Here is a 144,179-nt window from a genome sequence, read left to right on the forward strand (position 1 = left end):
AAGTTGGCCTAATCTGCTGACCTACATTTAAGATATGGCAAGGTGACACTTTGAAGGCATTTTAGGAACAGAACTAAGCTGAAATTGAAAGAGAGCCAAGTGAAACATCACCTCATGCTTTAAAAGTAGGCTAAAAAAGAAAACATTTCCAAACACATCAAAATGGAAAAATGCCCAGGACACAGGCTAACACTTAGCTACTAATCATCACATTTTACTGAATGTTGTGCTCTGTTTACTGATTATTTGCACATATCAACAGACCTTATCAAACCATTCGTAGTTGCAGTGGTATAATGCAAGAAAAAGTTATTCACAGACTACAAGAGCAAAAGGTAAGACCTACTTTGTATCCACAGTAGCTTGGTATCTAGCCTACATGTGAGTCTATTTTTCTTTCTATAGTTGAAATCCCTGCAGTCTAATCCATACTGCAAGAGCAAGACATGAACCTCAGAGGAACAGTATCAAGAAGGTGAGAGGGAAAAGACGCCATGACTTTATGAATGACCTTGGCGTCACGCCTGCCTCATAACATTTCATGGTCCTTTAAAAGACAATTGGAAGACGTTCATATCATAGCCTTTATTCCTTTCTCAGAAGCTAAGCATCCCAGCAGAGGAATCCTATCAATTCCTCTACCATAAATTTGATGGTTTGAATAAGAATGAACGTCACAAGAACAAGGTGACCTAAAGAATTTGGTTCCTTTATTCTTTCTTTTCCTGCAGTGTGAATTCGAAAAAGTGAATTTGAAAGCATGTTTTCAAGTGTGGTCCATTATTGTTAATGGCTTCTTAACACATTGCCATAAGTTTGAATAGCTTTTGTTTTCTTCATTGAGTGAGAGCGATACTGTCATTAACATTGAGGACATGCTACAGACCTCTTGTTTCCTTTTATTTGTGCCAAGTGAATATAGAAGGCCTAGTGGTGTAGTGTGTAAGTATGAGAATCATGAGCCAAATCATGAGAAAGGTGGGAAACAAGTAACAAGAAGCAAAGAGGAAACAAGAGTCAAACTCTCTCTCTCTCTCTCTGTCTCTCTCTTACTCACACACACACCTACACAAAAACAAAATGAATGGGTTTCTATGAATATTGTCCCTCAAGAAAATGGAAAACTGACTCAGAGGGAACAAGACAAGGTCTAAGATCACAGGCACTGAAACGATATGGGATGCCTCTCATATTTTGTACATGATGGCATGAAAGCATCATTGCAGAGAACTGTTACATAGAATTTAAAATCATTTAATCACTTAATGAGCGCCCTGTCTCTTTTCAGGATTTTGGTTATGAAACATTGTTATGCAACGTCTAAAATAAGCACAGGGCTGAGCAGTTTGGAGTACTGTGCGCTCACATTCAGATTACAGCAAATCATGTTTTATCTCTTTGAGGCTATGTAAAGCATAGAATCTAAATAGGTGTGATAAAAGTGTGCTGTTCAATGCGTTATTATTTGTTGTTGTAAATTAGGAGGCATGATTATTCACTTCTGTTTCAGGGATTGTGTTGGTTTGGAGGATTTTCATCTCATTCTCCTGGCCTGAAGAGTGTGTACATGAAGGTTAGTCTCCTCGCTGTAGAAATGTATGTTTTGAGAGTGAAGGCATTCTCTCGAGTAATTCAAGAGGAGGATTGTGGGAGGTGGTTGTGTCACAGCTGCTTGGTGCTTTATGTAGTCAAGTCAAGTCGAGTTCATTTATTTATATAGCCATTTATCGCAATCATGTCTCAAAGGACTTTACAGAGAATGAGCTTACCTACATCTAACTGATCAACAATCACACACACACAATCAACAATCAATTGCTAGAAAACACGTGAAAATAGATCAAGCTTCAAAATCAAAATGTGTGTAAATTAAACGTGAAATAAAGTAATGTTGAGTTTTATTCAGACAGTGAAGGTGAGTAATCTGAATAAAAAAACAAGAAGAGCAGCTTATGGTAATACAGTGATAGAAAATTGTCAACGCACTGTAGGTGATATATCATCTGATACAATGGATTTATTCGCCCTGTTTCAGAGTGTGGACAATGTAATTTGCACTAGCTGCACTTTGTGTGTAATGAGCTCATGAATCTGGAGGAGGAGAATGCATCAGTTCCTGTAGAGCAAGGAACTGTGACTGATTTTTCCTGTGATTTGATCCCTGTTCTACCCTTGAGTGGGGTGGTCACTCCCACACTAAGCTGTCAGATAAAAAAAAAAAAATATTCCTAATAGTAATTCACATGATGGAAGAAATGGTTTATATGATGAAAAAAATGAGACGATTAGAGACTTCAGACTCATCCAGCAGATCTTCAACAAGACTGATCCAGGAAACATAATGCTGGAGGTAAATATGATAAAAACACACACATATATATTTGTTTTGAGATGGTATTTTGTAAGCTTAACCACTGTCCTCCCTAAATCTCCAGATTTGTGAGACTTCGAAACACGGGACCAATGTTATGGCCAAATTGCTCAGGATGAGCAGTAGAGAGACACTTCACTAAGCGGCCTCAACTGGTTTCATCTCCCACCCGGGGTCTTGATAAACAGTCGTCCAATTGAATTTTTAAGATAGCCTTGGTTACCATACAGATATCCTAACACAGGTTTCTTTTTGACCTGGGAACATGAAACACAGTGGAGTATCAAAGTGTGCCAGGGAAGCTGGTCCCCTTGTTGCTGGAAGCAGGAGGCTGGTGAGCAGAGAGACAGAGAAGTGGGGTGCTTTTGCATGCGAGCCCCGGAGGAGGAGTGCGACTCCACAACAGAGGAACAGCTTGGCAAGTCAAGACGCTTTTGGCTTCTGAAGCTCAGGAGGCTTCACTCTCTGAGCACAGCTCCATCCAAGCCCATCCCCCTCCATGACAGTATAATTGAAGCCTTGTTTGTTGTCACTATGCTTTTTGGCACTGCATCTTGCAATATATCAACTTTATGCCTGTTGCAGTACTACATGTTGCAATGTATTATTTTAGAGACCTTTTTAGGCACTATGCTGGAGAAACCTACCAAATAATACTCTCCAGTTTCAAGTCTCTCACTTCCCCACCACAGCTTAAAAATGTGCAATCTCAAACACATTGAGAAGGTACAACACAGGAAAATTAACACTTGATGTCTCACCGAGTAGGCAGGTGGTAATAACTAACCTGCTAATAATTTTTCTAAGGTGCTGAATTTAGCAAGGAAAAACCTGCTGGGCATCAGGAGGAAATCCAAGTTTTGCAGAATGCAGAACTAGAGTTTGTTCAAAAAGATTGCGTCATCTGAACCATAAGAAAACTATGAGGAAGAGCATCCCCGCCTCCATGCTCGCTGATGTTCCTTTTCTAGCTTTGCCCTTAGAAAGATGCAGCTGGGCATCAGTGACAAATTTATTGTTGAGTTGTTTTTGCTCCTCAGGAGGATACACACACACATGAGAGGCCCCATGGCAAACCCCTCAGAGAAGGTACTCTCTCAGGTAAACCTAATTTACCAGAACATTAGGTACAGAGCAAGTGTTCTCGGCTAAGATGAGTTATCACCGCTGCATTTTTAGTTTTCTTTAGCGGTAGGAAAGTAGCATATTTTCCTGGCACATTTATCATCTAGTGTGAAAACAATCACATTGGGTATTATATTAAATAAATGTAAATTTCAAACGTGGGTTAAACAGAATTTGCAAAAGATCTGCTTGGACTAGCAGATGGATGGGTGGGTGGGTGCATCCTCCACATACAACAATACAATCAGGTGTCAGGGAGTTCACAGAAAGTATATGAAAATCAATTTAGTTTACCACTACTTTTTACAGTTTTCTGAGCCTATCTGAATTGTCCTGATGCAATAAACTCTATATGAGTATGCATAAATAGAACATTCACACTAAAACTGAACATTTCTACCCTGTTCTTCTTAAGCAGGACAAGGGCCAGAAGTCACTGTGGTGGGTGGGTATGAGGCCTTCAGTTGATTTTGTTATAAGATTAGTCATCTTTTCTCTCATTGCTGTTTAACATTCTGAACGTCTTTTTTTTTCCAGCAGTGAGAAGGAGCGGCTGCTGAACCGGACCCACGGGTTTGAGTGGCAGTGCGTCTTGTTTGGGAGGGGGAAGCAGCAAGTCATAACCACAGTCATAAACAGTGGAGGGACCCTGGTCCGAGCCACCAGGTTCTTCAGACCGCTTCCTCCTCCACAGGACGTTCTGCAGGACATCCTCCAGAGCGGAAGTGCTATTTTAGTAAGGGCTAGCCGCATCATGACATGAAGTAATCAGAAGTGCACATGAGGTTTCCTGGATCGTGTTGTTTTTGTAAAAAAAAAAAAAATAAAAGACACCAGTGTTAATCAGAATGTATCAAGTATAGCCAGGAATTCAGGTCTAAAGCTGAAGAAACAAACTGTTGGGGTTGTGAAAAACTCATTGATTTGGACTTTATGTAACCCAGGAGAGATTGGCAACCTTTGTGTCTCTGATTCCACCCTTGCCCTTCCCCTGTGACGTCGGGGACAGCGGGGACATGTGGTTCACCTCCGAGGTACACAAATAATTTACTAGAATAAATATTTAGATTATTCCTACCCAAGCTTTGACCGACCAACCATAATAAACCGGAGGTCAGAGTCTAGGAAGCAAGTCTGAACTGAGGTTAAATCTTGACTGTGATGAAACTACAAATTATTTTCAATGCCTTTATTAAATAATGCAAAATTGTCTGTGCATGATGCCTGGAGTTGACAGTGGTAAACAGTATTAGTTTGGCGTTTTCTTCTGTGCAACTTCTTTCATCTTCCAGAAAGCAGAGGCATGGCTTCTCTTGGGAAGTCTGTCTGCTTAGTAGCAGCATAACGCACTTAAAAGTTGAAAAAAATACACTGCTGACATGTTTATATCACATTAGTCAGTCCACTATATGAGGTGAAAACCCTGACAAATCTTATTTTTCACGGAGAGACAGCATATATTCCCACCCAAGAGAAAAATAGAGAGTTGTTGAACCTGAGAGATGGGAAGCACTCTCAGAAATGTGACATGTACTGCCCTCTACAGGCTGTGGACTGCCTTGCCAATGGACAAAATATAAGAGTGCTATGTTTTGTGTGTAGATTTAAATGAAATAGTTCAAAGTATACTGCTCTTTCTGCTTTTTACTTCTATTATGTCGTGGCTGTTTCTCGTAGCTTTTGTTCATGTTCAGCTGCTTAGAGCACAAACAGTGCAAGTGTTAAGATGGATGTATTTCAGGTGTGGTTCAATATCCAGCAAACAAAGCCTACATCAGCCATTTACTTCCCTGGGTCACTTCCCTGTGGTTTCGAGTATGACGCATCAGCAGCGGTAACATAATACTACTCAATACTCTGCAACCCCTTGTTTATTGTGCTAGATCCTGGAAAGCATCATGTTACTATATATCGTTCCTCCTCCCCAGTGTGCAGGTCAAGCTGAAGAAGAGTGTTATGCACTGGAGGAACCCCTACTGCTCAGCCACGCTCTGTGAGGTCCTCAAGAAGCTGGAGGGGAACACTTCCCCCGTCACCATCCAGATGGAGAACACCAGGGTGCTGCAAGCCATGTAGCACCACAAGGTACAATCTCACCATCAGTGACATTTTTAGGTGTGAGCTTTGTCTCCTGTCCTGTTGGAAATCCATAACAGGTGGACACTAAGTTTTTCATTCACTGGCCACACTAGCTTCTGGATCCCAGACCTCATTAGTCACTATTTCACCAGCCAAACAAATGTAAATTATTCTAAAAACTTGGTTATTTACCAAGGTGAGACAACTATACCACCCACAGCCACAATTTACCAGCACTTGGCAGGTAGCTCATTTTTCCAATCTGCTGACACACGCACTGAAACTGGTCTACTGCTTTCCCTATCCACATGGCCTACCAAGACATGAAGACAGCGGTCAACACAGTCTACAACGTCAGGTTCCACAGCACTGCTTTTCCAGGAACAGAGTTTGCTCTGGCTGTCTACAGCCACCTGTAACCCAGCCACATCCTGTCAGTGTGGGTCTTCCTACTCAAAAACCAGCATGGAGCCTTCTATGTTCCAGCTGCACTGGATGACTGAGACACTTGTGAGATGAAGTGTGGTTACTGTTGCACATCCGTTTCTCTCCCGCAGAAGCAAAAAAAAAAAGTTGATGACTGAATGTTGTCCTCAATCCTCAAGTAAAGGACATTTTGTTTCAATTTTATGATACAAAATGTAAAACTTATTTTTTAAAGCAACATACTTTGGAATATTTAAGAAATCAACTGGACTAGATCTCACTACAACATGTAATATTTTATTTAAAAGTACCATCATAGAAGTGCACAGCACTGATATACCCTGTGTACAGAAGAGCTACCATTTTTTTTTGCAAAATAAATTGTGATATCTAGAATGCAAAATTCTTTGCGTTTTACAAATAGCACTCCTCAAGAGAAAAAACAGAAAAATGCTTGTGGTACACCTAACTGAACTGTGCTCTCTTATCTCAAGTCCACCACAACTTGACATAGATCCCTTCATTTTGTTAATGCCACGTTTCCCATCATAGTAATAGTAATAATGGCTATTGGAAACAAGGAAATATAAGTTCAATACTCCTGAGGTAATTTGGCTTAAATAAATACAGGACTTTTAAATTATACAGTAATATCAGTGGGTATAGTGGCACAAAACCCACCCTGTATTCACCTCACAACATTCACACCTAAAGATAACTCAATCATCTTGATTTTTTGGGGAAAAAAGAAAGAAAAAAACACCTTCACGCAGGCTGTCAATAGAAAAATACAGCAGAGTATGCATATTGCACATTGTGTCCACCCTATGGTTCAAAGTGCTGTACAAATCTCAGCAAGTCTCTTGAAATTAAAAATGTGCCCTTTCATCCAACGTGATCGGCTCAGTTCAAGACAAACAGGTCACATCCAGCCTTCCTCTTGTCCTGAAAATGTCTAAATCCTGGAAATCCATCATCTGTCAAAGCACGGAGCAGCACACGTGTAGTGCATGCTGACTTGGTAGGCCCTGTTGGGAAGGTTAGCCTTTGGGTCTAGTGTGGCAGAGATGGTCTGGGCACTGCTGTGCTGGGGGCCGTTAGGAGCCTGCAGGCTGGTGGCGTGGTTGAGGTAGGAGGCGGGCCTGTGGCTGGGGGCCATGGCGGGCTGTGGAGCTTGCTGGGGGTACTGCATGCTCGGCCTGTGCAGGTACTGGGCCACAGTGGCTGCCTGGCCTGAACCGTGGTACACCGTCTGGCCCTGCTGCTGCTGGCTGGACTGCTGGCTGGGCTGCTGGCACTTCTGCTTGTTGGCTTCTTTGACATCGCTGTCATGTGCACTGGGGGGAAAAAAGACAAAGTGTTGCTCTGTTAATTATTGACGTGTTTCTCTTGCTGAATATGCAGTGCGATATGTGTAGTCTACTGTCCATGAAAAGCCTGCCACTGTGTGTGAGATCCTGTTGTCCTTGTACAATGTGTGTCAGTGTGCACAGTGAGACCGAGTTGTCAGTATCCATCTGCATCAACGTCACCAAGATAAATTCCTGTGCATTTATTGTCCTTGGCGACTACAGTCATTCTTATTAACTGTCAAGGGCTGGGGACAGACACTCACATGAGTAGTTTCTCAGCGCAGGGGACTAGGTTGTCCCATGTGTAGCCCGTGAGGCGCTGCAGTCGGGGTGGCCACGTAGGGGACAGGTGCAGGATGAGGCGGGAGGCGGCCACACATGCAGCAGCCACCAGCGAGGGTGCAAAACACAAAAACACATGATCTGGGGGGGGGGAGAACAACAACAAAAAAACAGCAGCCCATTACCATCTGATTAGGTTTCAGTTAGTAAGGGAGATAACAGTGGTGAGAGTGAAATTAGAATTAGAACCACTTTGAGACCCACTGACGCTGATTGTAAGAGGTACAAATACTATCTAAACATCACTGATCATATGAAATGCGGCTTGCCTTGTAAGGAGACCTCCAGGAAGTAATCGGCATACTTGGCCATGTACAGTTTGGTCTTCTCCAGGCAGGTCAAGGGCCAGCCGTCGTGGAGGTCTCCCTCGTGGACGGCGATGGACAGGTAGTACTCTATGAAATGAGCCGCAGTGGGGAAGTACAGGTTCCACTGGAAGGTTTCCATCAGCAGCAGCTCCATGTGCAGCAGGCCCTGCTTGGTCAGCACCAGGTTCATGGAGCTCATGCAGCCCAGGCTGTTCAGGGTCTCCAGCTTGGGCACCCGGTCCTCTCTCTCCTCAAACTTACCTGCAGTGGGGGGGGGGGGGGGGGGAGACACCCTGCCATCACAAACACATCACACCAACCAATCACACAGGCCAAACTGTGAAATGCTGGAGCATGTATAAACTGGTAAAGAGGCCAGTTACACTTACTGGCCAAAAGAAGGCAGGAGAGTGAGACCATGTGAAGCTGCTGCACGGTGATGTCATAACGATCCATAAAGATGTCCAGCAGGTAGACGGCCAGGTGTCTGGCTGCAGGACACAGCCTGAAGCGGTTGCTGACGATGGCTATGAGGTCCGCAAAGTATCGCCTGAAGTTGAGCTGAGGAGACTGCCCTTTGTAGGAAGGCAGCTTGAGCTCCTGTTAACAACATACTGTGTTTGAGACCTCAGAGTGTAGTTTATCGCTTTCCCCCTCAACCATAAAGTGGTTCTTCTATATCCACTTACTTTGTATCGTAGCGCCTGGTATATATCTACAGCGAGTTGTCCTTTCCACCATTGGTCCTCTAGCTCCATTTAATAGGGTGCTTTGGAAACGTCTGAAATACAAACAGGTGTGAACTGCAGTCATTCCTTATGGCTTAAAGGTATTCTCCATAGGGAACACAGACACCTCATGGGAGGGTTTCTGATGATGTATGACATTTCAAACTAATGTGAAGTGAGTAGGAAACCAGGATTGAGCACCCTGATGACTCATTCAATATTCAGCCGTTCAGTGGCTTTCCCCAAGCAGGAAAATATAGATATTAAACATCGAAAAGTGGAGACTCACCCAATTAGCACATGTAGTGAATCTTGCTGGCTGTTTCACTGAAGTAAACTTCAATTCAAACTAGCCGAACATGCTTACGTTCATTGTTGTAGTGAGTGAGGCGACCACGAGTTCAGCAAACACTACTGCTGCCTTCAAGTGCTATCGGTGAAATGAGTGTGGTATTGAACGCACATGACCTACCCAACAAAGTAGACCGGGAAAGCCGAATGCGTTTAGAGGACGGATAGCATGGAAACGTATCAACAACCGTTGGTAAAACTGATGTATAAAACAACGTTTACCTAATAAACTTTACAAAACATCCATTACATGTCTGGTGCTTATTTTCGCCTCTTCCTTCTGCCCCTACAGCCTAAAGTAGTTATGTACCACTTGATTTCTAAAGTAAAACAACAGCCACCAATAAACTATTTTGCTATATGCTCTTTTATAAGGTTTTTAACCAAAAGCACTTAAATTCGCGACGCTGTTGTATTTACGACTTCTAATCTTGGAAGTAGAAGTTTACGAGGAGCACTTGAAGGCAACATTCCTCTGCACTGTAAAGACTGGAAGAGCGCACAAGACGCTGCTGCCAATTAAAAGTAAGCTTACAACAACAGAAAACATCCAATCACTGGCGGGGATTCATAGCGGCCAGCTAGATGACACAATGTATACCGAATATCTCATGTTAGTCGGGGCAAGATACACATATTCTGAACTGATTGATGTCTGAAATATGGATCACTGGAGACTAAAATCATTTCCCTCAGGAGATTAGTCTCGATTGAAAATCTGTCCAATAAAACTCAGCATTTCTGCATTCTGTCTTCCTTTCACTAATGGATTTCAGATCACTGGCCTATTGCATTCTTACCATAAAAAGTTGTCTAATATTTTTTTTTTTTTTTTAACTTCCACAGTTCATTCAAATCCTTATATTCCCTTTGTGCACTGCAATACAGTGCAATTACAGTGTTTCTTTAGTTTAGGTTATTTTGTACCAGCTTGTTAATGCACAGTCTACAATGAGCCACATTTGCAGATAGGCCTACAATAAATCTTTCTAGACTGCGTGAGAAATCAGAACACTGTGCCCTTGTCAGTGGAACCACAAGACATAAACCATGATGATGAAAACATGGCCATTGTCTTTTTAAAAAAGTCCTGGTTTTATGTGGGGAAACTGTATATAGGACTCAGGTAATGTTGGAACATCACTTAGCCTAATATGGGTCAGGTTCACTTCCATGTGGCCAATTTAAATTTTATAGATTGCCATTCCAAAAACATAATTGAAAAGTAGATTATATTGGCTACAGAACAGGCCACAGACATAACATGTCATTTTAAAATGCAATCTGCAATCTATCTGTAGTATAGGCAATAATTAAAAAAATTATGATTCTCAAGAGTATGTTGCACCACTTTTCCATTCGAAAACACGTACAAGCATATTCAAGCATGTTCTCTGCACAAATTAGAACTACTCCAAAATGTACTAACGATAATTAAATCAAGGATTACAAATGTTGTCCTATTTCTAAAAGTCATAATTACAATGGTTTCCCTCCTCTTTCAAAATAGCTATAAAGGACTTTTATTTTATCTAATGCATTGTCCCACTTTACCTGAACAAGTCAACTTGGTGGTGTAGCAGAGGGAAATTGTTTCTATACATCATTAAAAAGGCCAGTGTAACACATACTTCAGACAGTATATATATCACTCTCTGTATATACATTCAATATTTAATAGCTGTGTGTCCAAGCAGCATGGCAAACAGTTTGGTTGAATCTGTAGAGGGAAGTGTAGTGTATTGAGCCAAGAGGAGACTGTAAGTATGAAATCATTTATCAACACTGGAGAACCTACTGTATATTCCTGAGGCTACAAAGTATCATTGTGTCTAAGGTCTGAAATACACAGGGTGCAATATAAATAATAAAAAGCATGTTACTAAACAGCAACAGTGGTAAGGTTTACAGAGATTACGGGGGGGTGCAGGGGAAGAGTCTTAAGAGGATTGGTTAAGTAGGGTAACCGCTGTGGGGAAGAAGCTGCTGAGGTGACGGGTGGTCTTCTTCTTCTTAATGGACTGGAACTGTCTCCCCGAGGAAACAAATGGCTGCCTGGGTGGACAGGCTTGGTGGCAGTCCTTGCTGCTCTTTTCTTCACCCTGGTGTCATGCGGTTCCTTGATGGAGGAAGCTGACAGCCATTGACCCGCTCAGGAGTGCAGACAACACACTGCCGCTTGTCCTCACAACAGACAGACAGCAATACCAGACCGTAATGGCAAATATTAGGAGCTTTTCAGTTATTGATCTATTACAATGGACCAGGACTGGTGGTGTGATGCTTGGCTTTTTCAGTGGTTGCAGGAAGAACATTGTCTTTTGGGCCTGCTAATGCAGGAGATTTAGTTTGAGGATGTGGGTGGTGCTGAGGATCTTGAATGACTCAGCTGGGTTCACAATTGAAGCATTGACTTTCTGCATGTGGGCTCCTTTGTAGCTCAGTCCTCATCTTAACATTATGTTAGTGTTATGTTAGTTTTGAGAGGGCTCAGTTCAAGGTTGTTGTCAGCACGAAGGTGACAAAGCACAAGCACATCTAGGCCCAGCCATATACAATTTAATACAAACCCATTTTATTTGCAGCTAGTAATACTTTGTGAATAAGTTGGCAGCTAGTGTCTGTTATAATAATGTTTCCCCTGAATAATTTCTAGAAAAATTGAAAAGCTGAATAATTTCTAGGAAAATTGAAAAGCAAAAGCAAGATGCCACATGTAGCCTACTATAAGGCTAAACAGCAATGTTGCTATAATGACTAGGAGCCTAAAAAGTTACTATATTAAATAAGATGACCTGCTTATTTTTAACTACAGGAGCTTACATCAAATTGTTTGCCAAATGTGCTAAAAACCATTTAATATATTTTTCACATATTCATAGTTTTCTAACAGATCACCAAAATGTCATAGTCTAACATCCAGATGCATTGTCTCACTTTTGCTGAACTCAAGTCTAGCAGGCTATTATTATGGCTATTGTTATTGCTTCATGGGGAGTAGCCCTTCACTGTGTGTTTATGTGATTTCTGTGCTGCTAGACAGATCCAAGGGTATCCATCTTCCCTTTGGCATGCAGACCTACCTGCTTTTTCTCAGCAGTTTTGCTGGATATTGGGCCTTCCTTTACGCTATATCATTAATTGGATTACCAACAGGGCATGCAGGGCACATGCCTTGGGGCTTTGGACCACCAAAAGCCCCAAAAGCCTTGAGTTTGTGGGTAGATAGTTTTATTTAAATTGTAAATTTGCATGCATACAAATTTGCATACGATCTCAAATAGTTGTACATTGAACAATTTTTGTGTCATTTTAGTTTGCCTAACCCAGGCTATTTGGTGGGGTGGGCACTTGACTGGGGCAGATGCATAATATAAAACGTTGAATGGTGAGTGCTGGGCAGTGCAGGGAGGCAATAGAAGATGCTTGCCCTGGGGCACCTAACGGCTGGGTTGCATACCCGTAGATTTTTTATTTTTTTTATTTTTTTAAATTTCATAACAGTTTGTTAAGAACAACATTAAGCAACTTCTTTTACTCGTTATTACCACTATCCTCACCATGCTTTCAACACCGACTGTGGATCGAGTGGAGGGTAACACACCTAAACGGAGCCATGTTTAGGCTGGCACAGTTTTTTATGATATAAATTCATAGTAGGATACGTCATTGTAGTATCAAGCTGATGTAAGTTCAGTGGGGACGGGGTCTTTTTAGGGACAAAGCATGATGCATGCTGAAACTATAGGTGATTTTTGTCATAGTGGTGGCTGTTTACCTGCTGCTAATCACCGACTGGAGGTGGTAGGTTAGCCACCTTTGAATTGACCACTACATTATGCTCCCAGACCATGGTTAACAGTTACAGTCGGTTTTTCGATAGTAATGCAGGCCCAGGACGGGCTCCGGTCTCTGTCGGAGGAGCCAGGCTAAAGGCTAAAGCAGCTCAGGGGCTGTAATCCCCGGATGAAACATCATGGCTGCCACTCGCTGAGCTGTCAAGCTCCCCACAAAAGAAAAGGTAAAAACCGAGAGAAGTGTTTAAATAACATGAGTTTTATCTTTCATCCAGGCCGCCCGGTGCGTATATCTGCAGTAATAACTCGATGCAAGGTTAAAAAAGGGATATGGCATAACTTTGTTGGCATGCTTTTTATTGTTGAAGTTATTCGTCTTTGTAAGCTCTTGTGCGTCACGTTAATTCAAATCACTCAAACGCTATGTCAAATAACGTTTAACAGGCAACGCGGAGTTAGCTCCGTTTCGAACTAACACATTGTGGTGTTTCCTAGGAATGGAAAATGGCGTGAATGCAACCGCAATGCAACAGTTTTATCTGAACTTTTAAATTATTCCCTAGGCGTTTGTTGCTCGTTACAAAGCCAGTCTCATCACTTTGTTGTGGTCAAACCAAATTGCACAATGGCCGCACATGATGCCCCGATCAATCTGCTCATACAAAGTCTAATTGACGCGCTATTCATTTATTTGTCGAGCATTTGTTCGTCTACAAGTTTTTTAAATGCAACTTCTTCTGTAGCGCATTTAGTCGTGTTTTAAGTATGGGATCAAGCACGCTATCTGAACAGGTGGGTTTGAGTTGAAAATAGTTTTTCTGCACCTGGTGGTTGATATGCAGCCGAGTTTACTGTTATACCTGGTCTGAGTTTGATAGATTCATGTCCAGGTAAAATAGATTTGAACCATAGCCAGCAACAGGTGGACTCACAGCAAAAATGACATGCAAAGTGGAGCTGCAGTCACCGTTGCAGGACACTACTGTAGCAAATCGCACACAGTGTTCATGTAATATTACTCAGGTTGGTATAACAAGTGCTATTGTTGCATGGTAGTATCATGGACTGTATCTAATCTTATTCTTTGTTACAACAATCCATTGCATATATGCAAAATTCTTAATTGCAAATCAAGCACAGCAAAGCAAGTAAGCCTGATTGCAGTTATAACCTGTCACAAATGCAGAATTGAAAAACAAGTTGTGCTTTTTATAATGCAAAGTCATAGGTTGACAGTTAAATCTCAAGATTAACAAACACAGACTTGCAGAAAAGGCCAAGTCTGTTGAAAGCATTTAATAACAAATGTACAGGAATTTGATCGCCAGACATTTATCTGATTTGTTGCATTAACTGTTCAATACCTCATGTTAAAGGTCTGTTCTTTTTCTTTTTTTTTTGCTGAACATTTTTTTTTTATACACTTTTACAGAGACCTGAAAAGACATGGACATTTGCGCGGCTACCTCCACAGGAGACAATAAACGGGAAGTCAACACGAAGAATAGAGATTGGCACAAACGACTCCGCCTCAGGAAGACTGCTGTTCAGCCCCCAACTATGCAAAGTGAAGATAAGCATGGACCAAAGAAGATAGCGGAGGAGTGGGAGCGGAACAGAGTGTGGCCTTCATCAAAGAAGTCCCCCCGTAAAACAAAACAGAGTCAACACAGGGCAAAGAACAGTGGAAATATACTCAGGTTCAAATGCTCTCAATGCAAGGACAACTTGGAATTTGTTCCCAAAGACTTAGTGAGACACTTTGAGGAAACTCACAGAGGAAGTTCACCAGTTTTTCCTTGCCATCTGTGTGCTTTCAGTACACATGAGTTCTCCTACCTTCAGGTTCATCTATTAAGCCACAAGGACACTTTTTCTAGCTGCAACATTTGTAATGACAATGTTCAACGCACATTCTCAGAATTCAGCACACACCTGACCGTGCATCACTGCCAAAATGGCAAATATTCATGTGAAACATGTGGGAAATTCTCAACAAGTGATGCTGGAGTGTTTTTAGAGCACATGTATCTACATAACTTGGGCCTGGAAAGCGGTAGCGAGATTGATCTTTCAGTCCACACAAAAAAGGACTTTCAGAAACAGTTTGGGTGTAAAACAACCACTCATACCTTCCATTGTCAGTACTGTGGCTTTGAAACGCCTCAGAAACGGCTGATCACAAAGCACATGAACACCGTCCATGTTGGCCAGAATGGTAACCAGAACATGAAGGAGGTTCACCCCATAACAATCAAGCCAAATGACGCAAACCCAAAAATGAAGCATAGATTGACAAGAAATAGAGTTAGGGAAATGTGCTGGCTGTCAGAAGGCGGTCTCTCTCTGCCGGGAAGAGAATTCTTGGATAAATACTGCAGCCTATCAGATCCAGAAACAACGCTAGAGGAAACTCAACAGTTTTTGATGAGGTCTACAGCTGGGGAAACAGGTGGCCAGAAATGGACCAAGGCTCTTAAGACTGTACTGTCAAATGTTCCTCAGGACGTGAATCTTCATCTAAAGTCAGAGAACGGCATAATGTCTAACTCTGGATTCCCAAACAGCAGCAAGGATCTTACTGTCCTCACAGTCAAGAACCAGATAACAGTACCCCAGAATGGTACTGCTTATGCCAAAAGGTTCAAAGTGACGACGCCATCAGAAAAAGAAGAACCTATTCCCCCTGAAGGTGCTGCTAACGATGCTCATTGTGTATTTGACCCAAATAGATGTCAGCCAAATTTGAATGATCAAATCCACAGTGCACAAAATCAAATGACTCTGAATGAAGATGCCTCGATCTCAGCTGAGCCAGCTGGGTGTGCTCAAATCCAAGAAAATAGAGAGAATCAGGAATTAAAGATTGACGGGGATATTGAGGAACACAAGAGAAAGTGTGAGGAGCCTAAAAATGTAAATCCCTATGAGGATGGAACTGATGCCTCCAAAGAGCTGAAGCTGACAAAGGAGAGTGATGACCAGACATCAATTTCTAAAGCGCTGCGTAAAAATAAGAGCAGGAAAAGGCGAGGATGGAGAAGAAAGACCAGATCTAAAACTAGGGTTAAAAGATCATCAGGATTGAAGCTAGTTTTGAAAAAGAATCCCGTTAAGGAAAAGCAGTGGACGTCGCAAAGCCCTGTATCTCCATCAGGAGGTGGTTTGCTGGACGACCATCATCTACTACCAAACCCTCATACAACTTTGGAGGAGACGCAGCAGTTTGTCCACTTAGCACCGTCAACAGAAAATGACCAGAAGAACTGGACCAAAGCTCCCAAGACTGACCAGCACAGCATCTCCAAAGCTGTCACGTCTACATCGCAAGCAAAGTCAGAGGAAGAACTCGACCCAAAATCTCGTGAACATCTCAGCACATGCAGTGACCTCAGTGTGGACGCGGTCGAAAACAAGATTTCAGTTCTGCCCGATTGCACTACAAAGCCCACAGGGTTTAAAAATATGGATGGAAAGAAACCCCTAGCGCTCAAAGCCATGCCATCGACAAATCAAGAAATCCATGATGAAACGGAGCAGTCGCTGCAGTGCGTTGAAACAGAAGTTGACAACGGCAGTTCAGCCGGTAAGACGAGCCAGTGTCATTCAGAGGAACCATCAGTAACTACAGCAAACGTACTGCTCCAAAACTCTGACAGTGCCATGGACTGCCATGTGTCAGACAATGAAGAGACTTTAGTCACTGATGGCGAGACTCCTCATAGGAATTATGCCAAGTCCTCCCCCGTTCCCCAACCTGTAATTACACCACAGGGTAAGAAGCTAAATTATATAGCTATTATCTCTGCAGACTGATGGTTTAGAACGTAAAAACCTGACGGCATTTTAATTACACATTTATCATTTGAACATTCAGCTCACACTTTTTGCTTTCATGGTCATAAAAGCATTTTCAGTGATGTTTTTTTTTCTTCTGCATCCATACTATAGTGTGCTGAGAGCAATAGCATGCCTTTTATGTTTTTCTCAAAGCATTTTCAAATTATAGTATTTCCACCTTTTTTTACAGGTAAGACGCCCTCTGAAGATTCAAGCCTCGCTGTTTCAGAGCAGAGTGTCCATGGGAAGAGAAAGAGAGAACTGCCCACGGACCCGTGTCCAGATCTCCTCAGCACCACCAGCAGACCCTCGAGCCAAACCATCCAAGAGGAGCCCTCAGCGGCCTCTGCGCGTCACTGTCAGCTGGCCCCGAGGAACGCGGAGAGGACCCTGAAGCTGATAGCCGTAAGTCCAAGTCAACTGATTAAGCGTCCGTCGGGAGAGCAGCCTGTCGTGGTGCTAAATCATCCAGACGCTGACATCCCCGAGGTCACCAAGATCATGGAGGTTGTCCACAGGTACAGAGGAGAGGTCCAGAAGGTTATACTGTCCCGCAAAACACTGAATGCTCTCTCAGCCGTCGACGGCGAGATCCCCGGGGCAAATGACCCGACAAATGCCACATCTCCTGGACCTACGTGTTTCAAAACCCCTGTGCAGGAGAGGTTCATCTTGAAACTGAAACTTAGAAGGATGAGCAGGAAAAAGTACGAAGTGGTCAGTGCGGCCTCTCCTAGCAGGGATCTATCGATGCAGTTTCGCTGCTGGTTTTGCGGCAGGGTCTTTGCCAGCCAGGAGACGTGGATGGTCCATCGGCAGCGACACCTGATGGAGTGGAAAAGGCCAAACTGTGAAAATTCTTAAATGTCGCCCACACTGGAAAACAAAATGGTATGGAAGGTGTCTTTGCAATACAACAAAACAATAATGGACACAATAATATTCTCAATTTTTAATGTCTTAATTAAGACTGGTTGCTTTTGAGTAGAATACAGTATAAACCATTGTTGTCACACTTCTGGAGGGTTCACATACTCAGGGTAATTTCAACATTTTACTTGTTTCTCTCCCAGTCTGAGTAGCTTGAGTCACTCTTTCTAGATTAGTTATGATTTAAAAAGCCGCAGTGCTGTGGTGTTGACATCTTGGTTCTTTGTATTGTTTATATTTTGTCTACGCAATAGCTTTGTTATTTAAGATGATTTAAGTACACTGTCATATGGAATCTTTCATAGAACACTGTAGTATGTGTATTTGCCATACCATCTGAGTTTTATGAATCAATTTACGTACGGGTAGGCTATACAGTGTGGTAGCTGTCATATTTATGTTTTTGGAATGGGACGCAAGGACCCACAAGTTACTCAGATATACCAAAATTGTGTGTTAAAAGACAATAAGCTGTTTTATTCAACATTTATTTATGACTTTCAGGTCTAACCTTTATATTCTTTATGATGGGCCATTGGAAGAATCAGTGTATTTGTAAAATCTTTGTATAAACTCCAAAATATGTTCAATATAGTATTATCTGTGGGAGGCATATTTTCAGGCATTCATTCAGCGGGAGTAAATATCCCAAAGGATACAACTACTTTTAAAGCTAAACCTGTGGTATGTGATGTCAATGAATTTCTAGAAAGATTTTTGCTTTTGGAATTTTAAACACCAGTAGGCCTCGATAATTTGAGCATGATTTCCTCAATGAAATTCCTCGCTTTTGACTTGAAAAGATCATCTTTTAATTGCACTATGAAGGGAGGATTTGTATTTCCCATTACCTCACCTTATCAGGCCTAAGCCTATGACAATCTCAACCTGTGTCCTGCTGCTGCTACACATTTCCTTATGTAGCCGCGACCCCTCGGTATCCAGGACAAGGGAACAGCGGCTTGTGTGTCAGTCTAGGACCATTGGATAGATGTACCTAAATCATACATGTAGCCCAACTTTAGAGGTGCAAACTTCAGCTCACTGTGTACATATTTTTCAATTTAGATAAAAGATTTATAATTGTATATAGTCTGACTAGAGGTACTGTTAAATATTTACCTGAGAATCTGTGTTCACCAAGTGCCTAGTAATTTTTGTTATGCAACGAATCCGCATGAATATGATAGCATTACTTGTTGAACGGATAATAAATGCAAATAGTCTGTCAGTTCCTGGTGGCGTTTTGTGGTGATTGAAGGTGCGGGCTAAGTCATACAACACAAACAAGAATTTTATTAAAACAATAAAAAAATACAATCTTGCATGTTTTGGCTCCATCAAAGTTAGCCCCCTAAAATGTTGCTGTGACTCGCTTCCTAATACTACAGCAACACTGCCTCATCCATTGGTTTTTATACACTGCGTTGTTTTACTGAGTGAGTCTCTTGTAAAAATCATTTATTTCTATGTGTTGGCAATAAAGTAATGAGTTGAATCCCCTGAGTCAGTACTATTCTGGCTCTGCATGGCCAGCTATGCACACTAGTCCAATATACAATCCTGTTGACATGAACTAAAAATAACAATGGATGAGAATAGCATCAGATTACCAATTCTGTAAACATTGGTCTGACAGTAAACACAGTGGTATGGGATACAAGTCAGTCATATAAGTCAGACAGTCTGATCTTGGCCCTAGACCAGTGAGGGTCACCTAGGGCTTCACAGCGTAGCACAGCTTGGTGGCATCCTTGGTGTTGCTCTGGCTGTCGATCAGCACTAGAGGGATCCTCTGGTGGTTCTCAATGATGTGGGAGACACTGCTGAAACGCTGAGGAGGGGAGGATGATCAGTTAGTCACCGAAGCCTCTGAGGAAAGGTTTCCTTGTATGTTATTCAGCAAAATTTGCAAAATTTTCCTTATGTTACTCGCCTTTTTTTCATTATCTTAAATTGTATTGTAATGCATTGCCTGAGATGGTTGAAGTAGCCTAAAAATGTTTTTTTTTTTATTATATTTATTTTAAATGTGTAGTCTAGGTGCAGTAAGTAAATTTTTTTTCAACCAGCTCATCTTTTTTTCCATTTATATTGGAAGCTCATATTGAAAATCAAAACTCAATTCAACTCAATTGTGGATATTTTAGGAAAATAGACTTTTAAAGAATGACAAGCCAAAATGTGGTGAAGAATTGCACTCAGAGCAAATCAGGATTTCAAATCAACTGAATAGAAAAAATACTGTCAAGAAAGTATTTAAATACATTTCCAGGCACAACTGTGAGTTAAATATGAATTCCAGCATTTTATATTCAACTCACAGTTGTGCCTGGATCTGGCTTTGTGTACTTTCTTGACAAAAGAAGTATATATTTTTCTGTTGTGTTTTTCAGTTTTGAATTCCTGATTAAGCCAAACTGCTTTTCATAATAGTCTAGGCCTGACCAGTGATTATACTGTATTAGGTTTTGTAAACACTGAATCCTTGTAGTTTTTTGGAATGTATTTGGCATGAATATGGTCAAATTTAAATACTGCTTAATACTAGCAGAAAATATTAGATATCGGAAGCTTCAATCCAAAAATATCAGTATTGGCCTTCAAAAACCCATATCAGTCGAACCCAAACCTCTACCAACCACTGCTACATAAAATCACAGAGGAATCACTCGAGACTTAAATATGTCTCGTTTTACAATCCCTAGAGGCTCGGTGCATGTGGGCCAAAACCCAGAAAGCCCCTATGCACTCATTTTCGACATGTCAAAACAAAACTGAAAAGTCATCTGCCGTACAGTACCTCCTCCCCTTTCTTCTCCCTCCCCAGAGCGTACTGCTGAGTCGCCTGTAGGAAGCGGATCGGGATGTTGTACACTCTGTCGTTGTAAAACACCACCAGCGTGTAGGGCTGCTGCGTGTCCTGGCCGGAGCTCTTCCTCACCAGAAACGACCCGTCCTGACACAGAAGGGACTCACAGTCAAACTCGACATGGCTTTATGGGATACAATCCACAAACTGCTCAGCTGAGGTTCTCACTTTATTCGACCGGATCAGGACGTCCTCGGCGGCCTTGCGGTCACAGGCGCTGGCGTACCAGGGTTTCTTATAGACGTCTGCCCCCTGGAACACAGTAAATCAAGTACAGAAAAGCTTTAAAATCATCATGATAAACATAGTTTCTTAACACTTATGAATCAGTTCTTCATCTGGACAATTTAGTGCTTTAAGAGGGTAACCTTTTCTGTGTCTAGTGACCCATCTTCAGCAGAAACACTTCCTCTGTCGGCTTGTCCTGGGACAGCAGAGACACAAACATGAATAATTCATGATAATGTAGCTTTAGTACTGTAAAACAATGATAAATGCACTAAATGATAAATGTATAGGGTTATTAACCGGCTATGAGACACAAGAAAGGCCTGTACTTACTGGGGAGGGTTAAAATCTGTGGAAGAGGAATCCTGCAGAGGAGGCAACAGACTTTTTTTCACACAAACCACAGTAAATGCAGCACAGTGCTGTGTTCAAAAGCCAAATATCCCCATTCCAGAGGCATTAAAATGTGTAGGGTGACTACTGATACGTAAGCCTATAGTGAATATGCTGCATTTCTTACTTTGGTCGTTTAAAGTCCGCTGTATGTGCTTTATTAACAGGGGGTTTCTGGCTTCTGTGCATTATGGGCAGTGTCCGGCCTGTGGAAATCCAGACAGACAGTAGTTAGAAAGTCTATCATCAATTGCTATTGAGTAGTAAATAAAGACGTTAAAAATAAATTCCACAAATGACAAAGGTAAGTGTGTATGTATGTATGAACACTCAATGTACAAAATACTAGGGACATCCTCCTGATATTGACTTGCAGCCCCTTTTGCACAATCCACATCTTAGTTGTGTCAAAGCTTAAAAGAGGTGAACAACACTCACTGGCCAATATCCAATATTTAATAAAAGCCAGATATTGGCTTAACTGATATGCATGTATATGTGCATTTATGAATGTAAACACTTACTTTCAGATTCCCTGTGTTTTACATCTGGCCTCTGTAAAAAGAGTCGTATTTAACTTTTAGCATCATGAACAAGGTCTTCAGAATTAGCTGCCTGCAAAAATCGGCACATTGACAGTAATGTTGACTGACATCAGTTGACCCTTTAAAAAACAAGTCTGAAAAGTCAAATACTGAAAAGTAATGGTGAGTGCTATTGTTATAGTGTTATTTTAAGCTAATATTCAGGAATAGAGTACTTGATTTTTATCAGAAGATATTCATACCGGCCTTAAAGGTGGTTGAGGTGACCTCCTAAAATTACAAAAGAAAGATGAGATTGTGAGACATGCAGTAAATCACTTCTTAAAGTTGAATGGGTTACAGTATACAGTAATGGGTAGAGTTATGTAAGTGATGCTTACTCTCTGGGCATGGGTTTTGGTAGTAGTGGGGGAGGATCCTCCTCAGATTTTGTACTGGAGCCTAGAGGACCAGACAATGCATTGATGAATGTGTGTTCTGACCTGCTGGTTCATGCTGTAGTTGATGTCTTTGCTGAACAGTTATGTGTTGGTGAGTACTGATGATTTATTGGGAGAAGCATATTTCTCATTCCACTGGCCATCCTCTAGATGGCGCAGCATGCTAGAATGATTCATGGTAGCTGTCTCTGTCATCTACTAGCAAATGGAAAAGAAGGGGAAAACAATTCCATTAAGTCATTGCTTGATTTGATACCTACTATCATCTGGATCACAAACTTCATATTCATCCTCGCCTGTGGGCTCCTGGATCTGGATAATCACAAAACCACTGATGAGTCAAAGCGCTATGTGCCTAAAAGTGCCTCAATGTTCTGTGCACACCAAATCTTCTCTTCAAAAGCCCTCTTTTAAAGTACAATTAGTGCTGACCATATATTTCACTTACAGAAATAGCAGATTTCCTAATATTCATTCTGAAAGGAAAAATCATTATTAGTATAGTAATAGTGAAGCTGTATAGGTTGAGAAAAAAATGATCTGGGTGGGCCATTCATACAAACAAATGCAATTATACTTCAAATACAGTTTTGTTTTGCAATCTTGACAATGTGTCTTAGAAAATGAGTGTTGGCCTCTAAATTCAATGTTTTCAGTGTCAGCAGACCTACCTGGGGCTGGCTATAGGTGGCTGTGAATGTGTTTTGGGGATTGGACACAGTCTGTAATGATGCAAGAAAACCATTTGTCTCAAAATGCTTTCAAAATCATTTTCAAAATTCACTCATTTTATATTGTATTGCTAAGGTTTATAAAGAGATATGAATGAACGTTAAGTCATGAAAAAGTCATCAATGAGTCTGAAACTGACCTGCTTACTGGAGGAGAGTTCTCCTTTAGTGATGCCTTAAAAAGGGACCAAAGATTAATTCCACATAAATGATCATTAATACTTATTTGTAATTGCTGTTGACCATTAGAAAACCTACCTCTTGGTCAGGAACCTCATAAACATCTGAAACATAACCAAAGCCAATATTAGGGATAGAGCAATTCTGTTTCTGTTAGCCAGCACCTCACTACTGGTGTGTGTTTCCACTTTTATAAAAATGTTGTAGCCTACCAGGACTAGGTGGGCGCTCTGGTAACTGTTTAGACACCGTGGGGGAGTTCCTCACTGCTCTGTTCCTGCTATGCATTGGAGGATCTGAGGAGAAGTATGGCATTATTATAGTAGCAGTAGTAATAGAAGTAATAGTAGTAGTAGTAGTAGTAGTAATAGTTGTACTTGTAGTTGTAGTAATAGTAGCAGTAGTAGTAATAGTAGTAGAAGTAGTAGTAGTAGTAGTCGTAATAGTGGTAATAGTAGTAGTATCAGTATTGTTCTTATTGCACATATTAAAATACCAAAATCTTTCTCATCTGTACTCTGTATCTGATCTATGTGTATCTTACTAGCAGGTGGTTTCTCTGTAGGTTCTATGTAGTTGTCATCATCATTATCGCCGTCTGGATTGATGTAATCCTCCTACAAGACAACAAAGACAAACTATTGTGAAAAAGCTGTCCATGCTCAGTGGAAGCTATTGACCAATACACAGGATCTGATGTAACTCCTCAGGGTGCCATGATGTAGGGCCTGCAGCAGTGTCTATAGTGAAACTCAGCTCCCACGTGGGCCTGAAGAGCAGTATTTATGCGAGCCAACAAAGCATAACAGACATCTGTCTTCTGTCTAACTATGGTACGGAAACGAAGTTGTGTCACCTCGTCACTAGCCATCTGGGTGGGTTTAGGGGGCAGTGGTTTGGAGGCTTTGTTTGGGCGGACGGGCTTCCTGGGCGGCTGGCTGGGCCGGTTACGGCAGCTGTCTGGAAAAGAGAAGCAGAAGCAGAAGCAGGACGTCAGCATTTGCATAAAATACCATTTGAACCTCAGCACCACAGTCTTATGTTTTGTGGCTTTTTTCCCTCAACAGTTTCGTCTATTGAAGGGTATAAATGAGTCAATTCCAGTTGTGCAGGAAAAGAGTAGTTAATGCAAAAAAGAAACTACTAAAGATATAGAAATTGCATGAGGAAATTTGAAGGTGCATGCAAATTCTAATGATAACAGGCGTTCTGGATGTATTCGTTTTCTGTGGTTACGGTGAGTGGGGGGACCTGCTGTCCAGGTGCTGGACTGAGTGTGAAAAAGGAGAAGATTGTTAAAAAAAAGTACCCAATTAGCTGTCTTTTCACCACGTGTTGTGACGAAAATAAACAGGTCATGTTTCAGTCCAAAAAGTAATGGTGAAAATGCAGCTAACAGTGGTTCGATTTGAACAATCCTTTCTCAAGCGGCTGTACTGACCAACATACTCCCCCCGAGGGTAGGAAGCAGAAGATGTTGTGGTGAAGGCCCTGTGACTGGGAGGAGGCTCATAGCTGTCATCATGGTCTTCATGTGGATCCTCATAAGTGTCACTATCCTGTGGCGGTGAGAACATACTTTAACAAATGACCTTTGTTTGTTAAAAGCTTCACTACCAAAATAACTCCTGCGTTGTTTGAGTTTACAGTTTTCAGCCCAACTTACAAATTCGCCTTCAGACAGTTGTTCATCACGCTGCATGTCACCATCTGTAAACATAGAGATAATATTAGGTATTCAAAAATATTAGGTAATAGTAAGTTTCATTTTCATGCCAGCAATCATTTCATTTGAATAGGTGTCATATTTGACAAAAAGTACATGTCTCATTTTGGAATGAGACCATCATCTCTCAGTGAACTTCTCTTTTGAGGAACCAGTGGACCATGTCTCCTCGTCTCTTGCATTACATAAAGATCTCTATCTTGTATTGAGTTACTTACTATTTTTTTTAAGACACAATTAAATGTATTAGCCAATTTGGTGAGAAATTTCACTTGTTTCAGTTCACTTCAGTTTTCTTCCTCTAAACAAGGGGCCATATCTGGAAACAGGTGGAGTGATCTGCCTTATTTTAATACACTGACACTTCTCTATTCGACACGTTTCTCTATTCTTTAAAAAGCAGAATTGTATTGAAACACGCAATTATCTCATCCAAAATATCTGAATGTTTGACTTGTTTTGATAAAAATAAGGTTTTATGGATGCAGTGCTATGTTAAATTTCTTGTTAAGATGGACTTTGTTGCAGTGTGGCTAGGGAGAAGTTTGGCTATGCATCACTGGTTTCAGTCCCTGCTTCTGTTTGGCTGTTGGTTTGTTTGTACTGTAATATCACACAATTAAATGTTGCTCCTGTTTACAGCTCAGTTGCAAATTACTTACACTGTAAATTGTAATTGTTCGCTTTGTTAACGCTGGAGGGGGACGGGGTGGGGGGGCATAGAATTAAATGCCCAGTTGAAAACAGTCCAGTGGCAGGGTATATATGAAAAAGGAAATAAATTAAAAACGGATATGGTTGGAACCTGGTATTTCCAGAGGAAATGACACTTTCTTGTACAATCCAGGTAAGTCTAAAAAACCCTTTCCAAGTGGGTGCAGCCATGAACAATTACTGTGTAAGAAAGGCACATTTATAGGAAAGTATTGCTTTCATTCCTACAAAGGACACACCTGAACTTGAGCTGTGGCTAATGTCAACCTTCAGCCCTACAAGAGAATTCCTGGAATTGATGGGCAATAGAGAAAGTGTCAAAAGATCATTAGATCTTGTTACAAGCCAATTGTTACAGACCAATATTTTTTATTACATAGACTCCAGCATGTTAGGTCTGTATAACACCAGAATCCAAAACCATGGCTGAATATTGTATACTGTGAAGTGCAGTGTGTATACCTTGTGCATGATCACTCACACTTGTCAAATACAGTATGAGAGAAAATGAATCACAGCCTGTGAAGTATCACATCCATCTTTTATCTTGTGCCTTCTTCCTTACTTCTTGTTTGAAATGATTTTATGAGTCTGCTGTTTTCTTATTCTTTCTGAGTACAGTATACAGCATGTTGCTACTGTGAAATGATGACAGACTGGACTGGACATGGAAATCCAAACATCTCTGCACTCTTTAAAAACATGTCCAATACATCTGTGTGTCAAGTTCATGACAACACATGGTGTTCATTTTCACTATGTATATCTTGTCAGTATGTGTTGCTATTATTATAGCATATTGTGTGGCAAATGTAGTCCCAAAGTAGACACACAGATATGTTGAAAAATGATTAATTCTAGTTAAGAGCGGCCCAAAATTTTTGCTGGGAGATATTTATGCTTCCAAGGTCTCAGGCAATGTGGCTCTGATATACATTATAGCGGAAATTACCTTAGAACCTGTTAAGTGATCAGCTCAAACCATTTATATTCAGGACTCAGTTTAAGAGAAAACATGTACTAGAAAAATGATTGTATTTAATGCTTCACTCATAGCATTTCATCTTTTTGAAAAGAGATAGCGCTTACCATGGTAATCTCTCGCAGGCACTTTTGGGAGTGGTTTGCTTTTGAGTCTGCCACATAGAGAGACATTGAAAATAGCAGCGGACAATAAATGACAGGATTTGACAGGGAAAACAGATAAAAACATATATATATAATATACAGTATAAACTGTGATTTATGTGAATTGTGATGAGTGATTCACAGAGTGGAATTGTTCGAGCGGTGATATCTTAGTGACATCTTCTCATTTGCGTACACCGCATCATGCCAGAAACCTTTGCTGTAGACGTGTAAAATGACTATATTTTTATACTCATAGTTACTAGATGACTGTTGTAGCAGTCAGTCACAGAATAGATGGACTCTGTGACACATGTGCCATTACAGTATGTGTCCTTATGTGTCTTAAAGGGTTTCATTTCAGGAAAGGAAAGTGAGAGAACAGCCATCTGTTCGGGTTTTTCAGTGGCTATTTTTAGTTTGTGGCTCTGTGTAATTCGAACAGTTATGAAAGAGGAATCAACATTGTCTTCTGATGCCTTTGTTTGCACTCCCATGGTATTTTTAGGTGATCAAACGTCTAGGAGTCCTGCCCTCTGTAGAGCAATACACTAAAATTATTGAATTATCACAATATTGTTTTTATGTCTGATATCAGTGTTGCATACCTTCTCAGTTTATTCAGCAGGCTGCCGTCATTTTTCTTGATGTCCTGAACGATCTTCTGAAGCTGCCTGGGAAAACACATTATTGGGTTCACGTCATTCAGAGCTTCAGAAAATCTTTGCAACAAACAAAGTAAGATTAATATGTATTGAATTTTTTTGCAGCATTATGCGCTGAACAACGGCGCTGGGCGAGTAATGGCCGTTATCATTCCAGCTTTGCTTAGAATAAGCGCAAAGGTGCACTCAGACTTTTGGAAGCCGCACAGCACGCAATTACACTGCCACAGAGGGCGAGGGAGGCAATTTGGAGAAATGTAATTACTCTAACATTCACATTAGTCTGTCACTCTTCAGCTCCTCTGTAGTTCTGTGCAATTTCACTTTTTCTGGCATGGTTTGCATTTAGGTGTAGATTTATGCCACAGCCACACAAATTGTTGATTGTTTTTATACTCTGTTTTCTAATATAAATGGTGATGAAATGATGATGATTTCTCCTTTTTTTTTCTCCCCATCCAAGTTTTGGACCTTTTGTCATGTTGCAGAGTAAATGCAAAGTTAATGGAATGAGCACAACACTTTTGTTGACACCACAATACAAATATGAAAAAAAAATGATGAGATTTTTGTTCCAAGTATTGCCTAATAGAGTCTCAATTTAGCAGAATTCCCATTTGTTTTTGGGTTTTTTTTTTATAAATCACTGTCTCCTGTGTAATTGTCTGCACAAAAAGCCCAAAAGAATATTAAAAATGCTTACCGAATCTTCGCAGTGGCAGGGGCAGCGAGTTTACCTAATGTCTCCATATTCATATCTGATCCAGGAGTTTACATTTTTTGGGTATTATTCCTCTGATGCATTAACTCTGCATGTGCTGCCTTGACTGCTGGACTGTCAGTGAACACTGTGTGCTGTGCTCAGGTCATTTCTTTGTCACAGAGGGGAGGGAATTCGTACTAACCAACCTCTGTCAGAAAAATCACTTCTCTTTTCCACTCCCCTCCACACACACACACACACACCCACACACACATACACACTTCAGTGACCACACTTTTAACAAACCTCTTGCAATCACATCTCTCGAATCTCTCCAGTATAGTGGAGGGAACAACAGATTTGCTGCCGACAGAAAAAGGCACAGCTGTACATCCCCGCTCTAAATACCTTACCGCACACAGTCATGTTGACTGGGATTGTAACATGTTGGAGAGCGTGCATCACCTGAAATAGGTCACTGGAGGAGGTCTATAGATGGTGGGTGCATGTTTTGGAACAGGGCACCCACACTTTCCACCATATCACACCCAAGTGCCACTCAAGCCTATATGAGACTGACCTGCATTGTGTTTGTATTTGTTAAAGTGGTAATCCGCGAGATCCTCATTTTCTCATTTTGCCTCCATCTTTGTCACTAAGCGCTCACTGCTGTGGTGTTTCTGCACTGCTCTTCCCAGAGATCACCTGTCAATCAAACAGCGTGTCCAGTACTGTGACGTCTTTTGCCTCTGATTTTATGTCAGTGAAGTTTGAGTTTCTTTTCTTTGTCTGGTGGCTATCACTGCCCATGCTAACTACCCAGTTCTTCTTCTGTTTATACCAAAGAAACCGCTACTGCTGCTTCTAGAAACATAAAACTCAGCATTTCTTGTGTACCAGAGGATTTTTCCCATAAAGACCTACCAGACACCGCATGTTTAGAACAGCAAATATAAAAGCTGTCATGAACTGGCTATAGGTTGAATCACTATTCTGTTATATCAAGAGAGTAGGAAAATTGACATTTATTTATATAGATTATTACTTGTCAGTTTTATGGACTTAGTCTTAATATTCTATTGTGTATAAAGTCCTTTGAACTCTGTTTTGAAAGCTGCAACACAAGTAACATTGTTATTGTTATTGGGTGTCCTTTTTGCCTTTAGATGATTACAGCTAACCCATTTAAATCACCTTCCATTTTATAAAAAATATACCTATGCATGGTCTGACACTTTCCATGTGGGCTGTAGGTGTAAGATGGGCATTTATTAAGCCGCCAATGCTTTTAGCCCGAGAACTGGTGTGGGAGTGAGGTCATGCATGGTGACTCACGGAAAGTACCGCACCACCATGGTGTAATCCTATCTATTTCCACAGCTAACCTTTGAATAGGACAGGGAGTGAATGTGATGAGTGCGCAGCTTTTCCCGTGAGAAGCGCTGCAGGGCGATCCGCAGCGCACGGCGTGTTGTCAGCGTCACTCCGGACACTTTCGGTAAAATAAATGTCTGCTGCGGCTCTGATCACAGTCGGCCACAACGGGGTTCAGCCACAACAGATGTGGAGGAACCAGGAAGCCGTCTGCGGCGAGAGGCGCTCGCACCGCTCCGGACTTGAAACGAGATTTAAAGAGACAGTTTGGCTTTTTAAGGAGCCCACTGCACATGATTCATCCTCGACAGGGAGCCTTTACCCTGCATCCAGCCCGCCGCTGCTCTGCTGACAGCGATTGGGAGGCCACTGAGCGCACTCTGTGTCCTCATTGTAACCGGTAGAGTCACTAGTGTGGGTGGTGTTAGCAGACACACCCACTCCCTCAGAGCTTCACACCACAGTGCTGCCAATCATTCAATTAGCAGGCGTGTGTGGTATAGATATACTGTACACCTCCCCAGGTAGGAGCACTACCAGAATGCTCTCCCCTTTTGCCCTGGGTGATGTGCCCCTCATTGAGAGGTATGTTTTACTGTGTAGCCTTTGTTTCCTGCAACTGTTTCACTGCTAATTTTCGTGATTGTTACATTGATGTTTCAGAGCCTTCCACCATAGATCCGCCACAATAGGTTGCTGGGAGATCCATGGTTGATAGGAGACAGAGCAAATGTGTTTGTGTCCACTGAGGTAACCTCCACATTAGTTCATCCCACTTAGTGTACAGTGTGTGTGGATGTGCTCTCAACAGAGCAACTAACGAGCTGTTTGTATTTTGTAGGACGTCTGCCACTGCTGCTTTGCCTTGTTGATTGTTTTTTTTTTTATCAATTGTCTTAAATATTCATACCTGTAAAGCGTGGCGATCACAACGGTTTCGGAGTGATCCCACGGCTCTGAGTTCCTATCTGCTAACAGTTGTAAGTGTTTGAGCGGTTGTGGCCGTACTCGCTCTGGGGTGGTGTTCAGTATAGCGGCTCCCTCCTTATTGCATGCTTTCCTGTAGTGTTAATTGATCACTTCTTTTCTTTTGCAGTGTATGTGTGGTGTTTCCAACATGAGTGGTGTTAGCCAGAGGGCCATTTAATGCCTGTGCAAACCCCCCCCCCCCCCCCCCACTGCAGTCGGCCTGCAGCCCTCCATTGGCCCAATTGCATTGTAAATTGTTTGGTAACTGTGGAAGTTATTTTAAGCATAATTGTTTTAAGAGAACTAGTATATTAACTTGTGTGCAGCTACTTTTAATGGTGGTTGATGGATGAAAATAAATTCTACGTTTTATTGTAAAACACACGTCTTAAGGTGGCGTAGTCTAATCTGGTCTATAGCTAAGATCTAGTTGAGCCGGTCACATCATGCTAAAGTCTTTACACTTTGTCTCGTATCCTGTCACCTTTCCATTTGCCTTTGCAGCTCATTCTCTGTGGAGCTGTGCATCCATGTTATGTCACAGACGGGGTGGGGTGGGGTGGGGTGGGGGGTGGGTTTGTGGCTAATTTTTGTCTTGCTTCTGGCTGTGAGAGACAGTGGAAAATGTTCTCTCATACCTGACCTTGCTTGTCCGTGGCATAGAATTAACGTTTCAAAGCTGAAAGTCAGTTGTTAGTGTAGATATTTGTAGTAATAACTATAAATCATCTCAGAAGTATAGCTGTAATCACAAGATACATCAGCCAAAGGTTTCTTCTTCTTCTTGACGCATCCACACATCATGCTGCATTGCAGAATTTCAGTGTTGCTCTATGTAAATTGTCTACATGGAATTTTACTGCCCAAGCTGAACAAGGCCAATCAAAACAACAGCGATGACTAATGTGCCAATGTCAAGCTCCTGACTGAACTTCCTGACTGAATGAGCATATGATTCACCTCGTGAAAACAAGAACTCAGGAGAATGAGTGAATTAAAACTGACCTCAAGAAACAAACAAGAAAAAGTTGGATTTGTTTTTTTTTTTTGAAGATCAAATAATTTGACAAAAAGCATTTGGGCTCACTGTGCACTTGCATACTGTTGGCACACACACATACACATGGGGACGCATGCACAGGAACATATTTCACAAACATACACTTAAATGTGCAGGTGCATGCAGACAGACAGACAGACAGACAGAAAGGCCCCACACACACACACACACACACACACACACACACACACACACACACACACACACACACACACACAAAGCCAGCTGCACATGTGCACACACACAAACACAAATTAAACATACATAGTGATTTTTATATAAATATATATATATATATATATATATATATATATATATTTCATTTTATATTATCACTATTATATATGTATGTTTTTTATATATGCATGTGTGTATGTATGTATGTATGTATGTGTGTGCATATATGTATATGTATATTATTATTATTATTGTTATTATATTGTTGTTTTGTTATTGTTTTTTATTATTATTATTTCTTTCTTTTAATAATTAATGTCATTGTCAAGGTACCTGCATCCCTCACATTGGGAAAAAAACAAACAAAACTTGGTCACAAAAAAAAACATACATAGTGATTTGATTTCAGAGGCATCCATGTTCAACCCTGCAACATACATACAACATAAGCACTGTATGTGCATACAAATACACGCTCTCTCACACACACACACAAATTAAGCACACGTTAACTTAATTTTAGAGGCCTCCAGTTACTTTAAAGTAAATATATCAGTTTCCAATTTTGTAAGAAAACATATTTTGTGAATAACTTATGTATTCCATAAATGTTTCCCTTTCATGACAAAGCAAAAGTACCGTAGGTGATATTTTCGGATCACGAGTGACCTTGAATGGTAATTGGTATGATTAAGGAGGAACGCAGAAAAGAACAGACAGGAGAGAGGAAGGAAAGAATGAAGGAAGGAGGGAAGAGAGTGTGTGAAGACGTGCTGTATGAAAGTTACTTACGGCTGGTGGATGAGACTAAACTTGCTCATGTCGCTGTCAGACAGGTTCTGTAAAATAAGACAAGACGTTCACAAATGACTGAACGGAGCAGATTGTGATTCCTTGTGACACAGATGATGCTGCATGTATGTCATCATCACTAAATACAGGTATTTGGGCATCAGTGCTGCACAAATACATGACAATCTACGGCAACGCATCACCTCATATCTAACAGGAGATGGCAGCATCTCACTAAGGGCCATTTCAACAGCATCCATGTTTTTTTTCTCTTTTAACCCTTCTAAAAAGGAAGAGAGCTGACTTCTTCTGTGGTGCACGGGGAGGGCCTGGGGGTTTTAGCTGCAGGGGGAGAGAGAGGGTTACATACATTATATTCATACATATATTAACACCTAGCAGATCAGACGTGTGTTGTTGGCCTCATGCTGCTGTCTGGGGATGGGTGCCTTGCGCAAGGGATCATACATGATACATGTGGAGGGATGGGAGAATCAAATCAAATCCTATTTTATTTTTGTAGCTCATTTCATACAGCAATGCAACCCAAACTGCTTTACAAATATGGTTAAAAACGGGTCATGACATAATCATAAATCATAAAGGGACACAGGGAACAGGAGAAGCAATTTTTAAAAAGTGCAAAAAGTAAATGTAAGAAGTATATGGTTAAAAAACAAAAATAGCTTATTCAAAAGCAGCAGTAAAAAGTCTCATTTTTCATTTCCCTATTCGCTGCGTGAATTAAAGCCGGTGACCTTCCAGTCACGAGCACGCTCCCCTAACCAACGATACAAAACCATATACCATATACGCTTTCACAAATCATCAAACATTTCAGAACGTATATCTGACTGCCTGCTGCGCTGTAATTTTTTGACACATTTCCCTGTCTGTTTTGCAATGAGGCACTTGTGATTTGTAAATGAAAGGAGAATGATTACCATAAAATATGCAACAAATCCCGCTAAATTATGTATTCCCCTCTTCATTCATAATTCATTGCTCCAGGTCGCTCCTTGCTCTGTCTCTCTTCTGTTTTTTTTTTTTTATTTGTCATAAAGTAATGAAGATCCATGACAAAAAAAAAAAAAAAAAAAAAGTTTGTGAAAGTTTGTAATTGCACTTTTAAGTTTGGAAGTTTTTAAACAAAACAATTAAAGTGAGAAACTTGTGATAAGAGGTAAATGTAACAGTAATTTATGAGGTATGGACCTAATATGGCTAGTTAATCTGGATATGAATAATGCATGGCTCTTTATCTGCAGATTTCCCCTGTGCAAGAGCAATGATGTATTCCTAAGATGCCTATAGTAGATCATATAGTAGTTTACCAAAGCAGTTTATGAGTTTGATTGCAGATTAAATAGAGAGGGGGCTTGTTATTGCAGCTCACATTGCCTTAATGTCTGAATATGTGAACCATGGTGCAACAAAAGACCTCTAGGAATTACCTCTAGGAATAAACCCCCTTTAAGCAAAGCCTGTGATTTAATCATCTGTAAATCAGCGAGTGAGATCACTTAATATGAACGGCTTTACCTCCTTCAAAGAAATGAACTTTGCCTACACAGATCCAACCTTGATCATCTCACTGGCTTACAGGAGGAAAAAAAAGTATCTGTTTTAAAATCAGACTTAGCCTTTTGACACCGAATAAAATATCAAATAGTTCGCTCCAGTGCATACTCTCACTGCTCCCACTTTGAATTATTTATGGGAGTGTCTGTGCTTCAAATGAGACACAACAGCTCCTCCGTATTACAGGCCCGCAGTGCTGGAAATGGACAGGTTTTACAGGGGGGACCCTGCATTGGTGATCCCAGGTGTCATCATCCAGAAAGCCAATACATATGAGCAATGTAATATATGCACAGTGATATAGACCCTACTAGATTAGTCAACTGCTGTTTCCTCACTCTAATTCTGACAAGGTGATACAACTGAAAATAAGTCATGACTTCTGCTTGTAGAATATTATGTATGTATGTAGCACACTGGGCCTGTTTCCAGAGAATCTCAACTTGCTGATCTTCCTTATTCTGTATCAAAAAGAAAAGATCTACTGTACTTCTTCATTATGAATGGCCTTTTTTTTTTTGTTTTTAGTTTTTATGCCACATCACATTCATGTGAAATTTACAAGTAGACGGATATGATGAAGCTCACCCTATTGACCTGTTGTTTCTGAAGATACACTTGTTCTCTGAATATGTTTTGTGCAGTGAATCTGCCAGTTCAATGATACCACACACACGCACGCACACGCACACACACACACACACACACCTGTTACTTTCTTTCTAGCCAGGGGCAAAATTCTCTAAAAGGTCTGTCTTGGTGGCTCAGTTGGCTAAAACTCCTACCATGTAAGTTTTATTCACATCAACTGAAACTGCCTTTCTCTCCCTCACTGATATCCCATTGGTTTACACTTTTGAATGACCCCCGCCCCCCCCCCCCGCCCCCCCCAAAACTGTCCCATATTCAGACCGAAAGTAATCATTAATGGTGTACAAAAGTACCCATGTGAAATAGATGTAGGCCCGGCCCTGACAGTTGCTTCTCAAAACAGTTTGGCATCTGAGAATCTTGTCAGTTTTGGCAGCGCTCCAGACTTTTTTTTTTCCTGCACAGATTGGATAAGAGAGGGAAGCAAATGTCTTGGGATTTTAAGGAGAGGACGAACATGTTCATGTGGCCTCAAATGCTCACTGCTGACCAATGCAAGCTGTTGAAGAAAGGTACGACATGTTTGCCAGGTTTGAACAGCCTACATGTATTGGAAATACTGTGGTTATGCGCCCCTTTGAACAGAGCTATCTACCAGAGACACAGAGAGGATTTTGGTGCCAATTTTCATGTCACATATTGGGTTTGGTGACCAATGAGCCAAACGCCTTAAAAGTCGGTGTAGTCTTTTAATACAGAGCTCCCATCAGATGATCCCTCAGTCACACAGCTGGCAACATCTCAGCATGTAACCTGGCAATCACACACAGAGTTCCCAGTTGTTTAGCGAGAGCTGTGTGTAATTTAATTGTCCTCTCAAGCATGACATCATTTTTCAGTCCCAATAAAGGATTCTTCCCTTTCAGTCTGACGTGAAAATGAATAGGGGTCTAAAATGATTGCCTGTAACTCAGTCCAATGCTAATATTGACTTTCGAGGGTTCCTCTATTTTGCCTTTCTTTATTTGTTGAAGTGGATTCTCATGGGTTTTAAAGCTGCAATAAAACAAAATAAATCACTAGCCATACTTGGCTTAGCATTCCAGCATTTTGTGGCTTTGTGAAGCGAGGATAATGCCTCATCCACACATTTTTTTTAATCAAAATTCAGTTATGCTTTAAAATATGTAATAACTCATAAGTCATATGTCATTTCTACTTAGATTATTTCCCCTATTTTAAGAACAGAATGTTTGGTAAACAGGATCTAAAAATCCATAGATGCCATAGATGAAAAAAAAAAAAGGATGTGGACAGAACCCGAAAACCCCAAAATGATGACAGCACTTGAGAGGGCAAATGACAATTGGAAATCTCAGTTTGGACTATGTTGAATCTCATTTCACCAAAACAAAAAAAAAAAGCCATTTGGATGATCACTTTTGAACATTCAACCGTTCATACGTGACTGCCTGATATAATCGCAAGCGGCCACATGGTTGGTTTGAGATCGGGCCCCAGACTCTGCGATGCGGTGTCATGCAAGATGCTCCTTCCAGAGCTGCTCCATCCGCAGCACTGACAAATGGAACATTTGTTAGAGCTTTTACACTGAAATGAGCTTCATTTCACAGTAGAGGGAACGGCTTAGCAGCTACATGCCCACAAAATTACCTTTGGTTCTGTCACAGCGTCTGCTCACAGCCTCCTGTTCTTGATAACATCATAGAGTCTTTACTCCTTTTTTTTTTGTTATACACCAGTTTGATCCATGTGCTAAATATTCCAAACTCACAGGAATAACACGTGAATTCTGGTTTAAGGTTTTTGCTCTGTTGGAAAGTTTCCTATACTATCCATGCAAGGGGAAATTCAAATCAGATGTAGTAAGGCCATGGTCTGACCTAACTCTGCTCTCTCAAACCAGCACATGATCCTGCTCATTTATCACCCAGCCTCAGATGGATGGGAAGACCTCCGACCTGAGTGCCACTGTAATTAACGCCCAACCTCTGGTGGCAAATTGCATTCCTTCCTCCTCTATTCAACTACCTTTTTGAAAACTTGCCTTGTAAAGCACATATCATCATCTGCGTACAATTTCAGCATTGCGCATGTATGGATATTTAAATGATGACAAAAACAACCATGTAGTGTCAGCTCTACTGCAGCTGATGTGTGGATACGCTATCCTTTACATCAAGTGGCCAATGTTCGATGTTGCCCAATGTTGATGAGTTATTCCAATGAGTTAGGTAATATTGCAATGAGTTAGGTAATATTGTGTAATTTAATTTACAACTGTTTTATTTTGAGTCCCATGACAGTTGATTTGATGTATGTTCATTCTGTAGATTGTATGGGTCAAGGTATGACCTATGTTTGTTAATCTTTGAATTTGGTTGGGCTGACTTTGTTGTGATTTTGGAGTTGTGGGTTGATGGGTCCAGTGGGGAGGGGGGAGTGGGGACTTGAGTGGTTTTTGTGTTTTTGTTTTCTTGTGTTTGTGTGTAAAAAAAAAAGCAAAATGGCTAATAAAAATTTGATCACGAAAAAAAAAAAAGTGGCCAACGTTTGTACTGCTGATCTTACACTCGAAACATGAAAGTGACGGACTTCCTTACATGACAGCCAGTGTCACAGAGATGGGGAGTGACAGTTCTATTGATCTACATACCTCTTTTAACCTGTCTACCTGTGAGAGTGAACATGGCATCAAAAAGAGGGAGATTACCTTTATCTACAATGTGCTTAGGTGACTGACTGTCATTACCCAGCATACTGTAGTCTAATGTTCAGCCACCCACCTCTCAGACAGAATTAGATTCTTTTTTTATCCATCAAATGAAGACGAGGCTTTGCAGACCTAATGTGGAGAAAATGCAAGCATTCTGGGTAGAGCCATAGCTGCCTCTGATGTTGTCTTATGACACTAGATTGGATCTGCGTCGCCCACTTACTCGGGCCTACTTACTTGAGCTTTTATGACCTTTGCTCCATCTACTGTATAAACATCACGTGGATATGCAAAGCCAGCTACCAGCAACTCTCAGCAGCAGCACCCACACTGGTTGACATTCAGAGCTCCACACCACCGACCCTCTCTGCCCTTAGACACGTGCTGAATTCCCAATGAGTCAAATTTGGAATTAGAAGCATTTTCTTTGGCCATGTATTGAATGTGGAACCATAGTGGCTAAGGGAAAGGAAACATAATGCAACATTTGGTGTGAGAATTTATGCTAGCAGGAGGATTACCACCAAGGAGAAAGACGTCACAGTACTGGACACACTGTTTGACAAATAGTCTCTGCACCAAAAGATGCTGCCAAAATCAAAAAATGAGGATCTTGCAGGTTACTACTTTAAATAGTAACGCAGTTCATGCTTACACACATGGTACAAGGACACCAGGAGCTCATATGCAGTAAAAAGGGACAGTGCAAGACATACAACAAACAATATATCACTCTACATTGAATATTGGTGTACTAGTGGTGTGGTAATCCACCAGAAAGCATATATTCTCACACCAAATGTTGCATTATGTTGTTTTCTCCCCCTCAGCCACTATGGTATCACATTCAATACCAGTGCATCCTCTGCTGTCACACAGGCTCTGGTAAAAAAAAATCCCGCTCACAGCATCAAAGCGAACTGATAAAAGTCTATACAACTGGGTGTTAAGATCAGAATTGATACTGTACGACTGGGAATGTGTGTCAAAGTCTGAGTGTTTTCATCTTCTAAAACTCCACAGCCTGAAGGTGGTTTAACCACGAGAGAGAGAGTGAGCGTGTGTGTGTGTGTGTGTGTGTTGCCAACTGTGCAGCTATGGTGGAATGTTCTTGTTCAATACAAGCATGGGCGTACCTGAGCTTAATAGAGCTCAGGTGGACTGGCTGGATGTGTAGCTATGGGATCCGTCAATACACATATGTATGTATTTTTCAGATCTGCTGTGGTAACTCGTACATCAAAGCCAGTCCTCTGAAACATTAATCACTTTGATTGATTTGGTCTGAAATCCCCATTGACCAAATTTTGGGGGGAAATAAGCCGGCCAGATAGGGAGGGCTGAATTGGAAATGAATGTGGAGAACATCAGAATCCCTGGTGCTTATTAGGTATTGCTGTGATATTTCACCTAATATGGAATCAGCCCAGGGTCAGTGAATAATGCATAGAAATGTAGATTGCTGCTCTCATTTGTAAGGATGACAAGGGCGTTTTAAGTGGCCGCCACAAAGACCCACCATACCAAAGAATGAATGCATGCCCACATCTAATAAGAATGGCCGAGGTATAACCAAGAAAAAATACACTGACACTTCAAAAAACTAGTATTGTGTTCAAACCCCTGTGACAATCCACGTCTCAGTTGTCTCAATGCTGAAAAATTCCTCTTATACCCTTTTTCTGCCCCTCCATGACTGAAACAGATTGTATGATTTACTGAAATAAATAGGGATCACAGCTTCATTAGCCTCAATTCATATCATTCTCTCTCTCTCTCTCCCAAATAAAGAGAGACAGAACGCTGGAGCACCATGTGAGTCTGTTTCACAGAAACAGCGAGGGGTCCTAAAAGTGGATATGCGACCGACTGAGAGTGCTGAGGCACGGTAGTGAGACAGCACAGGGATTATCAAAGCAGAAGTTGCAATTGTTACACTCACTTCCACATTAGCTGGACCACTATTTGCATATTGAGTGAGTGTGGGAAATAACGCAAGGGAGCGGGTCTTGGCTAATGATGTTTCATATCCTGTAAACTCTCCTCAGTCTTTCAATTTTGGATTTTTGCAATGCTGAAACACGACATAAACTTTATATTCATTGGATAATATTCTGCATTTTGAAGGGTTACAAATCCTATCAGAAATCACAAATGATCAAACTCCTGTACTTAAAACAGTACAAAATGTTTGTCATTGGATTGTACTGAGTTTGACAGCCCACTATTGGCAAAAATAGCTCTAGGAGATGTGATTATTCTGCTCTTTTTTCAGACCCATAATTACAATCACAATTGCTTGGGAGGATTTGTCCATTCTGATGTAATTAGAATAACAAATTGAACATGGCCTCAATCCAGATATGATCCTGAACGGATTAACAAATGATGTAACTGCAGCAATGATGGTAACAGTATATTTCCTGGAAAGATTCAGGTGAAGGCAACTTACCAAGAGTCTCTGCCCATTAATTCTCAGTCTGTTCACAGTGGCAGCGCAGTCTTGCATTTGGTTCTGAGTGCAGTAAAGAACACATTTACCTTGTGGAATGAATTTACATAAACTATAAACTGTATAGATTAAGTGAACTTAATTTCCACTTGGCCGTCCTCTTAAACAGCTTTCAAGGTAAGAAAAACAGCCCGGTTTTTATCTATTTATTCTAATGCTTCACTTCAGCTAGAGCCTGCCTGTATAAAAAAGATATAGTCAAACATGAGATGACAGTGTGTTAAGGGAGTGCCAACACATCCTTGTTAGAGATTTGGATTTGTTTCAAGCCAGCTATCTACATTATCCCCATGCCCTTATTAGCCGGAATGAACCGCCCAAGTATAAAAGGATGAGAAATCAATTCCAATAATACACGCTTTCAAGATGCCATCTTTAATCAGCATCCACCGGCGTCCCGATATTCTCTCCCCATATTCCTTCTACTCACTTGGCACATGAAGTAGGCCACTTGTGCCTGGCTCCACGCCTCGCACTCCTCTCTGGACGGCAGGTTCATTTCTGTCACGGCGGGGAACCTCTGAAGTGGAGTCTGCTTTTGGAAGTACAGTAATAGACTGACCCCTCGCACGCCGGTCTGCCTCAACACTGGGAAGTACACACAGGGAGGTCACCTCATTAGGGGAACTCATATTCTCTCTCTCTCTCTCTCTCTCTCTCTCCCTCTCTCTCACTCTCTTTCATCCATAAGTAATGTAGCAATTCATACCAGTTTCAAAAAATACCTAAATTTGTCCCAGCAATTGCACTTAAATTCCTACAAAAGGGAACCAGGGACTTCCTCAAAGTCAATCTATATGAAAGCCTCATGAAATAAAGTGTCATAATAGAGTGTGACTCGATTTTCTCCCCTCGGCTTGCAGCTGGGCTATGCTTCATTTATGACCAGGCGGGCTGTATGATTTATATCTATTGTTTTTAGGTCTAATCTTTTATGAGGTGCAAGCTGATAGCTGATGTGGTCTAGATCAGGGAATATAGCTCCACTGTCTCTAATGAAAGTCATGTGTAAGAGTTTGTTCATTCAATTCTTTTTAGGTAGTGAGGATATCTTTCATTGACTAACATTTCTGATACAAGTAATGGGACAACGGTCACTTATTACACCACTGGGCTTTGGAGATCAGATAAATGACATTGAAACTTATCATGTGGGGTTGGAGATTACAAAGGAACTAACACTCAATTTGAGAATTAAAATATTGGTTAACACTTTAGATTAGGGAACACATTAACTGTTAACTGTGTTTTCCCTCAAAAGTTTAATAATTTAAAACTTCCTTACTGACTGCTATAAGCACTAATCAGAAGGCTATTGAGGGAAAACCCATAGTTAATGGGGTATACTTGTAGAACACAATAGTACAGAATAAGGTGCTAATAAGTGGTTTGTAATGATTAATAATGAACCAATACAATACTAATATGCGTGTTAATAAGCAACTTATTAATAGTTAATATGTGTTCCTCAATCTGAAGTGTTCCCCAAATGCTATTCTTACACATGCCAGTAATAAGTCCGTCTCAAAGCTGGAAACAGGACCGCCAAGTCTCTAGCCTGTGATCTCATACCGATGTTTCTATTATAATTTCTACAATTTCTAATTCATTTCAGGCGAAGCAGTACATTGGTTTGACATCACAGATTAGGAGGTGAGACAAACTCTTCTCTCCTCTCATCAAGTGTCACATGCATGTTACATTCTAGAGGCAAAGCACGGATAGTTGTGAGAGCCATCTTGAGAAGATCTCCATGAGTAGAAAACAGAAAACTTTCCAGATAATGAATAAAATCCTAACATATAGCTACACGCTTTCCTTGCAGATGCAAATCATTCACCAACTAGGTCCAATTGCTGAAAACAAAAGGAAATCATTGTTGCTTTTACGTATAACTTTGTTTCAGTGTGGTGTTTTGTTTAGAATGTGTTTTCATTTTGGTGGGAAGCAATCTGAAATATTGATGATACAAAACAGTCTTCTGCTGGCAAGCTGGATAATGAGACTCACCTTCAGGCTGTGTTTTTTTTGAGAAAAAAGTCCTTGATGCTCTGTTGACTATTGATTCCAAAATATTTAATGGAGAGGGCCGACTGGACCCAGAGCTCTTATTATTGGCAGCACCCACATTGTGTAACGCAAAACTTTCATCTTTAATCAGACATTAATAGCTGGGAGATACTAGAGCATGTACCATGTACATAAGGGAATAAACACTGGCACCATGAGAAACCTTGGCTGTAGTATTGAGTGCATGAAGTTACACTATTTTTATTTTTTTATTTTTTTCATATTAAAGATGTATACTATCATGTTTGAACAGAAGTTGAATAATACATATATACACTGTTTGGACACACCTGATTGATGCACCATGTTTTTCATTCTCTTAAAGCCATTTTGATCTAAAGGCTTCTGCTTAAATGCGTGAAATGTGTTTCTTAGACAAATATAAATAGTGAAGTTGATCCTCTGTATGAATTTCTTTCCAAAGCCTTTGCCTTTCCATCAAGGCAAAGGGCGGCTACTTTAAATAATCTAAAATATAAGATAGTTTTGATTTGTTTAACACTTTTTTTGGTCACTGCATGTTAATATTTAAAAAAAAAAAAAAAAAAATCTGATAAGTAGATAAGTAAGAAGCAGTTACAAAAAATTATCATGTTTTAAGAACATTACGTTATCGGATCAGAGTCCGATCTCGCTACCGCTGTCAAAACAAAAAACCCTCTTAATATTCACACATTAGATCCGACTATGACCAAACTGAACATGTAAGACGCTGATATGCATTTTAGTGGAGGAAGTTCTAAAGCGGCCGCGCGGCGACCGAGGAAAGTCGGATGAGAAATGGGCTTCATTGCTCTTGTGTGATTGCTGCTGGCGGCGAGGGAGCCATCCGTCTTGGTGTGTAACGTTAGGATTTCATCGGCTCTCAGTCTGGACCGGGGCCAAGCGGCTTCATATACAGCTGAGTGATTGTGAGGGGGGTAAATAGTCAAACAATTAGCGGAGTCTGCCCTGTGACACCAGTTAACCCACGGAACACCACACTAATGAGAGCGCTGTAATATATTCTGTTCTGCAGACAGGACCAAGGTGTGCTTATTAAAGTGAAGAAACGAACACGGCCATCGGTAATTAGATGGAGAATCAAGGACTGTACTGATTTTTTTCCCCCTCGCCAAAATCAACAAATCATTGCTATTTGGTCTAGTGAAGCAGATGCATTATTGTAGATAATTACAACATGGTGACATTTAAACCCAGTCTTTCGCATTGCCGACCGCTGTAGCAGAGAAATCAAAACAACGCGAGGCAACGCTGTAGCTCGTAATTACCTCTTTGGAGGCAAAAAGGAATAAATTAGTTAAACAGATTAAACCCTTTATCACTCTGTGTTCCTGACCATTGCATGTGCAGTTCTTTTCTCCAGATAAACGAGCCCAATCGTCGGCGGCTCGCATAGCCGCCCGCGTGCAAAGGCCGCGTGTGCGAGCGCGTGGGATCTCGGGGGAGCGGCCCACAAAGGCGCTCGTTTAAGGCGGTAAGCTAATTAAAGCGGCGGAGCAGATGGCACCGGCTCGGTCTGGACATAATGAGACGGTGAGGTGGCGAGACGAACCGGACATGGCAGGACAGCTGTGGGGGTTTTGTGAGGTGACCAAAAGCCCGAGCGTCTCCCAGGAGCGAGGCTTTTACTCCAGCCAGTGCTGTAGAATCACAATTACATGAAAGCTCTTGACCAGCTTTTTAAGTAGTAGCTGGATCAGGTGGTGTTTCTTCCAAACTTGTGTTGGCAGAACTTCTTTGACTGTGTGTTAGTGCTTGATGCCAGCGAGGTGTTTTTATCATTTTTCCCACAATCCTCAACCGTTCAACCTTGGCGGTTGGTTTCTGTTTGGTAAACACCAAATCATGAACACCTGTTGCCAGGGGCTTTTCCTGTCTGCCAACCCTCGCCAAGTCTGTTCCAGCTGACGCTCTGTCTCGGTGTTGGGCAAAACTGTGAAATCAACAACTGTGGCTTCACCAAAGTGGGTGTTTTTCCTGGATGGAAGCGAAGTGGTGCACAACAACAACAACAACACCAACAAAAACTTGCAGCAGAAATTCCTAGAGGTGTAGGGATACTTTGGATACCTCATTGCAAAGAGATGCTCCACGCTCGCGTCGGGCCCGGTGTGAGGAAGAGGCCGAGGCCGGCGGAGGCCGGCGTTCAGAGGCAGGGAGAGGTGAAGTTTCGGGACGTCAGGTTGTACCTGGTGGAGAGGAAAATGGGCCGAAGCAGGAGGAGCTTCCTGACCCAGCTGGCCAGGTCAAAGGGCTTCATTGTGGAAGACGTCCTCAGGTTGGGAAATTTTGTTATTTGGTATCTGAGAAGCATTTTTTGACTTAAGGTCAAGAGAACAAAGGCAAGTTTGGACATAAGATACTTACTAGGCTGTTTAATGAATCACTGGATAATGTGATTGATTTTCTGGGTTTTTACTGTTTGTGTTTCAGAATGGTATTGTCTTGTGTTTGATTGTCATGGATTCCAGTGGTGGGACACAAAGACAAAACATAGGGCCTCAGTTTGGTTTAACGTTTGGCTTCATACAGCTGAGTGATTGAGGGTAAATAGTCAAAAAATGACTGCCCTGTTGTACCAGTTAACCCTCAGGACATCATAGTATTTAGAGGACTGACTGAGCATGACTATTCTGTGTCGTAGACAGGCCAATCCTGAAGAATTTGACCAAATTTGAGGGTTAAATTAAATGCAAAATGAAGACACAACATTTTCTTTCCTTGCCTAAGTAAACAAATCACTCCTACTTAGTGTGTTGAGGCAGATGCATTAATGTGGATATTGCAATTATTGTGTCTGCCAAGCGTTTTGGATTGAAGATCAAGAGAGCGAAGATGAACTTGCAGCCATAGAGATTAATCTCTACGCTTAGCTGAGATCAGGCTGTGTAAAAGTCTGATTGATTTTCTGGGTATCCGCCGTTATGGTTTTACTTTTGTCTTTTGTGTGACTGTCATGGGTTCCAGACACCGGACCCAATCATTTTCATAAGATAAAAAGCCTAAATATTTGTAGAAAAAAAGCTAGGAAGTTATTGAGAAGACCAATTGTTCATTACTAACTCGTGATCTTGCCATTTTCTTAGAAACTACTAGATTTTCTTTTACTTAAGGCCCTATTAGCTAATCAGGGAGCCACTATTGTCCCATTAATACTTAATCAGGAAGGGTGAGGGCATCCATCCTGTCTCTAAGATGCCTTAGTGGATTTTCTACCTCAACCATAACTCACAGCTCCTATAAATCCGTTCAAGAAAGGGAAGAAAGTTGGCCAGCCCAGCTGAAGCTTGTTGGCAATAGCAGCAAGACAACTAAAAACATTGGAAGAAACCTAAGAAAGTACATAGAAACTTTTTTAATGAGTTTAGCAAAAGTTTTTTTTTTTTTAAAGTAGCATTTAGGGGAAGAGTTTTTACTAGGAGGGATTTGCGAAATTCGTGAAAATGGTTCCTGGTTCCTAGCAACCATGAATCATCCATTGTGCGGTAATTACGGGAACAGCATGGTTTCATAGCTTTTCCAGTCTCTAATTGAAAGTATCTTTGAATCCCAACCAGCGAACACAGGGGAAGTCCTCCACTCGACAGCCGCCACAAAGCCGCCGTGCCAAGTTCATTTAAGGCTGGTGCATCCTCCCATGTTAGAAAGTAGTCTTTGTTTTCAGGGCTAGGCGGCTCGAGCTCAGCTGTAGAGCTGCTCTGATGAGAGGGTCTGAGTGTGTTTGTGTGAGAGAGAGAGAGAGGGGGACAGAGGGAGAGAGAGGGAGAGAGAGAGAGAGAAAGTTTGTGCATGTCTTTGAGTGAGAAGAGTTTAAAGTTTGTGTGTGTGTGTGTGTGCACATGTGCGCGCGTGCGTCTGTGTGTGTGTGTGCGTCTCTACACATGTCTAAGTGTGCCTGCCAGCCGTGCGGCAGCTTGGGCATGGCAGCATTCCCAGAAACACAGCTTGAGCGCTCCTACGGTTACACTTGGCTTGATACAATTGTTTGAAACCAACGACAGGAAGTAGACCGTGCCTGCCTCAAACTGACATTAATTCTGCAAGCCGACAAATCTGATATCAGCTGCAGCTTGATAACAACACCTCCCGCATCTAGCCTTACACAAATAACGGGCACATTGCCTCCAGCATATGGCCAGATATATACATACAGAGGCAAACATACACAATATATAAACATACACACACACACACACACACTTATGTCTTCCACTGTCATAATTTCAAGTCTGATGTACACGAACATGGATCCAAATATTTGTTGACGCATTTGTCTTGGCTGATTGATGTGCAGCATTAAATGCCCTTTCACTAATGGTAAGATACACACACACACACACACCTCATAGCACAAGTTCACTCATAATCATCATCATCGTCACTTTTGTTGCCTATCCATAGACTCAGAGGGTGTTGTTGTCCTAATTATCCATTTCCTCTTGTTGTTTATCCGTGATATGACATCTTGGCTGATGAGGCATGAAAGCTGCTCTTTCTTGGGTAAATTTAATAATAATCTTGTGTAATTTAATTTACTTAGTGTTTACTTAACTAATTACAGTAGTCATGTATTCCTCAGTGAAGATGTCTCATGAGAACACCCCCAAAAGGCAAATGCGCGAAGCCTGCTGGCTGCGATGCGGAATCTTTACAAAGGGAATTTGTGAACACGGCATGTTAAGCCAACCCTAGCATATCTTATATTAAATATACTGATGTCTTCGTTGTATTTATTTTGTTATGGACTCACTCTCGTCTTTGATCTGCCTCTTGGTTTGCACTGTGGGAGGGAACAGGCGGGTCGGGAGATGACTCAGTTCTCCATATCAAAGCTCATTGACTTTAGCCCGTCCTTGTGCCTGGGCTCAGAGTCCCACTGATTCCGGGAAGTACAATCTGGTGCCGGGCTGCGTTCGAGCTCATTTGCATGTCAATCTGCCGTTTTACATTCTCTGTGGTCACGCATCAGATAAGGATCCGAGTCCGGGGCTGGATTATATGTAGGTAAACACGGTGAGAGGAGAGGAAAAACAGAGTGTTCGCTCTATGATCTTCAATCTTGTTTCGAACGTAGCAATTCAGCCCCTTGTGATTTTAGAGGGAAATCAACTCGAGAGTGAAATATCTCCATCGCGGCGGTCAGGTGAGTGTGGAGATAATAGCCGTGTCCCTGCGTTAAAGTACCTGAAATGCGTCTTTTTGAGCGCCTCTTTGTCAGCTTGTTTGTGTTGTGGAGGCATTTTTAAACGCGGGCCATCAGCGGCCGGTACGCGGAGCAGATAGAGGATTAGTTTCGCCAGCGATTTGGCCAATTAGGCCTCAGCCTGAGCTCTGCCGGGACGTCCCTTAAGGAGTCGTTCCACTGATTTACCCCTGCCAGGAGAGAGGAAGAGGAGGAGCGTGCTGAGGGTAATTATGCACGGCTGGGCGCCCTGATTGGGTATGGTAGTTAGGCACCGTGGCGGGAAGCAGAAGGGAGGAGGCCGCGATAAAAAAAAAGAAAAAAAAAGAAAGTCTGTCGAGAAAGCCTCTGCGGGGCCGTAGGAGATGCTGGTTGAACGGCTCGGCTATCAAACGTCGGGAGGGAGGCGCCGGGAGTCTGTGGTGAGTGTTGTTCACCCAGTGTTGATCCCCGAACAGCATGCGGAAGACCATGATGCTCAGATTTGTGCTGCGTTTCAAAAGCTTCACTCGAAACCCTCCGCTGTGCAGAGGCTGCTGAGACAAATACCGCAATTTTCTTTTTGGTAAATCCAACAGTGAAGTAGATCTTCAAGTTAAACCAAATCTAGGGATCCTAGGATCAGAAACCAGACTGTATAGCTATTGGAGCTTGAATTTGAATAGTGGAATAATTCATCACTACCCTTCAGCTGTTATACAATCAAACTGATTAACTTTTGACAGTTACCCTCTTCTTCCTCTACAGCGATGAGGTCACCCATGTGGTGTCAGAGGACAATGAGGCCGCGGGCCTGTGGGCGTGGCTGAAGGGGCGTGGCCTGAAGGAGCTACCCAAGATGCAGGTAATGGACATCAGCTGGTTCACTGACAGCATGAGAGAGGGGAAACCTGTCGCCATGGAGACCAGCCACTGCATCCAGGTGTGTGTGTGTGTGTGTCACATATCTCTTAAGAACTATCTAGATAGCCATAGGGTAAGCACTAGATGGTACTACAAGCCAAACAGGAGGCTTTTCATTGACCAGGCTGCAACAAACAAAGTCATGCTGTATTTGACAGGGTGATGCATCCAAAATGTTTATGTGATGACTGCAAACAAAATGTCAATAGGCATTTGAAGGAGTCAGTAACAGAGATATGAATGAGACAATAACAGCAGAATGGAACCTAAGTGTAAGATATACAGGTGGAAGTTAGCAATGATATGAATATTCAGTGTTTTTTTCATCCAAGGAATGCATATGCATGCTCTCCTGAGGGTGTTTCATAGTAAATAGTGTGTTCAAAGTGAGAAAGACAATGCAATGCATGCGAGTCTCGTCCTCTCCCTGCATGTGTACAATCTGAACCCACTGACAGGGACTTCTAAAAAAAACCACATCTAACTTCCCTCAGCCTCTGCTCGCATTACCGCATTCCAGCTAGAGCCGTTAGCGGCAGAAGCACCCCCACCCCCCCCCCTCTCTATATTGCGTGGGAGCGCCAAATAAACCCATCAGCTGGACGTCAGGGCTCAGAGTGGCCCGCTAACCGAAACACACACACACACACACACACACACACACACACACAGATTTGTTCCCTGGTGGATGGCACTACGGGGGCTCCGCAGCATATGGATCCAAAATAAAGAAATATGTCGCCTGCTTTAAATGGACATATATATATATATATATTTCTCCACCACCACCGGAGAGGGAAAAACAGTCCTCCTCCTACCGAAGTCACGTTCGGTGGGCCTCGTCCACGCTTTCCCACGACGGCGTCCGGCGTGTTCGTGCCTTTTTGTTACGGGGAATATCAAAAAAACACCTGTGTCTCAGTGTTTCCACGTGCCGGAGTGTGACACATCAATATTCCGCTTCTAGTCGGCTGCATCATTAAGTAACACGGCTAATGATGCCGTGCTGACATTTATTGACCTGTCTCCCCAGGTTACCAGAAGCCCACTTCTCTGCTTATCTTGTGATGCATTCCCTCTCTGAAGTGAAGGAGGCAACACACAGTGGCATTTATGTGCGCGGCGCTTCCGATAGATTGTTTTTTATGAGTTATAAATCCATTTAAGGAGCTACCATGTAGAGACACAATATTCCGGAAGCGTGCTACTTCTCCGGCACATTTGCCCGCAGCTCTTCTTAACAGTCTGGAAATGCGATGTGTTTTACTATCATAAATATTCCACGGCGAGTGAGGGAGGAATTTTAAGTATTAAAACCCATTGAAATGTAATATTTCCATTATGTCCCGGCTCGCGGAGAGACTGTTTAGCCTAAGTGGGGAGGTGATAAGATGTTCTAATACGCCGCTTTAAAGGAATGAGAGGGGAGAAGATTGCGGAAGAGTTCGGCGAGCCCGGCGAACATGTGTCCCTGAGAGAAGTCTGTCGTCAACCTTCTATTAAGAGGCGGGTTGTTGTGTATGTACGGGGGGGGGGGGGGGGGGGGCAGACAGCCTCCCTTAGGAGGTGGGACCTCGGCGACCCCTGCCCCGCTCGGCGGCCCGAGAGGATTTCATTAACCCACCTGAGTGCGCCTCCCCGGCTGCGTGACGAGCATTAGCATGGAGGCAGGGACAGGCTCTCCAGATAGGGACGGGCATCTCAGCACACGGTGGAAGTGTATGTGGAGGAGAGGGCGGCGAGGAGCGAGGCAGGCGGCGTGAACACATAGTTTAGATGTATCCAAACCGAACGGCGAAGGTGGCGAGGACACCGAGAGAGGAGGCCAGGAGGGGGACACGCTGCTTCTGAGATCAGTCTTAGAGCTTTACCTCCACAGAGTTATGGGCCTGTATAATAACTGAGCCCAGATGGGCCAAACCCACCTCTGCATGCTGATGCACAGAAGTTTGTCTCCATGGACCCACAATCCCATATTGGATTAAACAAACCGCAGCTGAGGTGGAAAAGTGATGGAAAACCCCCTGTTGTATTTAGACGAGCGCAGTTAGGGAGTTTCTAAAGCAGTTTTACTTTTGATTGGCAGAAAAATTGTGCCGTGAAATATATTCAAAGTTATTCGCTTTTTTTTTTTTTTTTTTTTTGGAGAACAGGAAAGGCTCCTGGCAGGGAATAAATGATGAACATTTTTTAAAATCCCTTACTGATTGATTCAGCCCAGCAGTGTGAGAGGTACCAGCTCTTTTCATTATCTTTCTGAGGCTCCCACTATTCCGTCCTCAACATCGGTCTTAGTCAACTCAGCATGGTGACAATATCTCCCCATCTTCCTCCTTCTCTTCTTCCTCCCTCTGTATCACACCCTCGACCAATCCATGGGTAATTTCATGGACACAATGTTCCTTTGTGATGTCTAATTGTCTGCAAGAATATTAATATTACATTGGTAATCCTTTTGACACATATATTACAAATGGGGAGCCATTTCTTCATAGAATGAAAAGGCAATTTACAGGAGGCAAATTGGATGATGGCGAGCAGATTTGTAATGCCACGGGTTAGGTAGCGTAATGGATTTGGATGCCACCAGACTGTGCGATGAGTGTCATTAGCCTGTTGCCCTGGAGACACACAGTCATAAAAATAACTTCTTGAAGGCAATTGGCTACATTTTTATGTAATTCAATTTGAACTCCTGGCTCTATGCGAGCCAAGAAGAGCCTTATACACATTTAGCCAGGCAGCCATTTACAAGAGTTCAGCAATTAAAACAATATATGAGTGTGTATGCCTGTGGATGTGTGTGTGTGTGTGTTTCTGATTTATTTTTGTATACAGGATACCTTGCCCACATTGCCAGAAGGCTCTACACCCACTGTTTCTCAGTACGCCTGCCAGAGACGGACAACCACAGAAAACAATAACAAGATTCTCACAGTAAGGAAACCGTTACCTAACTGCACTCCGGACACAACTGCACCTTCACATGTTCGCCCACGAGACGCTTTTTCGCTCTCTTGACTTTGCGATGTAAAAAAATCCCCCCCCCACCCTAATCTGTTCTGCTCTAATTGGGTGGCTGGCTGGCTTCACTCACCGGCGCTCTGACACAACTCTCCCAAGATACATTAACCTGCAAATGAGTAGCATCTGCAGCTGAGGCACGGCGAAGGCGCAACAGCTGAAGGGGCCCGCGAGCCCTGGCACCGGGCCGGCACGGACACACCCCGAGGCGCCGCGCGCCACGCCGGGATAGGCCGACGGACGCGACGCTCCTCACAAGCAAATGATGGATCTGTCCCTCCGCCATCTGGCCGGTGGGCAGCGAGCGTCTGATGGGTGGAGGAGGGGTGTAGAGGAGGGATACGCAGGTTCCCGCACAGAACGGGGAGGCGGCTGATCTGGCGTAGGTTCTGAAAATGAAAGAAGAGAGGAATGATGTCGCACTCAGATGATGGTGATACATCTGCAGGTGCACGGCGCTGTACTAGTCTGAAAATAGGAGCGAGGCGTTGTCTGCACGCTGTCAATCAATCAACCAACCAACCAATACAGCCAACAAAGAAAGAAATATTGTGCAATATTGTGCCGGTGAACAAAATAGACAAAGCCAGACTTTACTTGCACCCAGCATTTTTGGTTTTGGCAGTGTGCGAGTAGAAATGTTGCTTCTGGGACCTAAAGGAACAGCCATAACCCTGCTAAAAGATACTGCAAGTTAATGGAGGGCGTTGGAGAATAGGTTCCAAACAATACACATCAACATGGGCGCGCTCTGTGCAATTCATCCATTCCTTCCTGCTTTTTTGCGATACATTTCAGCAGCACTCCCTTGACGGCGTGTTTGGCACTGAACGTGGAATGTGAAATTTTTGAAATGTGCCATATGACTGTGAAGTGACTGGCGAACCTGTGTGTGCGTCTGTGTGGGAGGGTGGAGACCCCGCTGATGAGTTTCTGTAAGACCTATTAGGCACAGCTTACCGAGGGCCTGTGAGGCATCTGCTTCATAATGACTTTTCGGTTCCCACTGACGGCGAATGTACATAGTTGATGCACACACGTGTACACGCGTTCGCACACGTGTGCTTGCACGCACGCACACACACACACACACGCACGTGCACACCCACACACTGCTCACCTGGGGAGGGCTGCTGCTCCATTCCTTATCCCCTGCTTCTTTCCACAGCATTACCTCCATAATTAGCAATCCCACTCAATTTCCCTATCCCCATGATTAACTCATTATCCCCCCCACAAAGGCACATCAAAGAAGCCTATACTGATTAGAAAGAATGGCTGTTCGAGAGGGGGTCCTGTGCGAGCCACAGGTAAATCATTCCATCTTGGGAGACAAAACGCAACCGAGTCAAATACTCAAGTCGGCTACAAAAGGTAGAGGGAATTTGGAGTCGTTGCCGCTCTGCCCTTGTCTCTGTAAACCAAGTCTCTCTTTAGAAACAAGCAATGGCAAACCGCCAGACGCAGGGAATGATCTGCTGTATTGTAACAGCGCTAATGAGGGCCAAGTTATTGATCCAGAGTTGTAAAACTATCCTTGATCTGTCCTGCTCTGTCTGCTTGATCGCACGGCAGTAATGATGTAATGCCTGTGAATGCGTGAAAGCCTTTGAGGGTACAGAGGGAAAGGACTCTGTTTTGGTGTTTATATTTGTGAGGGCATGGGTGTGCGCTCTTTGTGGGTTCATGTGTATGTGTTTGTATCTTGTCTTGTCTGTCCACCAATATAAACAAAAATCAATTATACTTTCAAATAAGAATAAACGTATGTATTTCACTCTTAAGTTTCGATTTATCGCTTCCTGTGGGCAGAGAAATACAGAATCCACTGCGTCTCAATTAGAGGGAATGAGACACTGTTCTCTATTGCAGCCCCACTGTGTGATTTTAGGCTGATAGGATGGGTGTATTTTTACTTAAAAATTTTGTCGAGTACAGCTTTAAATGAGTGTGTACATGAATGAATGAATAAAATTTACTTTTGTGTCTTGTGTTATGACCCATCCCTTACGGGATTATAAGACACCAAAAAACATAATTAAATACAATCACTCAGTAAATGGCAGCTGCACGGCAAACATTTTAGTATTATTTCCTTGATCTGTCTTTTTGTAAACTATATTTGTAGCCTATCACAAGATCCAAAAATATAATATAATCAGATATTTGTTCTCTTTGCGCACTTATCCCATGCTTTCTCTAGATAGTCGGCAAATAATAGAATAACTAGTATTTGAGTTTATCTGCATCACTTAGCCAAATCAAATCAGAATAAAATCAAAACAGCTTTAACCAAGGAGATGTCTGCAGTACATTTACTTTGATATACAAATATGTTCCTGCCCATTCTGTCCTCCGGTTTTTGTATCAGTCTATTCCACAGAGTTACCAAGCTGGCTTTCCATCGTATTTCACACGGCTCCCATCCCATGTCTCCCGTTATTGCCAGTATGGGGGCAAATTTGTGCTGTATTGCTCTGTTATGAACAGACTCACCTTTCAAACTGCTTTTAGAGCCCCACACCCCTGCCACATAATCCATAACTGGGCACACACACGTGTCATATAGTTTGGAGTAAGTATCATATCCCAGATCACCCAGCTGTCTCGTTTTCGCTATTATGCCAGCTGGAGCTCTGCCTGCTGATTCAGCCAATACAAATTTACTGTATTCAAAGGTCAGATGCTCATCCAGATTAAAACCTAGGTATTTGTAATTGTCAACATACTCTGAAACTGAAAATGGCTCCTTTTAATCTCAAATTGCCTTAAATACATGATCTGAGTCTTGCTGCAGTTGACTGTCTCCACTTTTTTACACCAGTTGGCAGCACAGGTCAACATTGACTGCAAATCCTCTTCATTTTCTGATACCAAAACTGTCATCTGCATACAGTAAGATGTTTAACCTAGTTAATAAATATGGCAAACAAAGAAAGAGAGAAAGACAGTCAACTTGTTTTACCCCAGATGGGACAGGAAACCAATTAACTCTAAAACATGCAACAGGAGCTTCATACAGCGACTGAATGGCCCAATCCAATTTTCCACTTATCCCCTCCTTGAGAAGACAGTCGAGTCATAATTCCCTATTAACAGAGTCAAAGGCCTTTTCGGAAATCGATATAACAAGCAAAAGTTAATTTCGCGTCCATTATTCGGTTCCTGGTCTGCCGTGATTACGGAGTAAATATGATCGATGCGGGCTGTGGCCTTCCGCACGCCATTCTGCTCATCAAGCCGGCAGTTCTGTCCTCTCTAAGTGCGTCATAAGCCTGGTTTTAAGTATAGACGTATGTAATTCATATACCGTACTTAGCAGACTAATACCTCTGCAATTGTATATGTGTTTGTGAGTGTGCCTATATGTGCAACTATGTGCGTACGCTCTATGTGTTTGTGGGGGGGGGTGGGGTGGGGGCGCCAGACAGAGAGGAAGTGTGAGAGGAAGCGACCCGTGATGACTTTTGTTGGGGGGGGGGAGTGGGGGAGGTGTTGTTGAGAAGAGGCAGATCCTGGGCCGGCGGGGGGTGCGCCGGGGCGACAGAGGAGGAGGAAGTGGATGGCGCAGAGAGGTGTCAGGAAGAGAGGGAGAGAGGAAGAGGCATCATCTCGGCAACAGCGCCCCAGTGAGCTGTCAATCACGTGCCGGCAGCAGGCAGCCCTTCATTCCAGGGCCATGCACTATTGATTTATTCATCCGCGCTCTCTCTCTCTCTCTCTCTTTATCTCTCTCACCATCTCTGGCTCTCACTCTTTTCACTCCCCTATCACTTCTTCTCCCTGCCCTTTTGTTATGTCTCACACACCCCTCCTCCCCTTCCCCTCCCCTTCGCCCCCATCTACCCATTCTCACTGCGCTCTCTCTCTCTTTGTCTCTCCCTCTCTCGCTCTCACTGTGACTAGGATATACGCACATAGAGAGCACACACACACACACTCTCTTTTTTTTTTTTTTACCCATGTACCTTTCAGGCCTCCCCTGTCATAATTTCACCATAAGCCTGATGTACGCAGATCCAAATATTGACGTGTGTGTCTTGGCTGATTGACGTGCAGCATCTATTACCTTTTCTCTGATGATGACACACACACACACACACACACACACAGACATTCACAGACAAAATGCACACAAACATACATACTTGCACACAGTTCGGCATTAACTTTAATGAGGGCAGGGAGAAAAAGAGTGAGTGAGTGAGAAGGTGAGAGACAGGGAGAGAGAGGGAGATAGAGAGAGAGAAAGAGAGAGAGAGAGAGAGAGGACTAAAGGTCTTTAATTTGTTTTCTTTCATCACAAGGCCTCTGGTGCTTGTCCAACATATTGATAGGAGCAGCACCAAGGAGGAGGAGGAGGAGGTGGGGGGAGGAGGGGGTCACTGATCCTTAACTGCATCAAATTGATTCCCTCCATCACCCTGTAGAGTTACTGTTCACAACTTCAGCAAACCGACAGACAACAATCCGCATGGATCAGACCTTGGCTCAAACAGTATTTGTACAAGGAATACTTGATGTTTGGTTTCACCACCTTAGAAATCATAATAATAATGATAATAACTTTATTTATATAGCACCTTTAAAAACAGAGTTTACAAAGTACTTTGACAGACAAAATAAAAGCAGAATACTCAAATTATGAATTTAAAAGGCAATAAAACAATAATAAACAGGGATCGTAGGATGAAAACCAAGATAAACAGTGAAATAGAATAAAAGTAAGATAGAATTAAGACAGAGTTAAGATAAAAGTAAAAAAGACAATAGAAAAGATGAGAAAAAAAGCAGATAAAGAGACAATAAAAAGACGATAAAAAGACAACATCACATAAAAGCAAGTCTATAAAAATGGGTTTTAAATGAATAGTTCACCCAAAAATGAAAATTCTGTCATCATCTACTCACCCTCATGCCAAATGAAACACAGGGGAAATTTGTTAGTCCATATAACACACAGGGAGGTTGCCAGCACAACTTGGTAGCAGCCTTCTCCAAAACAACTGAAGTCAATGGGGACCTGTTCTTTAGAGTTCCAAAACAAAAACAGCCAAACAATCACACTGTGAATAGAAAGACCTATACACCATTATTTGCTGCAAATCAATCAGCTGTAGTTAAGATTTGCACTAAATGATGGTGTAAATATACTGTAGGTCTTTTTGGAACTCTGAAGAACTGGTCCCCACTGACTTCAGTTGATTTGGAGAAGGCTGCTATAGAGTTGTGCTGGCAACCTCCCTGTGTGTTATATGGACAAACTTCACCTGTGTTTCAACTGGCATGAGGGGGAGGAGATGATGACAGAATTTTCATTTTTGGGTGAACTATTCCTTTAAGAAGTGATTTAAAAGAAGTCACTGATTCTGCTAGCCTTATCACCTCAGGCAAGTTGTTCCAAAGCTGAGGGGCCCTGATGGAAAAAGCGTGGCCACCTTTAGTTTTAAGTCTCGACTTTGGAACAGCCGGAAGGGCCCCACCTGAGGATCTAAGGCTACGGACTGGCTCATATGGGGTCAACATATCTGTTATGTAGCTTGGAACCAGACCCAAACGTGCTTTAAAAGTGATCAGTAAAATCTTAAAATCGATTCTAAAATGAACAGGGAGCCAATGGAGAGAAGCCAGGATTGGGGTGATATGATGTCGTTTGTTAGAACCAGTAAGAAGCCTAGCTGCTGCGTTCTGAACTATTTGGAGGCGAGAGAGTGACTTTTGGTTGATGCCAGAAAGAAGTAGTCGAGTCGTGAGAAGATTAGGGCGTGGATTACTTTTTCCAGGTCTCTGTGTGATAGTATTGGTTGGATTCTGGAGATGGTTCTCAGCTGAAGCAGGACTGGACATTTTTTTTAATCGAATCGAATCGAAGTTTAGGTCAGTGTCAAATAGTACTCCCAAGTTTCTGGCAACGGGCTTCACATTTGTGGACAGAGGACCAAAGCCACTCTCAATATGACTGATAGAATTTGTGGGACTGAACAATATGATTTCTGAGTTATTGAGCTGAAGAAAATTCTGTGCCATCCAACAGTTGATGCCATTGAGGCCATCTACAACAGCAGCTAGGGTCACCAGGTCTCAGGGGAAGGTATATCTGTGTGTCGCCTGCGGAGCAATGAAAAGAGACATTGTGTCAGATTATGTCAGATTGTGATACAGATTGAGAATAAAACTGGACCTAAAATAGAACCTTGCGGTGCACCACAGGTAATGTGAGTTGTAGAAGATGAGTAGTTACCTATGGTGACCTCGAAGGTTCTTTCTAAAAGGTAGGAATAAAACCAACCAAGTGCAGTGTCCTTGATGCCAACCCCGGTGTTCAGGCGGTCGATTAAAATGGCGTGATCTACTGTGTCAAAGGCTGCACTTAGGTCTAAAAGAATTAAAATTGCACTTTTCCCCCGTCAGCTGCTAAAAGGAGGTCATTGGTTACCTTGAGGAGGGCAGTTTCTGTACTATGTAAAGCTCTAAAACCAGACTGAAATTTCTCAAAGATGTTATTATGATACATAAAAGCTAAAAGCTGGGTTGATACCACTTTCTCTAAAACCTTTGATAAAAATGGAAGTTTAGAAATGGGCCTAAAGTTGTTAAGAACAGAGGGATCAAGGTTAGGTTTCTTTAAAAGAGGTTGGTCCGCAGCATGTTTAAAAACAGAAGGAAAAATGCCTTTCTCCAACAAGCTATTAATAATTGATAAAATACTAGGCCCAACTGTGTCAATAACCTCTTTAAGAAATTTGGTGGGGTAGTCTAGTCTAAACCTTTAATTCTGGTACGCATAGCATCGCCCTATGCGGCAAACTCCACCCAGGTTACAGCAAATGCTAAGAATTATTTGCAACTACCATTTGGCTCAGTTCTCTTACACACACACACACACACACTCCCGACTGACCTTAAAAATCTAGAGAAACTGAAGTGCTGCTCGGGTCTTATTTGTAGAATTAATATCTGCAGGAGCTTTTTAGAAATCAGCCTCAATTGTAAGTATGGAGTCACTCAAAATAAAGTTTTGAGTGACTCCATTCTCCATGACCCTGATGGAGACCATAGTGGTCAGAATGCATTGCTTTTAATCTTGCCATGTCCTAATAAAGGCTTTTATATTTTATGTTAATAGCAGTGGGCTTTGAACTTTCTTTTGAGTGACTTGCAGAGGACAATATAGACGTTCTACAAGGTACAGCCTTTTCTTCAGTTGAAGTACAGTTTAAAAATATGTTTCAGTGACATGAAAGAATACCCAACCTTATGGCCATTACTCATTCATTCGAGAGGGGATCAGTAAAATCCATCTTTTAGCCGGTAATCTTGCTAAAACTACTCTCAGCAGGTTCTCTGTCCTCCTTTCATGGTTCCTGTTTGCCCACGCAGTGAGGCGGGCTGCTGTGTGAACATGACTTGCAGGCATGTCCGTAATATCCGGTGGCGGGGGGTAAATCGGCGTGCTATATCAACGTCCCCGCACACTAAGTCCCCCTTCGAGCCTTAAATTCTCATTAATTAGATGAATGCATATCCAGCGTGGTTTCGTCCCCCCAGCTAGCGCTGACTCCATGCTGCTGGTACCACAACATGACAGTTGACAGACTGGCCGCTGTGTGTGTGTGTGTATATGTGTGTATTTAGTCTTAATTTTTTCTTTTTTTCTTAAACCAAGTGAAGAATTCTGCCAATAGGGTGAATACAGCAGTTCACTCCACTGTATCAAAAAATAACATGATTCAAGAAAATTCTGGAAACTACTCAATTTATATTGGAAGCAAGTGAAATTATTTCACCACATTTTGTACTTATTTTAGGAAAAATAAGGCTCAATACTAGATTAAATGACTTATTTAGATGGATATTTTTGCAATGTAGGCACAGCTCTTAGCCTTCTCAGGTAAAAGCGAGTCAGTAAGACGTTCATCCCTCAACACCAGCTCCTCTGAGGCCGACTGCAGCAGATTGGAGTTTCAGTTATACAAGCGTATCTCAGCAGCAGAGCTGCTGGAGGCAGAAATAATCTTACTTGAGTTAAACCTCAATGGGTGGAGCCAAAGATCCAGCTTTTTGGAGCGCAGGTTAGCTAACTGGCAAACTTAAATGATGAAGAAGGAACTCTGGTCAAAATATTTATACCAATGACTATCTTACCAAGGTAGCTATAGGCTAGAATGGCTAGTTTGAACTTGGAAGGTCAGCTACGCTAACTAGCTAACCAACAACTTTCAGTTAGTAGCAAGAACAGTAGACTTCATAATATTAGCTTCCTCCTCTCTTACCCCTTGGCTTCGCTGGGCTTCAGTCTAATGGTGGGCTACTTAGCCAGAACACTTTGGTAATTTGGCTCTGCCCATTGAGGTTTAACTCAACCAGTGAGATTATTTTTGCCTCCAGAGCTGTTCTGCCTCTGAGAAATGTTTGTAATCTGTGCTCATGCAACTGTTCATCAGTTTGGGATGTGGACAGGACAAAGCCTTAGGAGCCAGCCAACTGGAACTGAGCATGGTGAGAAAGAGCGGTTCAACATTTTGCCCTACCTAAATTATGGTTAACTCACAACTGACAACTGAGGCCAAAGTCCTCCAAGTCGTCTGCCTCTGACAGCTGCAGGTAGAGAGAGAACGTAATGGGAAGTGAGCGGAGAGCAGAGGAGGAGAATGGGAGGAGTGGATGCTAATCTGTTCGCATTATTCTTTACAATCCGTAGTAAAACTTCAGTTTGCCTTGTGATTGGTATTATTAGTGAGGTGCTGGGAACCCCACACCTGGCAGCTCTGGCTCATCCAGACAAACACGCACACTGCACCCTTTCTTGCCCAACACAAACATGACCTCTCACCTCTCCAATTAAGAGCTTGCTTCTCCTAGTTACTGCATGCTGTGGGGGGAGCCCGGCTGAATGTTGAGTGTGTGTGTGTGTGTGCTTGGATGTAAAGGGTCATCCCTGTCCATGTACTACAGTCAACGGGTCAGCGCTTCTCCTGGGTGAACTGGACTAAGGTCTGCTGCTCACTGACCTGAGGCCGCATCTCTGCACAGGACTGCGGGTGGTGCGCTGACCTCAGACCAGGGCTCGGCCAGAGAGGAGAAAATGCCGCGTAGATATGACCGAGGCTGCTAGTCAAACTGTGCTGCATCGAGTCAAGGGCCTGGGTTTAGAAATTCCTCAGCTTTAGTCCCTGCGGTCGGCTGTCAGCATTTCACCTTCAGGCATAGTCTACCGTGCTCTGGCAGACAGGTTTCATCCGCAATGTGGAATTTCATTGATATGTATTTCCAACATTATGTCTTCTTTTTTCACACAACTGATTCCCGCATCACAGAAAGGGCAATCTACCAGCATGTTAGCATTAGCATAATATGGAAATGCACGTTCCTAACATGCTGTTGTATATCAATAGTCAGCAGTAGCATGATTCTGTAGCGAGAATTCACAAGAGGCAATATCAATGCTTTGGCCTACCTGAAAGTATTTCTAAATAAAACTAAAATGATGAGATAGCAGTTTCCTATCCTTGAAGCTATTTACAAAGTTTGTGTGAGAGGGAAAAAGTGCACGTTAACAATGGAACTCTTGTAAGTGCTGAGCCAAATCCAATGCAACTACTCAACAGAGAGTGAGATGGCACATAAAAATTTGAGGACACTCACTCACTCTTTTTTGAGTAGTCGTATTGGATTTGATATTTAAATATCTCAGACTGACAAGAGATTCCTTGGCCTTGTGGTCACTGGGTTTCTTTTTCTGAGTGTTGATGCCTTTCTTGTTTGTTCTCAAGCGGCTTTCGCTACGGAAAGAGCCGTACCTGGCACCTTATTTCAGAGACTCCCCCTTTTTAGCTGGGCTGATCTGGGTGCCTCAAGTAAAAGCACTTCAACTTTTCAGAAAAGCACTGCCCTTTTCCTGTTAGAAATTATGGGCGAGATGTTACAGGCACAACCGCCTGCGTACTTTTTTTCTCACTGCACCAAGCAAGATGCAGAGCCCTCCTAGCCAGAATCATTTACAATGCCAATCTAATTTTAAATGTTTTGCCATCCATAAAACTATTACTGGTTTAGCTAATGAATGGCTAATGGTAAAACCAACTGTCCTTTGGCAACATGTTGTTGTTTTCAGCCTGGTTCTGCAACAGCAGCTTAGTTCAGCAACAGCACAAACCCTGAAGCGGTCCAGCTGAGCACAGTGCCAAATGCTCAGTCTGCGTGCCAGTATCCTGTCACTAGAAAGTGTGAGGCGGAACTTGTTTCAGAAAATGTATTTGTCACTGCACTTTATGGAAGTGCAAGGAAATTCATTGCTCAAATGTTCTCAGAATTACTTGCAGAACTTGTAAAATTAGGAGAGAAATGCAAATGATGTTCAAATTCATTGCTACACTGTAAAAAATAAAGCTGCATCTTACAGGGTATTTAGTATTTTTATTTTTTGATGTTTATTCTTTCTTTGCCTTCACCTGCTTCATGGTGGGATGGAGCCTATCCCAGCATGCAATGGGCAGAAGGCAGGGAGGCACCATATATCAAAAATATTATTTTCCTTAAATCAAGTGAAAGATTCTGTCAGTGGGATGAGATAATTCCGCTTATTCCAATGCACTTTCACTTGTTTCAGAATTTTTGAAACAAGGCAGAACAGGACAGATCACTCATCTGGTATCAAGAAAATAACACATGATTCAAGACATGTCTTGAAAATAGTTGATTTGCACTGGAAACATTATCTCACCACACTGGCAGTTTTTCATACTTATCTTGTGAAAATCAGGCTCAGTGCTACATGAAATGACTTGTTCAGACGGATATTGTTTTGCAGTGAAAGCACAACTCGCAGCCTTCCTGGGTAATAGCAATTCCATCAGGACTTCATCCCAGAACACCCGCCTCGGAGACCACCCGGGCAAAAAAAACAAAAACAACCTTAACTTCTCGGGGCAGCCGTATTGAAAAGAACAACGGGGAACATTTCAACTGTGCCGGGCTGCTTTTGTGTGTGAAAGGGAAAGTCCACCGCTGCCCCCTGGGGAGCCTGTTGTGAACAAGTGGAAAATGACAGGTTCCTCTCTGGTGTTCGCCAGCCAGCAAGGGCCTCTGTCCGGTCAGCTGGAAGAGAAGCGACGCGCGCCGGGTCCTGTACTGACCTGTTTACGACAGGGGATGGAGGGTGGGGTGGGGGGGGGGAGGGTAGTGGTTGGGGAGGGAAGGAAGGGGGGGGGGGGGGTAGTGGGAGCTCCGATCCCTGTCTGGTTGCCTCCACGGGTCAGTGCGTCTTACATGCGAGTGCACACCTGACACATCTTTTCCCTTCCTCTCTCCCTCTTTGCCTCCTGTTTTTCCCTCTCCTTCTTCCCCTCCCGCATTCCTCCTTTGCCTCCTTCCAAAGAGAATACTCAACCGAGACCCCCCACCGGTATCGCAGGCCTTGGGAAGAAAGTGTGTGGGTGTTTTTTGCGGCGCAGTAGTGGACCACTGTGCATGTCAAGTTCAATGGCCATCGAATCTCTAGTCTCTCCACTGTGAACTGTCCAATAAAGCAGAAATATTTGATTAGCACGTTTTGCTGTGATGACTGGCCTCGCAAAAGAACCTATCGCTGCCCACTTTGAACAGAGAGCCCGCTGCAATATCAATATCAATATTTACGACACAAACAGACTCCGCTCACGTCCCCCACCGTCGCAAGTCCTGTGTTTTGGCCATCCTGGCTCCCCTCCTGCATTATTCTCTTATTTTCTTTCCCGTGTTCCTCTGCCATTCGCCCCCTCACTGTCTCCCTCTCCCTCTAGGACGCCTTTGAAGTGCTGGCCGAGAGCTACGAGTTCAGCGAGATGGAGGGCCCGTGCCTGGCCTTCAGACGAGCCGCGTCCCTCCTGAAGAGCCTGCCCTGGGCGGTGCCGTGTCTGGAGGCCACTCAGGACCTTCCCTGCCTGGGGGAACGCACCAAGGCAGTCATGGAGGTAAAGGCCGGAGTCTGTCTCCACAACACTCTCAGCCAATCCAGGGGCAGCTATACTGCCTTTATCGTGTATTCAGAGTAGTGCTGTCACAAATTTTAAAGGTTCATTAAATAATCTATAATGTTTATTGACCTCTTTTGCTGACCAGTAGCAACTGCAACAACATTGATAGAATTCATCTCCTCCTATGCAAATCTCACCTCTCACCCCTCTGCCCAATTAGAGCAGAGATCCAACAGAAACATGTAGTGAAGAGGTAATATATCACCATGCAAAATACAGTAATAATAATACTGCTTTGTCATTTGCTTTTTTTTGGCTTGAGAACAAGGCTTATTAGCCTTTGGAGCTGGAATGTGTTGCGATGCCGGTCACTTTCTCGTAGCACCCTCCTCCATCATTGAGCAGTTGAAAATGCAATTAGGTGAGGGGGATTGGGAGTTATGAAGGTCTGAATGTTTTGAGAGTACCTGAATAAGTAGTCATTGAATCATTGGTATTGATCAATAACCCTAAAACACCCTACACATATATGCTATGGGGCAGTAAAATTATTACATATTTCCCCTTTAATACCTAAAAGTTCAGTCCTACTACAATACCACAACAAACAAAAAAAACACACCAAGCAATATCTTATTGCATTTGACTTGGACAGCTTTGCAGCAACCTTTGCACAGGGGTTTTGATGCAGTTTGGGTGCCAAGTCTTTTTATTGGCTCTGTAAGTGAAATAGTTCCATATTTGGCTCCTGGCACCAGTTTAGGTGGAGTGGGATTCAGTTCAAGACAGTGGACTGGTCAAGTTTTCCGCTGTTTGACTCCGTTGACTGCTGCAGTCCAGTGTCATGAACCAGACTGCTGCTCTGTCTAATCCTCCTTCTTCTTCTTTTAACTATTCCAATCTGCTCGAACATGCCCTCTGGAGGTGACACTGAAATGGAATTTTGAAGGTTTACAAAATTCATTATTGAATTCAATCTTTCGCAAGGCTATCAGTATTGAGTATTGAAATTCCGATTATCATGATAACACTAATTCAGATGTGTCCTGCGCACACACACTCGCAAAACATACCTCGTGCACATGACTCACACTCCCCGACAGGCGTCACGCAAAACATACCTCTCCTTTGGAACAAATGTCGTATCGGGTCACTTGGTAATCATCCCCTCACCTCCAGTCGTCCTCGGGGCGGAAATCATGGCAGGTTGTCAGGGAAAGTGTCAGGAAATGTTTACTTGGAGAGAACACAGAGCCCCTGTAGGAGAACAAGGTGAGCTCCGCCGCCCGACTCCCTGACACGCTAAACCTAAACACACACGCCGCGGGTCTCCGAGCGAGCCTCAAAATGTGTCAAATCTGTCAGAAGCGAGACAGATTCATTAAACAAAACAAAAGAAATGTCCTCGGGAGACTGAATCAGACTAGCTTGAGAATGACCTCTTCCCTCTTTCTTTTTTTTTTTTTTTTAACAAGATTCAGACATACACCCGCAGTGAGTGAGGGAGGTTTTTTTTTTTTTCTTCGCTGGGTTGTCTCTTTGTACAGATCGCAGCTCAAAACAAGAAAATGGCACGACGCGAAAAACAAAGTGAAACCAAACAGAGTAAAAACAAAACGCTTGATGTGCCCGTGAACATCGGAGTGACACTCTGTCAGCAGCCGCTGAATCGCTTGCTGCTGAGTGAACATCCAAAGGGGGGGAGAGATATAAAGCTACTGACTTGAAAGTTTGGGAGCACTGAGGCACTGTTAGGGATGAATAGTCAGTATGTGTATGTGTGTGTGTGTGTGGAGAGTTTGTGCATGCGAAGAAGTGTGTCTCCCCCCGAGCGGGGAGCGTGTTGGAGCATTATCCTTGCGTTTGAGGTTGGCCTTAGCTGGAGGGTTGAAAAGCAGAGGTGGACGGGTGGATGCATCATTGGGCAGTGAAGGCTCGCTTTAAACTGCGCTGTACTCACAGTCTCCGGCCTAAATTCATTCGCTCGCTGATACTGGGCGGCATCGCTTTGCGCGCACGCTGAATAAAAGCAGCTGATTTTATCGAACTACACACACACACACAATCCCGCACAGGCACGAAAAATACATATTCATACTCGACACTAACAAACTACCCACTTCCACAGTGAGCCTTGTAAGGCGGCTGATACTAACCAGATAACTGTGATGTTGTTTATCTTGCACACCGTCTTGCTGCCCCGATTTTTACGCCTGTTACATAATGAAGACAGTTAAAATGTGACCAGCAAATTAGTTGTGCTCTGCTGAGAGCGGCAGGCAATTAAATGTGGAACAAAGTCGTTTCGGAATAAACAATAGAAGCTGGGGGAAAACATTACCTTGAGCGTCTTATGAATGCCATAAAACCGGTATTAATCCCAGGTTTCACAACAACAAAGCCGTTATTTTCTTGAAAAGAAATGGAAATGAGGATATGAGAAGTGCTCCATTTAAGTGGAATCTATTTTCAAAATAAGCTGCAATTTCTGGGGCTATTTGTTAATTGCTGATATAACAGAAAGCGCCAATGCTGATGTTGTTTTCCTTCATAATCTCATCTGCTTTTATCTTTTGCAGGAGATCCTTCAATATGGCCGCTCGTTTGAAGTCGAGAAAACACTCTCTGATGAGCGGTATCAAACGCTGAAGGTCAGTGGATGAGAAGCGACGCCATCGTCGTCAATTTGTCGGCCTCTTTTGAAATGATTCGCTGAAAACGCTCTGTGCTGTCGCATTTGCATTCGCTGTCTGTAAGGACGTCGAGACTTTGAACGCTAACTCCTTTCCAAAAGAGCTCTCGTTTCATAGCATGTCCTCTTGATTCCGTCCTTACCTCCTTCCCCGCCAGCTGTTCACGAGCGTGTTCGGGATCGGACCGAAGACGGCTGACAGGTGGCACCGCAGAGGGCTTCGCTCCTTCACTGACATTCTGGCGGAGCCCAGCATCCAGCTAAACCGGATGCAGCGAACTGGTACATAAACACCTCACTATGTCTGCTTTTAGAACAAGCCACAGATCGAAAGAGTCTGCCTCCGAGAGCGTCAAACGCCTAATAGTTACATTCCTCCGGGGAGCCTGTCATTTGGGACTTTTTGTCCTTTTTTTTGTCCCGCCGCAGCCTCCTTATCCGAGGCGCTAGCTGTAACGTGTTTTCTCACCGAAAGTGTGATGAGATGTGATCAGCGGGGGGGCTTACCGCCAAAACACAATGGAAAAAGGCAGCGGGGGTGCTTGTAATAAAAATCAATGAATAGCGGCGGTGAAGGGCAAAGCTTGCCGCGGAATTCACACACAAGCTCTCGTCAATCAGCCGGGGCGGAGAGGCCCATCGAAGCCGAGACCATGAGAGGTCCGCGACTTTCCACGGGACAGTTATGATTTGTTTACCGCATAATTGCCGCATGCGGAGGGAGGGAGCTCCCGTTCATATTTCTGCGGGGAGTTGTCTTTTTCGCTAATTGTCTTTTGTCATAATGTTATTTTTCGTTTAATTACAGATCGAGCTTGGAGGAAGGTTTTTGGTGAGCTTGCCAAGGCAGTCGTCGCTTAATGGTGGTGTTAAAATAAAACAACGGTTCGGTGTGTGTGTGTGGTGATGATTCTCTGAGGTGATGCGTAGCTCAAGTCTGAAAAGAACGGATGAGCAAATACAGCAATATAGCAGCATCCGGACGTGTAGATAGCATTAACCCCTATTGTCAGTGACAGAAGAGAGAGTATTTAGAGTGTAACTGGGTAAACGGCTACAAGGAAAACACCGATGTGGACTTTTTCATTCATCTGCATCGTTTTTCCTGCACCTTCAGACCCGCCTGGGCTGCTGCTTGATGCTTATAGAATAGGCGGGAGATAGTGATTCACAGCATTATATCGCGGCGCTCGCAGGGTCCCGTTCAGTGTGAAACTCCATCCGGTAATGTATTACGCCGACAGACGTCTTCATCAGCCCAGTCATAATCCATCACTCCCAAACACTGCAGTGTCCACTCTGCGCAGGGGAATAGCATCTGTCTTCCTCTCGCACGGGGGGGGAGGAAACAAGAAATATGTTCAATGCCTGGCAGTGAGTGAAGTGAAGGTGTGGAACGATGTCTTTGTATTCTGTCGTCATGTAAAGTTTAAAGCAGCAGAAACATGAATTACCCCGTGTTTTGTTGTCATAAAGACGGAGCTATCAATAAAGATTTTGTAATTAACTGGTAGCGAGCTAGTCGTAGATCAATATGCAACTAAGGAAAAGCAGAATGAGAAAAAAAATAGCCGTATTTTCTTTTTAGACATTATTAATGCTTGTCTACGCAATGAGAGGAAATGACAATTCGACTACAAAGTGAGCCGTACGCAGTCTGCGAGATTGAGGACGGGCATCCATCATCATTTAGCTCAGTCCCGTCTGCGGCGGTAAGCCCCGGCGCGTCTCTCGGCGCGCGGCACACGCCTGATATCGGGGCCCCAGAACTGTGCTTCCATATCACATTTTACCTTAGCTTTAATTCACCCTGACTCCCCGCTTCCCCTGAGCAAATGGCTGTGATTGATGGCTGGCTCCCAGACTAATAGCCATGTGGTCTTTCTTTCCCCCCCCCCTCCCCGCAGGTTTTCTGCATTATGGAGACATCTCCAGGGCTGTCAGCAAAGCTGAGGCCCGGGCCCTGGGGAACATTATTGACGAAGCTGTCCGTGCCATCACGCCGGACGCCGCACTGGCAGTGACAGGTGGCTTTCGCAGGTACAAGGCTTGTCTCCTCTTCTCTCGTCTTGATACGGTAGTTGAAATAGAACAGCGCTTTCTATCTTCCGCTCTTTCTTTTTCTTTTTTTTTCTTTCTTTCAATAAATGCAGTTCCAATATTGTTCAAGGAACGTCTCGGGGGGGGGTGCTCCCAGAATCCCTTGCGGCCACTACTAGCATATAGGAGTACAGTATGCGTGTCTGTGCAGAGGCATTAGAGCTGAAGGTGCTGAAATACCTCCTGCATTTGCCGCATGTGTAAGTCAGCAGATAAAAAAACGAGGTAATTGGACGACGCGGCGGATCAGCACGGCCTCTTTGTTCTCGACCGCGCAGGACCGGGAACCCGTGCTCGGCGGGGGGCCACTGACGTGTCACAGTTGTCGCAATTACCTTAAGCAGCCCGAAATCCAGTAGGCTGTCAATCACGCGGGGCCGAGCGCTCCTTTTAAAAGCCGCCTACTGAGCGGGGGGGGGGGGGCTATTTTTCCTCGCCTCCCTCTGTCACCACCTCTTTGTGCTTTTTTTTTTTTTTTAATGTGCGGTGCTTTGTGCCTGAGTAAGCATGGAGCACTCCGCGCTGTGGTGTTGTAAAAATCTAGCCATAACCATCGGCGTGCGCGGTAAATAATTCAAAAGCAGTCTGGCGGGGAGGACGGGCGCTCGCTTCTCGACGGGGGTGACAGACCTGCCACTGCTTAGCCGACGGTCTTTAATAGTGCCTCGGCTGCAAAAAGTACATGTATTCAGGGGGAGTTCTGTCCTTTTTCCCTCTGAAAACCCTCCGGAATCTTCTGTTTCTGTCTTCTGTGTTGTAAAAAAAAATGAAGCCAGTTTGTCCTACTTTTGACACTCCTAAAATTGTTGTGACTTTGAGCTAAAGTCTAAAGGGGACTGGACTGCTGGTGTGTACTTCTTAATTTGTCACGGCGGTTATAGGTCCGTGTTTTTTTTTTTTTGGTTTTTTTTTCCCTGAGTGATGATGCTCTCAAAGGAGCGAAAGAGGCAAAAAAAAAAAAAAAAAAAAATCCCAACATTTTTAATCTTCAAAAAGGAGAAATGACAGCTGGAATGATATCTGATTATGTAAATAACGTCTCCTCGAGGGGGAAATGTGGTGAAAGCGATGAGGAAAGTGATTAGAGCATCATGGATAGTTAACATCAGGAGTGAAGGGGAGGAACTGCGGTAGATTTATGGGCCAGGAGGCTGCTGCAACGTGTAAAGGGGCCTTGTGAGAGAGGTTTTTATGTCTTCAAACTCGGGGAGATGAAGCACACGTTCATCTCATCTGATATTTGGTGCAAGCTCAGGGAGCATTACACGAAACCTAATTGGAATCACGCGGAGCTATAATTGAAGAACGATAACTTGTACATTATAAGTCCGTAAGTAAGTAATTTTTACCTTTATCTTGCTGAAAAGCAGATTCTCCAGACATGGTGTAGACGCAGCAGGCAGCCTTATAAGGCCTATTACACCAATATAGTTATATGCTCTCTAAGATGTCAACAGCACCACTAATAACCCACTAATGCTCCTCAGTGTGACATATTTGAAAATGCTCCTCCTAAACTCCTGTCAAAGCTCAATTTAATTACCTATAATTTCCAGCATGATTCAAAGTCCCTTATTAGCTTCGCGACTCATCTTTCCAGCTGATAGCCCTTGTCAAAAGTGGAAATATATACCCCTTTTTTTTTTTTTCTTTTTGCATATTCACAGATATAACACTCAGCTCTGGCAAATCTTTCATCTCTGGATATATATATATATATATGCGCACAAAGAGAGTAACTTGCCTCCCAAAGTTTCCCGAAATAAGCGGCCGCGCTCCGGCACGCCCCGAGCCGTCATCCACTTCGGAGGGAAGCAGCGTGGCGGGAGGATTTGTTTGACGCCGGTGACATTAGCCTTATTGAAAGGACAGCTGTGGAAGGCGGGTGACGAGTCTTAAAGCGGTTTGTTGGGGGGGAGGGGGGGGGGGATTAAAAATAGATTAGGCTGAAAATACAGCTCCTACCACCGCGGCGCGTGAAAGGCTCACGCCGTGTCATCGGAGCGGCGTGTTTATTTGGCCGTGTCCCCACTGTGGGTCTTATTTAACGTCAGATCGTCTGTAATGCGTCTCAAAGTGACACCGATGGAGGGTGGCAACGCCCAAATCAACGCATAAGGCTTGAAATGCATTGTTTCCCTCAGACAACAACCGAGATAAGTCATTGTTATCAGTAAATTTCAGCGTGTCATGATTGTTAAAACAGTGGTATACCAACTGTTTTATCGGCTATGTAGAAAAGCAAGATGTGTGATCATAAGGTTTGGCCCACTGCTGTATTATCACGATCGCCAGGGCTTTCATCTTTTCTTACCTGAATTCAATGAAAACAAGTAAGATACAAAGGAAGGTACAAGCCCTTCTCTGTCCAGCTACTTCTTACCCTCTGTGAACTCGAATCTATTCTTTGCGAAATTTCCAGCCGCAGCGACACTTTCCCCCGCGTCTGTATTATTCATACGTGTCACAAACTCGTAAATAGCCATGTATATTTCATAGCTTCTGTGCAAAAAAAAAAAAAAAAAAAAACGCTCAATAATTTACTGTTTTTCCTCACGCGATAGAGGTGCAAAACCCGCTAAATTCGCAACCAGGTGCAAGATTGGTAGATCCGCAGATTACGTTGGTGTCAAAGTTAGTGTTTCTTCCCCGGGCCGCGCGTCCCGCTGGGCGAGAGCGGATGCCTGTGACGCTGAGTAAAAAAAAACACCGTGTTGTGAAGGTGCACCATTAGAGTCGGAGAGAAGAAGAAGAAGAAAAAAGAAAAAAAAAAACCCCTCTTTGCTGGAGAGAAAGTGCCTGACATGCTGTCGTCTCTTTTTCCGCTGACTGGGGGTTGATTCAGAGGAAGTATCTGCACAGACCAGACACACACTAATGCTCCAGTGCAATCAGTAAGAAGCTAAAAAGTGTAATGCCGCGGTGTCTTCTCAAATAAGCTCAAGGAGCACCGATTTCCCGTGTCAGCCCCTCACGCTCCCACACACACACACACACACACACACACGCCCACGCACAGACACCTTGATAAAGTCATAGTGTTGTTCTGAGGTGATTGGAAGTAAACAGAATTTATGCTGATGATCTCTCTCCCCCTTTGGTTTTGCTATTCATGGCACACATTTATGCAGTGCACTCGAGTGCATTTTGCCAGCACAGCAGAGGCTAACAGTGAGATTCACTTAGCAACTTCACTGTGCTGTATGAGCTAGAAGTGTTGTGGAATCTCTGCTTTGCCAATTAAGACCAGTGGAAGGTTTTTTTTTTTGGGGGGGGGGGGGGGGGGGAGTTGCTCATTCAGCAGATGGGAATCTGTGGTGCATTTTCAAATAGCCCTGCCCTACCAGTCCGCTCATTATAGAGGTGTCTAGTTTTCACATAAGTGGACATAAAAAGGCTTACATCTGTACCACTGGGGGGAAAAACATAGGAGGAACGCTAGGTACCTTCGACTCCCACCAAGATACTTCCATTAGTATAGCTACTGGGAACACAGAGGAATTCACTACCTAATATGTTTCAGTGTTGACTGGCTTTGAATTGTATATGAATGTATTTTTTGCATTTTTTTTATATTAATGTGTATTGATGTAATTTAGTGTATATTAATGTCATTTAATGTTTATCATGTATGTGTTATGTACAGTCAGGTGTGGACCCCAGGAAGATTAGCTGATTGCCACGGCATCAGCTAATGGGGATCCTTAAATAAACAAATAAACAAATATACAGTCACACTTAAAAGTTACAGTGCAAATTACATGGCTGTGTGACACCTGCTGGGTGAACCTGCAAGCCAGACATTCAGCCTATTAATACCAAAGGCGGTTACATTCTCTCTGCTGCTAACGCTAACCATTATCATTAGCATGCCTTGCAGAGCTCTAAATGGCTGTTTTCTCATACTTCCTTGCCCCCCGAATTAGCCGCGGTGACCTTTTTTTGAAGTTTCCCCACAAGCCGTTCGTTCCCTCTCTCTCTCTCTCTCTCCGTTTAATGTTCGTCTCTTTTGCTCCCATCATTCATTTGGCGGAGGCAGCGAGGAAGAGATCAAACGCCGAGCCTCGCGGCAAACCGAGGCTTCTTTGGTGCTACATCGCCTGAAACATTTGTTCTTTTTTTTTTTTTTTTTTTTTTGCTTTGTTGTTGCGAGACGGGCGCCTAGGTGCGTGTGATTTCTGCCTATTGTTTATTAGAGAGTGTGTGTGTGTGTAGTGATCAGTCTGAAACAATGTCTGGCCTCTTGGCAGGTAGCAGCGGGGTTGGGTTAGAGCCACTTTGCTCGGGTTCTCAGGCGATGGCTGGCCCTCTTTGTGCGCTGCAGGATCACAGGCTGGCAGGGTGCAGCTCCAGTCCTTTGAGGGGCGACTCCAGCAGTCACCGGCCGCGTTCGCTCTCTCTTTGTGTAGGCGAAGAAGCCGAACAGTCAGTGCCATGCGAGGACGATTTAGCGGGCCCGTCGTTTCGCATCATCAGTCCACATCACGCCGTCTGAGTCATCCTCTGTGGACAGATGGTTTAAATCTGATTACACGGGTAAATACTTGGACATCCAGATCTCTATTACGGTTTGTTGACTTGTTGGCAGGTTGTTTCGTCCCTGTGGATTGCAAGTGGTCGGCCTGTAGGCTTATGCTTATTTGTCAGGGTGCTACCTTGAAGTCCAAAACAAAGCTAGGTGGGGAAAACCGGGAAGCGCTTCCCATTGCTCTGCTGACCGGTGATTTTTATATCAAAAATAACATATGGACATCACAAAAGCATGATTCTCCAAGGTGATTTTCTTGGCACCGTTTTCTTGCGGCCTTGCTTGAATGAAAGTCAATGAGCAGACCTCACATTCTCTCGAATACGTTTCAAAGCAGGAAACTTCATTAAAACGAGTCTGTGAATCCGTAGGTACTGCTTTATACACTAGTGGTTTCAGAGTGTTTTCTTTGATCATTTGGATTATCGAGATCTTCATAGGGAATATTGAATATTGAAGGCTGCTTCCTTTAAACTCACAACAACAGCCAGACAATATGGTAATGTCTGTGACAAAAACATACTTACTTTAAAATGTGTCATCCTCGGGGGAAAATACACTGCCAAGATACATTGTTCACCATGAGTCCAACAGTGAATGGATCTTACCTAACCTAAACCTAAAATCTTCACCACTGAACAATCAAACTCAGAGGTTAAATAATCTCCTCAGTGGGCTGATCCCAGTCGAAAGCTTTAACATGCCTGCTGTGTACATATTTTGAGCTTTTCAGTCTTTCTTTTCCTACTTGATAATCACTTGATAATCGCTTACAATACTGCATCTGTAACACTGCCTGCCTGCAGTTTTGCTGACGGAGAGAGTGCATTGTGTAAGCCCACTCAGCCTCCATATGGGTGTGCTTCATTACAGTGATCCAAGTAGAAAATGATGATTCCCATAAACGTTAAAGCTCTGACAGCTGAGGCAACAAAAAGGGAGCCTTTAGACTTAACAACTTAGGACAAATTACTTGTTTGAATAATGAAAAAAGTCACTGCCATTAGCATGGTCTATGCTTTTAATAGCTCCGTCTGCCACCTTCCCCGTGCATCAGTTAAGGACTGTGACTAAAAGATAATTCTCTTTTCATTATTTCTTGGATACAGTGAGTGGTTACTAGTGCTACGTCTCTCTCTCTCAATCTCCAGGGGGAAAGAGTTTGGTCACGATGTAGACTTTCTTCTGACTACACAGGAGCGGGGGAAGGAGGAGGGTCTGCTAGTCAAAGTGATTGACAGAATGAAACAGCAAGTAAGTGTGTTTTCCTTTTCGTTTTTTTTTGCGCTAACCTGCTATAAAGCTGTAAGTGGGCATGTGGATGATCACGTAAGGTCATTTTACTCAAAATTCATTTCTATTTCACAGCATTTTAGAGAGAGCTGAAAAATAAAGTTGGAAACATCAGGCAGAGAGATACCAAGCTAATTGTGTATAATGACAGAATCAAGTACATGATTTCTGTGTAGAACTAAATTACATATCTAAGAAAATGCCCGTGAATTTTTACTTTAAAGCTACACTAGGCCACTTCGCACTTTGCCGGCCGCAAGTGTTGGAATTTTGAAGGAGTTTGAAGGACTTCATTGCCCAGAAATCATGTAAAACGATGTAGAAAAACTCCCTCTGAATGGAGCGCTGCCTCATTGTTGTTATGGGTAAACTTTGTTTTTTTTTTTAAATATTATTTTTATTTGCTCTTAAGTTTCGATTTGTCTCTTCCTGCGAGCACAGTGACCACACCTGACACCAGAAATTATTTGGGGCAAATCGGGCGAATTTACAAGGTCTGAAATAATTGCTGTTGCAGCCCCAAATTGTGATTTAAACTGATAAGACAGGTGTGTTTTAACACAAAAATCTTGCCAAGTGCAGATTTATTATAATGAACTGTCTTCCCAGTCTGTAGCCTATTAGTGAACAATCATTACTGTTTCCCAGAAATAAGAGGGTTCATAGGGTTATATCAAATGATTTTACACTGAGAATGAATTAGAAAAGATGGAAAACGTGACTATGACTGGGTCTTGTGTGATTTCCTACTCATTAAAGTATATCATATGGTTTGGAATGGATAGCACAGCTGTCATATAAAGCTCACTTGGATATAAAATTTCAGAAAAACCTAAAAAATCCACAAAGTCAATCTCCCATTCATTGCCAACGGGCAATGCAAGTTTGCAACTACTTATTGGCTTGTCCTCTACAAAATATGAATAGTTTAATTATTACATTAAGGGAATATCTCTGAGCCAAGTGCATGCAGTATGTTTTTTGTAATAAGGCATTAAAAGGAGCCGGTCACTTTTCCACTATTCAGAGCTGTGGCCTTGGACATTCATTGTAGTCTTTTTATTAAAACGGAGAGAGAGAGAGATGGTTTGAGTTCCCCCGATTTAGCAGCCTTTAATGGAAAGAGATTGGGATAAGGTGAGTGAAATAGTAAAAGAGAAATAGTACAATTTAGAAGTGGCTTACTTTAAGAACTTTCAGTGGGGCTTTCAAGGACCATGGGCACTGCCAGAGACCCCTTAATGGAAAATGGATCCCTTAATGGAAAATGGACAAGAAAAGAGAGAAGGGGGTGTGTGGAGAGGAAGGGGGATGAGAGGATGAATGTGAAAGAGAGACAGAGAGAGAAGAGAGAGAGACAGATAGTGATTGATTAAGGTAGAGCATGAGAGAAAGCAGACAGAAAGTGAGAGACAGGAGACAGAGAATGTGTGAGCGAGAGATAAAACACAGAACAGACAGCTGTGTTTACATACACAGAATGATTTAATTATACGCTGTTCTCAAATAATGACAATAATATGCCGGTAATACCACAGTAAAATGACAAATATCAATGCACTCCAGAAATGTCCAATTAAAACTCTGATCATGTAAACACATTTATCGAATTATATTACATTGAGGTCGTAATCAGAATATTTATACTGTAGTTAAAAGACATGGCACAGTTGTCCAAACATAGTTTAACATCATAATGTTTCCGCTTTTTGATTTCATCCAGCTTTCAGGCTTTGCAGGATTATATGATGATTGAAATTTCAACAGATTATATATGTACTGTATATATTTTTGCATTTAGACAAATTGGTCCAACTATTCTCAAAATCAGAGTAATGGCAAATACATTATTGTGTGCATGCATGTAGACTGAGCCACTGAGAGGAAGAATAATCAGAATCACTTTATTTGGCAAGTATAATAAATATTCTGAAATTTGTCTTGGTGAGAAGCAGAGCTGCTCTGGAGGCAGATATAATCTCAGTGGTTGAGTTAAATTTAAATGAGCGGAGCCAAAGAACTAGTCTTTCGGACCACAAGTTAGCAACATGAATGGTAAAGAAGGAACTCAAAATCTAAATGGAAATGAGGCTAGCAGCAGCTAACTAGCTTACCCAGATAGCTACAGGCTAGTATGGCTAGTTCAAACTTGGAAGGTCAGCTAGGCTAACTAGCTACCCAAGATAACTCAGTATGGTTAAATTGCATTTTTCCATTTAGTAGCAAGAGCGCTAGGCTTCATAATATTAGCTTCTTCCTCTTTTACCTTTTGCCTTTTCCACTGGGATTCAGCCTAATGTTACTTAAGCAGAAAACCTGTGGTTCTTTGGCTCTGTCCATTGAGGTTTAACTCAACCAATGAGATTATTTCTGCCTCCAGAGCAGCTCTGCTTCTAAGAAATGTTTGATAAAGTAAAACTCCAATTTGCGACATGCAGACACAGTTTATACTGTCGCAGAGGACATTCTGACACAACATGGCACAAGCACAACAGAACAGTGCAAAGGGCCAGTGCAAACAGGCTACGGACGGTAGACGATCCATATCACTCACAAAAAAAAGAGTACACATTCTACAGAAAAAATAATAGAGGTGCATGGGGAAGGTCTTTTCCTTTGGCAACACCATCTTCTCCCTTAGATGAATGCCTAGTTGGAGAGGGTCATGAGAGGAGACAAGTGTTTGATGAAGAGCAGGACCGCGGTGTCTGGTCTAGCCGCAGGCTTCTCTTTGTCATCACTGGGTTTAAAAATAAATCCCTCCATCCTCCTTCCTCCCTCCCTCCATCCCCACCTCCACACGCCTGCCTCCGCTGCTTCAGAGGCCCGTCCTGACGATAATTACCTCCCGTGTTATCGTGGAGCGCTCACCACTCCCGCTCGTTATAAGTAAAGGGAAAAAGGGGGCGAAGGCGTGTGTGTATGTTGCGTGGGGGGGAGGGGGAGGGGGAGAGGGTCAGGGAGGTAGAACGGCTGTGAGATAGTGAGTTAGGCGGGCGGAGGAAGGAAGGAGGGCAGGCGTTAAAGGGGGTTTTTAGGAGCCTAAGAGGGGACGGCGCGTTAGGACCGGAAGCTCTGTTCGCGGCAGGGCGGGATGGGGATGGAGAGAGGGACCGGTCTGTGGGGACGGGGGCACAAGAGACAGTGATTAAGTGGAGGTAGCAGAGGTTGACTCTAAGTCGTGTAACCTTGTCATCTGCAATCGAGCCCCCGGGGGCCCACGTGTCTTCGCTCAGGACTAATATCGTGGACAGTCCCTCCACACCCCCGCACCCCGCCCGTTAGCACCCCCTTCAGCCTGCGGGGAGTTAAAAATACATCTATCTAGAAAACGTCCTTGTAAAAACGGGTTCATCATTTTTTTTTTTTTTTTCTCCTCCCGCTGATTCTGAAAGCATAACTCGGGGGGGGGGCAGAGGCAAGGTCAGCCACCAGCTTCTATGGCAGACGGATGAGATTCAGCTTGGCCCTGGTAATAGCGATGGAGAGACCGAGAGGGCCATGTTTCATCCTCCATCCATCTATTATCTCTGTCTCTGAATACCGTGTAAGTGCTGTTTTCTGACAGACAGAGCTCCATATGTATTGCCGCCGTTATGGATGCGTTTAAGCTCAGCTTTATTGTCCCGCGTTTGATCAGAGCCAATGTGGTCAGAGATCTGAGAGCTTTCCCTCTGGCAGAATCACTGATTCGGTAAGAGTCGGTCATACAGTCGGGGGTTATTTTTTCAGTCACGGAAAGTTAGTCATTTTGCAATCCAAATAAAATCTGAACGGTAATGGTTGCTTCCGCTGACATTGAGAGGACACACACTTTAAAACGCCGCACTTTAATTTCAGCAATCAGTCTCGTTCGTTCCGGCAAAGCTCCGAATCAAAGTCAGAGCGCGGTTCAAACGGGCCTCGCTAACACGCGCTAATCTGCGACTTGAAGGCAGGGTTTGAAGTCTCTTTCTGTGAGTCAGAGGCAATGTGACATTAGATCACAGCGCCTCGCCTTCCCGACAACATCGCGCTCGTCCTCCGGGGCGCAGGTGGCCGCGCGGGTGGCCGGACCGCTCGCCGCGCCCTTCTCAAGAAAAAAGACGCGAGTAAATAATCGAATAAAGCTTTTAGATCACAATTTCAAAAGTCATGTTCACTTGACTCTGTGTGTTTTTTTTTTTTGTTTTTTTTTTGTTGTGTACCACTCAGAGGCAGAGCTTTGGGGGAAAGATTATCTTCCCGCTGTCCTCCTCTGTAATTCCCTCTGTAAACAGTTCTGGTGGAATAAGCTTACTCTCAGATGCTCGCTGACATTACCTGCTGCGTGGGAGATGATTACAGAGCGCTATTGGGCTAAACAGCCCCTGGCGCTGCTGAGACGGGAACTTCATGACATCCTGTTTTTATGGTGGATTTGCGAGTGTATGTGTGTCAGAGACGGAGAGAGAGAGAGACGGAGAGTGAGAGAGGAGGAGAATCGACTGTATGTACGCACGTATGTAGGCAGGAGGGCAACAAGCCTCATCCAAAGAAGGGCGTCTGTATTCAGGCGCTTAATGGCCTGTGCAACTGTCACCATAACTCATTAATACTTTTCTCTTAAGGCATCAGTACGATTCGCGGCTAAAGGAAATGTACTGCCAGGAGGGACCAAAATATCTGACAGAATAATAAGTGACCTACATTTACGGCCTTATGTACGAGATGGGCTGCAGACATTCTCCCACAACTTGTCTCAAGTGTGGCTCGGGGGGATTTTAATTTCAGATTAGTCAGTGTTTAAGTCCTTTTATGCTGTCATTCTGGCCTCATTATCTAAGTGGGAACTGTCACTGCCTTTAGCTAAGCTATTACTGAACGTAAAGGGAACTTTAAGAATCCCTCTCCCTGCCTGCGTATTGGGAGGTGAATGGTTATCTGTAATTGCAGATAGAGAGCGGTCCAGGGGTGAAGCAAGGAGGGGGGGGGGGTGACATCGGGGATTTTTGCCGGCGCCCAGACGACTAACCGGTCAACCCCCGGAAGATAATTAGAGGAGTAGAAGTAAGTAGGGGTCTCGCGATTTCTCCGAGATCTGGTCCCCCGCATGTCACTCAAGCCTTTCGCTGTCATTTAATGACTCCACCGCCGCCCTCCCTCCCTCCCTCCCTCTATGCCCTCTGGGAAGCGCTGTCCTCTTCTGATAAGTGTCGGTGTGCAGTAAGACGGTCAGGCAGCGCTGGCTATTCTGGCTACGCTGACACGGTGTTTAATGTTTTGTGATTAACCTCAGTCAATGGTTGGACAGGAAGAGTGGTCGGTCGCTGCACTTCCTTCCCCAATTATTGCTCTTTAAGGAGAGAGCGGCAGATTTATGGCCAGTGAGAGGAGTGCGGTATCCCAACAATTACGTTGGGTGCCGGAATTAAATTGACAATTTGTAATGTTAATCGCCTTAGCACTCCTGGATCCAGGGTAAAGCATAATCAGCCAGGCCGAAGCCCAGAGGAAATCAATTCGTAGACTCTCTCTCTCTCTCTCTTTCTCTGTCTTTCCTGCTATTTACTCCTCCTATCTCTTGCTTTTCTCTTGCAGGTTAAACCCTGTATTCTCTGACTCTCTTGCACTCTCTCCATCTCACTCTTTTCTACACGTCTAGCATTGTTTCTCATCAGTGCCCTTCTCTCTCCTTCTCTCTCTTCAACACGCTGACATCTTACTTGGCAGAGATTTCCATTATCTGCAGAGTGGAACCATTTACCAGAGACTGGGGTTCAGCCTCCTACTGTGGCCGACTGGAGGCTCGTCTCTCTGCTGGATCTCACACTCGACCAGCCCCCTTTTTCACCATTCTGGGCTCAAATTAGACTGATGACAAGTCTGAGCAGATGTTCACACAGTGGTCTGTGTCCTCTCACTGGCATCGATAACCCTTTGGCTACCTCTGCTCTTAGTCACGATCAACTTAACAATGCCTTTGCAGTTTTTTCAACCTTAATTTAACTAGGCATGGCGACTGGGCTCCAGCTGCAATTTGGATGGACATACGTGGGAGAAACAAAGATCTAGACAGTCTAGACAATTACTCTCATTTACTAGCCATCAATATAGCACCTAGGTAACAAGTGCCTGGCCACTCAACACTACTACTCATTCACCAAAAAAACAGTTCAGGGTATTCAATCCAAGATTTCTCCCCTACTTATATAGAAACACCATGCCCTCACTTGGACTTACGCAGTCACTTCACACCTATTTCTCTGCAAGTACTTATGGCTGCTGTATCACACATGGGACCGTCCCCCAGTCTGCTAGACATCACACCCACCAGATTCCTCAAGAAGGTCATCGGGGCGATAAAACCCACTCTCTTCTCCATTGTAAATAGCTCCCGCACTGCCGGTTGAGTCTCTGACAATTTTTATTCTGACAATTTCAAGTGTCCAGCCTCTTCTAAAGAAACCTAACCTTGATTCAACCATTTTAAAGAACTACAGGCCTATTAGTCTTACCTCCAAGATTATGAAAAAAGTGGTTTTAAAGAAAGAAATCACAGAAAGCAATGACATTATTGAGGAATTTCAGCACCATAGCAATTAAAACCACCGTTCTTAAGGTTTTAAACCATCTCCTAATGAACACAGATGCAGGAGTGTGCCAGTGCTATATAATTCACAAAAAATGTTGTACTAGACTTAGGCCTGCGCTGTAATGGTTCTCATCTTACATGTCAAATCGAAAATTTTGTGTCTCCATTGATGACTTTGTTTCCTCCGCCTCTGTATTGACATGTGGCATACCTCAAGGCTCAATTCTAGGTCCAGTTTTATTTTCAATTTACATACTACCACTTGGCACCACATGGCCTTTCCTTCCATTAATATGCCAATGATACCCAACTACATCTGTCAGTAAAACCCAGTGACTTAAATAAATTTGACATATTACATCGCTGTTTAGCTGATATACAGGACTGGATGTCTCACAAGTTTCTGCAGTTAAACTGACAAAACAGCAGTTCTTGTTATTGGCCCTGAAGGCACCAAATTCACTCTTGGTCCTTAAACCAATAACATCAAGGCTGCATCTAAAAACTTCAAGTCAAGGGGTCATTTTCAACCCAAGTTTAAACCTTGAGCAACAATCCAAAAGAATTTGTTTTTTTTAAGAAATGTTGCCAACATGTGAAGAAAAGGGACCACATTCCTCCCATGCTGCCATCCTACCACTGGTTGCTTGTCAGTTTCAGAACTGAATTGAAGATTTTATTGATAACCTTTAAACCTCGTCAAGGCCTTGCTCCCAGCTATATTTCAGACCTTTTGCCCCCCTATGAGCCAGTGCGTAGCCTCAGATCTCCAGACAGGACTCTCTTGGCTGTTCTTAAGTCTAGGCTCAAAACAAAAAGTGAACGGATGTTCCCTGTCAGGGCTTTGGAAAGCCCTGCCTGAGGAGGTTAGACTGGCTACATCAGTGTCCTCCTTTCAAATCATTTCACTCAACCCCATTTGTACAAAAAGGCCTTTCCATAGTTTAACTTGGATGTTTTACTGAACTGAATTATTTTATCATTGTTGTTAACCTGCTTACATATTTTATTTTCAAGCACTATTTCTCCTTTTTTACTGCCTGTTTGTTAAACACCTTATAAGTTCTGTTTTGACTATATAACTATTTGACTATAGTGCTATATCAATTTTATTTGCTTGGGGGTTGGTACCCAGACTAAGTTGGGCCCGAAATAGGGCAGGGCAAGACTGGGGCTTAGGGGGCCTAAATGGAAGAGTTTTGGGTTAGGGTTAAGGCGTACTAGGTGGGCAACCAACACATCAAATCAAAAGGTGAAAATATATAAACAAAGACATTTATAGTTATCACTACACATACGTATCATAAAATAGGGTGTCCTAATCAAAGAAATAGTACTTCAGAATGAAAGCACACAATCCACAGCCAACCAGGGGTATAACACCTGTAATGAGACAGCCTGTGAGCCTGTCTTCCCTCTCCCCTATTTCACACTGCCTGAACACACGAGCAGCAAACAGACCCATCAAATGGAACTTTAAAAAAATGTCACAAATTGAGTGTGGAAAACACAGTGGTAAGCCAAAGGCTGTTGCCACACATCTTTCTTTTGTGTAACAGGCTCCCCTCAGATGCTGCTTTGCCAAGCCCAGCAACACCTTCCAAAATTCTCTCTTTGACAAACGCTCAAATCAGGCTTGGTGCAGAAAAAAGGAAGGCCTGAATCTTCTACTTCCCTTTTTATCCCCTCTCCCACTCCCCAGGGTCCCAAAGAGCTACCTGCTACACATAGATGTGTAAACCAGAGGGAGGAATCCGGAGGGGGAGAGCTTCGGGATAAAAGAGAAAACTGGAGCTTAAAGATGCACTAGCTGAGATTTTTTATGTAAAAATACACCTGTGTTTTCAGCCTAAATCACAAAGTGGGGCTGCAACATAGAAGATTGTCCCATCCCATTTAACTGAGATGCCACAGATTCACTCTATTTGTCCACATTAAATTCAGGTGTCAGGTATGGACACTGGTGGGAAATTCTCTGCCCACGGGAAGTGACAAATTGAAACTTAAGAGCGAAATACAAACTATCTCATGAACAGCAGTGAGTGTGGGTTTCACTTTTCCTGCATTTTTCTAGAAAACGCACCTGTGAAGTTTTTTTTTAATCTTCATTTACTTTCTTTGTAATATAACAATATAACATATTGCACATAGCCAGAGGCTAATTTGCTTCTGTAGTCCCTGGGCAGGAATCATCAGCACATTAAAATACAGTAATACAAAGCACAATAAACTACTACACTATATAATAAATTCTAAAACACAATTTAAGCTGTAAAGTGTCATCCATATGCTGTAAATACACTATAATACACACACAAAAAAATCAGTGCAGAATAAAAACTCACAGTATTTGATTTAATAGTCTAATACCATAGTTTAATACCATATAACCGAATCTCATGGTTTGCTGAGCACCTCTCTGCGTCTCTAATGTGCACAGAATTGGTTGTTTTTTAAGCAGTGTCTATATGTCCCACCTAAAGAGCTATGGGCCGTTTTGGGGCCATGTTACTTGCAGCCAGAAATAGCCACTACTCTGATTGGCTGGCAGTATTAGAGGATCTGCCTTCCTCCCCCTGCCCCAAAAGTTAGATGATTGGTTTACCCCAGTAAAGTCACCTTCCTTCATAAATTTCGCTTTTTCACCATCAACAAGGAACGTCCAAACATATAAAGCCCTTGAAAAACATAAGATTCTTCGTTTCCAAAGACTTCCACTCCACCTCCACTTCCACTTTAATTGCTATTTTTACAGGTTGATATTGTCTCCTCTCTCTCCACCAGGGCATTCTGCTATACTGTGACTACCAGGCCTCCACCTTTGATATGGACAAGCTGCCCTGCCACAGGTTTGAGGCCATGGACCACTTCCCAAAGTGCTTCCTGATCTTGCGGCTGGAGAGCCGCCACGTGGAGGGGGGAGTCCAGAGGGCCGAGGGGGACGACAGGGGCTGGAGGGCGGTGCGCGTGGACATAGTGTCCCCACCTATGGAGCGCTACGCCTTCGCTCTCCTGGGCTGGACCGGCTCCAGGGTACGAAGGCTGATATAGAGACGGGGTGACAGTGAGGAAGCTGCAGCTGGAATCCATGAGCAGAAGTAGATAGAAGCCAATTAAAAGTACTCTAGTCACTGTATTAAGTAGATTTGTCAGGTAAGATAAGATGACACCTTAATGATCGCCGTGGGGAAATTGGGTTGTTGCAGCAGGAAAGCGATAGGATGCAACAACGAAAAGCCAGAATATAAATGAGAATATAGCAAATGATAAATATTAAACCTAATTTAACTCGCGATTCCAATGTGTCAAGAATATGTGAAATGGAAATGTATGAATACAAAGTATGGAAAAACTAGTTATGGCATGAGAGTATGCAAAATACCAGCAGTAGAACAAACAAAAAACACATGAAAATATATACAATATGACAATATACTAAAAAATGAAATATATGCAGTATGAAATAAGTGAGAAATAACTTAAGAATTAAAAAAAACATTGAGATATATGAAATTTTCAATTATCTTTGGAGTACCTTTAAAAGCCCGCATTTTTAAAAACTCAGTCATTCTGGACATTCATGAAAAATGGACAATCTCCCAACCATTGACTTGCAATGACCTATCAAATTATTTGCAAGCATCATGCCAGATATGATAATTGGTAATTTTTTGTGTGGACAGTTTTAATGATTTTCATTCACTGAGTAGTTTTTTGTGAGCTCTTACTGTTTTGAGTAAAATTTCACTGAAGAAGCACAGCTAGTTCAGTAAAACATCCCAGCGCAGTTTCCACTTTTATTCATAAACAGATGGCAAGATTTTAATTCGCAAATGCAACACGTTTTCCAGTGATCAGGTGATCAGTGAACTCATTAACTATTGGGTGATAATTGGTAGAAGCTGAAACATTTTTTTGCGATCAGCCTTCCTCTTTCAACAGTGAAAGAAAGAAAAAGGAATGACTGAGGAACTGAAGAGCTATGTTTTAGTTTAAATGTAGATTTGACATAGTGTTGTTGGTTTTTTCCAGAAAAGACAGTAAAAACATGTTTCTTGGAGCGAGGAAAGACAAGGTCATGGTCAAGATAGACTTTAGTGTCAGGGAAATCTGATTTGCAGTCGGGTTAAAAGGTGACAGACATCATCGACAATTAAAGTACACCGCCCACCTACCATGAAGATCAATAGGAGCACTGTCCACAAAGTAATATACAGGTGTACAATAACATAGAAAAACATCAGGAATATCTAATATCAAAAAAGCTTTCTGGCTTCTGACATAAGAATAAAGTGCATCCAAGAAGATAAGAGTCACTATTTCCTTTCAGTGCCATGAAAACAGACAAGTTCAACTGATATTTGGTTTCAGACTATTGATTCTGTTCCTCCGCAGCAGTTTGAGAGAGACCTGAGGAGGTTCGCTCGGATGGAGAGGCGCATGCTTCTGGACAACCACGCCCTGTACGACAAAACCAAGGTACTCAGTGCATCATTAGAGTCACAACCACTGGGACTGATTTCTTACTCATTTGGCCGGTCTGTGATGCTTTATACCAAAAAATAGCAAAGGGACAAGAGAGGAAAATATCTAACGCTTTCTCTGTATGCGGCGCTCGCTCACCGCAGATTATATTTCACTCCTAAGTTTCGATTTGCCACTTCCTATGGACAGAGTTTTCCCACCAGTGTCTATTCCCGACACCAGAAATTAATTTGGGCAGATCTGCTGCATCTCAATTAGTGCAGATGGGACGCTGTTCTCTGTTGCGGCCCCACTCTGTGATTCAGGCTGACAAGACGAGTGTATTGCAGACTTTAAGCAGTGGACTGGTTACCCCGGCATGTATTTTGCTTTCATGGCGTTTGTGCTAGTGAGCCGTTCATTCACAAGTGCCTGCCTGTGACCTGAACAAATACATACATCTAAAATATACTAGAATAATAAGCCCTAGTTTATTCCGAGTGAGGACAGAAGCAAAGAGTGAGCCCCCTAAAATCGCAAGTTCCTCTTCAGTTGATCCTATAGTAAGCCCTTTCCTAGGAGGGAGAAATAGTCAGGCAGATGGACAAATAGAGACAAACAGAGATAGACAGACAGAGAGAGAGAGAGAGAGAGAGGCAGAATGCACCGGCGGTGAGCGAGTGCAGAGGCAATCTGATCAGTGTTTTTGTACCGAGTGTACTATCAGGTGGGATTTGCTACAAAGTCTAGCCTAGGGAGTGTGTGCTTATGAATCTGGATGGTGAATTACCGCCAAGCCCCGGTCCTCAAAGGTTATTGGAGGGATTAGGCCGGCGTGTTGGAATGCCCCAGCAGGGAAAACTTAGACAAATTATCTCAAATTATTCCATGCAATATGTGCTTCCACTCTGAGTGAGCAGAAACCCGATACGGGTGCGAGAACAACATTTTTAATTATAGCATACTGCTTACAGAGGTGGGCAGGGGTGGCGGGCTAATGCAGTGCTTCATCACAAACACGCACACACACACACACACACAAACACATGTATAGTGTATACAACAGTACATCAGAGCGAGCTGAGTGAATAAAATCCATCTGTTTCAATATATGAAGGCACAAGCTTGTTAAAGTGAAGTTAATTGCGTTGGGAAGCGCCGACATTTCCAAATGAAATAAATTGCATCTCAGCTTTACCCTACACATTGGTATAAAAGGCGTACGATAAAGGCGCAAAAACCACTTTATGGCACATCTCATTAGATTTAATAAACAATTAACTCTTCTTTCGCCCACACTGCTAGAGTTAATTAGGTTTTGCTTTGCAACACCTTGTCTTTGTTTGAATAATGCACTTTATTGGCCCGTCTTCAGGAGATAATACGCAGGCGTGTGTTCATCTAGACATGAAACACAGTGTTGTTAGACAGTGCTATGTGCTTTCTGTGTTGATGGGCTGTCATAAATAGTAACATATGGAAAAAGCAGACGCCAGTCATGACACATGGGTTTTCTTAGCCGCGCTGAGACTCCGATTCTCCGCACGTGAAGATCAGTTTTGACATTACGTTTGAGATGCTCTTCTATGCGGCGGACTAAGGCAAAGTTGATGGACGGCTCTAATTTTTCTTAGTAAAGAGCAACATGTTGGGCACGTAAGGATGTTTGATTATTCTGTCCGTCATTTTTCTTTTTCTTTGTAACCGAAGACCAAAGAAGGAAAACGACGCAAGCCTGTTTTGAAATGTGTCGAACATCGCAGGCTACTTTGCGGTTTTAGTCAATCCAAGCCGTTCGGAGTTTTAATGTACATCACTTGAAAGTGCACAACCTCAGCTTTCTTGCTTCCCTCTGACTTACAGTCTCAAGAAAGTGAGATATGGAACCATCGCTCCTCTGAAAAAACCCCCACAATTGCCTCGGCGTAAAAAAGAAAGAAAGATTGACACGGCTCTTCTGTCTGAAAGATTCAATTATTCAGCAGGGAAGAAGTTTATAGTACTGACAAGACGACAAAAGTTGCGGGGAACCATCAATCTCTGTGACAGGCGTCATCGGAGCCTGTGTTTATCCTATCCCGGGCAACCGTTCATTGCGTCCCGCGAGGCGTCCCCGGCTCATTGCCACGCCGCGGGGGCAGGGGCGGCGGCGGCGGGGGGGGGGGGGGGGTCTCGAGCAGAGCGGGACAGGGGTGTCGCAGGCGTATCGCCGCGCGGATCGACAGGGGGGGGGGGAGACACCCTGTCACCGCAATATCCCCGTCACCCCCCCCGTCCTCCCTCGGGGACAGGGGTCAGCGTCCCGGGATCACCGGGGGTGGCAGCTCCCTGACAGATATTATACCACGAGCAGCCAACTCAGATGGTGTTTATTCAAATGCAAGGGCAGAGGCAGGCTTTGCTGACAGTGCAGCCATCCGTGCACTGGGGTGGACAGGGGGAAATCAAAAGCGCGCACACACACACACACACACACACACACACACACACTCCTACAGAAACCCGGCATGTGTTTGTCGGAGTTTGATGAAGGAGCGAGGTTTGTCAAGTGCTATGAAGAGCAAAAACAAAGGAGATAAGATGTTACGGCCAATAGATTGTGTAGAACGATAAGGATGAGGAAATGAGGAGGCAGATATTCCATTACCAGCTACAGCGATAACTATCGAATGTGAGCTGATTTACAGTAGATAACCATCGGCCTGTTGGAGCTTTAAATATGTAGCGAAACTGCCCTCTGAGCAAACTATTTACGCCCCGACACACACACACACACACACACACACACACACACACACACACTTAGTCACTTTCGCAGTGCCATTACTTTCGGGGCTAGTTTCAAGGTCGGCAGATAGCTTAACCGGGTACGTTCAGACAGAATCGCTCAACAGTGTGACCCGTTTTTCATTCCCCGGTCCACATCCGCAGCCATAATTAACGTAATGAAGATCAATTAACTGTCCCGGTGTCTGTGCACTAGCTGCCACCACCGCCTTCACAGAACGCTGACTGTTCCCTCTCTCTCTCTCTCTCTCTCTCTCTCTGTTGCGCGCTTTGCTCTGGGCAGGAAGGAGGAGCGGGTCCCCTTTTTTTTTTTTTGTCCGGGACCGGCTGCCAGGGCCCCTCATTAATTGGTCCGACGTATGGCTGAGGACGGCGCGATAATGACACTTTCATCTTTTTCCGCGGCCGTTCTAATTGGCCGATCGTTTTTTCGAGAGAGAGAGTCGGCGCTCCTCGTTCTTTTGACTGGTGTCAGAGGAACAGGGGGGAGCGATGAGGACGGCGGCGTCTGATTAAAGGGGGGAGACATCTCAACCGAGGACCAAAAGCGGTCATTTAGAGGACTTTAATCTTGTCGTGTGGGCTTCAAAGAGGCTCTCGACGGATACAAGCTGGTCTCCGTCTTATTATAAAATGCTTAAAAAAAGATTACAGGGCTAAACTCACGCTAATGATCTCCTCCCAATTAAGGACAGGCTCAGGGGGAATGGCTGCGTGGTGGGGGGGTGGGGTGGGGGGGGGGATTGAGAGCTGTCACATAGAGCCACAATGACTTAGGGCTCGCTCACGCCAAGCACGCTTGAACTTCGGGCCGGTGAGAAGAATGCCATTCCGACTCGGGTGGCACCCACTATCCGCACTGAGACGCCTGAAAATGCGAGTGTTGGCACTCTTCCAAGAGAAGTGCGGTGCGGTTTTGTTAGGAGTGAGAACATAATCCGTCAAAAAATCACCAACTACAGAAAATGACCCCAAAATGCAAAATTTTTATGGGTATAAGGAGACGGATGGTGACAGCATGAGGCAGCATGTGGCAGCAGTTCCTCGTGCTCGGCGAGAATAACAAAATGCACCGAGGGCAAACGTGGAATCGAGATGAGGTGAAATACCTCATCTTTCCCAAATCCTTGAAGGAACGCACAAGAATACTGAGGCATCATCATTCTTAGCTAAAGTTACAGGGACTGGAATCAGATTTCTTTTGACTTCTAAAAGTTACCAAAACTCTGTCCAATAAACAAGCTACTTCTGAGTTCTTGTGACATTTGTTTACAACTCTGGTTCAGTTGTAATCGGGCAGTGTGAACCTAAATGAACCAAACGCAAAAACGAAACAAAGGCAGATTTTCCACTATGGTTCAGACCAAAGCAAACAAACTGAACCGTAGTTGTGATCGCACCCAAGTTTGGGGTTCAGACACTGCTTGCAATACCTGACATCTGGACTTCCTCTAAAAACACACTGCTGACTTGCGGTGCCACAGGCAGTTACAGCCAACATCAGTATCTCGCCACTAGAGTTGAATTTAAACTGGAGAGTGCAGGGTCTGAATTCAGACAGGGGGGTTCACTATTCAATGTGTGTGCGTATGAGTGAGTGTGTAGGAGAGAGAGAGAGAAAGAGAGAGCAATGCGTGCGTGTTGGGGGAGTGGACCGAGCGGAGGGACGGGGGTGGGGGGGCGGTGGGTTGTGCCTGTGTGTGTGTCCTCTGCTGTAAGTCTGAAGGTTTGCGATAATTAATATGTGTGGTGGGCTTGATGAATGAGGACAGGTGGAGGATTTCATCATGCCCAGACAGACTGACTCCCTCCCCGGGCAGGAGGGATCCATGACCTGCCCAACACCTCGAAAAAACACACCCCTCCGTGTGTGGCAGGATCTACCCTTGAAACTCACTCAGTGTGTATGTGTGTGTGTGCGCGCTTGTGTGTAATACCCAACGGTACGATGCAGTGTGTAGACTAGAGCACACCTGATATAAATATGTTTATGTAAATGCGGTTCACACCCGTACGCGCGTGTTCTAGCTATTTAACCAAACCTTTACATGCCATGTACATGCAGTGTATTACAAACCGTGTGTGTGTGCGTGTGCGTGTATCAGTATGTGTCTCTCTCTCCGAGGGTAATTACTCTATGTCATGTGTAGGAGTGTGATTAATGAGGTTCTGGTCAAAAGGCTGTGAGCATGGATGTCCTGGCTTTGGTCCTGGAGCACAGTTACTGATATGAGAGGACCATTCATATTCTCCTGCTACCTGAGCAACATTTATATTCACCTGCCTGACGCTCCTCTCGCTCTGCACCGCACTGCAATGTGGATCTCAGCCAACCAAATATGAACCATTGTTTTTTTAGAAGAAGAATAAACTACACTAGGAAAGCATGGGCATTCACCTGTATGCAGTTTCAGTTACGAAGTGTATAGGAATCTTATATAAATTGTGGATGTAACCTCTTAGAAAATGTGAAAATAAAAATATCAGACACTTCAAGGCTTTTAATAAAAAGCAGATTTACTGTATTAGCTCCAAAACCTCTCTATTTCTAGCTGCATTTCTAGCGGTTACACTAGCTCTGCAGAGAACATATTTAGATTTCGCCGCAGTGATGTGTGGTGAATAAAAAAGTGAGTAAACTATAAACTCCAGTCAGTGATCATCATAAGGCAAACAACCACCAAGAACACAAATCAACCACCATGAACAAAAATCAGTTATATTTTCAGGAAAGCATTATTGAAGCTTCTTTTTCTCTGAAAACACCCTATCTTCATAGAACTTCCAAATCCAAATCATTGGTTGATTTGTATTACTAATCTAAAACTCTAGCTGAATTTTTTTCAAGGGCAGAAAAGGGTTAGTTGCCGCGTATGGTACGCAAACTTAGGTTATGACACATTGCTGAAAAAACACTAGTATAAAGAACCATAAAAGAATCCTTTCAACACTTGACAAAATACATTACTGAATGAACATTAATTTTGCAGATTGCTCAGCCCCCTCAGTTTTTCCTTGTCAAGCATAAAGCAATTAAGTTAAAAGTGATCACAAAGTGAAGATAGTCCTCCGTTATCCACATTGTACAACAGTTCCTCTTTTTGTGGTACCCCGCCAGGGTAAAAAGCGGAATTTACTACAAAGCTCGCTGTCAAATTACAATACCGTGGATGTAGAGTGCTCACAGCTCTTTCGACCCCCCCCACCCCCCTCCCCCGCCCCCCACCTCCCCCCACCCTCTGGGCAGCGGATGAGTGGACAATAACAGGGCAATTGCACTGGGCTTTGGGGAGTGGCGTTTGTGAACGCTCCCCCGGCCGGCGTGGCGAGGCGGTGTTTGCGGTGGGGATGGGAGCCGCCTGGAAGGAGGCCCCTCTCAGCGAGGAGAGGAAGAGGAGGAGAGGTTTAATTTAGCGGATGGTGGCACAGGGACCCTCAGGGCGTCGCGTACTGTACACGCACCCGCACACACACACCCACACACACACACACACACCTAAGCGTACGCTGTGACAGACAAGTGCACTGAGGAGGGTGCGGTCTCTGTCCTCTAAGCATCCTGGTGGCAGGCTGGTAGAGCTGGGAAACTTCCTGTAGCGTTTATAAATGGAATGATGTGTCGAGTAGGTGGGGGAGGTTGTTCACTTATCGCTCGCATTTGCAAACGTTTCTTCTCGACCTTGGTGCCACGTCTGTTCTTATGAATTTTAATTAACAGAGTTAGATGAATAGACCCAGTGTAGCAATGTTTGACAAAGGAGTGTAGCATACATGGTGATATTTTTCAAGGTCAAAAGTGCCTCTGTTTCATTCAATGCCAAGTGTGTAGCTGTTAGCTTTCAACCTAAGTCATATTCAGAGCAATAGTGACAACTATTGAAGCGTCTTTTAGTGGTGATGAGGAAAAAAGGGACTTTGTTCTTGGAAAGATCACATAGGAAATGAGAGAAAGAAAGAAAATACCAGGGAAAGCATAGATACAAGAAGAACAAATATAAACACATAGACTTGCACTTACCCCACATACCACACACATCCCATACTAATTACAACATACAGCCATCTCATACATGCCATTTCATTACCATTTCTATTTCCATTATAGGTCTTTAGCTGACGCTCTTAATCCAGAGCTATTTACAATGCATACAGCAATAGAATAAGCTTGAATTCTTACATTACATTGCCAACATTTCAAGCAACCAATAGTGTGGAGCAAACATCATAGTGCTAAAATAAGAGATATACCTAATTCTCCTCTGTTTCCTCAGAATATTAATAAAGAATACAATAGGAGTGCTGTGTGTAGGTAAAGAAATAAGACCCCGGGGGGATTTTTATTTTCCTCTTGTCTTACATGGGTGTAAACGATATGTAGCATTTCATTAAACACGCTAAGTGGATTAGAAGTTGAATCATCGTCACTGTTTATTATTGTTGTGGAAGTGGAGCATTCCAGGAACATTACACTGGTAATTGGTACACTGGGTGTTCTATTTTCAGAAACAGAAATTGATTTGAAGTTGTTTTTTTTTCCTCTAGGCCTCCTCCGGTTTGTGGATGGTCTATTTCATTATAATTGTGTGGGTTTTGTTAGTGTTCGACTTTGCACTCAGTATGGGATTGTGCTCTTTTACTTTTAACCTATATTTAGCCACACAAGTTGGCCAAGAACACATTCTTATTTAGTACAAAGAATTGGCAGACTAGTTGCAAGGGAAGGTTAGACACGTACAGTAAATACATCTGGGAACTGCCTGGCACAGCCACATTCTTGTCCCCATTTACAACTGGTATCAAAATGCAATCTGTATCCGCATGTCTTATCTGGATAAGGAAAAACATGTTAAGGCAAGGTGTGAATGCACACAGCATGCATTACGATGGGAATGTGATGGGATATTCCAGATAGAAACAGCATCACCATGGGTAGAAACGTCATCACTATGTGTAGAAACGTCATTGCCACAGTTAGAAACGTCATTACCACTCATCAAAATGTCATCACTGCAGGTAGAAATGCCATCACTATGGGTGGAAACATCATCACTGTGGGTCGAAACGTTAGTGCTGTAGGTAGAAACGGCATTGTTGCAGGTAGAAACTGCATCAGTATGGGTAGAAACGTTATTACCGCTGGTCAAAACGCCATCACTGCGGGTAGAAACGCTGTTACTGCGGGAAGAAATGGCATCACTATGGGTAGAAACGTCATCGCTGAGGTTAGAAATGTCATCAGTGAGGGTAGAAATGTCATCAGTGAGGGTAGAAACGTCATCGCTGAGGTTAGAAATGTCATCAGTGAGGTTAGAAATGTCATCAGTGAGGGTAGAAACGTCATCGCTGAGGGTAGAAATGTCATAATTTTGGGTAGATACATCATCACTGCAGGTAAAAATGTCACAATGGTGATATACAAATAGATCAATATATGAAGATATTTCGAAGCAGAAGGCAGAGCAGAGATGGGTGAGCTGGAGTTGCCTCCTACTACAGACTCCTAACAGCTGACCCCTTCCACAGCAAATGAAAAGTAAGTATAGGCTGTACTGTAACATCACTTCTGGTGACCTTACACTTGCCATGTTTGTTTTTGTTGCCACCTCCCCACCTGCTTTGCACAGTGCGTGTGAAAAATGAGATCTGATCAGTGCGGACAGAATGCAGACCACCAGAACGCATATAAATACCAAATGTAAATGCAGGGGCGTGATCGGATTGTTCATTACCCGGATAGCATATCCAGATGGAGATCACATTTTAATACCAGGTGTAGAGGAGGTCCTTGTATAATTGCCTACAGAACATTTCCATGGGAACAGTTCAGGGTTAAGTGCATTAACCCTGAACCATTAACCCTTAAGTGCATCAAGGGCACTTCAACAGTAGTTGGTAAAGATGAGGGGAGCAACACATTTACTTTCCAAACCTAGATTTTTCCATCTGGTCTTGGAACCTTCTCTTTTTCTCTTTCTTTCTCACTCACTCTCACTGTCCCTCTCTCTCTCTCTCTCTCTCTCTCTCACACACACACACACACACACTCATGCCCCGTGCAACCCCTAAACTTATTGGAACCCTCCTGACTAGGTCATTTAGCGCTGCACTTTGGCCCGCTTGTTATCGCTGATTGATGCTCATTTGCTGCCTCCTGAATCCAATCTGAGTGCAGCTGCTATAATCAGGATCTCCTCCACCGGGTTGGAATGTCTCTCTTGGCTCTCTTGTCCGCATTAATGCAGTAGCCATGCAACAGGTTTGTCTGTCCTCTTGCATTTATTTTGATTAAAAACCCTGTTCTCCTCTGAAGGAACTGCCACTCAGCATTACAAAGACAGGAGTCTGCTGGTTCACCATAAAAGCCTGCACACATTTCTGTTTTTGCTGCCAGTCAAAAAAGGTTCAAGGAATTTTTCATTTCAGGGATTCGCTTTGATCACACCAGTTTGGACATTTTCTCTGGTGTGTCCCTGAGTTGGTCTTGAAAGGCTATGACTGTAAGAGGGAAGCCGAGTGGAATTATTGCCGACAGGTTAATCAGCATGGATGCATAATGGATTATACAGTGGCAGCATTCATTTGAGTGTAACGTGGATAAATAAGGTGTTTGCTGCAGTGACATCTATTTCAACTCCTTAAGAGTCTCCAAAGGTTTTCTGACCAATCCCTAGCCATGATACGTGCTGTTCTGTCTTGGTTGGAGAGAACATCATACTGGTGATTTAAAGTGTTCTTGCTTATCTGCAACACATATGTGCATATAATATTGCTCAAGAGCTTTTATATATTGTTAGGACCCTCTAATATTTTTTTTGCATCCAAGTGATTCGCCAAGCAGTTTGTATTCCAATAAAGTCTCAGCTTTTTACTTTTGGCAAAAGACAGGCACAAAAGATTTTTTTGATACTTTTAATCCAAATAACACATTTCCTGCTTACATAAGACCCAAGTGATAGTTGCAATTAGCCACCACAAATTGGAACATTAAAATCAGTTGTTCAAAGAACCAAACAAGTAAAAGACAGAGTGAAAAATATTGGTCAGACACCTTGCTATGTGAAAAATCATGGATTTCATGAGCGAAAATATGTAGCAGCCCTGCCTTTGTCCTCCCTCTCCTTGAACAGGAAGGCTGTTTTCTCCAGCCGCCCAAGTAACGACCCCCCCCCGTGACATGGGAACAAAGCAAATATGGACATTCATTTCAGGCTACAATTGCCATGTGATTGGGTCGTTCTGCATGGAGGTCAGAGAAACAATTAAGGGGTTTTAATGGAAATGATGGGGGAGTGTGAACTGGGAGGAGCTGGTGAATTGATGGGGCACAGTGAGGGAGCGAGCCTGGTGTTAAAGACCAAATCAATAATTGCAGTGTGGCGCCCCACTAGTGGCTTTTCGTTTAGATAGTGATTTATTGCTATGGAGATTTTGTTTTCATTTATATTTTCACTTTGGGTTTTAAAATGCTTGTTTACATTTGTAGTTATGATGAATCAAGAAGTTAGATGATAAAGAAGAAAGAACATTTACTCTTGGAGGCCAATGGATGTTGTAAAAACATTATTATCACGTGGCAAAGAGACACTAGATCTTAAATACCTTTCTAAAATGGCCACTTCAGTCAATATGGCCACTTAGTAGACTTAGACCAATGAGAAAACAGGTCATATTTCAAAGGTACATGTGTATGAGTCAACAATAAAGCTTTAAAAAAAAAAAAAACCTTGACCATTAAAACTAAAAATCATTCACATTAAAATCCTTGTTCATACCATTAGGGTACAGACATTTAAAATTCAAAAATGCCTCTTTCCTCCTCCTCTCTCAAGTAAATAGATGGTAAAGTACATTCCAGATTGTATCTTTACAGCGGCACTAGGCAACTTTACACATTAGTGGCTCCACATGGAAGCGAGAGGTGTTCGAAAACTGTTTGCACTTCAATGCCCAGAAATCATGTCACATGACATAAGCCAACTGCACCCAGCATGCTTCTTGCAGCGGAGAAATGTCCATACCTGACACCAGAATTTAGTTTTGACTAATAGGACGAATCTACAGCATCTCAACTGGGGGAGATGGGACACTCTTTTCTATTGAAGGCCCAGTTGGTGATTTAGACAGGACGAGTGTATTTTTCCATTAAAAAAAAAATCTTGGCTACTGCAGCTTTAAGTTGTTGTCCTGTGATGGCGCAGCACTTAGTACTCACAGACTTCATGTAGGAATGTGCTAAAGGATGGCATTGAGTCATGGGGAACAGAGGGGGAGAGAAAGTCAGACAGACATACAAAGAGAAGAAGAGAGATGGAGAGCGAGTACACTACTGACTTTGGGTAAATCATCTAGGTTACAAAGCCTTTTTTCTCGACTTGTTGGTTTTTTGAGTCCCTGATGAGGCTGTATCAGCGCATCGGTGATCCAATCAGTCTTCGCAGTGGGACGACATCAATTACTATCAATGATAAATCATATTGACAGCTATTGCCTCACAGAAGGGGGGTAATGACAGACAGCGGAATCCGGAGCGAACAGCTGAAAAATAGGCTGAAAGCGATCGGGGGAATAAAGGGGAAGAAGAAGAGTGATGGACACAGATAGGGGAAGGAATATATTATAACAGAAGAGAAGCACATTCAGGGTAATTACTCCATATACCGAGGTGAATAATATCTGTTCACCTCCTCGAGTTCCACCGCCCCCTCTCTCCCTCCGTGTCACCCCGTTCGCCACTGCCACCTCACCCTCTTTACCTCCGCCTCCACTTTCCCAGCCTCCCATCCACCCACACGCTGCCTATTATCAGTCTTTAAATGGGAGAAAAATATAAAGGGAGGGGTATTTATAGAATGCGTTGAGCCTGTGTTTTGCACCAGTAAAAAAGAAGGGAATTCAATAGCAGGCTATTATCCCCCCCCAAAGAAATCTGCAACTCACAATCTGTTTTTCTGGAATTACAGTTGTAAAGAGCAGAAATGAGTTGGCTGTGTGAACTTGGGAGAAGGAGGGAGAGGGCAGAGAGGATGGGAGAGGATAATGAGAGAGATGGGGATGTGGTAGTAGGAGGGAAGCTGGAGCTGGGTGAGGAGGTGGGGGTGGAGGGGGGGGGGGGGGGGGGGGCTGAAACAGGGTGTCGGCTCGCTCAGGAGACAGATCCTGCTCCATTATTGATGAAAGTGAATGGCAGAGGGTTCCAGCGGAGGCCCGGCGTCGGGCCGTGTCCGCCTGTCATGTAACATTAATTGACATGGCCCTTTGCGGCGGCGCAGGCACCCATCCATCCGTGGCTCCCGTTTCAGTTTGGCCCATGATTTATTTACAGGGACACTCGGCTGAACAATCATTGAGGTGGTTCGGCGCCGCGCTGTGGTCTCCGGGATTAACCCCCGTGCCTCTTTGTGTCCCCTGAATGGCATGAGTGATTTTTGCCGGAGAACGCCAGGAAAAAAGTGAGGATACAAGTCGTGTAGTAACAACATCCTGCGTAAGTGTACATGCGATACATACAGTGTGCTCACGGCTCTCGTATAAATATTAAAGCCTATTAAACCAGGCTAGATGACCAAGAGTACAGGCCTGGGGGGGTAATTGCAGGCATCTGACCTGGACTATACCACATTACTTGTAAAGTAATAATCTGTAACTCTTTCATATGAATAAATGTCTGTTTTTGGTAACACTTTATTTGGATAGTCCAATGTTGATACTGACTTTAGCCTGACCCTATTTCTAACATTAACCCCAACCCTAACATTAACCCTAGCCCAGACACTGAATATATATAGACTACTTTTCACACAATTATGAGTATCTCTTGAAACTCAGTAGACTTTTTAGTGACACATTATAGTCACTTGATAGGAAGTTTGGACTATCCAAATAAAGTGTGACCCTGCTTAGTTACTCTCTATCACCGATTGATACCATGCAATATTGATTCAACCTATAGCCAGTTCATGAAAGCTTTCACATTTCTTGTTCTAAACTCCTATGAGGGTTTTGCCCGAGAAAAATCCTCTGCTGCACAGCAAGTGATGCGTTTTATGTTTATCGAAACAGCAACAGTGGTCTGTCTGGAATAAATATAAGAAAGTAGAAGAAATATAAGAAGCCGGCGTCTACACTGCATGTCTTTATTATTACAGTATGTTGTGACAGTGGCTACACTGGGTCCAAAACACCAAAGCAATGATCATTTACACCAAAGGTGTTGCCAAAATCAAGAAAAACAAACAAAACAAAATGTAGGAATTGTCACTTTAAGGGTCGGAGTTCAAATCAGCGATCTCCTGGTCACAAGCCGGCTTCTCTAACCCTCAGGCTGTCACCGCCCCTCATCCTCCCACTGGCTTACCAATGCAACTGACGTGCTCCTTCTATGATAGTGTGATAAATCAAATGAGTCAGAAGGTCCTGGCTCGTATCAGTAAGAAAACGTGCCATGAAAATTCCCAAACAAAGCTCATATTTTGCCAACGTGCTATTTTAATTGAGCAGAATGGGAATGCTGAGGCAGCAGCATCTGATCACACTGTCTGGTGCAGGAAGCAAATTGGTCATGCAAAACCAGCCCCTCTTCAACAAACCAATTAATTATTTATGGGCTTCAGTGGAGCAGAGAAAGTTAATTTATTGTTATCATTAGAAGAGCGTTCTGTTTGGGTCCATACGAGGGAGAGCCGGGCTACAATTACAGGCTCAAAAGATAAGAGAGGACTTCATACGACTGCAGCAGCCGTTCTCACACCGAACACGAGTTCAAAGATGCTACCAAACTTCACACATGAACTTCAGGAGTTGGATGTGCTCGTAAATGAAAGAGAAAGCCGAGGCAACAAACAAGCAACAACACAGAGCGAAAACAGTGGGCCATGGTTAGGTCAGGGGGAAGAGCTTTAGTGAGAATATTTCAGTGGCTTCCGTGAACTTGACTTAACTTCTGTTTATTTTCTTGTGGACTATGGAGTGCGTGACTACAGTTTTTCTGAACTCATTTGACTAAAGTTCATGTTCTTCATTCTGTTCATGTTCTCAGCTAAGGTTCATGCTCTCAGCGAACACAGCCTTTGAAACTTTGAATCTTATTTTGCAAAACAGCCCAAATCCGCTGAAGGGCTGCTTTATTTCAGATCACATCTTTCTAAAAAACAAATACTGACATCAAAACTACACACGGCATCTATTGATAAGATAATATATTCAGATAGAAAATCACAGGCCAGAGGATGTATGTACTGTATGTAGTTTTGTAATTTGTGTGAAAACAATAAAAATGTATTATTAGACTATTGGTTAAAGGTATTGTTAGATTTGAAACTCAAAAAGTTTAGAGAGCTGGGTGAACTGTTTTGAGAGCTTGGAGCTTTGTTTGGAGAGTTTTTTATGTAGTGTTTGAAAAAATGATATATGTAGTTTTGTATTTTGCGTGAAAACAATACAAATGTACAGTTAGTTTTACACAGTTATGAGGGGCTTAGATGGCTGTGTGAACTGTTTTGAGAGCATGGACCTTAGTTTGGAGAAATGTGTCAAATCAATTGAGAAAAACTGTAAGACATGACAGAAAACCAGACCCAAATGTGTTAAATCAGTCAAACTGACTGAAGTTGGACACATGTAAAAGAAAAAAAATTGAATTAATAAAGCCCCAAGTTGCCACTCCAGCCAAACTTTCCAGATCAGAGTGCTAACAAACCGTGTGAGAAAAGCTCTGATGTTGCATTTCACCCTCAATTGTCTGAACTTGTGTGTGATGCTAAATCTCAACAAAACCCTGTGTATCCATACAACTTTTTGTATTGTCTGTGTGGAGCTGAGTGAGAAAGCCAATCACCAATAATACAAGAGAACAGTAGGAGAATGATATTAAAGTAATACAAAATCATAGAATTGAAATATATCATAATTCTGTATCCGAACTGAAAAAAAGTATGAATTCCAAAGTGCCAAAGAAAAACAATTTTATTTGCAGTCATGATGAGCAAGAAGCAGTTTTGCAGGTATCATCACATTCTGATGAATTATGTCAGAAATTGTCATTGGGCCACATCAATGACAATGACATGCAAATGAAAATAAGAACTTAGAAGTGTCAAAGTTGTACTTCGGCAACATGACAAGACGACTACGAACTTTCATTACACTTCCCTCGAGCTCCCCCCCCCCCCGTATGTGCCCCGTTACCTTTGGGCCCCCTAATCAACTAAATAACTTTAATTTGCAAACGTTTACCCGTCCACAGGAGCAAAGAGGCATAACACCGGGGCCGTCAAAGTGAAGATGCCATTGTTTATGATTAGGGCCGTGATTATTTGCCGCGCGTCTCCCTCGCCTCCCTGGCCCCGGCGCACGGGCTGATTAGCGGCGCCGGGGAGAGGAGAGGTAATGGCGATGACACTCGGCTCGATAGCTGTTTTATGGGCAGCGGTGCTTTATGATGCTTGCGCTAATTGCCGGTGTGATTAGTGAGGTGTCTGTGCCCTCTCTGGTCGCTCTGGCTGTCGTGTGAGCCGAGCTCTCGCAGGCCGGCGAGGGGGGTGGGGGGGGGCAGTGTGGGTGTGCGGCGGATCGTTGCAGGAGCAAGACACAGGGGCATAATCGACTTCCCACTTTTTTTTTTCTGCCCCTGTCAGCCCTTTTCCTGTGTGCCGCAATAAAGATAAATTAACTTAGAGGCAATCAAAGGATTTTTTTTCTTTTCCTGATCTCTTGGCAATAAAGCAATCTATTTCCAACTGTCAGTAAGGAGAAAGAAAGCCCAAACAAAGGAAGGAGTCCGAGGACATTACTCATGTAATGGCTGATTTGATAGCCGGAGATTTTTGCGAAGAAGAAGACGAAGAAGAAAAAAAACAATCACATTCTTCTCTGTGGATGTGTGTCCCTTTGGCCCTCTGGCTGTGATAGAACTGCACCGAGGGCTGACTGGGCACTTCATACAAAGGTGGATGTCCTCAAAAAATACTTCTGAATATGTTGCTGGCACCATTAGTCCTGTGGAAGGACTAAGCATCTTAAAAATGATGCTTTCATAGAGTTTGAAACCTTTATGTGCTCGTGTCATTCAGTCTGACCTCAATACCTGTATCCTTGAGACAAGCTCATTGCTGCTGTAGTCGAGCCGACAATGACTGCTGCAAGTGAGACGACAGAGAGGTCACACAGCCACTGCTCTCCTGTTCAGATACATTTCCCTATGAGTGAGCTTGTGTAAGTGGATTTGCATGGATTCCAAGCTGTGTTTGCATACTTTTGTGTGTGACATTTAGCTTGGTTCTGTTCTCTCTCTGTCTCACTGTCTGTCTGTCTGTCTGGCTATCTATCTACCTCATGTACTAGTTATGTTTTGTACAGTTTGTCACACATTATATCTTCGTCTCGCTTTCTATCCATGTTACTTGCACACACTAACAGTTAGCCAGCAAACAGAATAGAATATAATTGAATAGAGGTTGTAGCTGTATATTTGTATTCCCACAACCAAACTAATAATTTGCATTTGTATCCAAATAAATCTGGGGATGGACGTGACTTAGACGAAAACATTAAAAATCCCCCCAATTCTTTATTTTTCTCCTCGTTATCATTGCCATTGTTGAAATGTTAAAGCATTGAACTCATGGTTTTAGAAAGCCCTATCAAAAATAATGTAGTATGTAAATAATGAGTATGAAAATACAATGTTTTCAACACACAACAACCTACGTAGGTGTTATGTAACCATAAACATAGGCTTTTATACAACAAAGCTTCACCCTGAACTTATAGTACATGCTAATAGTCCAAATCAGAATGTTTGTAAACAAACAGATTGAGTTGAGAGATGGAGTCGACTAAACAAAACATTAGCGATTATGCCGAAATCGGGTTGTGTTTGGGGCTGTAATGCCAAATATAGTTTGGTACATAATGGATTAGGTTTAGGTTTTTCCCGTTTTAAAGCAACCTGACGGAATCGGTGGATACAGATAATAGTTTACAGGCCGCCTGCAGCTACAGAACTGGGCACAGGCTGGCAACAACCACTCATGACCGCGTTTTGCGGCAGGCATTTTCTTACAGGTCAGTAATAAAAATTATAAACGTCGCTGTTGGGTAGCATAACGTGCGAGCTTGCTAGAGTGACAGTAATACAGTCTCTCGGTTTTGCTAGTCCTGTTTGGGTCTAGCACAGCAGTAGCTCTGTTGTGACTGGCACTGCACTGCCAGTCCCAAGGCGTTCCATTAAAAACCGTTCAGGTAAAATCTTTCACTTCATGTAGGTAAGGTTTCCTGACCCAAATTTTGCCAACATGATAAGCTTTCTGAAATCATAATATAAAGTAAAAACTGAAAGTTATGGTTAATTTGTATAAGACAGTGGCCAAAACAGAACTTTTAAGCATTTCTAAACATTTTGGTAAAATATAGTAGTTTGTGGACACATGCTTAAATAGGCTATATATTTATGTTAGGTTATACACTAACAAATATCAACAGCAACGACATCAGGAACGTCTCGTTTTCGGTGGACAGCCAGAACTACATAATGTCTGTGTGTTTCTAATCACAAGAGCTTCAAAAAGGGATGTACATACTGGGACATGAAACCATCAATTATAAACTGAAAAAATATGTCTTTAAGAATCAAAATATATTTCCTCACTTTCACTTTAAACTACTCCACTGCCACCACCCAACTGGCAGACGGTGAACTGTCAATTATAACCCGTCCCCAACCATTCAAAACAGTTTCCAAGGCCATTTTAATAGGAATTTTTACAGTGCCGTAATATCACATCCTGAAAATTTAGCGCTTGTTTGCGTGGACATTGAACTTGGCCACCTCCGTGAAATGCTTGCTGGGAAGGCTTGTTCGTCTACCTCGGTTATTCTCTCTCTCTCTCTCTCTCTCTCTCCCTCTCTCTCTGTGTCTCTGATGCGTCGGTACAGTCGGGCTGCAGCTGGGCAGGCAGCCATGTCCATCGGCTCCATCCATCAAGCGGGTGGGCCGGGTGGCGGGGGGAGAGAGAGAGAGAGAGAGAGAGAGAGAGAGAGAGAGAGAGAGAGAGGATGACGGGCAGCAGAGAAGGGGCAGATGTTTTTTGCGGGAACCGATATGTGTTTCGCGTCCACGAGGGATGTCATTATGCGGCGGACAGAGAAACATGCAGCTGATTAGCAGCTTATTAAGTCAAGGACACCGGCTCACAGTAACACACACCACTTCCAACCCCGGCTCCCGGTGCTGACGGAGTCGAAGAAGTGCGGTGCCGGTGGCTCAGACGCCGCCCGGTGTCACGCAGATAAACTCTGGTTCTAATTAACCCGCCGCCGAGTCTAAGCTCCTTGCGATATATACCATAAAGCTCTGGAATTAATGCTGCTTTTGCCATTGCGAGTATAGTTTTCCTGTGTATGCCCTGAGGGGGGGGGGGGGGACTCAGAGGCACGTAAGGTTTGCGGATTTATCTCCGAGAGCCCACGGTGGGTCGTGCTAAGTAAATAAAGCACAGTTCCTCCCAGAGGGCATGTAAGGATTGTAGGAATTGAGGAGACTGGACATTGGCGGGCGGGCGAGCAGGCTTTAAGTCCTGATCCGGGACAATGGCTAAATTGGTGGTGTTGCGAAGTGAATCTCATCTGCCCTGTGTTTTTTCCCCGTTAGCTGGATCTCTGGAGTTTTCCCCTCTGATTCCTCCCGGCCAATAAGCCCGGCTGTGTGTTGTTAGAGATGTGGGCTTCATACAAATCACATCTGCCTGGCTCCGGCCCGGTCCGGCGGTGTCCTTTTCTCTCCTGCTTTCCTTACATCCTTCCTTTCTCTTCATCCTGTATCTATATATACGAAATATATAGCTTTAATGTGTGCGTGTCACGTGTTTCGCTCTGAGCTAGAACAGTGGGCGCTCTGGGGTTTGAACATAATAACAGAGGCAGTGGCAGACCTCTTAACGGGACCTGGGAAGGTTTCACTCTAATGTAACACAGTCGCTTTGACAATACACTGTTATTCTGGACAGCACTGATTAAACGCTTTTCGTGTGTAAGAGAGAATGAAAGAGCACAGACTTGGGATATTCATCATCTCATCTCAAAATCCAAACCTTGACTGTATGCGAGGCTGCTTTTCACAGGCAGGCCCTAACCCTAACTTGAATACAGAGTAGAATTTAAAGAGGAATATGATGTGCGGCCAAACCCACTCTGCAAGCGCGGCCCAGTTGTCATTTGCATTATAAATAACAAGCCGGTATGACAGGAGACGTGCCTTAAAGTGCTTTTTCTCCTCCTCGCCTGTTACCAGTCGCGCTCGGTTCTCTCTGCCGCCGTTGGCTGGCAGTGGAAGCCTGGGCGCCCCCCCCCCCCCCCCGTCTCTTCGCGGCGCGTCAGGTCCAGTTTAGCACTTGAAGGCAGGATGTGTCAGAATCACAGCCATGCTCTCTCTCGCGCTCTCTCTCTCTCTCTCTCTCTCTCTCCAGGCTGCCTCGCTCCCAAGGTGAGTCAGGCCTCGTCACCGCTCCTATAGAGACATAACCCGTCACGCGGCGGCGTTGGTAGACGGCCAGCAGTTAATAGCCCTGTCGTGATTTGTCAGGGAAAATACTCGTCTCCCCGAAAGAGTGCAATCACTTAGAGCAAGGTTAGAGTGTTTATGGGGCGAGGGGGAGGTGGACAGTCGGATGTAAATCTCGCGCTCGAGCCTTGGCACAAGCCGGGTGAACAAAATCGCAGATTGATTTTGACAGCCTGCGGTGCGGTTTGTACTGTAAATAAAGATGCATGAAGATCGCCATTAATTGTGAAGCTTGTCTAAAATGAGAATATGTCTTCATGTATCTGCGCTAAGACAAATTCCGGTACGTTTATTACCCGTGGCTGATGGTGAGTCTGATTCAGACTGGCCTGCTCGCTGTGCCTCCTGAATCCAGTTACTGACTTTCTGCTTGTTTGTCCTCTCTCTAGGAAGAGTTCCTGGCAGCTGAGACTGAAAAGGACATCTTTGCCCATCTGGGTCTTGAGTACATCGAGCCTTGGCAGAGAAATGCGTAGGCCTCCGCTCCTCCCTGGCTGGATGATACCCTGCACGTACATCGGCGTTCATCCCATCTGCTTGCCTTGCTCCTGCTCTCCTGTGATTCTGTTTCAAAGCGCTTTTGATTCCTATACAGTTCTGTGTTGTTGTTGTCATTGTTGCTGCCGCTGCCTGGATTACGCGCCGCTGCATGATTCATAATTCTGCCTATTCATTGTTGTCTGTTAGCGAGTAAACGCTTTCCTATAGCATTCGCGGCTCGCTCGTCTCCGAGTCTTGTAATCATACGCGGGACACAAAGACAAATCAGCCGGCGCATGAATCGCCCGCGGTGCCTGCAAGGTGGAGGAGAGGAAGTCTGAAACAAGAGGGAGAGCGAAATAAAGAGGGGGCGAGAGAGAGCACAAAAAAAAATGAAAGAGGGAGAAGAAAAGCAGCGTGAGAGGGAGGGAGGGAGGGAGGGGGGGGGGGGGTAAGAGAAGACAGGAAAGGATGAGAGGAGCGGGAAGGGAGGGAGCTTTGTCGAGCAAAATGTTGTAATCACCCTCCTCCTGGCAGGAAAGTGCTCGGCGCGAAGCTGAGCCAGGTCTCCCGGGAATCGAGAGGCGGGTAATGAGCTTCAGATAGAGGAGCGTTCAGCGTCGCCATTTAGCCTCCATTTAAACCGGCGTCCACTGGAGAGCGTTTAGCTGGCACGCCGCTCTCCGCAGAGCCACGGCTTCCGCTCCGGGGCCACGGGCGCATCCCTTCATCAGATGCCCCGCGGAAGCCGGAGGCAATCAGCCGCAATCACGAAGAGTTCGCGCGGAAGGTAAATAGGTCCACTCGGCACGCGGATAGACGCCATTTAAACAAATTTGCCGCCAGTGAGCGCCATTGAGACACACACGACAAAAGCATTATCTTCCCGGTTTGACTTTGGCTTATATTTTAATTCTGATCAAAATTTTGCGCTCTTATTTTCTCTCCGATCCGCTCGTGACGGGAACTTCACTCATCCCCATATGGGGCAAACGGGGTAAGTCGGAGTTGTTCCTCCGGTGATGACATGACCCGCCGTCCACACCCTAGCCCAGTTTCCCATGTTGCTCGGCCCCGGCGTTTCCCATGGCGCCTCAACGAGAGCAGAGACAGATGACCAGAGCAAGGCATTCTAGTGAATCACCCTATTTAAAGATCTTTAAGTAGAGCAGTCCGGCACTTTGAGGACTCGACCCGGGGGCCCCCTCTCCTCTCTGTCTTTCTCTCTTTTTTTTTTCTTTCTCTCACTCCGCTTCTCTTCAGATCTCTTCTCACACACACAAAAAAAACAAAACAACAACTTGTATGAGATCTGAGATTGCAGTGTTGTGACCAGATCTAGCAGGCTCTGCTTCCCCAGGCTATGTGATGTTTTTAGTATGAAATGGTGATGAAGCGAGAGTTTCTTAAGAATATGAATTGAGCTGACCTCAATAGATTTACACTTGTCCTGCTCTCTTTAGCTTTCTCTATCGTTTTTCCATTAAATATTCACCAATGTAAAGGAATTATAGGGGTATACCATTCAATGTAAGTATTCACATTATTTTTATGGTCTAGGAGAGTCAAAATTGTGTTTGTAGAGCTAAAAAGGAGAGAATCAAGTATGGCTCGGGGCCGCACCATTAACAATCACTGGGAGTTTGTGGGCTGATGCGATTTTATTTTAAATGTAGCAAAATTAGTTTTAATCATGGTAACGCTGTCTGCTTCAGAGTTGAAAATTATGTATCCAAGCCGTATCACCAGGAAATTTGCCCGAGTCACCTTTTCCATCTTTTCCAGTTCATTACCAGTAGATTACAATTCATTCCCCATCAGTGTGACATCACAGATTAGTGGGTCTCTCTGTTTTCTGGCCATAGGAGATGGTTGTAAATGCCCAAACATTTCAGCGCTGAACGGCAGTGGTCGTCCACTCTAACAGACAGCAAAGTACACTAATTGTAATGGAAAATGAAAATAGAAAGCGCTTGCTGGGCTGGACCGATATTAACGCTTTGCAGACAATTTTGGTTTTATTACACACACACTGCTTGGGATGAATCAACAAACCATTTACATTGCCTCTCCATTTCACCCCATTCACAGTAAAACAGTCCATTAACTTTCATTAGAATATGTCCAAAACTCAACAAACAAAATTACAAGAGAGTGGCACCCATCTGAACCTACAATGCTTGTTATTAGTCTGCACAGGGTGAGTAATTGTTGAAGCAGAATTGTCATTACTGTCCAAATTTCAATATTGTTCCAAAGAAATTGTTTCTGTACAAGTTCAAATGTACAGCATCAGCCAGCATGACAATTTAACTAATGTGTTTATTCATCAGTTTCAGCCAATCACATGTACCCATTTTATATGCAAATAATTGCCTTTGGCTTCTCAGTTGCCAGACTTTTTTTTTGCATGTTCGATTTCTGAGCTCTGACAGAGATGACAGGTGTGTGAATGTATGAAAAATTGCTTGCCGGGATTTGCATAAAAGTGCTTGATTCGCTGACTAAAGTGTTGTATTTTGCCATCCAATCAGTTTCCATTTCTACCTATGCAATCATTTCCAATCCCCAGTTTTCTCTCAAGCCTTCAATCATTCCTGTCTGACACCCATTCTTTTAACTCAGCCGGATCCATCACGGCAGAGGAGCTTTTGTATTGACAAGTTGGATGGTATGTGCCAGGTAGGCCTCGCTCACTCCCTGTCTCTCCCAACACCGCAGCCTCGGCTCCTGACCTTTTAACAAGCGCGTGCACTGCGATACATCACGCCGTAAAATGACGTAAGGTCACTCCGCGGGCTCCATCAATTTCACACGGCGGATATTATGAGGTTGATCGAGAGAGCCGATGATCCCGGGACAGTTCGCGTTGATAGGAGGTGCTCAAAGATTAATGGGAGGCCCCTTTCAGGAAGACACTGGACACCCAGGGGAACATGCAACAGCCATAAAGCCTCTCCCGGACGACAGAGATAGGAAGTGTCACTTTCCTCCCAAAAATGATGAGACAAAGGTCATTTTCTGGCATGTGATGAAAACTGGGGGAGGATGCGAGGACGTCATTTGTCATAGGTGAGGGTGCGGGAAACCGATCGAAGACGCAAATTTCGATCGATTCGATTACAATCCAAAGCAATTAATGCAAGGAAGAACATCGCGGTTTTCCCTCGCACTTTGAGCGGAGTGGCATATCTATCCTTTCATGTCAGACATCGACGAACGGAGGAGGAGAGAGAGAGAGAGAGAGAATGTGGACAAAAATAGATCAGGACAAAACGCTGATAATGTCTGAGCCGAGCTCCTTGGGCAAACTTTCTCCCGTATTGTATCGGAAGACAGTGATTTATTGGCTGTGCTGTAGGGGCTTGAATGCATGTGTTGGGAGGCCAGTCAAAGCCAATGGAGGAGGGTGACAGAATAAGGACACTGTGTATCCTTGCCTCTCAAGGCCTGTCACGACGTCAACTCACCCGGAGAGAAGTGAAACCGATGCTGCGGCGGCCCGGCTGTGAAACAAAAGAGCGGAGAGAGAGAGAGAGAGAGAGAGCGAGGGAAAAAGACTTTTTAGCTCGGAGAGGAATAAAGTGGCGGGGCTCGGGAGAGAGTCGGCCTCTTGACCTCTGTCGCCGCCTCCAAGTTCTCCGTTTGGTGAAAATAAATTAATGAGTCTGATTTAAGAGCCACTTTTTTACACAAGATAGCGCACAGGCTCCAAGTGGTATAATATATATTTCGATGTTAAATAAAAAAATAAAAAAAAGACAACCGGCAGAGGAATGGATTCTCATTTTCAGTATCTGGAAATGACGAGCCCCTTTCGTTTGCATGGAAAATTAAATTGAAGATTTGTGTGATTTGTGTGGAATGTTAAATATGGATGGATTAATATGGATTTTTCGGGATCGTTCAATCCCAAAGACAAGCTCCCAGCGGTGTCAGTGTGACTCGTATTCGGTCTGAGGTGCAAATCGCACCGTCACAAGACAAAGTTCATTTTGAGGTGACCTATTCCTTTCGCGATAAATGACCTGCATCCTTTTTCTTTCTCGGGGAGGGGGTGGGGGGGGGTGGTTTTCGGAGAGAGCGCGTCCTCCTCCACAGGTGGCAGAAGAAAGAGAGACGGAGCGAAGGAGGAGGAGGAGGAGGAGATGAGCCATCTGCCGCGACGTGTCACCGCGCTCCACTCCTCCCTCTGCTTTCTTCTTTGTCGCAAACAAGCGGGGGGGGTAGAGAATATCAGTGTGTGTCAGTCTGTGTCTTGTGTGTGTGTGTGTGTGTGTGCATGGGTTTCTTTGTTTTTATCTACATGGCTGACTGTGTCTCTGATTCTAACTGTGTGTGTGTGTGTGTGTTTGCGCATGCATGTCTGTGTGTCTGCAACTCTGTCTTTGTATCTTTGTATGTGTGTGTGTTTGTCTGAAATAGTGTATGTGTGTGTGTGTGTCTGTGGGTGTAACTCAGTGTGTATCTATATGTGTGGGTATCTGTACAGTATGTGTGTGCGCTTGTCTGTCTGTTTGTGTATGTGGCAGTAACTCTGTTTGTGTGTGTATCTGTGTGTGTGTGTGTGTGTGTGTGTCTGTCCATCCTCCAGCAGCGTGTGACCCTCACTCTCTGTGCCCGGTCCCGGTCTCACCAGTCCCTCTCCCCCGCTATTCCAGATGGACTCGCTTCCATATCAAGCTGCTAATGAGGCGGCGCTGTTCATTCTGCGGCTCTTTGAATGGAAGGGCCAATCATTTAACCCCCCCCCCCCTCCCCCTGCAACACACCCCCACCCCCCCCACCGACCCCCGTGTATTTTTAGGCCTCACCTCATTTCATGCTGAATAAACACCTACTCCGTGGGCATCCTCGAGGGGGCGAGCCGCGTCTCATCGCGCCGGATTGAACAGAAAAAAAAAATGAAAACACGGAGCGCTTGGCAACAGTTGGGCCGGTGGTGTGGATATACAATTGTGCAGTGGTGTCTTACCCTTAGCCTTTTTTTTTAGGGACAAGCACACAGGTTTGAAGTGGTGTCAGTGGCCAGAATTCACCGGGGGGGGAACCAGGGGGGGCCACGCTGCCCCGGTGGACATTTTTTGCAAAAGGTTCCATTTTAATGCATTTTTTAGACCGAATTTTAACTTGATTTTAAGGTTAAATGAATAAACACTCTTAATGGTTTAAAATATCCTCAGTATAACGTTACACAGACAGCTGAAACACTTGCATCCTGATCGTGACTTTTGCTGACAAGAGTGTAAAATTCATTTCAGAAGTGGTTGGGACATGTGGGGTTTCTCCCGTGGAAGATCTGCCAAAACAGAAGTGCAATTTCATGCATTTTCACATTATTTGGCATGACTCGTGGCACCTCTAGTATTGAAGATTGATGGGATTCAAGTCATTTTACTGCTGGAACCCAGTTTCTGATGGTGTTTTCATCACGATTTACTCTCAAAAACAAATTAGGCCACATGACAAATACTGTGATAACTTGGCAGGTATTGTGACCTTAAAGCTGCTGTAGGGAATTTTGCAGAAATGCTCAGTCTAGTTATTAATAGAAAAAAACTTTTTTTGTCACACAGATTAGCTACCGTAGTTGCAAAGCTACTAACAGCGGTTGACTGACGATGAACAGTCTTGTGCAGTGGGGGAAATAACTGGCTTCCTTACACAAGAAGTTTATTCTAGTCCCAGTGTTCAGTTTGGATTATGGCTGTTTCATGTCATCTCTTCTGTGGATATATTTGTTTTCTCTGTGCAGTTTGCAGGGAGGTCAGGAGTAGATGGAGCTATGTGCACGCGTGATTGACAGGCGGTAGGAAGAGAGCTCGCCTGATTGGTTGACGCCTCCCAGGAGCGGTGAGGTTTTGGAGAGCCTGAAAACAGAGGCCTGATCTGCTCTCAGACCATTTGAATTACTCATAGCTGAAAAGATATGTGATATGGATAGAATAGACAACATTTTGGTATCACTAATATTTTCTACCACTCTACCAATTCACTGGATGAATACTTGATTCTGATTGGCTGGAGGATTGATCCTCCTGCCTCCACTTGACTCTGTTAGAATAGAGCAGTGCATGTATTCAGAAGTTATGGGATTGATGGCTGTCTATAGGCAATGTTTTAAATTACTATATATTCAGATAAACTTAAAAATAATATATTGTACAGCACTGAAACATATTTAGCTAACATTACAGTCAATCAAGCTAGCAAGCAAACTTTAGATTATGGTCATTTCAGTTACAGAGATGGATAATGTGAAAATGACATGTCTGTCTACAAGTTAAATTGACTTGAACACATTCTTTTATCACTCACATTGGGTTGGAAATGAGACAGAATGTCTAGTTTCTTCATTCTCACCATTTTGACCCAAAACAACATGGCAGCTCCACGGCTCAGATTGAACTGTCTGCACTTGTCATTTCATTGTGCGCTTGTGGCCCGGCTTGCCGGTTGGGTGGAGTTTTCCATTTTTAAGACAACACAAACCAGCTTTCAGACTTTGGTGTAAAAAAAAAACAACCAACTGAGCCAGTTGTTTAAGGGGCAGAAACATACTGCTCTGTATTTATTTTTTCAGAGATTGAAGACAAAAATTAAACCGGAACATGTATTTGTCATCAAATTCACTGCTGGAACACTGTTCTACTCCCAAAAACACTCCTGCATGTTATACATACAGTATATATAAAGATATACCACATGCCTCATGACTGCATTACAGCTTCCTTATTTCAAGTTTTTAAAGGTGCTAAAGGTGTAGCATTTTATCATCAATAAACCATCACCACATTAATTTTCAGAAAGTATAAATACTGCAAACAATCAAGAACATCAGTGAGAAGCCTGGCAGCCTCTACCGGCCTCTACACTGCATTTTCCAGTGTGTGCCACCAGGTCAGATTTGGAGGGAGACCTGCTGGATTGATTTATAGCACAAAGGGAGATCGCTTTACAGAACAAAACCGGAATGTTTTTACTTTGCAGTTAATACAAAACTGTTTCAATTCTTCAAAAACGTTTCTAGTTTCAGCCTCACATACCGGCATACCAGGCCTGAATGCATGCTGGCTGTTATCACGGCTCTCTCTCATCCTTCTTCTTGTTCTTCAACAAAGGCCAGGGAGGGAGAGAGGGGCGCGAGCAGCGACGTCCTTTGTAGCAGGAACCAATGGGGTTAATTGGAATTGTGGTCTTAATTTTGAGAAACACTGAATGCTCTGCTTAGCACCTTTAAAGGAGACAGCGAAAAGTAGGTTACTGAAGATTAGTTGTCACCGAGAAGTGAAGCTGTCGCCGTCAAGTAACCGCGTCACGATGATCTGCTTTTTGTAAGCACTCATTGTGTCAATCTAGATGATTGCTCCTGTTTAATAGACGTGAAAGAGGAGATGGGAGTTATCACTGGACGAATCCCAAGGCATCTTTAATTGTCAGTCTGGTACAAAGTGAGTCCCTGTCCTAATTTATATGACTTCATTTATCAACACACTTCTTTTTCATTCACATGGGATAATGGCCATCGTATCGGTTTCTGCCTATACTATTTTTAACACTAATGCTGTCTGAGGTTCGCCTAATTTTAGGCTGCAGACGAAGCATCTGTGCCTTCTACATTTCCGAGCTGATCACAGAGCAAACCATTACGTTGTCCATCAGCACTCGCCGGCTTCAAAAAAAGCAGGTCTAGAGCATGCTGACAAGGCTGCAATCAAACAGGACAGAGCAACAGGGATCAGACAGCCAGCTACGGCAATCAGTCTCCTCCCTGCACTTTACTCCTCTCATCTTTTTTATCTTGTTTCCTCTTGTCTGGCTCCCATCTCATCTCCTCTGGCATCTCAGATGTGACTGATTAGAGGTGAGCTGCAGCGTTATCTTTGAGGGATTGCAAAAAAAACCTCGGCTTTTCAAGAGGACGGACCGAATGTTTTTTCTAATAAGTGTTTATAAGCCATCTCTCCGCCCCCGGCACGCCCGTCCCCGCTCTGTACAGTGCGCTCTGCAAATAGCAGGAGAAGTAATAAGGAACGGGATTAATAGAGTAAATGGCATGTTGGAAATGACTAAATGTTTGGCCTTCCATTTCAGTCTTTTTTTTATCCATATGGTGTTCAGAACTCTGACAAACACCGCAGGAGGCAGGAGACACAGCCATCTGAGGAGATGACAGGAGTAATAATTTACTGTCTCCTGCATCACTGAATCTTACAATCTTACTGTTAACCCTACCCAGGATGTTCAACAGATCAGCCTCACGCCATGGGAATGACATCAATGTGTGATATTAGCTGACCTGGAAAAACACTACTTAAATATAGCTGTTCATTTGTGATGGGTGTGTTTTCATTTAGCCTATTTTGATTTTTTTTTGTTTAATTTTGAGGATCCCTAGCAAACATTTGACAGATGTGGCCAAGTTCAACATCAACCCAGACAATCAGAAAAATTTCACCACTTAATATTATGGCACAGTAAAAAAAGAAATCACGTTGAAACAGCTTTGTAAACTGTTGAAAAGGAGGATTCAACTTTCATTTTGGCGCTAAATTTACTCTTTTTCTATTTTAAATCTTTAAAATAGCCATTCATTTGTGGAGGAAGGATCCCCAGCAAACATTTGACAGCGGCGGCAAAAGCAAGCACAAAATTTTCACCATTTGATATTGTTTTGATATTGAGTCAAAACCCATGCTGAAGCCACTTTATAAACTGTTACAAAATGATGGAGGTCGCAGCTGTGGCAGACTCAACTTTCATTTCGGTGCTATATTTACACCGCTTTTCCGGCACTGGCGTAGGCGGTCGTGGGAACAACCAATTCAGCATCAAAGTGTTTGCACACATCGCACCTGAAACCATTTTCAAAAAAAAAAAAAGCCCTTCATAGTATTTACAGTATTTACTTCTTGAAACTCAGCGAGAACAAGGGCAGAAACTTTTAACCGCAGCCACAGTGTTTCTTCGGCGGAGGCCTACAGCTGTCTACGCGGCGGCGCTCTCTCTCTCTCTCGCTCTCTCTCTCTCCTCCGACTTGTATCTCTCATTTTAAGTGTCAACAGCGCCGCGCACATTACAGGCCCTTGACTCCGGGTCTGCGGGCTACGCGGTGACAGCTGGAGGTAATTCACTTTGCTTCATTTTGCTCGCTGTTAACGGCTCATGGGATGATAACGGCGCGGCGAAAGCTTTAATCATATTCCTCCGCCTTCAAGAGTGATATTGCTTTTTCTCGCGGCTTATTGAACGGGCGGGCGAGGTGGGGGTGTGTGTGTGTGTGGGGGGGGGGGGGGGGGGGGGTATAAAGGCTGGGACGTGGGGTGGGGCGGGACGGAGGGCTGCTAGGTGTCAGGGGTGGCCGGGGGACATGTATCATCGATCGGCTACCCGGGGCTTCCTGTACGCGAGGCGGCATTAAAATGATCCATGGCCTCTGTCCCGGGCTAATACCAGTGATATTGAGATATCAGACCTCTGTTTTCTGTTCCTGGCAGGCGCGTGAGGAGGGAGGGGAGGGGGAGGAGGGGGAGGAGAGGTGGGGGGGGGGTGCCGCACGCCCACGCCACCAGAGTTACACACAAAAGACAGGAACGAGTTCTTCCACCGGGGCTGAGATGATAATCTAATAGGGACATTTGTTTTTGTCTCCTACTCGTTTCTCGCTCTCTCTCTCTCTCTCTCTCTCTCTCCTCTCCTCTCTGGCTTGCCGAAACAAAAGCTCCTCGTCTAGGGGGCCTGCCATTGCCTCCGTGGCGTATAAATAACAGTCGCGCGACGGGAAAACAAGTGTAACACACACCATCTGGCCCTCCACCGGTATCTGCCTCAGTCACAGAGATAGAGAAGAGAGGAGAGGAGAGGAGAGGAGGGGGGGGGGGGGGGGGGGATTAGATGAATGCGATCAGAACAGCATCTCCTCCTCAACTCAAGAGGGGTGCCACTTGTAAGCCAAAAAAAGAATGTGTGTGTGAGTGGGGGGGGGGGGGGGGGGGGCTGGGCAAGGTGTTTCTTTTTCCCACTTAAAAATAACACAAATGTGCAATTTTTTCTGTTTAAAGCGAAATATGCCTCGCTTCACTGCATGTAATATGCGGTAGAAGTAGTAGGCCTATCTGGAGGTACGGCATGTATTATCTGGCGTATGTATAATCACTCCTGGCTACAAATCAAATGAGTCATTATAAATCTGTCCACAAGCAGGTTGTGGGTTGGAAAGCAAGCTGCCCACATACTTTTTTTTCTTTTTTGCGTGTGAAGCTCTGCTGAGGCTTCGCTTATGTTAGATGCAAATTCTAGTAGTGGCAATAAGGAGACAGTGGGAGAAATCTCTTGTTCAGACGTGACTTTGTGTTATTCTTGTTTTGATTTGGGCCTTGTCGCATCCTGTTATCTTTGTTTCTACTCCATCAGGTTAAGATGTCTGGAAAAGGCCCAAGTCTCATTGGCCCCCTGCGATCGTCCCCTCGTTCATTTCTCCGATATCATCCGGATAGATTTTCATCACTTCCATGAATGCCGATCGATTCTTCGGGCCAAAGCATGTTCCATTACCAAGAATTACTCATCTACCGGCGGGAGAGAAGGGATATTAATCAATGTAACCTTTGTTACTAACAACCTTGTTATTCTTTCAAAGCCAAACAAAATGAGAATTTGGCTGTGTTCAAGGCTCATTATTAAGACCGGTGGAGAGCAGACATTATACATTGCTATTGATCACAGCGTGAAGACAGGCCTACACAGTCGATACCCACGTCGAATGAAAAATGGTCTTTCCTTATGACTGTATCCTGCAGAGGAAAACAGTCTTTCTTTGTAATCTTTGCTCTCTGTGACAGCAGGAGTGCTGATCAGGCATACAAAGTTCTGGGAGCATTTAACCAAGTGTTTACTATCATTTCTGTACACATTTCCATTTTCATGCCGCTTCTGCTTTATTAGAAATATTACTCATTGGTCAGTGACAGCAAAGATGAGAAGGATGGGAAAGTTGTGAGTTGGTTTCAAACCCAGGTCATGCTACGAAGCCTGTTAAGCCAGCAAGACACTTCTAAGATGAAATTTACCAGCTGACTCAGAGCTTTTCGTTGGTCACAGCCTAGATGTGACAGATCTGTCTAAAGTCTGAACAGCTCTGCAAAACCTAAAGCGATTTCCCAGGTGACCACAAGGGAATTTAGGAAGCCTGAGGCATGGCAGCTCTGCTACAGACAAAATTTAAAACATAAAGTGTGTTTGCTGTAGCTTCCTTTTGGGCTTTTGAATGTAGCACTTGAAGGATGCAGCCATAAGGCAGGTGATGCACACGACAGTATGCAGCCAGCCACTCCAACCTCAAAGCCAATAGTTCTCACTGTAGCTGAATCTCATGCAGAATACCAATCATGTGTTTATTTATATTCCATCGAATGATATGCTGTATCTTTAGATATGGTGATCCAACCGTTTAAAAGATGATCCTGCTGGGTTAGTTTGCAATTACCCTTCAAATCCTCTGACATAAGTGTCATGTTTCAACATAAATAATGACCAGGGTCAGAAATTACCGTCCTTGAACGTTCACAACATGCCCATGAGATTAAAAATGAAGGGGCAAAAAATGATAATTAGAAGCACCCCTTTTTTGGCATTTCACCCTGTTCGCATTTTTTTTTCTTCTTCATTGAGTTGTCAACTATTCACTCGTGACTGCTGCTACTGTCCCCCCTGGGCCACCGGCGGTGATTTGTGGGAGCCCATGACCATGCGATTCTTTCCAGTGTGTTCTGGAAGAGGAAAAAATGGAGGGATTAGAGGAAACAAGCGAGAACGCAGCCTGAAGCGGTAGAAAATTCCTCTCATTGTTACTCTGTTGATTCGATGGTATATTATGTTTTAAATAAGAACAAATCGCAGTGGTACAAATTGAGTGTTTATCTGGCAAGACGCAGTGCAAATATGTTATTTCATAGTTCACTAAACTCGCCAAAATGCCCCTAAAAATCAGTTCAAATGCTCATGACTAATATCAGATCCGCATTATGTCAGCTTCGTCATCACATCATTCTGCCTGACTGCATCACTTCAACTACAAGAGATCCTTGACAAATGATACTGGTAATATAGGCAGTAATGATGATCATTTAAGTATTATACTGGGAGTATCCATTGCCAGTACAAGTGACATAGATGAATTGAGGCTGTTACTTGTGGGGTTGAAAAAAAGAGAAAGTGGTAAGACTTATTCTCACCAGTGTGAAAATCAAATTACACACAATCAGCTCCTGCAGTCTGGTGCTTCCTTGGGGTTGCTGCTTGTATCCAATTAATATTGCTGCAGCGTGCGCTAATGAATTGTGAGTTTCAACTCCTCGCGTGTTAATCAAACCACTCCCCCATCTCTGTCTCATTCACGCGCACACACACGCGCACTCACACTCACGCCTTCAAAGACTATATGAGTCCCAGTGAGTGTGACATCTCCGAGGAAGAGCTCTGCGGCGTGCGAGAGGTGTGTTTGCAAGGTTGTATTTATGGAATGAAAGAGACCGCTGAGGGAGTGAGTGACGGATCGGCGAGGAAAGTGATGGATGGGCGGTTTGGGAGGATGGGAGGAGACGAGCGCCCTCGCGCATGGAGTGTTTACTCTCTCCAACTCATAATCCTCGATAAACAGTGTACACTCGGAGAGACAAATATTTATCCCTAATACCTCACACCTCTGCTCCTCCCCGCGCGCTCGTTGCCGCGGATAAATAAGCTCTTATATTACCAGGGAGAACTGTCGATAAAGTTTAATAACACGAAGGTCAGTTCATAACAGGATCTAATAATAATCTAGCACCACTAAAACAAAGGGATGGACTATAACTTTCCTTTCTACCTAATATCTCAGGATGAGTGTTATGGTTATGTCGCTCTGTGGGGAGAACATGGCTATAAAACTGCCAGGGATCAGGGTTCGATTGCCATTTGGGTGCAACCGTGCTAAAATCATGTTGTGTCCTGCCCTTTAATGTAGAGTCTTGTCCTGTGGCCTGGGACAAGACACAGGGCTCTGTCTCTACTGAAGAGGATAAATATGTTGGAAGTGATTTTTCCATCAACCTTTCACTCTTTCTACCCTCTGCTGTTTCGAGAAACCCTGAAAGCTTTAGCTCTGTTTGTGCTGGAAGAACAGCGCTCTCTTCCTGTTTTGTGCCGTAAAGCAACCCCACTTTTGTGCCATAAAGCAAACCAGCAGATTTCCTGCCAAATCCGACCCGGTGTGTAGAGGCCGGTAGAGTTTGCCAATCTACTCTATGATGGTCTCGTTTGTTTATGGCAATCACACTAACATCTCAAAATGAGTGTGGATAATGACTTATTGACTTTACAGCACCTTCAAATTACACAGAACAAGACAGATTGGACAGGACAGGACACAAAATGATCCAACCCCCAGTGTAAAAATGCATGCAGTCGTGGCTCTGCAAGGCGCTCTGGAGAACACTGATCACCAAATGAACTGTGTTATATTAGCTGAAGTCAACAGAACGACTGCTGGAGCTCTGCCATTCCATTACTACTGACACAAGGCCTCCCAGGAGAGATGCTGATAAATAGCATTAATCTGCTCAGGAGTGTCTCTCACTATATTTATCTGATCTTCATGCACAACAGGAGGGCTCCTCCAACAGTCATTGCCTATTATGACTCCCATTCAATGCCAGTGCGGTGTGCAAGTGAAATAATTACATCGTTGGCTCTTCATTTGACAGGCATTACGCTGTCTGCAGCCAGTTTGTTAGGCCTCTTCTGGGCTTCTCAACGAGTGTTCGAATGATGGCGAGAGGACAGTGAGTGTTGGTGTTTTTTTAATACCAAACATGTCGCTTCGCCCAACAGCCACTGAATTGTGCAGCAAACAAAGTGAGAATAAATTGCTTCAAACCTCTTAAAAATTCCCTGCTTGCCTTGAATTAATCTTGAGCAAATTGCTGTCTAGAGTCATTAAAATCCCTAAAGTAATTCTATCAGAGAGTTAACTTCCCCGTGTAACATGGGGGGAAAAGTGCGTGCATGAAAGCGCAGATTGAAAATGTAATAGGCTTCACAAATGTTAAATTCCATTATCTTGTATTGAAGTTTACCTCCTTCCTGAAAACAAACAGTCCTCCACATACAACAACTTCAGATTTTGTCAACTGTTTGAACATATTACAGACTGACGCCCTATTCGGACGGACATCTGTAAGGTTAATTGCCAATTCCAAAATCACATAGATGGGCGTGTCGACTCCGTTGTCATCATACCAAAAATGTACCAATTGACGATGATGTTCTCAAACAATAGCAACACAGCATGGAAGCTGTAGGAGCAAAGAAAAGTCGCAGCTGGACCAGAGTTTGGGTCTGATCTCAGTTTGGGGTGAATGCCGTCTGGCTAAGAGTGCTTTCCCAAAAGAAATGACGCAATATTCGGGGGGTGTCAGTTCGGACGGGACTAGCTTTGCCCCACGTTGTTTTACTGACCATTTTACAGGACGTAAAAGAGGCCAGAATTTTTTGCTGCCGCGGCCGTGTGCAGTCCGTAAAAATGACCAACACGGCAGATTTGGAAGGAACTAAAATAACACGCTTCGGTAATGATTACATCGTCCCGCTTTCCTCTGTAAAGGTAATCCTGTCCGGACTGGGCTTTATAGCGTGACGAGAGATACCTTTAAAACAAGTCTTTTGGAGAAGCTCAAGCTAATTACCTGCGTAAATGATTGAAACTAAGGAACAAACTTAAAAACCCTCTTGATTTCCATTACCAATAACAGATGGCATGTAATGACGCAATTACCGGACATTAACTCACGTTGCGCACAATGAATAAAGATCAGTGGTTTATGTACATCTCCGGATCTCATTATTTTCCATTACGTTCAATTAACAGTTAAGATTGGTGTAATTTGCCGATTTCACGATTGGGCAAAGCGTATTAAAAGAACCGCATCCATAAATCATGCAGTAATTTCAGTTCCATTTCTATCACCTTCATTTCCATGTCGCCTGTCTTTTTTTTGACGAAGACAGAACAGCCGTGACCATCGAGGACATAAATCATGTGTGCGGAAAAGTGTCACAGAAGTTTCACACATGACTGTCCAAACACAACACCTACAGATCCACACTGTGACTAGTAAATAATTCTATCTGTCACTCAGGTGTTATGGTGCTGCCACATAATTACTTGCCTACTTCTAGACTGAATAATGAATAGAGGTGGCTTTCTACTGTGCTGCCCACTTCCCACTCTTTGTCCTAGGGCATGTGTATGTAGCAGCTGTCAATCATTTGTCTGAAAGGTTTGGAAAATAATGATTAAGTTCAAAGGCTGCTGAGTTTGTTTCTCACTATATTAGAAATTCATTTCATTCTCAGTACCTACTAACAATGCGGTCGACAGTAGCCTAAAGGGTGGAAAAGCGAGCTGTGACCGGCTAGGAAAATCCGGTTCGGATTTGAAAACAAGTTCCAATGCAAACAAAGGCACTTAACCCTCACCAGCTCCAGTGGAGCTGCTCAGCGGCCAACAGCAGAAGACTGCGGTTGCACCGGTCAGCTGCCATGTGAAAGAGTGTAACTGCATGAATGTGTGGCAGAACGCTGCTGGAAAAAGAGCATGCATGCTCAGCAAACCTTCCCCAAAGGTAATAAAGAAAGATTTCTCAAGGGTAATGGCCAAAGTGAGCTCATCTCTGCAATAAAAAAAAAGGGTTCACATTGTTAGGTCAATCTCCACTTTACATGCCTAATGTAGTGTGGAAAGATCTCATGCAAATGCGATGTAAATCCAGTTATGGGCGCTGTGGCTTTGGCCCCAGTGCTGTGGCTCTACTTTTGTTTGCCTGTAATGTTGGCAAGCTGGGATTTGAAGCATTTTCTACTGTTGCAGTCAGTGTAAGTCGCCGTGGAGCGTCGTCTGAATGCTCTAACTAAACGGATACAGACAAATACCTAATATCTCAGACGCCGGGACATGATTGACTTCCCCGCATGATTTACCGCCTTTCCTCCTTTGCTAACCTTGTCGAGGACAAACAAAGGTTTAACCTGTAGGAAATTAGCTTCTGTGAGGGAGCGCTTGACGCCGCTTTGATGTGAACACTCTTCTCCGAGGGGTGTTAGAGATGTTCTCGGGATTTACCAAGGGGCGATTTCCTCAGTGCATCATCTGAAATGGAGTGTAATTATCGCAGAGGCTTCTACATGGCACAGGCTTTTGCACTTCTAACAGGATGAAAGATAAACAAGATCAGCGTCGAAATTAAAGATGCATTCTGCTCGCAGCCTTCGCCCTATGATGTTAGGACCCTCCCACACCCCCACCCCTTTACTCCTCCTTGTCCTGCTACACACACACACACACACACAGACACACACTCTTCAAAACGCTATCTTCCTATCAGCTCGCCAGTCTTCTTAGGCATTCTGCAGCAGTCCTGATGCAGGCAAAACTTGGGACCTTGACTCCAACTCCATCCACTTTGATGCGCACATCATTAAAAAAAAGAAAAAAGTTAATTATTCCAATAAGCCAGCATGTCAGTGTGATTATGTATGTGCATATATGTATATGTATATGTGTGTGTGTGTGTGTGTGCTTGTGAGTGCATGTGTGCGCAGTACATAATGGTTTGCGGTATTCATAAATTTGTAGTAGAGGCTATTTCAGTGGGAAATAATGGAGGCCTGCATCGTGTTCTTTGACCCTGAGTTACATAAAAGAGCCATAGCAAACCATTACTATGGATGCTCTGTTATTAGTGCTGTCTCTATAGGAAAAAAGAAAATACTTGCACACTGATTCTTGCTCCCAGTACGCTTTGCTTGTGCTAAGTTTCAACCCAATGTTGGTCTTCATCAGGTAATACATCACCAAAACGCACACTGCACATGAAACATTGCACATGTAAATCTTACTAGGAGCAAGTTTTAGTGTGCAAGTATTCTTTTTACTTTGTTCAGCACTGGCACAGAGATTAAACTCTGTTTGGGATGTGCATAAACTATTTTCTTGTGTCTCTTAGAACAGAGACAGCAGAATTCATCAAAGCAGAAAATCAAGACATTCTCTCGCTCTGAACTACTGGCTAGTCTGCATTAAAACAGAAATGAACTATGTAATCTGACCGGTATAGCTTTTCAAACTAAGCTTAACTTGGCTGGTTTACCTTCACCATTCGAAGATAGAGGCACAAAGCGAGCTACTGCAGTCCTCTCTGTTACATCTCAGTCAGAGCCGTCACTAAGCAAATATATTTCTCAAACCTTTATCCGGGAAGGGTTTGCCGAGCACATATGCGCTTTTCCACGAATGCCTAAAATAGAAAGAAGGAGAGAAGAGTAGAAATTTAACTTGGACCCGTCGAGCCCTCGCTCTGCCCAAACCTCTGGGATACGGTCCCAATCCCAGCCTCCTTTTCACAGAATCAGAGGCCCATTCATTTTTAATGGAAGACCTTCAGAAAGGAAGAACAGCAATTCTCCCTTCCTCTCTCCGATCTTTTCAATGCCAGGCCATGGAGAAATGGGGAGAGATGAATAAACCAGAGTGCGGGATTTGATTTAGTGGGGGTAGAGCGATAGGAGAGGTGTTTATTCAGAGCAAAATGCATTCAACCCTTTTGTTTATTTGTACAATGGAGCAGGACAGGCAGATGCACGGACCTATGGATGGCCAGATGCTCAGGCCGGAGAAAGATGTGATGCAAATCATGCAATATGCCTGTAAGCAGAATGAGCAACATTATGATGGGATAATATGCATGTATTTGGTGCCACAAGATCAAAACCCTGTGGGAATTTTCATGACTCCTGTGCTCAAATGGGTCTGTTATGAAGGTAATAATTTTGACTGCAGACATCTTGCCTATTGCTGAATTGCACCTTCAGAAGAGGAAAAGGATTTTTGCACTAAAGAGCGTGAGCCAATGTTTTCTCTATATTTGTCTTGTAGCAGTGATGTGTAGGAGTAATTCTAGTTCTTGGTTCTATTTCCATTTCCATTTTGGTCCAGAACCTTCATCACACGCATCCTCCCCCCCCCACTCCCAGTCTTTCCCATCTCTATCCACTGTGAACTATCATATAAAGGCTAAAATGTAAAAAAAAAAAAGGAGTCTTCAAAAAAGTGTTATTTATTTCTAAACGCTGATAGTAGTGGTAGTAGTTTCATTGCAGTGGTGGCCCATAGAGGAAACAAGGGTGTGACCAGAAACCCTTATTTTCTCTATTTCAGAGAGAATTAATTTTCTCTACTTGCTTAATCCTTTACAGGGTCAAAGGGGTCTGAGCCTATCCCAGCATGCAGAAGACAGAAGACACCCTGGACAGGTCACCAGTCTGGGCAAAACAGATAGACAGAATATCGCTCCTTCTCACATTCACACTAGTGTCCAGTCCACCTGCATGTCTTTGAATGTGGGAGGAAACACATCAAACTTGTGGAGAACATGCAAAACTCAACTCAAAAATCATTTCCTGACATAGTGTATGGCAATGGTGTCATATGCCTACATCCAGAGTTCAAATTGAGGGGGGGCTGGTGACCCATCATGAGAAGGAGAAATCTAAACTTGCGGGGTCCCATGTCAGATAAAAACCGACATTTCCGAGAGAATGCAGCATACTCCATAGGTGTTCCAAATTTCCGAGTTTCAGTGAATGCAACGTAAATTTCCCATATCGGAAACTTGAAGAACAAACGTGCCGGTTCTGGAACAGACTACTTCCTTCCACAGCAGGCATGTTCCCATTTGGCATATGTGAGTAACTTCAGTAAGTACCTTTATCATAAAAAAAAAAGTGCTGTGTCTTCAATAAGTTTTTTTTTTTTTTTTTACTTCTAACAGTAGCTAGCTAGCTTGTTACGCTAGCCAAAGTTTGCTAGGTCTAGCTGGTTAGGTAAATACCATACGCTGAATTTGAAAGGCTAAACATACGTTAGGCTATGTCTGTGCATTGCATGGAAAACACTGGTGGAATATTGTCCAGAGAGCACACCTATCTTCAGAAGTGGATGGAAAAAGAGGGAAAGAGGCGGCTTCTCTGTTTTGAAGGGTATTTTCCCCCAGAAATGGTCAAGTTGTTTGTTCAACCATGTTGAAAAATGTGTTCTAACAGTAACAGCATGTGTCATAAAGTTATTTATGCCTCAGTTAGGCTTTGAATGTAGTGTTTTTATATATATGTATAATGTTTTTTATAAAAAATAATGTACCATTGATATCAACTAAGACACTCTTTAGAACATATTTTACTTGCATGTTGTAGAGTTCAGAGCAGCGGCAGCACCTCAGGTCAGCCCAGTGCAACCCAACACACTTCAGCATCAGGCAGTACAGACCAGCAGGAGACCAGACCAGACCCTCCCAGCCCAGCAGCAGTGCTGTAAGTACTGTAAGTTTTGTGGTTTCTGGGATTTGTGATTTTCAACTTTTATATGGCCTTAGGCAGCAGATTCAGCCACTACATAGGCCTGTACAGTGCTCAATGCTGTGGTAGGTTAGGGTTAAGTTAGTTTGATATTGGCATAAACAAATAATATACCCATATTAGTGAGTACCACAAATGAATACCATTATTGCTGACCCCACCCCACCCGCTTTCTGGGAGGGCACCCCCAAGACTTGGGATTCAGTTCGAACCCTGCCTGCGTCTCAAAAACAAAACCATTATGCAGGACCACTTGTACTGCAGCATGCATCGGAGCTGCCGAGGGTCTGTACATTCCCACAGGTCATAGTACATTTTGTATGAGAATATACAGATATTGGCATGGTAAATTTGGACCACTACTATATGTCCGACAGAGATGCAGGTAAGCTCAAATAATAGATGAGAAATGTATCTTTTCACATTGGCCAAATGCATTCATAGTGAATGTTGGTTTGCAGTCTTCAGTGTAATTAGACGTGCCAGCTCCAGTTACATCTGTGTGTGTGGGTTGGGATATTCTGAGTAACCTTGAATGACCTGAGTTTGGGGGGAGTTCAGCTTTTGTCAGAAAAAGATAATTTATTTGTAAGACTATAACTGTTTCACTTCTGAAAATCAAAGGAAGTTACATGACGTTTGATTTTCGGAAACGTTGTGGGGGGAAAAGGGAGTAGTGCCTTGGCTCAGCCCTTGCACCACATCGCTCATGATGAAAAATCCTGCAAAACTGCTCTTCATAATAAAAAAAGCATTAGTAATAGAGGAAAAAAAACAGCAACTTCTCCAGTAAAACATATGGAAGTAGGAAAGGGGGAAACCATAGACTGTGGAGCTACTGTGCATTTCTGGCTAGCCTAGGTGTTTATCCCAAAATGATTTATGTTAATATTGGGCTAAATGGGCTGTGAATCCAGCAATTTCCCCCTAAGCTTTGGCTCATTTGAAGATCTATGTGTGGACACCGGTGGAGGAACGCTGCCTGCAGACGGTCCGGGCTGATCAAGCTTAACCGGGCAGGTGGGTGAGCCCCCCCCACTTCTAATTGATATCCCCATTGTTCCTACTCTGTCATGCATGCACCAGTGACCTCGCTGGAGAAACTCCTCACAATGAATGTGTTACAATTCGCAAAGCATATCAGCACCGGGGTTTTACGTCTTTGTGATGTATACTATGTGGAGATGAAAGAGACTGTGACTACAGTCTGCTACAGAGTTATATCTCATTGGTCACCTAAATCTTTTGTCAGCTGTCTCTTCATCTTCTGCATCTCTAACTTTTCTCCTTAAATTGGATTTTTATTTTTGTTTCTACAGCTTTGTAAGTGTCATTATTTCTGAATTATCGCATCTTGCTTCAAGGGAATCAGGCTTCACAATATTGCAATAAGGTAAATAATTCAATATCACTATTTCCCAAGTACAATACATGTATAAGAATTTGTCTTGATAGAATTGGTGCAGAAGCATATCAACATCTTACATGGTAACTATCTACTGACATATATAGAAGGACAAAAAAGCATCATATACAAAGAGCCAGTCCAGGACAACAGACAGCAGACAAAGCATATTACTCCACATGTGTTTGCCTTTCCATGTCAAACACAGCGTGTGGAAATTATATATCTGTTACCAGTTGTCCATGATTACTACAATATTCATTGAAACATGAGATACTATTCAAATCTGTAGAGCATATGTTATTCTCAGTATACAAGTCAGTCAAACTGAAAGCTTTGGAAAGCATCCTTGGAGGAGCATATAATTTATTGAGCATATACATTTTTGAGATATCTGTTGTGCAACCTCCACTTTGTGACCTTGTTTTTCTTTCATCATGGAGTGCCAGATGCATGAAATGTGGACCAATTGAGATTGCGGAGCAGAGACTGCATCTCTGAAGGGCTAGGAGACCATTTAGCCCGGTTCAGCTGGCAGCCCACAAATTATTCAGGGCTGGATGCCGAGGCGCATTCACACGTCGGTGTCACGGAGAGTTCATAACCTAGCTGCTCTGCGCAGGTGGACTCTGAAACCCCCGCAGACAGCCTGGAGAAGCTATTGGCACCTGTTAATTGGAATGCAAGTGTGTGGGTAGTTGCGCGAGCAGCATCATATCGTTTGCAGTCAGTATGCATTGCCTTTTGAGTCAGTACCATGCAGGAGTTGAGAGCGACTTGGCATGGTGTACAAGAGCACCTGTGTACATGTGCAGTGTTTGGCAGCATTTTGTTTTTGCTGCTTTTGTTAAAGATGTGCTGTAGGTGATGCATGGAATTGCATTTGGAAATGCCGTGGAAAAGGTTGTTTTCTGTAGTGATGCTCCTTTGTTGCTTTTTACAAGGGAAGGAAATAAAAGCTAGACTGTCAAAAATAAATGATGTGAATCAACTTACAGATAATGGGTTTATTAGATTTATTCCATGATTTATTCAGCAATATCATTTTTGGGTTTGGTAACAGATTTTGAGGAGTTCAACCTATAAATGGAAAATAATTGGATATAATGGATATAATAATTCCCCAATTTTTCTCTTGCTCAGTGAGTCAATGCATTTCAGTAGAAACCAATGTTTCAAACTATCCCAATAGCTTTAAATGAATGAACTGCTATGCAGACACTGATTGTTTTCACTCACATTATTGCCCCTGCCCGTTGTGAAGTTCCCCGTCAACTGAATAGTTGATAAGCTCAGCGAAGTTATGTCTAACGTTCATTTTCACAGATTGAGTTTCATCAAGATCTTTATGGAACTCTAACCCAGTGAGTGGCCCAACTATATTATGGATTATGGAAAATGTATAGGATTAAAATTAATACCAAATCTAATCAATTGTTGTATGCTATTCTTTCTGTAAATATAAACCATTGTATTAACACACCAAAGCAACATGTAAAGATGGTGTCTGTCTTTTCTGAGCTAATCAAGAGACGAGTCCACTATTGATTTAGTTGAGTCAACACTACCCATAGTTATATAACAAAGCAACACTTGAGATTGTTTTAATTTATTTTACGGTTTTGGCAACATTCATGTCCTAATCAAGTGGATTATAATCTGTGGGAGTCAATTGGATGAGAAATTAAATCTACATGAAAATCAGTTTCTCAGTAATCACAAATAAAGTCTAGTCACTGAATATTATCACCATTTGAACTTGATTTATCACTTATTCATCACAGTGAATGTTTCATAAGCATCTCTTACAACTATGAAGCAGTGAAAATAGACATTGCAAACTCAGTGAACTACATGAGATGACAGAACTGCATTAGATGACTTGTTTTGATTAATATTTGACAATTCTTTGTTTGACTGGAACGTAAACAGTGCTCCGTTTATGTTTTTCTCTATAGAGTCAAGCCCGCTGCAGCAGCCTGGAATATCAGTGCATCTGAGCGCCGACAAAGCTGTGGCCTTGGCAAGTCCATTAGGCCCTACAGATGTCATATAACTATGTATGAATAATACATGTGGAGCTGTATGGCTCCATAGGAGTCCCCTTTGGAGATGTATCAAAAATATAGGCCAGACTTGGCTGCTTTCATCAAGTTGTGCTTAGAGTATAGATTGGATGGCTCAGACCTTTGCTATTTTCTGATAATAATGTCAGTGGATGGCGAAGCACCCTTATGCACATATTTCTGGGCACATAATCAAGAAGTGAGTCAGCCGAAGATGATCTCTGATGCACTGCTGACTGGGTAGCACATCAAGTTCATACAACAATATACAGGATATGAAACTATCGCTGTAGCCTGTGTGAATGCGTACAAAGAAACTTGGCATGGTTGTTAGAGGTAAACGGGTGGGGTGAGAGCGGGTATATCGTTGTGGTTTTCAAGCAGGCACCTCCCATCACAGATGTTTCAGTGAGTTAGGTCCATGACACCTCCAGAAGGCTCAACAGTAAACTCTGGCGTTCAAAAGGCATTCCCCTCTACTACTAAACTCTGGAGCGTTTACTTCTTTAGTTGGCTTTGTTTGGGCAGAGGAGAACAGTGCCATTCAAACTTGTACTGAGGTCTCTGCCTTCTTCCGAGAGAACTGCGGTGCGGTTTGTTAGGAGTTGTGAAAATATAATCAAAAAAAAAACAAAACTGCAGGAAATAAACCCCAAAACGTAAGGTAATGGATCTGTATCATAACTGGTATGAACACTAGAGGTATGTTAGTCCATCATGCTTAGCTAGTTACAGGGACTGTAACTTGATGTTGATTTGTTTGTTTGTTTGTTTGTGTCTTTCCCATCACCAAAATCTCTAACCTGGCAGGATGACAGGCCATCAAAACCCTGTCCAGTAAACAAGCTACTTGTGAGTCATGTGACTTTTATTTACAAGCCCTGGCTCAGTCGTAATTGGGCAGTATGAACATAACATGAACCAAATATGAATATGGCTCAGACTAAAGAAAACAAACTGTAGGTGTGATCGCACCCGTACACTACACTGACACTGCACACTCAGCCTTACACTTAGCTGGTACTTATTACCTCTCACGCAATAAGGTTCATCCATCTCAACAACAATAGACTAATGGGATGTCTGTCCCAGCTGGCCTGAAATGACTCACTCAGCAGTTCAGAAATGACACGTAGAGGAGCCAGTTAAAGCTGATCTCTGATGTGCTGCCAACTGGTCTCCACATCAAGTTCCCACCGGATCTACAGATGCATAACATAGTTATCCAGAGCTGGATTTGAGAAACGGAACAAAATAAAACCAATTATTTTTTCAGCTTCTGTATACAACATAAATGATAAGAGAAAACATGCTTTCATCATCATATGACAGCATATGGATCAAATTTAATGGTTTCGTACGTGAGGAACATGAACCTTTCACTGCATTTAATAGTTTGCTTGTAAAGAAGAGTACAAAATACATTTTTGATGTGATACTAACCAAAGAATCAAATTTAATGTTGATATATACTGTAAGTATCTATGGTACTGCAGAGGCAAAATACTCAAAACATCATGGCCCATTTTGCCTGATAGGATCAAATGTGGGTGACCATGTTTTTCATCTCCACTCATGTAGATGTTTTTTAAACTCAAAGGCCATTTGTTTTGAATTATTTTAGATGTCAAAAATCTGACAGATGTGCTACTTTGTGTTATAATTCTTTGCAAAACGTGGGATTTGTGCCGCTAGGTTCAGCATAGCTCCACTGTCGAGTTTTTGGCCATCAAACTTGTGTCAAACAAGTCGAATGTTGATTATATTTTTAGCACAGAGGATAAAACTAGCCTTTAAAGAGATAAGTGGTCCCTTTAATTTGTATGCAGGTGAGTCATAGATTTGCCACATTCATATTGCACTTCAGCATCTTTCTGTTCATGCAATGGTATTTTGATCTATACCACTAGAACCTTGAGACCCTACAAGTGCAGTCTGCACACAGACAAATTGTAACTCCCTTAGGCTCAGCCGCCATCCTTGTGTCTAAAATATGCTACGCTGCATAAAAAAAACTTTGAGAAAGAAACAAAACAAAAACCAAATCTAACGCGAATAAAAAGCTATCACATTCAGTACTTTTGCTTTGCCTGAGGATACAAATAACTTCAAAGATCCGTCAGAAAAACACATGTAGGGCAAAAAAAACACATTTTCCCCTAAAACTATTACTCTTCCTCCTTTTCTGCTTCTTTTACTTCCAGGGATGAGGGCAGAAGTGAATGTGGGACAAAGCCGTCACGTTTGGCGATTCCTCTGTAATCATCACTACAGAGGTGATCAAAGCTAGTCTGGACAGCTTCCAGCACCAAGATGATAACAATTTGTCTGCAAAAAAAAAAAAAAGGAAACATGTTTACCAGGGGCAATTTGCAACTGTACTATCAATAAGAGTACTATGGCTTTGCATTTTCCTGCAACCCTGGCCTTGTAGCAGCCAGATCAATTGGGAAGTTGCATGCATATTATTACAAAAATCCATCAAAGTCCGTTCTCTGTTGCACTTTATGTGCGATTTGCATTGTGTGCTGTGCATTGTGTTCTAAATTATAGGCTAGAGAGTGAATTATAGGCCAGTTGAAATGAGTGATAAACATATAAGGAGTCCATTTGCAAAGCCCATACTCTCACATAATCACAACTTTATTGAATCCACCGTGAGCCATCAACACAGCTGCTTGCTGAGCCTTAAAAGCAAATAAGTTTGAAATATGCAAACACAGCGTATCCAGAAAAAAGCCCTTACATCTCATTAAATATTTATCTGCTCGGCATAAAATGGTTATAGAATATATACACTATGTAAACAACAGACACATGCACACACACGCACGCATGTGTGTGCGCATGCACGCATTCTGCTATGAATATTTGCATGACTAACGTCATTTGGATTCTAATTCCATGTGTTAGATTAGCATGCTGAATCCTTTTTACTTATATATAGGCTGTATAAGCATCCACCTACCTCTTTTTCTTCATCCGTACCATTTCTCATTTGTAGAAAACTGCATCATCATCGTCATTATTAATGCAACAAGGTTATAGGCTCTCTGGATGACTCAAATTTCAAACCAGCCTCAAATCAAAAGAAAAAGACAATGTACGTTCAATATTAGTTCTGTTTAATGGTGATGTTAGTGATGTGCCCCTTTAAATCTCTAGTGCTTAAATTACTATAAACATGTTATATATTCCAGGAATCAAATGATCAATTAATAATGTATTGATCCAATAGTGGAATTTCTAGGGAAAGTGACACCCTATCAATTTGACAGGGAAATTAATGGTAACTTGGTAACTGATTTCAGTGATAATTGTCTAAATGTCATCATGTAATTATGCTGATTTGAACAATAAGACCTGGTTAAACTCAAGACTGATGCATTCTGCTACACCGAGTGCTTGGCAACAACAATGAAATATTGAAAACAACAATTTTGGGCTCTGTGGGGAATTAATGGGTCTTCTGGAAGGCTCATATGAATTAATTGGCAATTAGCCTGTAAGAGAGTATAGTGGGGTGAAAGCAGAGAAGAAATAGTGCTAATGAGCAACAACTATATTTAAAGATAGTTCTGAAATGGCTCTACATCTTGTGTCTGTAAAACTGTTACACTAAAATACTGCACGACATAATAGGCCTATTCACACATCTTATTTGCAACATTTTCAAATCACTTTCAAGTGTTCATAGCACTCCAGCCTAAAATCCTACTACTTAGCTTACATGTTTATGCACATTAGATATTTCAATATGTATTTTGTAGTTTGGTTGTACTGTTCACAACATAGAAATGTGTTTTTAAGGCGCTTAACTCTGTTTTCTTCCCTCCTCCTTTGATTGACCTACTTTTCTGGATGCTAATAAGTCAGCGAGGAGACGTTTGGTGTAGCCCTGTCGGATTTGCTCACCGTGGGCCTACATCACACTCCTGTCAGCCTATTTATTGTTAATGAAGGCTTTTTTCCGGGGTGGCTAGGGTGGATGGGGGAGGTGAAGTCAGGCCATACTGTAGCAGGACACAGAATTGTTCTGAAGGATGTTTTTAAGAAGGGAAGCAAATGCTTTCTGACAACGCCGCTGTCATCAAGCAACTAAGTAGGCGATAAGTCCAAGCATTCGTGCAGTGTTGTGTCGATCAATTAGACTTGATCGATTTCCATCAGGAAAGGTATTTCGTGGTTGAAGAAAAGTTCCAGAGATTTGACAGTTAAGCCGTGCGCCTCCCTCACTTCCATACAGCGTGTCTAAAAATACCTCCGCCTTTCACGCTGCAGCCCGCGCGGAGAGACACGGCAGGCGAGTGAGAATGAGCTAGTTCAACTTAGAGGAGCGCGGTCATCTGATTACACTTCCATTCACAGGCAGCCATTGTGAGGGAAGATTACGGCCATCCGAGTGGGGCTTGCTACCTGCTCAGAGGTGGGCTCTCTAACCAGCACCAGGCCAAGAGCGGGATAGTGAACTCCTGCAGCGAGGGCACCATTACAGGGAAGTGATACATTTTCACACAGTAAAAGCTCCAATTTCCAATGCCTACAATTGCAGGCTTTTTCAGAAAATGTATTGACATGACATTTCACAAAATGAAATGTAATAATTGACAGTGGCTATGAAAACAAAACATAATATATTTGCATGTGAAGTAATGTCTATGCATAAATGTGTTAATTCTGATTCTTTTAATATGTTAGGTGAATAATAAGCGTACTTGCAAGGCATCTTTGCCTTGTGATAAAACACAATGCATCAAACATAAAAAAGCCACACTCATTTTGGGTGAAAATTGTGTGGCAAGTACAGGCGACATTATGTTTGTGCCTCACACAGGCGGCAGGTGGTAACATTGTCAGCTGTGAATGTGTGAACAAAAACACAATTATAACTTTCCCACATCACCTGCTCCAAATTAGCTGGGCTGATCCTCCAATTCAGCAACAATCCTGGACACCAGAAACAAAGTGACAGCTTGGAAATACTTTCTGTCACACACAAAGTGAATCACTTAAGTGAAACCAGACAGTTATTTTTCGTCCCCGAAACAGCTTTTCTCTCTCATATCATTTGTCCTTCATTGGAAAAAACAATTCTGAATACTGGAACCAGCCAACCCAAATCTTGACAATTGAAATGAGAGCCATATAACTTGCATTCATTTGATAGTACTTACTATGATGAGATTTATGCCAGCCTCTAAGGTGGGTAGAGTCTATTCTACAAAAACAAAGGTGGGTGTTTGGGTGGGTTTCCCTGCCACTACATCCCTGTACATGCCATAACACAACATACCATTTGATGGGCATTTTTATACAAAGCACTAAAACACTTGAACCGAGTACACATGTGCAGTCAATACCTACATCTGCCTCTCTCCTTTCCACTGCTGGCTGAATTTGAAGTTGCAGTCGCGCCTCTCTAAGCTATTTTGATGCTCCTTCAGCTCCTCTAGAGCATGACAATAGAAAGTATAGGCCTGAAACACACATCACAGGTCAACACTCGACTCTCCGCCGTGATTTGGCTTTGTTCGCACGGTAATCTGAGTGCTCTGCATTTTGACTCCTCACTGCCGAGGTGAGAGAGACAATTTTGAGAGTAGGTGAACGAGCAATCGAGAGGGAGGTCATAGCTCTTGATCCCCTCCTCCAGGACGACAAAGTATTTCATCTCCATGTGAGGAATGGATGGGATGGCCTCTTTTGTCACCATGGTGATTGAGTCATTTCACCACGCACTCTGTGGTTCCTCCTCGCAGTTGTTCTCTTCAGACCCAGCAACTGGCAGTGAGTAATCACAGAAAATGACCTGGAGTGTTGACTTTTCCTCTCACAAAAACACACAGTAAGGTCTAAGCCAGGACTGTCATAGCGGTCACAGGCAATAGAGCCGTGAGTCTTTTTTCTTTCTCCTCTTGTGTTTATTACAGTTATATAGTTTATTACATGGCGAGATAGGAGAACATTCCAAAACAAGGATGAATCATCCTAATGTGAGTGTGATAAGGATTGCTATTGGTTGAAATTCCTCGCTTGTGGATAATCTTCAAAACATCAATTAATATTTCATCAGAACAGCAATTAAAGTTTAAGCACTCATTAAATCATTTTTTCAGCCTGTTAAAAAATTCAAATGATCAGGCCTTGTGCAACTTGTCCATAAGGTTAAGAAGTCGTCTAGGAATGATGAGATTCTCTCGAAGTGTGATGTGGAATAAGTCAAACAGCGCTGATTTTCACTTTCAACCAATAACCCCTCAGAGATGTGCATTTATTGACATGAAACCCGATGGAAAAAACATCAAATTGGCTCAGTGTGAACCGAGGTTCTCCTCTGATTTCAAAATGTTCAAATAAACATGAAACATATGCCACAGTTGCAATTGTTTGGCAAGAGACACAGTGCCAAAAGCAATAGAAAATGTTCCATTCTTTTTAAACCAACTTTAATCGGAACATTTTTGAGGCAATGTAAGAGATCATATCTTAATTATGGCAAAAGGCTTCATTGACGACTATTTAAAAACAAATCATCTCTGTCTTCCCTTGAGCCAGATGTGATTCTTAAGCGTCTACATGTACAGCAATGGGATTTAGTATAGAATAAAAAAAAAAAACGTTAAGCAAACACACTCTTCTGCAATGATTTTATCAGTAAATTAAAAACAGGATATATCCCAATATTATACGTATATCTTTGATCATAGCAGTGTTCTGATGTAATGTTTGCGTAGCGTACACCTGGGGATGCCTGTGTGCTTATAGTAACAGTTATGGCTGTACACCACCAGCGCCATCTTTTACAGACGCCATTGCCGTTAAAACATCTCAACTCTCTGGTTCACACAAGGCATGCCAAGCGATAACAAGAGAATACCCGCCAGCCGCCTCTTCAAAATTGGTCATCCTTTTGTCACTTCAACCGCGACGCGTCGTCGTGTTGACAGTGAAGGGACAACGGAACGCTCAGAAGTAAAAGTGTCACCACTACCCAGAACAACAACTCAGTCACGGTGGGTGTATTTGTAGAACCCCAACATCCTTGGGAAGGATCATCGTTGAGCGGAACAGGTTCCCTCAGCTATCAAGACATCAAAACTTCTCTTAGTGGATTTTGATAGAACGATATCAGTACAAGCTGATGCAACTCCCGGGGGAATTATGAAACTATGCTCGGCTTCGTCTGCTCGATGAAAATTTAATCAGCTGGAGTCTTTTCCAGGCCAGGACGGGACAAGTCTGAACAACAGCGGTCCAGCTCTCTTTGCTGTCGGCCCATTGTGGCAGCAGATTACACACCACACGGCAGAGGCAAACACAGCACCACACACACACACAACCTCTTTTCATTAGGTAACAAGAAGGCTGTACTTCTGATGATCCCTCACAAATAATGATTCAGTGTGTTTGGGGTGTTCTATTAAAAAAACACAGCCGCAGCTCTGGATTAAAGAGCAGCCCATACTACCAGTGAAATGAACATGAAAGTTACTTTAAAATGACTATTCAATAAATAATAGCTTGCACTGCAGATTTAATGGTAGACTCTCCTCTGAAAAGTTTGCAATACTCAGATTTTGAAACATCGCCCCTATCTATCAAAATATCATTGAGTCAGCATGAAAAGTTCATTGTGACTCAAAACCCGGCGACTCAAGGTGTCTTGCAGGCTATGGACTATAGGTTATCACTGCTGCTCAGAGAGCAGGCTTCTGATGTACTATCAAATACATCTGCACACTGCAAAGTCTAGCCTGCAACTGTTCCCATCCCTTACCTCAGTATTCCTCAAAGTAGGGTCTGGAAACCCTTGGGGTCTTAGATTCATTTCCCAATAATTTTATCTAGCCCAGCAATATATTTTATTAAGAAGGAAGGGATTTTAGTTTCCACTCTCCAAACTGTTATACTGTACCACCACCACTTCAAAGTGCTCTTTTGTGCTCAATTAAACCTAAAAACGGCACATTTTTCTTCGAATTGGGTCCCCCTGTCAAATTGTGCAGTGTTGGATAGGCTGTGACACGTCTTACTCAATGTCCTTTTCCACTCTCTCTGCAGAGGGAGATCTACGTGCCACTACCATCTTTAGTCTTACAAACACCATACATTTTTAAGCAATCAAATATGATCTCTGTCTTTCTGCCTCTCTCTAAACGCGGACTGAGCTCTTGAAATATAAATGCGCCCTCTGCTTGCCCTCTCTTTGTCTCTCATTTTAGGCATCCGGCTAGAATAGCCACAATTTTGAGACAGATTCTACTCTAGGAACTGGCCAGTGTGGTGGATGGAGATGTGAGAGGCACACACACACACACCTTCATTATGAATGTGGATTTTGGTTTCACATGTAGCTCCCAGGTATATTTGACCTTCTCTTTGTAAAAGAGCTTTGTCTTTCTCCTAGACATTATTTCACACTGCAGTCCCAACTGTGAGTCTCTTTTTAGACTTACCAAACTCAAACATATGTTTACACTGGAGGAGAGAATGACTGAAGGATGCATGTGACTAATGTGCTAAAACACTTGATAGTGTTAATGAGTATGGGATAAACTTAGAGACAGTCTAGAGACTGCTGTCCTCAAGCATTTAGCTAGTTGAAATCATTTCAGAGGTAGAACCTAATTTCTATAGTAGGCAATGGGTGGCACCTGACCACTGCCTTACACTGCACCTTCTCTAGAATAAGGTAGATATCCCTAACGAAAAATCACTATAATATTTAATATAATAGCGACATAGTGTGTCTGTGGTCTTCAGTGTTGAATTTATAGCGATCTTATTGTGCTTTATGGTATTTATTATTTGACATCACAATAATATTACTATATAGGAACTTATATTATGGTGACTTTTATAGTGATCTTAGCATGCCTTATTGCATTTTTTCATCCTATGGTAGCAATATAATATTTCTGTAGGGAATTATAGTGTGCCTGTGTGAGTTTACAGTGATCTTATCGTTTTTCTCCTATGGTATCAATATAATTTAACATTCCTATAGGATATTATATATAGTTTTCTGTGATATTTGTATAGTGTTATATGTATTATAGTATTCACATTATATAGTAGGCTATACTACCTTTTTTAAAATGATTCTATGATTACTGTAGCTTTTTACCCCTATAATATAGCCTATCCAACTGAAATAACAGACTTGATATTAAACTTAAATAATAAATAGGTAGCACCTGGCCAGTGCCTTACACCTCTCCACAGACTCTGATATAGCCTACGTATACATGACCGTATAATTTAGTATTTCCTACTAAAATCAGATTATTAGATTGAGATGATTGTGATAAAATGTAAAATGTGGTTGTAGTAATGCAGGGGATTCGGGAGCATTAGTGAGGAGAGCACCTTGCCTACCAGCAGCAATATAATATATACCTGATCATCTGACGGCGGGCGGCTCCTCCCCACACCGTGTAGTCTGCTACGCAAACCAGCGGCTTGGGCACAAATCTACCCGCGTTCCTATACAGCGGCTTGTCTGTGTGCGCAGGAGATGGAGTCGAGCTAACCACTTTGAATAAATAAGGACTCCGTTTCCCCGGCGTCTGCTTTCAAATGAATCAGTGATGAGAGTGGCAGAGAGGACAGATCGAGGCTTTTCTGCTATCTGGACCGGCGGTGCGCAAAAGTGCGCTGCGCGGTTCAGCATCCTCCGCTCCTGAGATCAGCCCAAACCCAAGAGGCGCGCTGAGATCATCGCCGACCCCCTGTGCGAGGTAACCAGATTTTCTCTAAAGATTTTCTCTACTTTGTCTACATGCAGTGCACCGCTCTTGAACGACGGGGCACACAAGACAGGCTCAACAATTTTAGGCAACACATGCACCTCGGGTTTCTGACAGACGGGTGTTTTATGCTTTTGAATTAGTCTGATCACAGCTTATCCGGCAGGAGGCAACGGGCTATTAATTTATCCATTATTGGGCTATAATAAATCCAGTATTGCTGTGCAGTAGGCTAACATTTTGAGACAGGATCATTTTAAACATTCATTTCTGTCAAGCGGCTGCCTTTTCTTGTTACTGCAGTTCACATTTAAATTTCCTCCAGTGACATAGGTTATATTGATCAATGTGGTTGCAGTGGTACTTTCAAATAAAATGTCATTTTTAAGCTTGTAAGAGGAAGATCTGTTGGCAACTTTTAGACATGTCTTGGGTAATTTGACATTGTTAAGATTACATGGTTTGTAGCATAGAAAATCAACTTGACGTTAAAACTTTTAAGGCATTAAAAGTTTAGGCTTAAAGGTTTTAAGATGGTGTCTTTGAAATGGGTTCAAATCCTATCTATCAGTATCTACCTATTCAATGCAGAAGACACTTGAAAATTGAAGTGGAATATCTGGATGCCAAAGTATAAGTCAAGTGTAGGATAGATAAATGCAACTAACAGTAATTGCCGCTCTGTGTAAATTATAGCCTTGGTGTAGCATTGTTTTTCCTCAGCATCAGATCTCCTGTCTGGCATCAGCCTTGCCAAGTGAAATTCCAGCAGCCACCTTTAACACGTACTAACGTCACAGGGTGCAAATTGCCACAGGCTGTGCAATTCACCTTTAATTATGAGCATGTGGGTGTAGGCTTATGTAGCCTCTGCCTCTAGCTGCAGGATTTTTCAAAGGTGAAAGCCAGGCATTAGTGTTTGACTGTAATAATCCCTCAGTTGATATTCAAATAAGATACTATGTCAGCTCTCTTCCACGGTTTAAAATGGGCATCATTCATTGGATTAATTTACTAGTATTTAAAAATAATTTCAACCATAGGCAACACCTGACAACTCAGTGATCTTGAAAGAGTGGAGACAAAGCTCAGAGAGAAAAATGTTCATCTTCTCACATGCAGCTAATATATGGGTGCAGACTAGTCACTGCACTGAGAAGTACTGGGTATGTCACTGTACTCAGATGTGAAGGCATTTCTTTCCCCAGACTGTTGCCACTGCTGCTCCGCCTTGCAGGTAAAGCATCAACTAGGCTTTTGGTTGAAGCTTATACTGTAGGTTTCAGGAAGTGAACAGCTTCACTCCACACTGTTTTTTTAATCCATTTTGGGAGGAAAAAATGTGTTACAAGTGTATAAAAATGCACATAAATCTATGCTAATAATAATAATATCAATAGAGCAAAAGTCTTAAGATGATTATTTCTTTAACAGAAATGCACATTCTGCTCTATTTAATTTATTGCCAGCCAGGATTTTTTTTATTCAGATGGTGGATGTCTCAACAATGGAACAAAATGATAACATTCACGTAATGAATGCAATGAAACTCTAATATAATGTAATATAATGGAATGGACTTTCCTCTAGTGAGAACTTCCACTGGTCAGAAAAGTGGCATAGATGCTTCTCACAGTGGACAGCAAGGGGGACAGAGGGTCGATATGGAAGAAGGGTCGACCTCGTTATTTTCATGCTTGACTGATCGACGTAAATGACTGTTTGTCTGTAGCTGAATTGGGACGATCACGTTCTGTTTGTTTGCTTTTGCTGCTTCGATCCAAAGCCAAATGGGCAAGCAAAGGTTAGGCTAGAGAGGAGGGAACGGGCCGGATTGGTCCGTGGGATTTGCCTGACAGTAACTGTTTATGAGTCTGGTTGTAAAGATGACGGTGGTCCAGGGAGGTGTTAGGCTTTCTAAATCCCCAAGGAAAAATCAAGGTGTCTCAGTGATGGATGATTGGCCAGATATACAGGGTCACTGGATGTTATACCATACTGTGCAATGGAGGAGAGTTTCATATGGGATTGAGAGAAGGGAAGAAGGATGGAAAGAGGAGGTGTACGATGTGGGAGGGAGGGGGAGAGTAGCTGTTTCTCGTGTACAATTTCCTGTTGTTATGTTTTGTTTGATGGAGTTTATCCAGTTGGCTCCACTTGAGCAAAGGGGGGGTGGAAAAAAAACCCACAAAAACAAAAGTGCATTTTCCTTTTCTCAAGTTTTACTCATCAAGACCAATAAAAATAACAAGAGAATGGAATAAATATTTGATGAGGTTATGTTTGTTGAATTAAAGGATGAAAACTATCAGCTGAGGCATATGGGACATTTTTTTAAAATGCAAATGGATTCCAGATTTTTGTTGGGGGGGTGGAGAGAGAGGGGAGGGGTGGATTCTCCCTCAGGACATAAAAGAGCTATCATGAAAGAGCTAGTATTTTCAGCTGTAATATGTGCCCGATCCAATCTGCAGGCCTTAATTTCTGAGTTAATGAATATTCTCTTGTTAGAATCAAGCCTGACTGCTTCAACCATTAAGGAATACAGCCAGGACTGCTGGTTACTATGGGCCAGTGCGAAGGTGTGGCTTCCTCTTGTTGCCATAGTAACTGGGTTCATGAGGAGCAGGTATCATTATTTCGAGAGCCCCCTGTTAAATGGAAGTTGTCAGCTGTCATGTGCTCAATGATTGACTTTGATCCCAGCTAATGATTGTTCTGTTCATCACTGAGCCAAAAGACTCACTTCATTATGCTTTTGGCCTGAGCAGAATACTTCTTTGATTTCAATACCCACTCTTTTGACCTAGCGGATTTTGACTTGTGCTGGCTCTTTGATTTTGGTTATTTACCCCACTATGATTAGGTCACTCAAGTACAGTCATTCATCCTTCATTGTGATGGTAATGTCATACAAAGACTGATTTTTGTGTGCGTCTGTAGAGTTGGCTAGATCCTCTGTCTGCCTCCCCTGTGGACTGATTACCGATCAGACTAGCATTTCATATCAGCCTTGTGGGGGGAAATTAGAGGATTAGCAACAACTTCATGCTTATTCCCTACGTATCTTCCAGGCTTCCAAATCCTACGGAGGCCATTGTTATTTTAAGTAGCTTGGCAATTGAGCGTGGAAGCAAGCTAATTCTCCCAAGTCTTCAGAGATCTGGTGCAGCATAACGCTAGCGTTTTGGAACTACCTCCCCTGCTATTCATGCTCTTTCATGATGTGAAAGTGAGCAACTAAGAGAGGGCCGTGAAGCTGGCTGGCAGGCCCTCTTCCTCCCGATCCTGGGTGCTCATACATAATAGATAAGTCACTGTAACTTACAGTACAGGGGCATAACTAGGCTAATGCCCAGATTTGCATATTTGTGCCGAACTCCATAATTCATGAGTGTGCAGCAGGCAGCGATGCATGGTGCGAAAAGCCACCTAGGTCCATATGCTTTATGCCACGTCTCTGGAGCTGATATCCACCATGTGTACCAATAGCACAGTATGAAAAAGCAGCATCGAAGCTGTCATTTCTAGACACTTGGGAGCTGCGTCTTCATCATCAAAAGCCTCTGAATCTGAACTCAGCCTTTGGGAAAGCCTTATTAAAGGCACACAGATTCTGATGAGGTTCCTTGATGCGTCCTATCAGACAACAGGCTTTGTTCTGCTCAATTTGCTGTCATTCTGAAATAATAGGATCGCGTAGGAGTGGGTGAAAGAGCAGACAGTGGAGGGCTATGACACCTTATACTGAACAAATTTCATGGGCCACTTTTTCATCAAGGGGTTCAAGAGAGCCAGACGCCGCCATCGCTGCCAAGTGTTATGAAGTAGATTTATCATTCCACTTGATGACTAGCAAGTTATTTATTCATTACCTTTGTTCTCCGCCTGCCTCAGATGAGTAGGCACATGTCAGCCACATCCCTCATTATTGGCGATTGTGTTTCATACATACTTTTCATATCACCTCCATGTCTTGTCATATTTGTCACATTAATGGTGGAAGTCTTCTGAGAGATCACGACCCTGTCATGTGAAGTGAGATGTGTTTTGATTCGGATGCCTCAGCTCTGCTATATGTTTCAATTTACTTTGTGTGTGTGTGTGCAAGAGAGAGTAACAGAGAGAGAGAGAGAGAGAGATAGAGAGCGCCATCAGAGATTTTCAGTGATCTCTGTTTATGAAATATGTTCCTATTCTGTCGAGGGGCCTTAGAGCAGAATATTTTAAGAAACATTTTAATGAAAAGATTTTACTGAAATGAGTCTCTGCACAAAGGCCTTTTTTTCATAAACTTTGAGATTTTAAGATAATCAGGGGAGCTATTTAATTGGGTCCCCTAACAAGGTGACATCATTTAAAGGTTGCTTTATGAGCATGATTATGCATATTGAGCGGAGACAGATCAACGCGTGGACCCTCATTAAATGAAGATCAAGTGTTTGTCAGTCATTTGGAAATGAATCAAAGGTAGGGCAATGTTAATTCTGCAGCAGTAGCCATTTTCCTCTTTTGTCTGTTTTTTTTTTTACACTTCACTGGCAGTACTTTTAAAGGAGCAGCTGAATACTCATGAGAACAAAATGTCAAGCAGTTGGCTCTCCTGGCTCGCACTCCTGCCACCACCAGGGGCAACATTTGACATTTGTTCTAAAGGCGAAGATCTTGGTTTGTCTAAATATGAATGTTGATCTTTAAAGACATTGATTGAGGCTTAGCATGGGGAGGTCAGACACACCCAGCAGAAGCATCCTAGCGAACCTCTGTGCTTTGATTTCCAAGTTACGCACAAAGGAATTGAAGATAACAACCTCATAGTGTCATTCAGATCAAAACCTTCAGTGCTTGTTAAGCTTTCGACGGACCGAAGCTCTCGCTGAAGTAGTACGCTGATTACCAAAAGGTCTAAAGGGTTGAGACAAGTAGATCATTAACAAACCGGTTTTTCGCAAACAAAAAAAACACAGATAATAAAGCAAGGGGTTCAGTAGACACAGAGTAGTCTCAAGAGGAAGATATCTGACAAATGTTGATGAGTCATGCTTATTGAGTAGGGCTTTACCGGCCATTTCTTGAGGCTGTGCTGGCTCCCTTGTAAGCCGCTGGGAGTTGTCCATGGTGCTGAACAAGACTGTTCGCCTTGGTGGAGGCTTTGAACGGAGAGTGCCCAGACAAGCACCTCCCTTCTCCCCACCTCAAAGGGGAATACCAGTGAATTGAAACTTGAAATTGAACTTTGAAAAATGTTATTTCTGTGCCCTATTTTTTTTTTTTGGGGGGGGGGGCTGGCTTTGTACAGCCAGTACAAAGCCTCTTCAATGAACAGGTTGTATGTTAAAGTCTGATTTAAAAATAGAAGCTCTCTCTATATATACTCTATAGTCCTACAACAGCCCCTAGTGTCCTGGGAAGACTTAGTGTCCCTTTAAAAGTAGTACACGTTGCACTTTTAAGCATCAATTTATCATTGTCAAATTAATTGTGTACCTTAGAGTATTTACTGTAAACAAATGAGACCATGGTCGAGACGATGGGTATAGCCTCTATAGTGTTAGTGACCACATTTCTCATAAACCCTGTTACTTGCCCCCCACCCTGCTATCACTCCTTAGGTGTTTGTTCTATTTAATGGAAGTGATTTTTCCATGTCCCAACATCCTCCATTGTGAGAAACTCTAAAAGCTTTAGCTCCATTTGTGTTGCAGGAGCAGCGCACCTTTTCCAGTTCTGTGCCATAAAGCAATCTCCCTTTGTGCCGCAAAGCAATACAGCAGATTTCCAGCAGAATGTAAACTGCAGTGAAGAGGCCGGTAGAGGCTGCCAGTCTTGTCAGCAAGGGTCTTGTTTGTTTATGACGATTATATTAGAGTCTCAAAATTAATGTGGTGATGATGTATTGATGTTAAAATGCACCTTTACAATAGAATATATGTTACATCAGCATTCTGCATGGCACACATTTGTAATGATTGCTTTTCAGCTCTATGATTTTTTAGGTTGAGTCATGGCTCTGAATTAGTTATTGGTTTGATAGTCTGGTCTGTATTTGTTCCTGACTCCTATAGCCACAGACGGTGAGAGCGAAGTTTGTCCCAGCCCATAATCTGTGATATCACACCAGTGTGCAGCTCCACAGAGATTGGAAAAATGGAAAAAGTCACAGTGACAGTGTCCAGGATCATTTTCTGGGGATCAGGGTATATTGTCGGTGTGGAACTGATAGCAATACCATAATTTAAAGCTTACTCAGACATTGAATTTCAGATTAACATCTTCCGATTTATTCCCATTTTCAGATTTGTATTTTTTCCATTTTCATTTATAACACATTTTATACTCAGTCTAAGCTTGTAATCACATAATTTGTGGCTTTCATAAACATCTACAGTATGCTCGAAGCAGACGTTCAACATGTTTATCTTTAAGTGTTTATTGTTTGATCAGTTGATAATTATGAGCAGTGATAATTTGGGTTTAGTGCCTAAGAGGATAATGATGATTATTTCATATTTTGCCCTTAGTTTTTATCGCCTAGGCAAACAAACAAGCAAGAAAACGTCATCATCTCATAAATGGGATTGAACCAAATGAGAGTAAATAATTGACAGCCTGAAACGATTTAGAAATGAGTAATTAGTATTTAGAAAGCTTGAATGTTGTGTTCTTCATTTTAAACCAAGGCCAAAACATTTAAAGCCTCTTTAAGAGACATTCATTCATTTGCATTGAATTTCCATGGATCGTACCTGCATTATCTCCAATTTCCATGTATCTCCAGTGTTTACCACTTACTAGTCAGCATTCTAGTGTCAGGCTCTTCTTACTTCATGCCATTCATTAACTGCAAACACAGTTCTAAAGTGCTTCCAAAATGCCATTGGTGTTCCACAGCATGGTTGCTGACATTTTGTTTGTAGAAAAATGGTCTCACATAGGAAGTTGGCAGTGAACAGAGAATGTCTGAGTTAGGATGAAGTAATACAACTAAAACTGATCCCATTCCCAGTTTGAATTCTAATTTAGGAAGAATTTTCAAGCAACTCTGAAACATAAACATCATTGTCACATTAATAGATTTAGCCGGCTGACTGTTGAAAATTTAATCTCTGCAGAGTTAATTTACAGTGGTGTGAAGAAGTATTTGCCTCCAGTTTG

The 144,179-nt window shown here is 43.0% G+C and overlaps 5 protein-coding genes across 7 annotated transcripts in view; 3 read left to right on the forward strand and 2 right to left on the reverse strand.

The window, feature by feature from the left end:
* Positions 1-6,974: 6,974 nt before the first annotated feature.
* Positions 6,975-9,159, reverse strand: ccnj (cyclin J). Its single transcript, XM_071522193.1, has 6 exons — positions 9,021-9,159; positions 8,693-8,784; positions 8,393-8,603; positions 7,965-8,264; positions 7,617-7,776; positions 6,975-7,338 (listed from the first exon to the last, which is right to left on the reverse strand). The coding sequence occupies exons 2-6, from the start codon at positions 8,759-8,761 to the stop codon at positions 6,975-6,977; spliced, it is 1,104 nt and encodes a 367-aa protein (XP_071378294.1). The 5' UTR covers positions 8,762-8,784; positions 9,021-9,159.
* Positions 9,160-13,042: 3,883 nt separating this feature from the next.
* LOC139646230 (zinc finger protein 518B) lies at positions 13,043-18,775 on the forward strand. The gene is made up of 3 exons (XM_071522186.1): positions 13,043-13,103; positions 14,312-16,654; positions 16,910-18,775. Exons 2-3 carry the CDS (start codon positions 14,326-14,328, stop codon positions 17,581-17,583), a joined length of 3,003 nt encoding a protein of 1,000 aa, XP_071378287.1. The 5' UTR covers positions 13,043-13,103; positions 14,312-14,325; the 3' UTR covers positions 17,584-18,775.
* Positions 18,776-18,922: 147 nt separating this feature from the next.
* blnk (B cell linker) lies at positions 18,923-40,266 on the reverse strand. 2 transcript variants are annotated; one of them, XM_071522187.1, is made up of 24 exons: positions 40,198-40,266; positions 39,708-39,770; positions 32,347-32,393; positions 27,215-27,280; positions 26,568-26,614; positions 24,705-24,748; positions 24,480-24,597; positions 23,895-23,998; positions 23,583-23,655; positions 23,251-23,334; positions 23,117-23,142; positions 22,999-23,033; positions 22,799-22,849; positions 22,576-22,603; positions 22,388-22,439; positions 22,068-22,128; positions 21,930-21,957; positions 21,667-21,697; positions 21,270-21,348; positions 21,083-21,114; positions 20,890-20,945; positions 20,690-20,773; positions 20,453-20,608; positions 18,923-19,483 (listed from the first exon to the last, which is right to left on the reverse strand). In XM_071522187.1, exons 1-24 carry the CDS (start codon positions 40,264-40,266, stop codon positions 19,367-19,369), a joined length of 1,551 nt encoding a protein of 516 aa, XP_071378288.1. In that variant the 3' UTR covers positions 18,923-19,366. The 2 variants fall into 2 exon arrangements, with proteins under 2 accessions (XP_071378288.1, XP_071378289.1); XM_071522188.1 differs by lacking the exons at positions 32,347-32,393; positions 39,708-39,770; positions 40,198-40,266 and adding an exon at positions 27,975-28,113.
* Positions 40,267-43,924: 3,658 nt separating this feature from the next.
* dntt (deoxynucleotidyltransferase, terminal) lies at positions 43,925-104,351 on the forward strand. 2 transcript variants are annotated; one of them, XM_071522190.1, is made up of 11 exons: positions 43,925-44,118; positions 47,770-47,944; positions 50,764-50,862; positions 62,730-62,900; positions 65,483-65,554; positions 65,754-65,877; positions 67,503-67,635; positions 73,375-73,477; positions 82,854-83,102; positions 84,465-84,548; positions 104,265-104,351. In XM_071522190.1, exons 1-11 carry the CDS (start codon positions 43,925-43,927, stop codon positions 104,349-104,351), a joined length of 1,491 nt encoding a protein of 496 aa, XP_071378291.1. The 2 variants fall into 2 exon arrangements, with proteins under 2 accessions (XP_071378291.1, XP_071378293.1); XM_071522192.1 differs by having other exon boundaries at positions 84,468-84,548.
* A 32,524-nt stretch (positions 104,352-136,875) lies between these two features.
* The window catches only part of hs3st1l1 (heparan sulfate (glucosamine) 3-O-sulfotransferase 1-like1), a 21,274-nt gene continuing 13,970 nt past the window's right edge, over positions 136,876-144,179 (forward strand). Inside the window, exon 1 of the mRNA XM_071522189.1 lies at positions 136,876-137,015. The gene's annotated coding sequence lies outside the window, so the exon portion shown is untranslated. The remainder of the gene's footprint in view (positions 137,016-144,179) is intronic.

Source organism: Centroberyx affinis, unplaced genomic scaffold, assembly GCF_046629955.1.
Source record: "Centroberyx affinis isolate AG114_WGS23_722 - 3 ecotype Tasmania unplaced genomic scaffold, CSIRO-AGI_Caff_v1 ptg000965l_1, whole genome shotgun sequence".
Taxonomy (NCBI): Eukaryota; Metazoa; Chordata; class Actinopteri; order Beryciformes; family Berycidae; genus Centroberyx; species Centroberyx affinis.

Bases quoted from the DNA above. Each gene is read 5' to 3' on its own strand.
- ccnj (XM_071522193.1), bottom strand. From the start codon at position 8,761: ATGGAGCTAGAGGACCAATGGTGGAAAGGACAACTCGCTGTAGATATA. The intron at 8,265-8,392 runs GTAAGTGTAACT...CCCCCACTGCAG, and splicing joins CTCCTGCCTTCTTTTGGCCA to GTAAGTTTGAGGAGAGAGAG. The intron at 7,339-7,616 runs GTGAGTGTCTGT...TTTTCCCCCCAG, and splicing joins TGCGCTGAGAAACTACTCAT to TGCACATGACAGCGATGTCA.
- LOC139646230 (XM_071522186.1), top strand. From the start codon at position 14,326: ATGGACATTTGCGCGGCTACCTCCACAGGAGACAATAAACGGGAAGTC. The intron at 16,655-16,909 runs GTAAGAAGCTAA...CTTTTTTTACAG, and splicing joins ACCTGTAATTACACCACAGG to GTAAGACGCCCTCTGAAGAT.
- blnk (XM_071522187.1), bottom strand. From the start codon at position 40,266: ATGAACCTGCCGTCCAGAGAGGAGTGCGAGGCGTGGAGCCAGGCACAA. The intron at 23,143-23,250 runs GTAGGCTACAAC...GTTATGTTTCAG, and splicing joins AGAGCGCCCACCTAGTCCTG to ATGTTTATGAGGTTCCTGAC. The intron at 22,850-22,998 runs GTCAGTTTCAGA...GCATCATTACAG, and splicing joins AACTCTCCTCCAGTAAGCAG to ACTGTGTCCAATCCCCAAAA.
- dntt (XM_071522190.1), top strand. From the start codon at position 43,925: ATGCTCCACGCTCGCGTCGGGCCCGGTGTGAGGAAGAGGCCGAGGCCG. The intron at 65,878-67,502 runs GTACATAAACAC...CCCTCCCCGCAG, and splicing joins AAACCGGATGCAGCGAACTG to GTTTTCTGCATTATGGAGAC. The intron at 73,478-82,853 runs GTAAGTGTGTTT...TCTCTCCACCAG, and splicing joins TTGACAGAATGAAACAGCAA to GGCATTCTGCTATACTGTGA.